The 144,179-nt window shown below is 41.5% G+C and overlaps 5 protein-coding genes across 5 annotated transcripts; 2 read left to right on the plus strand and 3 right to left on the minus strand.

The window, feature by feature from the left end:
* Positions 1-629: 629 nt before the first annotated feature.
* On the minus strand, positions 630-5,506 carry e2f3 (E2F transcription factor 3; the record flags this gene model as incomplete). The annotated part of the gene is made up of 7 exons (XM_083981547.1): positions 5,443-5,506; positions 4,975-5,072; positions 2,743-2,986; positions 2,436-2,586; positions 1,435-1,548; positions 1,152-1,338; positions 630-892 (listed from the first exon to the last, which is right to left on the minus strand). Exons 2-7 carry the CDS (start codon positions 5,003-5,005, stop codon positions 630-632), a joined length of 990 nt encoding a protein of 329 aa, XP_083837673.1. The 5' UTR covers positions 5,006-5,072; positions 5,443-5,506.
* Positions 5,507-8,524: 3,018 nt separating this feature from the next.
* On the minus strand, positions 8,525-11,173 carry srfbp1 (serum response factor binding protein 1). The gene is made up of 3 exons (XM_083981465.1): positions 11,094-11,173; positions 10,231-10,701; positions 8,525-10,089 (listed from the first exon to the last, which is right to left on the minus strand). The coding sequence occupies exons 2-3, from the start codon at positions 10,699-10,701 to the stop codon at positions 8,830-8,832; spliced, it is 1,731 nt and encodes a 576-aa protein (XP_083837591.1). The 5' UTR covers positions 11,094-11,173; the 3' UTR covers positions 8,525-8,829.
* A 63-nt stretch (positions 11,174-11,236) lies between these two features.
* maco1a (macoilin 1a) lies at positions 11,237-24,700 on the plus strand. The gene is made up of 11 exons (XM_083981457.1): positions 11,237-11,476; positions 12,479-12,620; positions 13,000-13,126; positions 13,310-13,433; positions 13,549-13,727; positions 14,919-15,462; positions 16,511-16,669; positions 18,414-18,596; positions 18,753-18,873; positions 18,983-19,157; positions 22,539-24,700. The coding sequence occupies exons 1-11, from the start codon at positions 11,397-11,399 to the stop codon at positions 22,739-22,741; spliced, it is 2,037 nt and encodes a 678-aa protein (XP_083837583.1). The 5' UTR covers positions 11,237-11,396; the 3' UTR covers positions 22,742-24,700.
* Positions 24,701-25,534: 834 nt separating this feature from the next.
* On the plus strand, positions 25,535-44,965 carry ldlrap1a (low density lipoprotein receptor adaptor protein 1a). The gene is made up of 9 exons (XM_083982542.1): positions 25,535-25,728; positions 34,041-34,183; positions 34,631-34,743; positions 34,868-34,982; positions 37,408-37,480; positions 37,729-37,824; positions 39,961-40,088; positions 41,493-41,527; positions 44,034-44,965. The coding sequence occupies exons 1-9, from the start codon at positions 25,644-25,646 to the stop codon at positions 44,176-44,178; spliced, it is 933 nt and encodes a 310-aa protein (XP_083838668.1). The 5' UTR covers positions 25,535-25,643; the 3' UTR covers positions 44,179-44,965.
* Positions 44,966-59,696: 14,731 nt separating this feature from the next.
* Positions 59,697-76,455, minus strand: fndc5b (fibronectin type III domain containing 5b; the record flags this gene model as incomplete). The annotated part of the gene is made up of 5 exons (XM_083981789.1): positions 59,697-59,836; positions 64,648-64,737; positions 70,871-71,069; positions 72,755-72,873; positions 76,377-76,455. 5 exons carry the CDS (start codon positions 76,453-76,455, stop codon positions 59,697-59,699), a joined length of 627 nt encoding a protein of 208 aa, XP_083837915.1.
* Between the last annotated feature and the right edge of the window lie 67,724 nt (positions 76,456-144,179).

A 144,179-nucleotide genomic window follows, 5' to 3' on the forward strand; every position in this document is an offset into this window, starting at 1 on the left:
ATCTTGGCTTTGTGACTGGGGCACTCAGGCACAGAATCAGGGTGGGAAAACAGCATTATTAAACTAAGAGCTGTAGTGTGCACAGACACCATCTGCAGTTGTACCATTTGCCGTAAGTCCAAGACAAGCAGCAAAATCTCAGAGGTGATATGAGTCAGCTTTCAGAACAGAGAACATCAGCGGCTCGTAATGCTAAACAGGTGTTTAAATCTTTCACATGTGATGTGAAAGTTCCTCTGTGTTCACAATACACACTCTGATCCATGGTGTCTTTCAAGACCATCACTTCAGGCCAAACACTGCAGTTCAATCACTAGTCCTGTGCTCTGGCAGCACAGGCTGGACTATGAGAAGAACAGATTAAAGCTCTGAAACAAAGTGTTTCGTCTGACAACATGCACATCAGCACAAGTCCAAAATGCCATTAGAGGATCCAACGTAATATTTTAAAGTATATATAAAGTATATCCAACTTGTTAGTGGGTTTCCTCCTCTGTCGTAAATCCTGGTCATACTGTGCAAGTTAGGCAAATGTGACATTTGTTTAAAGCAGCGCTTTGTTCTTTTGTTTGGATTCCCCATGATATCCTAGTTAAGTGAAGATACCCATTCCCTCCAGAATGACTGAATCAGAGGAGGGGCACATCCAGGGGCAACTGGTCCAGGTCAACAGAGTAAAAGTCAGTGATGCCCTCATTCTCAGCCAGGCTCAGGACGTAGTCCTCCCCTCCCAGAGGCACAGCCAGAGGTGGAGTAAGTGTGACAAAGCTCTGTTGGTCTTCAGAAGGGGGCTGTGGGGAGGTGGGGGTGACTGTAACTGATGATGACGGTTGTGTGGGATCAGACAGCGGGGTGCAGATACTATTGTTTCCAGAGGTTGTGTTAGCGTCGTCTAGAAAGATGACGGGGTGTGGATAAGGGGATGTGGGTTGGGGGGTACGGGGAAGGAGACATTGGGTGGGGGTGTGGAGAAGAAGACACAGGGTGGGGAGGAAAGATGAGTAACGGAGGTTTAAACACCCAAAAGGAAAACTGAGTCAGCAGTAAGGACATGATCTCACAGGGTACCTGCTGCCACCGTCTCTGTGGCCGTTAAACCCTCTGCATTGGTCGCCTGTTTGAAACAGACCATGCGATGCCCTTACACTCACCTTTGACAGACAGCTGGACGAAGGACGAGGAGGGCGAGAGAGGGACGGAGTCATTCCCATTGGTGGACGGGTTCAAGTGGCTATCAGTGGTCACAGAGGTGTCTGCAGCTTCCATGGGGATGGGGTCGTCGGAGCAGATGAACACCTCAATGGGCCCCTGGGTGCTGCTGAGGTGGACCTGGAGGCTCTACACACAGGACAAATACACAGTCATTTTCTCAAGTGGTCTTTGAGAGACCACAGAAAGCCATTTCTTGAGAGGCTGCTGTGTGGAGACACGTACCTCTGCTGGATGTGGGACCTCAAGTTTTGTCTCTGCGGGGGCTTTGATCACAATCACAGTCTGTTCGCTCAGACTGGGGATCCTCTGGACATCCTCGTATGTCAAATAGGCAAATGTAATCCATAAAGTCAAGGAAGATAATCACAAATTCAACATTCCTGCCACTGTCTTTAGCTGTCTAAGGTTAGAAATAACACAACTAGTTTGCGTGCAACAAAACATGAGCTGATATTAATAACAGACTGGAGCAGATTCCACCACAAGCTGTTCACACTTTAAAATGATGGTGGGGTGTTTGGTGGAAACAGAGGCCATGTATAATCCAAATGACTATGATCAGTTAACTATTTTGTTAATTAATTGACCTTTTGCAGAAACACACATACAAGAGGAGCTTCTAATTGACTTTGTGTGAAAACAGATTTTTTGTTTGTATTTATGTTTGTTAAAAGGGATAGTTCAACATTTTTAGCAAATTGGCCCATTGCCACAATCCCTATAGTTTTAGGAGTAGGTTCGTTACTTCTAATTGTCGGTCCAAGCTATTTTTAAAGCGGCGAAGCAGAGCCGCGAGCTGCTCAGAGTTACGCTTCGAAAACAACTCTGTCTCATTAAGTTCCATTATCTCATAGCGTGGTAAATTATCCATTAGAATGTTTTGGAGTTGTTGGATTGTGTATTTTATGAGTTTGATGAGGGAAACCAAGAAATCCCATTAGCCTCCGTAGCGCAGCTCTGAGCAGCTCACGGCTCTGCTCCGCCAGCTTGCACTGACAATTAAAGGTAATGAACCTACTCCTAAAACTATAGGGATTATGGCAATGGGCCAATTTGCCAAAATGTTCAACTATCCCTTTAAATTTAGATGTGATACATTTGCGTAACAGAAATGTGTCTGTTCTGTTAAATGGGAGAATGATGGACATGTACGAAGCTCCTCAAATACAAAACAGCTGGTGGTGAAAGGCTGTTTTGGGTATTAGACAATTATAGTAAATGACTTGACAAAGGCAAGGATATCTCTGAGAGTGATCGTCCTCACACATCCAGTGAATCTGCCCTACACAGGTTTGGATCAGCTCATCCAGCTTCTTCTCCTCTTCAGCGAGAACATCCAGCTCTGGGCCTGTTTCAATATTTATTTTGCCCCCCCTGTTCACAAGCAGATCAAGCAGCAAGACAGGATCAATATCAGTGTGAAATGTGACTATCCAGACACTGAATCTTAATGTGAATACGGTATATTCATTGTACGTCAAGCACCTTCTCAAAACACACATACCATCTACAGCATCCACTCATACTTACAGCCATTCAATGTAGTTTTTAGACTTCTTTTTGATCAGTTGGATTCCCTCAAGGACGTTGGTGACATCGTAGACACGCCTCTTAGGGGCATTGAGCTCGTTAGCCACGGTGTTCAGGTCCAAAATCCCATCAGGGGAGCGATTCACCAGCTCCGCAAACCTCCGTGTCAGGAAGCTAAGAGACGTTTCAAAGCGTCCCTTATCCAGGTAGGAGTGGAATGACGGTACAGGCATCTGGGCAGGAGCTGGGATAAAATACAGGGTTTGAGGAATGTTTTAATACCAAATTATTTAGACCATTTAAAGATTCAAACAGTCACTGTTCTTCTCTTCCCACTGAGCGAGAGAGAAAAATGGGTGGTGGGGTGGCCTAGCAGCCTGCAGTAAAATATCAATATCATATTCCAGTAGACATTGTTGCATTGTAAAAAGTTATGTTTTTTTATTTGAACTGGATTGCCTGAGTGAGAATATATCTATGTAGTTAAGTTCAGTCCCGTAGAGTCCAAGTTATGAAAATGAATACCAGAACAATAATTCAGGAGTAGTTCATAAGAGGATGTCGTTTCCTCTTGTAAGGGTTGAGAAAGAAACAGAAATGTATGGAGAAACTGGAGGTTAACTCTCTCCACAGAAAGAGGATCACAGCAAATTAACTTTGGAAACAACAAGTACTGAAGAACCAAATCTGAATGTGGTGCTGGATAGTGGTGCACAGACATCACCACTTATAGCTTATATACACTACTCAAAAAGTTAGGGATATTCGACTTTCGGGCGAAATGTATGGAAAATGTAAAAAGTTAATGCTACACTGTTGTAACATGAATGTATGGAATTTAAGAAGTAGGCTATTGAATCATAATTCCTTCATTTCAAACAATCTATTGAAACAAGAGCTAACAACAGTGGTGGGTATACCACAACAAAAAATGTCAATGTGTCAATAAGTTGTCATGTGGCCAAAAGACGTCCACTCCTCTGTCTTTCTGTGTCTTTTCCAGTCTCTGTTCAACCTGCTGATGACACTCGGTTGGTAGATTGTTAGGTGTTTTCTTGGTTTCATGATGTGAACAGCAGGATGACACATGAACAGCATGTGATAAGTAGCCTACTGAAACATTGAACAGTTGAACATGTGCATTCAAAAGTTTAGAGAAGGTCTGCATTAAGGAATTAAGTTCACCTGTGCAGGTTACACACTGTAACAAGTCATGTAGTTAACAATCACAATGAGCTTTTTAATTAAGGTTAAAATGTAGCATAGCCACGGGGAAAATCCTGTTTAGTTCCTCTTTAAACCACATGTAGCAGAACGTTTAAACAAGCTGAAACCTTAATTAGTGTTCATTTACAGAAACAAATCTTGCCATCCTCAGTACTGTAGGAAGCAGATAGCACAAGCTACATTTTTATCAGTATTGGATTACGGAGATGTCATTGATAGGCATGCTTCTCCCTCTATACTAAAACCACTTGACACAGTTTTCACAGTGCAATCAGACTTATTACGGTACTGGTGATGGGTTTATGACCCATCACTGCCAACTGTACCAGAATGTCCACTTGACTTCATTGGCTCTGAGAGACAAAAAATTGTTTACTGTTTATGTTTTCAGGCCTTTCTTTACAAAGTACCTGTTTATCTAGCAAACTTGCTTACTTTTAAGTTGTTCAGTTACTCCACTCATGCTCATGATCCCTTGGCTCATAATATCGCAAATGTTAGGACTGAGGTAGGAAAAATTGCCTCTGAGTATTTTGCACCATTTAAATGGAATAATATTTTGTCACAGCTCCAGCTAGATGCCTTGATTCCCTTTAATCACTACAAGCTATTATCATGGACGCCATGCATTCTGAGTGTACATATTTTTGAAATAGTTGTTTTTTGTATTACTGCTGTATGTTTACACCTTGCATGTATATTGTATTGATGCCTTGTTTGTAATCAGGGCGTCATTGGAAAAGAGAGCTTGCTCTCAATTGGCCCTTCCTGAATAAATAAAGGCAACAGAAAAAGAAAGAAATGTGTTGGGATATGCAGCAAACACTGGTTTTCCCCTATTAACATATCTAATGATATAACACATCCTGTTATTTCCATACACAAATAAACGAGAAGCACATGCTGGTTGGTTAATGACAAGTTCTACCACTTCTTTAGCACAGTGCTGGCACATTACAATGAAACCCCATGTTACAAGTAGTAATCACATTGTCCAAGTCTCACCATTTTCTCCTGTGTGGGACATGGAGGCCATTGACTTGATGGCTTTGTAGGTCCTGCCACCATCCTGAAGGTCCTGGGGGCCACTGACCAGCTCCAGCCTAGGAGAGAAAAGAAAACGTGACGTCATCAGAAAGCAGCAGTAAGTTATGCCTGCATGTGTTGGTCACGCAGCTGAAACTTATTAATTGCAATTACTCAATCAAGTCCTGCAGCCACAGTTAAGTCATCTGGGTTCAAGTTGTTGCAAACACAGTGCATTCACTTTTAACTTCATTTGCACTTCATTAAGCGAATGGCGTCTGCGTGTGAAAAGTTTGTTTGTTACCTGGAGTTGGGACGCTAACACTCCTCACCAATGTGTTTAGCTAGTTGGAGCGACATCTCCCCATCCCCCTCCCATGCTGACCCAAGGCCTCGACACTAGTTTGCTTCTGGCAATAATGAACACACTTCAAGTCGTCTCCTTACCTGTGTACGTCCACAAACACCGGCGGAAAAAACTGAATTGTTAAATTGCGTTGTGCACTCGTGACACAAAGTGTGCTGGAGTGTTGTCCGGGCAAGGCGCGGTGTGTGAGTGATGCCTGAAGCTGGAGATAAAAACACACGTAAAGTTACCGGAAGTATACAAACGTAACTGCGGCTTGACGATTCGACTTTCAAAATAAAAGCACACGACACGACATAATGTGACTACTGCACCAAAAAACGTCAAGTAACTGTTGCCCCCAAACTTTATACTACAAACTGTGCTAAACTGTGATCTAAGTTTATTGCGGATGATCAGCTTTTATAATGCCTGCTTTTGTAATGACTGCCCACCAGATGCTGCCTTCATCGATTCCATTTCTATGTTGCTTTTCAGTTTACCTTTATTTTGAAATATCTTTTAGAGTTTCCGTTCCATTGGCGGGTAATCTGTGAGTATTTGAGGCAGCAGCTGATTTCTGTGGGTAATGGAGGCAGTATCTTAAAACAATTAGTTTAATTACACATACCTACAAGCAAGAATTGTACAGAAATTAAGTTGAGTTCAGTTGGCTGCAACAGGGCGGTGTGTGTACATAAAAATCCATGATTAAAAATTATGTATCTCATCAGCTAAAGACAAACCCATTGACTGACACTGTAAATACATGTATTTTGTAATATGTAATTTATTTTGATTTCATTTTTGCAGTTGCTCAGGTTGATACAAAGATTGCACACCTTTTTCAGCGTCAGATAACTAACCAACGTTTCTCTTATTCAAACTCATACTCTATGACAAATAACAGCTTCAAAGATTTCATCTAACCTCTGACACTGTTTTGTCTCATACATTTGTAATTAGTTTCTTTAAAGGACAAATTTAGCATTTTCATAAATATGTCCTGTCTAAATAGAAGAATCACTTAAGTCTGTAACAGACAGACTGTGCCACAACATGTCACAGATCAAATCACATCACACTTAGCTACTAACAAAGGGAAACATCACGTACAGCTGCTTTTCGCTTATTGAAGAACAAGGAGTGAATTCAAAAAGCTATATTGAGAAAAACACTGTACAAATACATTTAATTCTGTACAAACGAAATTAGAAAAAGCAATACCTCACGTCCTCTTTAAAGTAACATTTTGATAAGTGCGAATATGTAAAAGCAAATAAGATGAATTAGTGATGCAAACAGAAAGTAATGAGTCAGTTTTGGTGGTTGAAAATTGTTTTAAAATTACACAAACACAAAAGAGGATCGATAAATTTGATTCAAATTAAGTCTGGTTCACAAGTAAATGTAAAAGTACACTGACAACATCAAATTGCAATGAGCTATTTTTAGCAGTTCTCACCACCAATGCAAAAAGTATAGTATGATAATAAGTAATAAAAGAAAAGGATTAAAAACACGGGAGCATGCTTTTGAAAGTGAGTTTTATTCATGCTGTTGATTGCCCTGTTCTTGAATACAGATTACACATTCCCAGTCCACTGCTGCTCCACACAACCAGAGTCCTGTTATGGTGACCAGTCTCTGATTATCATTTTCCATCTCTTTGTGAATGAATGTGTGTAGATTTGAGCATTGCACAACTCCACTCATATGTATTATCTATTATTGACAGCAGCCTTCTATATTTGTCTATGCATTGGGCTAAAAGTCAACCACAGAAATGTTTACTGTCCTCGTTCATCCGTTCTTGCCAGTTTTTTTTTTTTTTTTTGACAGATGGTCCACAACCGCCACGCCAATACAGTCTCCAAGGACATTGACAATAGTAATTGACACAAATAACAGTAACACTGCAAAAACTCAAAACTTTTCCAAGAATAGAGTCTTATTTCTTGTCAAAATGTCTCATTTCTAGTCAAAACTAATCTTAAACCTAAAAATGAACTTGTTTTTAGATCATTTTCACTTGTTTCAAACAAATTTTCACTTGAAATAAGTAGAAAAATCTGCCAGTGAAAGCAAGTATTTTTTATGCTTGTAATAAGAAAGAAAAACTTGCCCCTTGCCCCTCTCCCTTCCCCTTACAAGGTCTTTCACCTCCTACCAGGCCATTGCCTTAATAAGAATGTATTCTTAGCAATTCTTGCCTGGTAAAATAAAGGTTTACTACTTACTACTACTACTACTACTACTCCATTATCAGATTTTTCTACTTATTTCAAGTGAAAATATGCTTGAAAGAAGTAAAACAAGCACATTTTTATGTGACGAGTCTTATTTTGAGTATAATTTGATTTGTTTTGACTAGAAATGACATTTTGACTAGAAATAAGACAAATATTCTTGTTAAGATTTTGAGTTTTTGCAGTGAAACTAGAGAAACAGCAGCCATTCAATAGCCAGCAAAAGGGAAGCGTCCCTTACAGGAATCCCATTGACCGTCAAAATGAACAGTTGGGAAAAAAATAATTTGATCTCTGTTTCTAGCCTTGTTGTAGTAGCTGCCAGTGGCTCTGTTGTGCGAGATTTGCTGGGAGATGTTCTTTCATCGTTACACCATTGGATGTATGATCAAAGACAGTTTGGCATGATTAGAGTGCCTATAGAGAGAGTTAATTTATGTTATGGTAACTGTATAAAAACACGTCACGTGGTCCTTAACTGTACACTGAACATATGTGGCATTAAAAAAAATAAACGATCAGGGCTGAGTCTGACACGGGTGATCACTTTTTAACATTTGCATCACCTCTACACCACTAACACTATTTACAGCAATAAGGGACACATAAATCAGCAACAGAGCACTAAACCCCTGAGACATTTGTATTCATATGCACAGCTGCCCAGATTGGTTATGATAATTGCTAATAATTCCTAGTTATCACATTAAAAAAATTCTATTCTAAAATCATTCTATTGTTTCAACACAAGTAATGATGACAGACCAAAATCAAGAAAAAAACATTTAGTTTACGTTCTTCCTGCCATAGACACTTTTATAGATCTCCATACAGTAGAAATAGAGTTTCATACAATGTATACACAAAATACTGTGATGAGAAGACATGGTTAATAACACATGAGTGGAACTGTGTCAAGACATTCAATAAAAAATCACTGCTTTAAATTCTTAACACAATTTTAACATAGCACATTCTGATAAATTAATAGTTTCTAGATTTGTTGGTAAACATACAGCATCGAAAATGTACATGTCTAGGTGATGTGTTTTACACCTAAAGAAAAAAATATCATGTCCTTTTTCAACCACTGAGATGAAACAACAGTTCACACCCATTACAATCCTGTTACAGAACATAAGTGACACATTTTACATTTAACTAGTACACCAAACAATGAACCATCCAAAAATGTGTCATTTAACCACCATTGTGTGTACAATTACAAGCAAAGCAGTTTCAATCATCATCATCAAACTTGATCTTCTTCCCCTGGAAGGCCAGGATCTGTCCTTGCTGTTCCTTTCTTTTCTTACTTGCCTCCCAGGATGGATGCAATGCCTGCTGTGGTGCCTGATGGGTAAAAACACCTCCTCCGACATTTTGCCTTCTAACATCACCGCGGCCTCGTCCCCTCCCTCTGCCTTCGGGGAAGGGCTTGCTGTACTTGGACCCTGTATTTCTTTCTGCTCCTGTAACCTCGTTTTGGAACTTGGATTGTTTACTGAAACCTCTGTTTAAACCACCACCACCACCCCCCCTTGGTTTCCCTTGGTCCCTTAATCTGTCCCCACCTCTGCCTCTGCCTGCTGCCCCACCTCTGTTCTGCTTGGACCCAGAGAGGGAAGAGCAGAAAACAGACTGAAAAGGCTTCGCTTTCGACTTCAGCCTCGACTCGAGCTCATCGAGTTCACTCTGAAGCTTGTCCGAGGTGTTCAGTTCACCTGCAGAGCCTCCTTTCACTTCTGGTCCCCGTGCAACATTTTTCTCTCCGTCTGCACCTTTTGGCTTCTTCTTCTTGAATTTGCTCACTTTTCCCATAAAGAAGTCATCATCGCTCTCCTCCGACTGGGAGGACTGCTTTTTGAAACGTTCCTCTGTGCTGTCATCAAAGTACTCTTTCTCTTCCTCATCTGATGACTCGGAATCACTCTCTTCCTCATCTTCCTTTTTGTGCGGCACTGCAGGGTTAGGGTCCTTTGCTGTATCCTCACTACCAGGTTCATTTCTCACAGTGTTCTTTACTTCACTAGTTTTAGTTGACGGTAGTGTCACAACCTTTGACTTGGGTATTTGTTTCTTTTGAACATCAACAGTGGCAGCTGCTTCCTCTATGTCCTTTTCAGGGTTAGCAACAGTTGCATCTTTAATGTCTTTAAGGACACCTTCTCCTTCCTCATTTTTTCCTGTTTTTTCTGTTTCCTGTAGCTGCACTGTACTGTCCTCTTGCTCTTTCTCAGTCTCTCTTTCTTCTCTTTTGACTGGTGACTGTGGGTTTAACTTTCCAGCTTTGTTTGGCACCTTTTCCTTTTCTCTCTGCTTCCCACCTTTCATCCTCTCCTCTTTGAAGGCTTCTACAGCAGCTTTAATGTTCTCAATCTTCTTGCTAAACTGAGGATGGGAGGCGATGCGTGCTGTGGCCCGATCAGAAATAGTAGACTTGGGGTTTTTACACACCTGATCAAAGTTCAGATTCTTCTGCAAGGCTTTCTTGGTTACCTAACAAAGAAAAAAAATCATCCAGTTAGACATTTTAACAACTGTTTTTTTTTGTATAAGTCATGAAAAATTGTCCTGTGAAATATTGAAGAAGAATGTATTCAAAAAGAATTCATAGTAAGAAGTTATTATGAAACATACCAGGTCTGGTGCGAGCACCTTCATGGCATGGATCTCCTCCAGGAGTCTGCCAGCTCTCCTCTGGCTCCTCTCAATGTCCGCCTCTTTCCCCTTCTTCTTCTTCAGGGCGGTCATCTGTCGTGTCAGCTTCCTGATGATCAAAGCTCTCACCCTCTTCACCTCCTTCCTCATCTTCACCACCTCATTGTTGAGGTTCAGGACACCAGTCTGCTTACTGTCTTTAGGCTGAGGTGGCACTGGAGTATTTTTCTCTGTTTTATCTGCAGCCTTTTCACCCTTGTCTTCACCATCACCTGCTTCCTTCTCTTCATCATCTTCCTCCCCCTCTTCTTCATCGTCATCATCATCATCTCCATCAACCTCTTCCTTTTCTTCTTCGCTTACCTCCTCTTCTTTTAACTCTTCCTCCCCCTTTTCTTCTTCCTCAGCAGATGGCAACAGTTTCTCCATATTTTCCTCGTTGTGTGTCATCTGTTACAACATAAAGGCAGTTTTCTCATTAACAGGTATCACATAATCTCATTTAGAATAGCCACATTAAAATGCACGTGTCTACCATCGTCTTTCATGAGTTCTCCCCAAAATACGTACTTCGTATTAAACCAGGGACACTTTTATCATTTTTAAATGTGATGTAACAGTTGAATTAACTAAAGAAAATGCTCTCTGTCGAAGAAGCATAAATATGGTTCCGCATCTGCCATAGGCTGCCAAAACAAACGTGGTACAGTAAGCATGGGTAAGTTTTACCACGTAACGTTACGTGTAAAGGGGTTTATCATACGAACAATTGCCGCTAACACAACAAACTGTAGTGTATTAAGTAAAATTACATCACTCTAACCCACTATTTACTCACTTACCGTCCAAAACTGCACAATAAAACTTTAAAAGTGCGACAAGCGTCTCAACTCGTTGGAAGCCGCCATGTTTCTTTACGCCAGCCACTGACGGCGGCGTGACGTCAGACGACGGCGAGAGAGGACGCATCGTGTCGTGAAAGGGGGAGGGCCTTCCGCGGTCTGTTTTTATTTATTTCTTTGTTTCATGTGCATAAAACAACAACAATGGTGGGTAATTGAAGAAGTGTGAACGTTAGGATGAGCGGATGACATTTCCAGTCACAGTTACCAGGCCGATATCTAAAGTGAATCAACAGGGGGAGGATGAAGCGGCGCAATGCGGACTGCAGCAAACTCCGACGGCCGTTAAAACGGAACCGAATCACCGAGGGTATATATAGCAGGTACAAAAAAGGGGCTGGAGGGACGTTATTGTATAACAATGGCGCCTCTCTGCATATGTCAAGACAGGGATGCCAGCGTCTGTTACATTCATATTTTTTGCATGCCGTGTTTTTTGAGCTTCATGTGCAGCTAAACGGACATACCGCATAATGACAAAAAATGAAAGGCCTAACGTTACTTGTGTGGCATCCCATAGATGATTTTGTTCCCGAGCTAGGTTAGTTATATTCACATTTGTGGCTAAATTCAATTGAAAGGTGGCGACGAGACCCGGTGGTCATTCAGTCACGGCTCGTGGCGCGTTCCGCTCATTGAGTGAAAATCTTTTCGGCTAAAAATAAATAAATAGCATGGACTTGTGAGGGGGGGGGAATGATGTTCTAGCTGGAGATGACAACAGCAATGTCAGGGGCGCTCGTTTTGAAGTGTGAGGTGCTGCCGACGGCGGGTCCCTCACCTGTGCTTTGTCTGGCAGAGGTCTCAATTTAACGACAATGAGACGATAGCGGCTGAAGGCAGACAGCTCGAAGTCTACACATTATTAGAGCAGGCTACAAATGAAAATTGCATGTTTTTTCTCTCTCTCAGATTGACTGATGATGGCAAGCCAGAAAAACAAGAGAAGCTGTGCATTAACAGTAGCATGTCTAGACGTGACACTCCGTACACTCTCGACCTCCCTCTCACTTGTCTGGATGTCTCTCATCAGACATCACCTATTCCAGTTCATTTGATGACATAACCACATCACTGGACTTATGGGCATATAGAAATATGAATAGAGGTTTAATTAGTCATTATCTTCATTCAAATCTTGTATGAACTTTAGGCAACATTGCATGTCACACTCCAAATGTAGATCTTACAAACACAAGACTGTTGTCTAAACCTGGTGTCATGATACCATCTAAATCCTCAGTAAGCCTAGACTAGTCGCTCCTCTGCCCTTGTTCTTGTCTCCTTTTCACATTTTCTTGTATCTGTCTTGTCTTCTCCCACAGTACGTTCCTGTACCTGAAGTTCCTCGTAGTGTGGGTCTTAGTCCTGCTGGCCGACTTTGTGCTGGAGTTCAGGTTTGAGTACTTGTGGCCCTTCTGGCTCTTCATTCGAAGTGTCTACGACTCCTTCAGATATCAGGGACTGGTAAGAGTTTGAATCCCTCCCCACCAAAGCTGTTAATTTGCTTGTGATTACTCAAGCTGGAGCACATTTAAAACAACAAAGGTTAAATGCCACGCAGCTCCAGTCCACACAGTAAAGGAAAAATACACCTATTCCCTGTGCTACGATGCAGCAAAGCAACACTGGCATGAAATGGGACACAGGTGGCAAAGTCAAATTTGCATAATAATGGTATTCACATGTGGGTAACCAGCAAGCAAATTGTTCAGTGTGTTTACACATGTTTACACATGTTGGTGTTTTCTCTTGGTGCACATGTAAATGCGCATGTTTTCCATTCTGACATTATGCCAAGTTGTTAGGCAATATTTAATTGTCTGTCTTTTTCTCCCACACCTAGGCGTTTTCTGTCTTCTTTGTATGTGTGGCGTTTACATCAGACATCATCTGCCTCCTTTTCATCCCCGTCCAATGGCTGTTTTTCGCTGCCAGCACCTACGTATGGGTCCAGTACGTCTGGCACACAGGTTAGTCCAAGTTTTCTTGCGGATCCTTTTTTTTTTTTATCTCTGCCAGCCAAACCGCTACTTTCACCCCAAAGACCCTTTGCATGAGGAATTTCTAGCTGCCAAGTTTCTTCAGTGTGAGACCTGAAAGGGCTGATTTTCTATTTCTTTTTTTTTCTCTCTTTCTTTCTACTTTTCATGTAGAGAGAGGAGTCTGTCTACCCACTGTATCGTTGTGGATCCTGTTTGTGTACATCGAAGCTGCCATACGGTTCAAAGATCTGAAGAACTTTCATGTGGACCTGTGTCGACCGTTTGCCGCTCACTGGTGAATGTCACAGGCTTTGTCTCTTTTTCCAGCAAATGGACATGATGAGAAATAGAAAACAAAATCCATGATAATACATATAAATGCTGACACTGTGTCTCTCCTTTTTTCCTAGTATCGGTTATCCAGTGGTGACTCTGGGCTTTGGCTTTAAGAGCTATGTGAGCTACAAGATGCGACTGAGGAAACAGAAGGAAGTGCAAAAAGAGAATGAGTTCTACATGCAGCTCCTACAGCAGGCTTTACCACCAGAGCAACAGATGCTGCAGAGACAAGAGAGGGAGGCAGAGGAGGGTGAGACACACACACATGCACAGGAATCACAGCACTTATTACCATTATATCATTATCATTCTTACAGCAGAATCAACACATAACACAAGAATACTGCAAACTGAAGAGGTAGTGTTAATTAGAAATTGTCTACCAACAGGAAAGATACTCATGAGTGAGAGAATGGATGATTGGAAATAATTGATAATTATAAGGGTGATATCGCGCTCGCGCTTAAGTCCGTTTGATCCAAACCTAAGGATATTCACACTTGCTTTTTACAAATGAATCAGGGGCTCTGAACATGAAGTCATATGGACTTGGAGGTAACTACAGATCGATTTTGTGCAGTCACAGCTTCACATGGACCCAAACGTGGGAATCATCCCGCATTGTGTAAACAAAGAAATAACCGATTACGACATTGTGTTTGCCGAAGTTGGATTCATTTGTAATGAAGTGTAACAAATGGGTTTGACACAGCAAAAAGGAGGCAGGACTGTGGTTTTTGTTGCTGTGTGGAAGTTTATTTTGTTTACTGCCATAATTAGGGGCTGCAACTTATGTTTGTTTTCTCAAGTTGTTTAGTCCGTGGCGTGTACTCTTTCAAAAAACCACGGGGCATTGCCAGTCACCATTTCTCAGACTCAGAAGACATGTGGATTTCTTGTTTGGCACATTTCAAATCCAGAAGATATTCAACTTACTATTAAACACAGTAGCAATCGAGCAATTGAGAAAGGAAAGAAAATGTTTGGCTTTTTTGCCAGTTTAACAACTAATTGTTGCAGCTTTAGATAATATTCATAAAGTAGGACACAATCTCAGCACATCTGATTTAACTCGTGGTGATGCTCATACTTGTAACTATGGTAACCAGATGATATTTAGCAGCAGTTGAATTTCATGGTAGTTCAGTGTTATATCATAACTAATATGAAGTAACTGTGTTTGTTCTGCTTTGTCTTCTACAACCAGCAGCCTGTATGTCCACATTATGTTTAATAGACAGTAGGAAGTTGTTCCTGCAGTCGTGAAGCCCTTTGAGTATTTTCTCTTTGGGATGTTTTGTGTTTGGTACCGGTCACAGAGGACATTGTTCAGTCTCTGTTTGTGGTCAAATATGTTTCCACTTGGCTTTGGAATCTGGTTAATTCTGTCCAGTATGTTGTTGTACTTTTCATTAATGCTGCCTGTGTTCGCTTCTTCCAGCTGCATTAGCTAAAGGGATCTCAGAGGTAGAACCTTCAGTAATATCCCAAAACGGAGCACCGCCCGGAAAGAAAAGCACCTCAGTCCCGTTACCAGAACTGGAGTACCGGGAAAAAGGGAAGGACGGTGCTGCAAAAGAGCGCGAGGGCAAGAAACAAAACACAATTGGAATCAATAACAACAGTATTATACATACACTGGACTCCAAACTACAGGAGACAGAGTATATTGAGAACTACGTTGGGGCAAAGAGACTGAATAATGACCTGGCAGGAGAAAACACACACGCTGACACCAACACACACTCTACTTCAAAAGAGGAAATGGGGGGCGCGGGGAAGAACTATAAAAATGCCAGCGGAGGCGGGGGCACCGTTTCCAATTCATCTCCACGGAATCACAGTTCTACGAACGGCAGCGTGCTGCCGGGTTCCTCCACCAGTAAGAACGAGAAGAAGCAGAAGGGGGCGGGGAAGGGCCAGAAGGATCCGGTGGAGAACTGTATTCCAAACAACCAGCTGGGCAAGCCAGATGCTCTAGTACGGTAAGACTCCTGCCGCTGCACTGTTAACACCTGTCCTCACTGGACAGCTTGTTGCAGGTTCACACAGTTGTTGATGCACCTTAGAGTTAAAGGGATACTTCACCCAAAATCGATAATTCACCAATTCTCTACTCTCTGTCATGCCAAGGAAGGGTTTGGAGAACTTTGGGAGTCATCAAAGCGCTTTTGGAGTTCCAAGGGAGGTCCGGTTGGCAACGGATTTTCATATAATGGCGGCAGATAGAGTTCACTTTTGAATTGTCCAAAACACACACTATGAAACATCTAAATACCTCCATACTGCTTGTCTGTACTGACCCAAGTGTCCTGAAGCCGCCACATGAAAAAGTTGTTCAGAAAAAATAATTTGATCTCTGTTTTTAGCCTTGTTGTAGCTCCTAGTGGCTCTGTTGATGTTGAGATTCGCTGCGAGATGTTCGTTCGTCGTTAACCACTGGATGTATGATGTAAACATGGAAGAACATCTTGCAGCAAATCTCACGCAGCCACTGGGAGCTACTACTACAAGACTAAAAACAGAGATCAAATTTATTTTTTCCGAACAACTTTTTCATGTGGCGGCTTCAGGACACTTGTCAGTACAGACGAGCAGTATGGAGGTATTTGGATGTTTCATAGTGTGTGTTTTGGACTATTCATAAGTGAGCTCTATCCACCGCCATTACATGAAAATCTGTTGCCAGCCGGACCCCCCCTGGAACTCCAAAAGCGTTTTGATAACTCTGAAAGTTCTCCAAACCCTTCCTTGGCATGACGGTGAGTAGAAAATTGGTGAATTTTCGGTTTTGGGTGAAGTATCCTTTTAACATTTGCAACCATCCAACAACAGTTCCATTGTGCTTTTAGGTATTTGGTTACGTGACTGACCTTTTTATTGATGGATGCAAGTTGTCATCATATTCTCTACACAGTAATGAAATGAATGCTTCTGTGTGGTCCAGTGTTTGCCCCTGTTTCTGTGGTTTCCTTTGGCTCCCATCAGAGGTTTTCACGGCCCACTCTTCTACTTCTTCTTCTTGCCTTAAAGGCTGGAGCAGGATGTGAAGCGTCTGAAGGCAGATCTTCAGGCCAACAGGCAGTTGGAGTCGGAGCTGCGGAGTCAGCTTTCCTCTCTGAGCAGCCAGGACCGCAGCCTTCGCTCTGAACTGGGCCAGCTCCGCCAGGACAACGAGCTGCTACAGAACAAGTGGGTGCACACACAGGCTACACGCACTTGTCAACAACTTTTCTTGAGACTTTTCCTTGACATCCTCCTGAGCCTATAAACAATATGGTTCTTTTTTTCCCCCCAACCACTATAACACTGTTTCCTCTATGAATATCTTTCAACCGTTACTTTCCTTTTTTCAGTGTCATCATAATTAACCATTATTCAAAGTTAGAAATTTCACAAGTGTGCAAACAGTAGGGCAGAGAGACAGCGAGGAGTTGGAGGTGTGCAGCCTGTCATCTACAGCGCTTCATCTAGTTTTGTTTTATTTGTTAGGATCCCCATTAGCTGCGCTCTAGAGCACCGCTCGTCTTCCTGGGGTCCACACTTAAAACCAGTACATTTAAACATACATCTACAATCACAACACGAAAAAGACAAGACAAGTCAACAAAAACTTACATTAAATCTGCACAATCGGATTGTCATCTACATCAAAGAACGTATGCAAGATACTCCAATGTACGGTTATAAAATAAAGTAAAAGGTATAGTTCACAGTAACTGCTTCTCATGCTTCCCTTTCTCTCTGAACTATCTCAGACTGACATGATATCAAAAATAATACTGACAATGATTTGCTGAGTAAATTCATCAGCTTATGATCAACAACAGCACTGACATTTGATGTTTTTCTGCTGTAAAGCCATAGACTGTGTAGGATGCACTTGCACTCCCTTGAAATTAGACATTACTGTGGGGTGGACTGTCAGAGGCACACATGCTTCCCCAGCACATTACAAAACTTTGTGGCAAAGCTATAAACTCTGGCATTGCAGATGCATTGAATGGAATACATTTTATGCTATTTTTACTCTTCAACTCTTCTCAGTTTTTCCTTTGTACTTCAGCTTGAATTGACAGTCGTCATGAGCGGTTGTGTAGGTGAAAGTTAAAGGAGCACTCCAGTGATGACACTTATATATAAAGCTGAAAGCAAGACATTCAATATATTTATCAGAACTGAATCAGTAGTGGATCAAAGAGATTTTTGGGTCAAGCTACTATGCTCAAGGCTATAATAACCATAATACAATTCAATAGCATCTTTTCAGTAGAACCTCCAAAAGCATGGTGAATGCCCAGAACTCAAACTACAAGCTTCTGTTAAAGATGTGTGGTCTCTAAGACCCTGGCGTATAGGCTGAGTAATACTCCTTCAAAATGAGCTAGTTCACAGCAGTGGTAACTGAATTGAGGGTCATTTATTTGATATATATACACCAAATACCGGCCGATATTATGTATTAAAATTGGTACATCTCAAATTTCCTGCAGGTCCCAGGACAGCCAGACAGCTGAGTCGTAAGAACAACTGGAGATAAACTGCACAATTTGTAATTACACTGAACTCAAAAAGACCTCGTCTTTATTGGTGGCTCGTAGGTTTTAGTGAATAAGACTGAAGTCTTATGATGGCACAAGATGTCATCATCACCAAAATGAATGTAATTCATCCAAGGAGAGGCATACTATGTGTATAAAATGTTATCCAGATGTTTCACTATCAAATACAAAATCCTGTACTGTAGCAGAGTCGGTAGGCTTCACTGTCTGGGCATCATAGATAACCTGATAAGTAAGTGAAAACTTTGGCCAGCTGGTGGCACTAGAGGGGTTTTTGGGGATCACCAAAGTAATGACAGCAACAAGCAGGTACAAAGGTTTAGATGTTGGATGGAATGTGGTCCAATCTGCCTGTCTTTTTCCTCTGACTTCAGGCTCCACAGTGCCGTCCAGGCCAAGCAGAAGGACAAGCAGACCATCTCTCAGCTGGAGAAGAGGCTAAAGGCCGAGCAGGAGGCTCGCGCCCTGGCTGAGAAACAGCTGGCCGAGGAGAGGAAGAGGAAGAAGATGGAGGAGGCCACTGCTGCCAGAGCCGTAGCACTAGCTGCAGCCACGAGGTACTAATTAGAGGATTAATGGGAAGTTTACCTCTGAACCAAGGACATCAGAGAAAGCCATGGCAAAGATTAGCCTTTGTGACCTCTGTCTGTTGATTCTTGAGCTTTTTAGCTTTGTCCATTGTTAAATTTCAGTTTTTCTCTTCTGTTCAACAGAGTGGAGTCCACTGACTCTCTACGTGTCCGTATCAGAGAGCTGGAGACAGAGTGTAAGAAGCTCAGCATGGACATGAAACTTAAGGAGGAGCAGATTAGAGATCTGGAGGGCAAGTGTCAGGTAAACCAGAATTTCACAACTACTTTTTTCTCAGCACAATTCTTTATTTAATATATCAGTGAAGAGATTGGAAAAGAAATTATAACCCACAACGTGCTGTCATGTGCAGGAGCTGCGGAAGTATAAAGAGAACGAGAAGGACACCGAGGTGTTGATGTCAGCGCTGTCGGCCATGCAGGAGAAGACCCAGCACCTGGAGAACAGCCTCAGCGCTGAGACCAGGATCAAACTGGACCTCTTCTCCGCACTGGGCGACGCCAAGAGGCAGCTAGAGATAGCACAAGGTAGACACTCACTGTGGGGACGCAGTGATACACTCATGCATCACTTTCAAAGCATCATTTGTCTCTAGGACTTGAGGTGCTACAGTATACGGTATATGTCTTCTGAGGATTTCAAATGGGCAGAATCCTGTTATTTAGTATCCAGTTGATTAGTTTAGAATAGGCATATAAGGGTCAGAGGGGTGAGCTGTAGCTACTAAAGAGACAGGAGTAGAGCCACAGGCAACAGGTGAGATTGACAGCAAACTGAAACAGAGCTGTATGTATTTAGATTGGAATCAACCTATGATGGTTGTTAGGGAAGGAAACATAAGTTTGCCACAGCCAGCACAGTAGCAGTGACTAAAACCACAACAAACCGCACACACATTTGTGACCTAATGCCTCTGGGTAACAATTTCTGACCAACCATGCACTGTACCCCAATACTTAATTGAATTTCTACCTCAGTAAATAGAATAATTAAGATGAAGACATAACCACTGCACCACAAACATTATGTTGAAACATAGGGGCTGCTTTCTATGCCAAACCCCATGGGATCAAATGACGACAATTCACCACATGTAGCTTTTCCTTGGTGTGGATCACATGTCTCCTTGTGCTTGTCTTGTCTATCTATACATAGCCATACGTCTATTTTTAGTTGATATACTGTTTGGTCATGTTAAAGGTTACATTTCAAGAGAATAAATGTTAGAGGGTAAAATTCAAGAGAATAAATTTACTCTGAGAAAAGCAGTGGTCAGGCAAGCATTAAAAATAAATCAAGAAAGGAAACGGTACTAGCAAATACAAAGCAGTGAGTCAGAGAAGTAAAATATTATTTCATGATCATTCATTGTTTCAGTTGCAGTCTGAAGCGAAAATAGATGTGCCCACACCTCTGCACAACCCTACAGGTTGTTCACAAGGTGCTGCGCTGCTGGATTTTGTGTGAATCCAGCCCAAGTTCAGCCCTGGCACTGATCAAACAGATACACAGACCTATAGCTGCATGACAGAGACAGAGAACAGAGGCTGCAGTGTAATCTGGTCAGAACAGTGTCCAAAGGCTGCAGACTGGAAATCTCCACTGAGAGGGATTATTGAAGGAATGAGAAATTCACATCAGAATGCATTGTATTTCTCCTTTGTTTCATCATAGTAGATATTGTAACTTTTTTCTTTCTTTTTTTTTCTTTTTATTCTTCCATCGTCCATTTACCTATTTTATTTTTTAACATGGAAGAAAATCATGTCAGATAATCCAACAAATTATAGTTTCAACATTTATGTAAAATTTAAGTAAAACTGCCAAACACTGTTTCCAAGCTCCCAAATAAGAGTGTCCTCTGCTTTTGCTTCAAGTGTCATTCATTGTAAACCTTTGGTCAAACTTCACAATGCATTTAAAGACATCACATTGGCTCTACAAAATAGTTATTTTTTTCTCTAAATATTTGGACATAATTGATAATTCATAATCAATTCACTTTGCAAAAACCGAAAAACTATTACCAGATCACCTGACAATGGAAATAACTGTGTGGTAGGTTTTGTGTTTTGCTTACACTGTTCACATCACAGCAGCCACAGGTGTCAGTAATAACATTAACAATCTCTCTGTCCTTATCTAATGCTGCGTTTGAGGACAAGTCGGAACTCTGATTTTTCCCAGTTGAAAGCTCCAAGTTCTGACTTCAAAGTGTTCAAGATGCACTGGGTCAGAACATGGCGGACTGGAACAAACTTTGCATTCAAAGTGCTTCATGTCAGGCATAAAAACATTACAAATGGCACAAAAACAATTTCAAAAAGAATGTATTTTGGCATTTAAATGCATTTAATTTGTTTTACCATTGACGGTGTGGTTCTGCCCGGGTGCAAATTGTGTTTTTTTTTCCTCTAACTTCTCTAAAGTCGGAGCTCCGACTTCAAGTGGTGTTCAATTCCACCTTTTCAAGTCGGAGGTCGGGAAAATCCGAGTTCCGACTTGTCTTGAACGCAAAATAAGTGACCCAGTCATGTTTTGACAGTGAGCTGTGATCACCAGCACCCTGACACTGAAGCGGCCATTGTTATTAGTTTCATTAATCACACCTGTGTTTATAACTGTGACATTATAAACAGGTTTGTGTTGAGAAAGTCTCATTAGTTGTGTATCATGTTGTTGTTGCTGTGACTTGTCTTCTACATGGCAGACATTTGAACTTGTAACAGGGGGAGAACAGGTGAAAGCAATTTCCCTAACGATGGCTGGGTTCCATCAGTCCTCCCGTTGAGCCTTGACAGTGAGCTGTCGTTAATGTTATTAATTACACCTGTGTGTTCCCTGCTGTGACACGTCAGACATCTACTATTGGGAGAGCTCTGATACAGCAGAGCAGTGTTGCAGTCAGTTAATATTAATGTTGCACTGTCTTCATTAAATAAGAGTGACTCACCAAACACTAACTGGCTGGAAAACATGAGATACTGGGCTTTGAAATGGAATAAGTGAAAACGATAATATCAGTGTGAGAGTCACACTAGAAAAGATGTGCAGTGCACCCATCAACCATGGTATCAAAACAGGTAACTGTTACCTTGTCTTGCCTGATTGGTGTGTGTGTCCATCCCTTAATTCTGCAACCTTTGTAATTTGATTTAAAATATTTTTGTATGGCTTCATGACTTGACTGTGAAAAAATACACAGGTCATTGAAACCAGTCACCTGTTTTAATTGCAATGAATTACATTAATGACAAAATTAGACTTTGATGTGATTTAATTAACTGCTTTCCGGTAGTCTTATTTGACAGTTTTCCACAAAAAATCCCATTAAGACTAGGGCTGGAATATTAAATGAAATATTACAGTACAATAACCAAATCACAGGAGCTGCTTTTTTTTTTTCTTTTTCTTTTTTTTTGATAAAGATAAAGAAGACAAACTGAGATATGCACAGAGTTGAGTGTGTGCGATTGCTGATTTTGTTTGTTTTTTGATACAGATAAAATATGTTACATGTTACATTACATAGTGCTACAGCGATGTCCTGGCCTACAAATCATATCCTCCAAATTTTGGGGATACAAACCTCAGTAAAAGATCACATTTTTATTTTTTCATTTTCATTTATTTATTTTGAGAATGTGAGAAGTACCATTACCAATATTTATATTGTTTGTGCCTATTGTTCATCCCATATTGTGATACATATTCATATGGTGATTCATATGGAGTTTCATATACTGCAAGGTAGTTCAGGCACATGAGTCTGTCCTGTGTCAGTGTGTGGGACAGAGTACAGTCAGTCAGGTGAATTATCTCCTTACCTGACCCACAGAAAAGGTATAAGTGAGGGTGAACTACAGATGACGCCGTGGTAACATCTCTGTTCTCTCCATCTCATCCAGGCCAGATCCACCACAGAGAGCAGGAGATCGCAGAGCTGAAGCAGAAGATAGCAGAGGTGATGGCGGTGATGCCGAGCCTGTCCTACTCTTCAGACGGCAGCAACCTCAGCCCCGTCACCCCACACTACTCCTCCAAGTTCATGGACAATAGTCCCTCCTCCTTGGACCCCAACGCCTCAGTCTACCAGCCCCTCAAAAAGTGACTCTGACACCCACACTGTTTGTCAGAGAGAACTTTTTTCTCTTTCTTTATTTCAGTGAAGCTCTCCGTTCTGGTTTGTCTTTTTTTGAGTTTACAGCCCCTGACAGTTTTTGCACTTCAGACACACACATACACAGATGTAGACACACGCACATACACACAGTGCACACAACTCCTCCATACATATGAACCCGGGCTCTTTTTTGGTTCTATTATTAGAACTATTATTTTCAAGGGGTTGTGTACAGTAGGAATTTTTGTTGTTGCTGTTGAGTTTTGGGATTTAGCCATTAGACAGCGTGATCTGTTTAAAGGGGGAGAAAGGAACACACAATTTGTTGGCCAAATGTCTACTTAAGAGCCATGCTGCATCACTTCATGTCAGTCTTCTTTTGGTGTACAGTTCAAATCCCCCCACAGCCATATTTTTCTTCTGGAGTTAACTGACACCCAGACTTTCAATTCTGCATAACAATTGGCTTTCATGGTGGTTAAGACGAAGACAGAAGACATGTTTTCCGTTCAGATGTTAATTTGAAACCCCTATGAGAGGTACATGAATGTAAAACTATTCATGTTTTGATATCACCATTAACTTAAATCAGTGGTGGTTTGTTTTGTAATGTTTCAGTCCAGTTCCGATGACGTACATTTCTTCAAAAAGAGTGATATTGGTACAGGTAATCGTTTGCTGTTTTCCTCAGATATTCCAATACAATTTGTTCCCTCAATGCTGGAACTGTGGGTTCTCCAGGATTATCAGTAAGTGGATGAGACAGTAGTTTTGTCCTAATTATAAAAAAATAAATAGAATTCTACTGATAGATTCGACCTGGCACTGCCAAAAATGTTACATTATCGTTCACCTGTTTGCTGCAGACACCTTGTCCCCTCCCTCTGGACCAAATTAGAACCTGTTAGGCCATATAGCTCACTGGATTTAATGATGTCGAGGTAACCAGTCGTTACCATTATTTGCAGATTTTACAGTGCCTTGCAGTTTCTCTTTTTTCAAATGCAGAAACCACCTACTTTGCAATCCTGGGATCTAAAAAGTATCAGCCTCTCTCTCTCTCTCTCTCTCTCTCTCTCTCTCTCTCTCTCTCTCTCTCTCTCTCTCTCTCTCTCCCTCTCTGTCTCTTTCTCTCTCTCTCTGGCTCAGACTCACCTGGCTTTCATTTGTTGGAGATGAAGATTTTTCACAGTCTGAACATTTCAATTCAGTATTCAAAAGGCTAAAACAATTAAGTGTCATCTCAGACATGTTCAGGCGTTTCGCAGCCAATTTGATCTCAATATTACAGATTTAAAGGGAAGGCATAACTCTGGACATGGCACAGTGCATGTCATTCATGGTGACACATACTTGGTATACCAGACACCAACCAAACTGTCTATTATCATGCCCTCAAGTTGGCATTTAGTTGTTTACAAAATGTACATTAACTTACTGAGGAATGTTTTCTTTTGTTATTTCATTTCAGTTCTGAAGTGCCAAGTGTTGATGTTGGGTTTCCATCCATACTTTGATCGATGTAGCTAGCATAATGTTTGCAGAAGAGTGCTGTTATTTTTTTTGTCATTAGAACATATTTGGACGGTGTTGTGTTTACAAGGTTCTGGGCTGATCATGACGACGCAGCAGGAGGTCAGTTGAACTGATTGTGTTACTCACATTTATTTCTTTGTTACAGACTTTTTATTGACTGGCACCTCCTTGATATTTCCCATCATGTTGAGTTGAGTTCCTATATTTTCTACCAGGAAGGATTCAGTGAATGTGTTGTGTTGGGAAAAGGTTACCCCTGTACCATTTGACCATGTTGTGCTGTCATGTTGCCTACCTGGGGAAAAAAAAAAAAAAGTATTTCTTGTGGATCGCTCTGGCGTTGTGAATTCAGTTCTCAAGTTGCTTTTAGAAGTTTGTGTAGAAGGAAGAGAAGGTTTTTTAAAAAGTGCTTTGTTTCATCTTTTCATTGTTCCATCATGTTTATTTTCTTTACTCAAAGTGATGGTGGCTGTGTCTCACTTTTTCACTTTGACCATCACTATTAAAGAAAGTCTTGCTGGTGGCAATGCAAGCTGTTAAGTCTGTCTGTTTGTCTGTATGTATGTATGTGTGTGTCACAATCTTTGTGTCAAGTTTGACTTTTATGACTCTATCAAGAGACCAAACATTTTACTCAGAATTCAGCACAAGATAGGGCGATTGGGGACAACTAAGCAGAGAAACAAAGTGTATTCTGAGTGACATTTTTATTTATTTTTTATTAGAAGTGACATACATAGTATAAAGTCAGTATTTTCAGCCACTAAATTTCAGGAAGATAACACTGATTATAAAAAGGTATGGCATCTGAAACGTCAAGTAAGAAAATACAAACATACAATAACACAAATAAAAAATAAAAATAATAAAACCTTTTTTTTTTTTAAAGATCGTTCTGTCATGGCCATAGACTGTATGTAAAAAAAAAAAAATAGGCTAACATCACCTGAACAACCATGATGCATTCAAGTGTAATGAAAGTTTTGATATAATTGCTCATTAAAATGTCCAAAAGTAACACATATATTATTGATAATCTAAATGACTTGGCAGTGAATTTCAATTGTATTAGCCTGTATTTTACAAGATTTCCCAGACATCAAAGTATATAATCGTACTCGACAGCGCACGAGATCTAACATCCCATGTGACACAAACGCAACATTACTTTTCCGGCTGGGCTCGTTCACGTGCGCCGAGCTCGTAAATAGCGGTATTTCTGACGGCACTGGAAGGCACCACAAGTCAGTCCATCCTCCCCATCATCATCAGCAGTCTGGTCAACAACAACACTTCTCCTGGAGGAGACTCAGCGGCGAACTTCACCGACTCTCTGCACTTTGAAACGCCCGACATGGATGCACTCAAGTCGGCTGGGCGAGCTATCATCCGGAGCCCGAGCATGGCGAAGCAGTCGTGGAGCACCGGCAGACACAGAAGTAAGAAACAGAAAAACACGGAGGAATGATGTTTGTTTTTAGAGCAACATGTCTTTCGGCTGAAGTTGACTTCTGCGGACCGCTGTGCTCACTTTGCCTTTATTATCACGGATAGTCAATAACTACTGTGTTTGTTAGCTTTTTTCTTTTTCTTCTTTTTTTTTTAACCAAAGTTTTTTGTTCTGAAAGCGAAACATGGCAAACTATTGTTAGGTTATGTCGTCGACAAAGATAAAGTTTGACATATTTTTTATTTTCTTTTTTTTAATCTGCGTTGTCATCTGCGAAAATCGGCGGAAGTTCACAAAAAATGTGAATTTTAGTGAGGGACTTTTTTTTTTTTTTTCCTTTTCTTTGTTTCTGTTTTAGGGAGAGAAAAAATAGGTTTCTGTTTTATTATGTCTGCCTGTCTGTAGTTGGGGTTTATCCTGTTTCCATCACATTCCGGAAACAAATGTTATTTTGAAGCCAGACAGAGCAAACTAAACATGATGTCACTGAGGAGAACTGTTTCATTAGAAATGTTAGAAAGTTAAAAGTTGTCCCTTAATCTCTCTGTGGTGATTTGATTTCTTCATGTTGTGTTAAGGATTCTCAGATTACTGGAATATTTTCAGCAAAGCCTTCCTTTTAACGGTATTTTTGGATGTGTGGATAATCCCAGATCCCAGATCACTCCACTCTGCATTCACACCAACCTGAGGAGGAAGTGCAGAGGTCAGGGTCACACAGCTAGAATTTACAGTAAGTTAGTGTCTTTGCTCAAGGGTCCTCCAGCAGCACAGGAGCTTGCCCACACTGCAACATTTACATGAAACACTTTTTTGAGGCCACTCCGGCGCCCATTGTAGCACTCAAGGGCCACTTTGTAAACTAAATCTCACTTGATCCTGACCGGGTGGCAGAGAAAAAGCCTAAAGCTCCCCCGCCTGTAACCAGGAGGACACGTCAGGAATGCTGCAGGTCAGCCGGTGCACGGCCCCCGTTGGCTGGAGCTCAAGCTGCCCTATTTTACATTCCACCAGAACGGCCACTATAACAGCATATAGGAGTTAGTACTAATGATACAGGACAGATTATATAAATAACCCACATTAGTGCATGTTACTTTAGTAGTGTACCTGGAATTATGAGTAATGCCTCAGGAATTTGAGATACACTCTGGTGCCAGCATATTTGTGTGTTAATGGATGAGGGTCAGACTTTACCTCTGCATCAAGCTATCAGTGCATGGCTGCAGTGACATCAACCACTGTTATTGCAATCCATCTAACGGACTGTTGCTAAAACATATTTACAGTTAATGACAGAAATTGGCATTATGACTTAAAAACGTTCCACCGTAAAACGGCCAGAAAGTAGCCTACAGTAAAACCACTGTGGGCAATTTATTTGACTTTATTTTAAAATATACCGCTGTTCTGTGCTTATCAAACAGCAAGTTAAGTGTGTGAAATAAGTACAAAATAAAACAGGACATTTTTGTGTTATCAGGTTTTAAAGCAGAACTATGCAACTTGGCCGGAAATAGCTCGCTCCTTCGTTGGTTTCTCTTTTTTTCCCTCTCCGGGGCTCCCCCACAGTTCTGGGAGGCACATGTCACTGTCGTAAAAAAAAAAACTCGCCGCCCCACCTCCTCCACCCCCTCCCTACACGTGCTTGTGTTTACTGCTGAAGGTAGAGAGCGGTGTTTGCTAAGCACGGAGCTAATGCTAACACGGAGCTAACGCTAACAGAGCTAATGCTAACACGGAGCTAACGCTAATACGGCCACACACAGACAAAGACACAAAGACACAGACATACACACACACATGAATAAAGGTTCCAAAACGCGAAGGCGTGTGTGTGTGTGTCATGATGTATTACATTATCTTATAAAAGATCCATGGTGTGTGTGTGTCTGTTAGCATTAGCTCCGTGTTAGCCACAAGCCGAACTTCATCAGTACAAACATGTTTCCATGGTTTCCTCCGACTTTCCGAACTCAAACCAATCACGATTCATGACATGCATGACGTCATCTGCGTTCTTATCTCGTACTGCCGTAAGGCAGTTTCTCGCGATACTTCTATCCATTGATGAGATTTACACCGAGACGGAGGACTGATCTTGCAAGTGCGGTTTTCAGCCAGTGGGGGGGGTGAGCGCATTGGCCTAGACCCCATTCACCTCATAACAGGTCACTCTACCATCACAGTGACTCTGAGCCACAATAATTACAGCCGAAATCCTGCATAGTTCTGCTTTAAAGGGATAGTTTAACATTTTTACAAATTGGCTCAATACCATAATCCCTGTAGTCTTCGGAGTAGGTTTGTTACCTTTAATTGTCAGTGCAAGCTATTCTTAGAACGGCGGAGCAGAGCTGTGAGCTGCTTAGAGCTACGCTACTGAGGCTCATGTGGGATTTCTTGGTTTTCCTCGTCAAACTCATCAAATACATGTAGGCCTAGTCCAACTACTCCAAAATGCTCTCGTGGACAAGTTGTGACCTGCACATTCACCACACTATGAGATAATAACAGAACGTTACGAGACAGAGTTGTTTTCGAGGCAAATGCAGAGACTGCTTGCTGAAAAACTGCTCCCGACAGGAACGCACATCAGCAGTTTTGCATAAATTTACCTCAAAAACAATTCTGTCTCTATTATTATCTCATAGCGTGGTGAATGTGCAGGTCACAACTTGGAGTTGTTGGATTGTGTACTTGATGAGTTTGATGAGGGAAACCAAGAAATCCCATGAGCCTACTTAGCGTAGCTCTGAGCAGCTCACGGCTCTGCTCCGCCATTCTAAAAATAGCTTGCACCGACAATTATGAACCTACTCCTAAAACTATAGGGATTATGGCAATTTGCCAAAATGTTGAACTATACCTTTAACCCAACCTGTTGTAAGTGCAGTAAAATATCCCACTGAATGAGCCAGTTAATTGGAGAACGAGGTGTTTGCATGAGGTAACGGGACAACAGCGCGGCTCTCGCTGTGATTATTAGTAGAATTACAAGGTGCTTGTAAACGCAGCTCGTGACCCACATGTTATAAAAGTAGTTTATTGTAGTAGGCTATAGATTACAGGCCTGATTCAGGCTGCAGGGCACACATTCTTCACTGGCGCTGACCCACATCGCCCTGCTCGACTCCCAGGCCTGACCCCCGGTCTGTAGTAGGACCCGGTTGAGGATGACAGGTGAATGCAGCGGGATGGAGAACGGGGAGTGCAGACCTTGTGGCATTTCACATGGACATTGCCGTTAATGGTGCTCCATCTGCATACTGTGGGATTGCATTGAGGACAGACCTATTCAACCACATGAGGACTGCCCCCATTTTTAAATGGCAGCGTCCTCCCTGCTCCTTACCCGCTCTTATTGCCCTGGCTTGGTCGCCCTAGACGACCTACGGCGGCGTAGTGCCAGCAGCACCAGGGACCAACCAGAGCAGGCTTGTCTGCAGCAAAGAGCCTTTTTTCTTTTTTTCTTCTTTCCAGGGACCTCCTCAAATGGAAGTGTGTGTGTGTGTGTGTGTGTGTGTGTGTGTGTGTGTGTGTGTGTGTGTGTGTGTGTGTGTGTGTGTGTGTGTGTGTGTGTGTGTGTGTGTGTGTGTGTGTGTGTGTGTGTGTGTGTGTGTGTGTGTGTGTGTGTGTGTGTGTGTGTGTGTGTGTGTGTGTGTGTGTGTGTGTGTGTGTGTGTGTGTGTGTGTGTGTGTGTGTGTGTGTGTGTGTGTGTGTGTGTGTGCGCTCCACAGTGACGCGCGGTAAGACAAATCACTGCCAGTGTGGGAATAGTTCTTCCCCGTTATGAAGCGCTTATTTCCCCAAAGTGTGGGACCTGCTCTCGATTTATCTCTTCTCCTTCAGTGAGGTGGCTGCACATGGGCAAGGCCGTTCCCCCGCTCTGCTTCCACTGTTATGGTCTGCCATTGTTCTCAGACTTCCCCTTCACGCCGCTGGCTGCCCGAACCACTTGAATTAAATTTTCCTGCATCTCACCTGGCGAGACATGGCTCACTTCTGGTCTGGCATGTGGGAACAGATGAGGCTTAGTGTAAAACACACTGGTTCTACTATAGTATAATATCCTTACACCTACAAGTGTGGAGATCATTCTATCTATCTATCTATCTATCTATCTATCTATCTAGACAGACAGAACTGAGCTCTTGTATGATGAGCAAGACAAGTTTCTCAAAACTAAAAATGTGACAAATTTAGCAGTTTGGAAGAATAAAAACTTTGATTTAAGTTGTTTTCATAAAAAAAATACAAGGACACAGCAATGAGAATATAGATTAAGCAGAGATCTCTGAAGCAGGCAATTTCTGTGAAAAAATAATGAACCTCCTGACTTGATGACACTTGTTTACAGACCTACTTTAGTTTCTATGTCAAGCAACTTGGGTCTGTTTATTTGGTTTATACAGTCTAAAGGCTGATGAGTGAACTTGGGGCTAAATGCCTATGAAATGTTTGTTTAACATCTCCAGAGACTCCCCGACCAACTCCTGTTATCACATATGTGTTTACATTTTTATACATCAGTTGGATTCCTTGAAACCTGTTTTTTTTTTTTTTTTTCCCTGAGGGGGAAGGGGCCTTGTGTGGTCGTAGATCAGTGGAATTAAAAGAAAAGTCAAATGGTGGCAGGAGTTGGGTTGTAAAAAAAGGTTATTTGGCTTGGAGTCCTGTTGTGGGCTCAAGTTGTGGAAGTGCAGTTGGTGGTTTCCACAGTGACTCAGTGTTTGGTGCAGACACACAAATCAGCCAGGATGTGAATCGCCTGTCAGCTGGACCCTTTTGGATCAACAAGTTTGTTGTCACAGTGTTCAACAAAGGCTTCTTTTTTTTTTAACATTTTGATGCATGAAATAGATGCTCATCCGTCACTGTTGGGTTTGATGGATTAGGTGACTAAAGAGCGGGAGACTTATCCTGTGTGTAAATATTGCTTTTGGTTGTCTCCTGCTGCCATCAAAGCTACTTCCACCCGCCTCACCATCAGAGAACTCACGGTTCTTACACCCAGGAATTAACGTCTTAACACCAACAGGTGGTGGGGTTGGCTTGTTTTACAGCCCAGTCGCCTGTGTTTGGTTGGTCTCAGTTCACACATGCACATACCTGTTACCTGTCATGTGTCACTGTAGCTGACCTCTGATCCAAAAGCTCTCCACATTCCCCTGGCTGAGCGGTGCCTGGTACCTGCACTGTTAGGGGTTTTTTCTCAGGGTAGACGGAACCGAGAGCTGATTTTGGCACACAGTTTGTTTGGTTTTTTTCCTGAGCACTTTGTAAAACCAGCACTGAAACTGGCTCCAGTTGAAGTATTTTGTGTTGTAATGGAAAGTTGTGTTGACCCCAGATGTTTGACATGACATTTAAAGCTGTGCTGACTCGAGCCAAAACCCGAACATTTACAATCATCAGCTGTCTGGTTGTTGTTGTTAATGGTGATTATGTCGGTCTCCTTTTTCACAAACCTTTATTATTTTGTATTTCTATCCTTCTTTGTGTGTCTGTGGTGTATAGGCAGAGGATTTCAACACAATAAGGGGTGCACATAATTATCTTTCACACTAGCAGCCACCCTGCCAAATCACCACTTAGAGCCAAAGTGAAAACCAGTGGGCTGACATTACAGCCTGGGCCAAAAATATCACCACAGATTGTTTCAAGCAATCCCTGGTTCTGCTGCTCGGGTCATTTAAATTATACCTGACCAGGGCACGCTGGTTCCAGCCACCACAACTGGTCAGTGGAGCATTTTATAATCTTCTGGGGTCCCTTCTCTCTAACCCCCCCCCCCAAAAAAAACAGAGCGCATAAGAACATCTTGTATGTGTTTAAGCCTGGCCTCATGGTGTTATGTGATTAACCACAAAACAGTTTACATGTTGTGATGCTGTAAGTAACAGCATGTGTTGGTTGGTGTATAACTTGAGTCCTGAATTAATTATCACAGCTACTACGAATGCGGTATGGAAATTTGTGCAGATACTCATGGTCCCCTGAGTATTATTATTTTTGCTACAGCTCCAGGATGAAAATCTTGCTGATATTGGGTTGGGCTCTTCTTATCTGGCACCAACATTCATTTTTTTTTGTTTGTTTGTTTTTCCTTTTTGGATTCTAATGACCCCACATGGTGAATTGTAATAGTTCTGACATTTCATTGAGCACCACCAGCAACTCAAAATTATTATTTGGCCAGGGCTTCAAATGGTTACCACCATATACCTGCAAATAACATTCCCATAAACCTCAGCTGCACTTGTGTGTAGTGCTAATTACCTCGTGTCAGCATGCTAAAATGCTAATCTGAGATGACAAACATGGTCAGCATTAGACCTGTTGAATATCATATTGTCATCATTATTGTCACTGTGAGCATATTAGCGTGCTCACACTATGGGATAGTTCAACATTTTGGCAAATTGGCCCATTGCCATAATCCCTATAGTGTTAGGAGTAGGTCCGTTACCTTTAAAGCAGAAGTAAGCGATCCGGTCGTTTTGGCTAACTTCGTTAGTTAGCAGCCCCCGCCCTCGTGATGGATTGGTCCTCGTCCCTACGTCACCACATTCACGCGCATCCCTTGGCTGCACACACAGCCCTTCATGCCGTTCTCTCTCCTCATTGGATAAAGGTTGTAGGATACAAGAAAGTATACAAGACGTTTTCTCCTCAGCTTACAGCAGAGCAGAGTGACTGACAGACCCGTGTTTCGGACCAAACACTGTGTAAGTGATTGCCGTCGGAAGATATAACTATTTAAGACTTATATTAACACAAATATTCTGCTTACTTATGCTTTAATTGTTGGTGCAAGCTATTTTTAGAACGGTGGTGGAGCAGAGCCGCAAGCTGCTCAGAGCTACGCTACGGAGGCTAAAGTAATTTCTTGGTTTTGTAGAGAGAAACCAGGAAATCCCATTAGCCTCCGTAGTGTAGCTCGCAGCTCTGCTCCGCCATTCTAAAAATAGCTTGCACTGACAATTAAAAGGTAACGAATCTACTCCTAAAACTTTAGGGATTATGGCAATGGGCCAATTTGCCAAAATGTTAAACTATTCCTTTAAGTTCAGAGCACCACAGAGCCAGAGCCACAGCCGCTCAGAGCTGTTTGACATGAACGTATGACTGATGATGATGATGATGATGAATAAAGCTGAACTTTTTTCAGTGCACAAATTATCCCCACATCCTTCACAACACACTTTTAAATGTCAAATTATTTTAATAGATGTTCTTTTGGGAGATGCTGAAAAGTTCTTGGCTTGAATATTGTCAGAAGTCAGTGCAGTAAATTCCAGCCTTTATCTTATCATCTTTTTTTCAGCTTCAATCCAACAATGCCTCTACCAGCCTTTAGAAAACCTCCATGTCAGTCTTACTTGACAAACCACAACCCTCTCCCCTTCTCATTTATAGTGTGTGTGCAACGTGTGTGTGTGAACATGTGTCTGCATGAGTATGTGGTATGCGCTTCATCCCAGAGGAGCAAAATGCTAGGAGGATGAAATTCTAGGTAATAGTGATGTGTTTCTTTTCTCCCCTCCACTATTGCCTTCTCTTACCCCTCTCCCCTCCTTTCATTCTCTGAGGAAATCTGTGTAAACACAGCTACGGGGTCAGGGCCAGACAGCGCCGCTCGCAGATGATAAGAAAGCTGCACAGAGGTAGCAGCTGTTCTTTCAGCGGTTACAGTTTGGACACTTGTCGTTCTTTACAGGAAACGTATCGGCGCGATATCTTTTAATTTTCCCGTCAAGGTTAACACAAAAGCTGAGACAGAAGGGCACTGTCAAGGAGGCATCTTTTGCTTTGTGGGGAGTTAAGTTATGTTACTTTCAGAAGGGAAAAACCACGCTCCCCTTATCACCCTATGTCAGAGTCCATGTATCCTTGCTGCAGACTTTTTGCCTATTTATTGTCAAGTGCTATAAGTTGTTTTGGAGTTGAAATATTTACTTTACATTGACAGTACCTCTGACCTAGATACCCTGTTTTGCCTCTCCACTTCAGGGAGCGGGCAGATGAAATGACTCAACTTTAAGTCCAACATGGGCTGTTTACATTTCCTCTGATTTGTGTTTTTCTGAAGCCCCCTTGAACGTTCTCACGACTCATGTTAATTTTGGAACATGAAATGGAGAGAGAAAACCAAAGTCTTGGCTTCAGTGAACTATTTGATGATTTTAACTTGATGAACGAGAGCAGCAGGAACATGTTTCCTGTTGATCAATTTATCGACCCACTTTTCCTTTAAAATGTGTTTTTTTTTTCCCCCTTCTCTGTCTCCGTCTGTAGAGCTTCCAGAGAACTGGACCGACACACGGGAGACCATCTTAGAGGGCATGACCTTTAACCTTCGTCACCTTGGCATGACGCTAGTGGACCAGCCCAGGGGAGAGGACCTGTCGGCAGCAGCTGTGAAGAGGATTGTTGCCACGGTGAGAGCCGGTTTGACAGTCATAGAGCCGATGAATTTCAATAGAAGAAACTACACCTGTTGTGATTTTCTACTGAAAGCATGTTGCCATTGTTTCTTTCTACTTCCTCACACTGACAATCATAATTTAAGTAAAACATCGAAATTTGGACTGCAGGATTTTCACTGTCATTGTCACACTGGTACATTTTTATTTTTAATCCTCATGTTTTTCTTTGGTAAACTTTTATGTTTTGGAAATGTGCTATATAAATAAAGTGGATTGGATTAGATTGGATAAGATATGGTATCTTTCTATGTCTTCGCTGCAGCTCCAACAAGTAGATATGTTTGTTAGGACCAGTCAGCTACGGCAGCAGCAGCTGTGTATGAAGGCTCTGTGTCTGTGCTATATCCTGTGCAAAGATGCTATTGATCAAATTTCTCTTTACCACTGTTGGTCTAACAGGCTAAAGCCAGCGGGAAGAAGCCTCAGAAAGTTGCAGTTAAGGTTTCCCCTCAGGGAATAGTGCTGTACGACAGCTTGAACAATAAACTCCTGGAAAATGTCTCCATATACAGGTATGTGCAGACAGAGAAGCATCCATGGTATTGTAATGATGTGTTGCGGTCGTAGCACGTGGCCGAACATCCTGCTGAACTGCTCTGCATGATGTTTGTCTGACCTGTGACCTCTGGCCTGCAGAATATCCTACTGCACGGTGGACAAACTGCACGATAAGGTGTTTGCTTACATCACTCAGAACACACTGAATGGGACCCTGGAGTGTCACGCCTACCTCTGCCCCAAGAGGAAAGTGGTGAGTTGTTCGACTAAAGTGAGCCACGAGGCTAATGGGATTTCTTGGTTTCCCTCATCAAACTCATCAAATACACAATCCAACAACTCCAAAACGCTCCGTGGACAAGTTGTGACCGCTGATGCGCGTTCCCGCCGGGGGCAGTTTTTCGGCAAGCAGTCTCTGCATTTGCCTCGAAACAGCTCTGTCTCGTAACGTTCCATTATTATCTCATAGTGTGGTGAATGTGCAGGTCACAACTTGTCCACCAGAGCGTTTTGGAGTTGTTGGATTGTGTATTTGATAAGGAAACCAAGAAATCCCATTAGCCTCCGTAGCGTAGCTCTGAGCAGCTGGCGGCTCTGCTCTGCCGTTCTAAAAACAGCTTGCACCGACAATTAAAGGTAACTAACCTACTGCTAAAACTATAGGGATTATGGCAATGGGCCAATTTGCCAAAATGTTGAACTGTCCCTTTAAACCTGGGGCACCCAGCAGGGTCCAGGTGATTAATATTCTTCCCACTGCTTTATGGTCGGAGGTGAATGACATCACAGGCACTAGTCTCCCTGTAACACTGCTCCTCTTCAGAGCGCTGTAGCTCTCCCTCACCTCCTCCTCCATCTTTCAGAGGAAACCCTAGAAGTCCAGCTCCTCAAGTCCTCTGCCTTCTTCCTGTGTTGAAAAGCAGAAGGGCACTTTTCCTCTCATCTTACCTGCAACCACACTTATCCCCCTTTTTCTCAGGTTAATGATAATACCCCACTTCCTTAATACTAGACTCACTGTCATTCGGGTTATAGAGATGGTGCTGACGATCTCTCTCGGTTCTTTCCTGCAGCATTTCTATTGAAATGTAATGTTAGGTAAATCCGCTTTTTGATTTAAAATGCTTTCTAGTCCAGTGTTGTTGGACTTGCATTTTAAAACATCAAAAAATAACTGCATGTTTCTGTCTGAGCCAGATTCACTGAGATTCAGCTGAAGCACTAAGATTGTGATTCCCTGTCCTACAGTTGTTGTTATGTGTTCACATGTTGTGTAGTTACTCTGCACCTTGTATTGTGAATGTGAATGACAGTCAATAGTCAGATGTTACTGAAGCAGGTCCAACCTGTCTGATCATCTGGTTATCCAGCCTGTAACTGCAAATTACCTCAGTAGTGAGAGACACAAAACACTGAACTGATTGTGGGTTTTTTTTTTGGTTTAATCGACTGAAGGCGCCACAACTAGGAACATTTTTATTATCATTTTCATATCACTTTTTTTCCATATCAATTTTTGAGTAATAGGTTAAAAGTGTCTTCTTAGGTCACCCTGACCTTTAACCATTAACCACTGTAATCTGTTCATCCTTGAGTCCAGGCGGTTGTTTGTGTTTTGTGAGGTCACTGTTAATGTGTTACTGAAATATAATGTCAATTAGAATGACAAGGACGGACAACATGAAAACAGAGTTACATGGTCACATAAAAGTCTACTTGTTTAATGTTAATTTCTAGGTATTTATTTTCTGCTGGTCTGATAATCCCTGTTGTATCACCAGTCAGCTGAAACATTACAACATCAAGGCACAATAACTACATGTTAACATCCTCACTAGCTGTTTTACTGGTGACGAGCATTAGCTATCTACCTTTGTGAATTATTAATGTTACAGCAGATATCACTGCAGTACTGACAAAGGAGAAAATGATAGGCAAGTTATTAATTCGCTAACTAGAACTGACTGACTGCTGCAGAAATAAACATAGAAGTTTGTCAGAGGGCAACAGCTTTTATTTATTTACAATTGACCACGGTTACTGTTGCAAGGTTAGCCAAACAATGGTCACGAAAGGGTTAACTCCCATTGGAAACCATTGAAAATTAGGCAGATTTAAATTGCTTGTAAGAAAACTTTGAATTCACTTAGCTACCTATCAGAAAAATGGGTGTCCATGATAGAAGACAGACGTGGCTAAAGAGCGACTGAACGGGCATTACATGACATTTCCGAAAAAGTGGTGAAAAATCATACTAGCTAATGCGCAATCTCCACTGATCTCCAATTTCTCCTCGTAAAACTTCACAAAGTTCAAAAGACATTAGCAACACCCTTTAACCATATTGAAAAATTAAAAAGTGAACCTTTGGACGTTGTGTGGGGAGCGCTCCACCAATTAGAAGGCAACATTATTAGTTTTAATGAATTAGTTTAATCATCCAGTAACAGGGACTGGCTGATGAATCAGTCAGGCTGTTCTTGAAATTTAAATTAGAAATTTTACTTTCACAACAACAGGATCAGTCCACAAAATAAAATGTCTCATCTGGAATGACCAAAATGTATTTGGATAATAAAACAGGAAATATTTTGTAGATCCATGCTTATCTTCCATTTTAGTCAGTTTTCCTGATTAACATGAGTTGACTCAAAGGGATTTTCTCTCTTGTTCTCCAGGCTCAGGCAGTGGCTTTGACGGTAGCCCAGGCCTTCACAGTAGCTTTTGAACTCTGGCAAGTAGCCAAAGAAGGTAGGCATCTCACACCTCAGTCTTTGAGTCCTGGAAATGACACACACACACCATATCCAGCACCCCACACATGCACACCTACACACACTTTCTGTCCACAGAGTAGTTGTTTTTATCAGCGTCTGAGACTGCGAGCGTTTGCACTGAATCAACCCCAGTGATGCTCCAAGGACGTTGACGTCTGCTGCACAGTTCCAGTCAACAGGTCTTAACCTGCTTGTGTCATGTCTCCTTACTATCTCCTCCAGAGAAAGGGAAAAGGGTGAAGTCTGGTTCAGCTGGAGAGGGCAGCAGTAGTTCACATTCAGAGAGATCCAACAGCTTGGGGAGCCTGAAAGGGACAGGTAAAAAACAAAAAAACAAAAAACAAAACAAGAACCTACAGCCAGACTCTGAGGCTGTGCTGAGACACAACACTGTGCTTTGAATGCACACTAAAATACTCACAATGACAATTCTAACAATGCAATGTGTGATTTTTACCATGTTCACTATCTTGGTTATTTTATTAAGTAGCTCTAAACACATCAAACAGCAGAGATTGACTGCTAAAGTCATTAGTTTTGTAGAAAATGTCAGTAATCCCTGTTCATACATGTGTCTACAACATAGATGTGTGCACTACAACGGCCCATCCAATAGCTGATGAGATATCTCAATAAAAAACAAATGTCAGTCTCATGCCGGGCCCCTGAGGAAAGGTCAGGGGGTCACCTTCATCATTGTCTTGTATCCTCATGGGACTTCGAACATATGCAGCTAATTTCCTAGCAATCAATCCAAGGTACTTCACCGTGAACCCTGGGTGTCGACCTCATGTTGGCACAATATGACAAATAAAGGAGATCCCCACAGCTGGAAGGATTTAACCTCTGGAATCATTTCTGGAGTTTCTGTTAGAATCTCATGACATTCAGCAGAACCACATCACTAGCTAATAGAAACAGCGTCTCTGTTACCTATGCCATGCAGTACTCATATTTTATGCATGCATCATACTCGGCATCATCAAATGAATCATTACACGTTGATTTTTCTCATCGCTTTCATGCAATTTACATATTACAAACGTAAGTCTCACCACAATTGCAATTCTCAAAGCAGTGAAGGAATTTCCCATAACACCGAAAGCCACAAAAACAATGAAAACTTTGTTTTTTTTTAAGCCAGTCAATTGCGTCAATGAATACAACACCAAAAAAACAACCCCACCCCCAACACCACCAGTGCACCAATTTTACTTAGACACCAAATAATTTGTGAATTATAACTTTTAATATTAGAATAAAAAAAAATTAGGGTAGCACTTTATAGTAGTATAAGTACGCACTATTAAGCATTAGTTAAGCATTAATAAATACTGAATTCTTAATTTATAACACAGGAATACTCATTAGTGTACAGTTAGTGCTTGTCAATGATGAGTAAAACATTTTTAACTGTGTTTATTAACTACATACTAATGAGTATTCATGTGTTATACATGATGAATTCAGTATTTAATGCTTAACTAATGCTACTAGTGTGTACTTATTATAAAGTGTTACCCAAATTAGGTAAAGTACCGACTATAAAGACTCCTACTCACTGTACACTTGAAACGTGTAACAGTTCTACTCGTCCTTGTCCAACAAATAAATGTGCAAAGTATTTCTTCTCTTTGAAATTAGGTAAAGTTAAAAAAAAAAGGAAAAAAAGTTTGACAATTAAATAATAACTTGTAAATTCACACAGTATAATTGCTGTAGCTGAGGAAACAAAAATGATCAACACAAAACTGTGTATGGGGGAATGCTCCATTGTCAACACTACTCGTTACACTCCTGTATTATGCAATGTATTATGCAATTTTGTGAAATTATTACAATGTTTCACATGCACCTGTGATACAAGATGTGTTTCTCTTTGTCTCACTCAACTGATCCTGTCCTAGGATGTGACTACATTTGTTTCAGTTTAAGGATACTTTACTACAGTACCATTAACAGTGTGTGACTGGCCTTTGCCCTTTACTGAGGGAAGTTTCTCGTGATTTGATGGGAAACACTAATGTGATGCAGGACAGGATCAGGGAAGTGAGAGAGGTCTGTTTATACAGTATGAGCTGGACGAGAAATACATCAGCAGTTAAATGTGTGGTCAGGACATGATGGCAGTTTATACAAATACAATGAGAAATGCAAATTAATGTGTGTGTGTGTGGGGGGGGTTGGTGTGGAGTTGTAAACTGCATAAAGAGTTGTGAGAATGATGTTTTGTGAGGTGTGAGGTGCATTGAAGCGAGAGGAGGAAAAAACTGTAAATGTTATGGGATGTTAACTCACTGCTGATGCTGATGTTATGTTGTTCCTCAAAAATTTATTACGCTCTGAACACTGAAGCCTCACTGGGCCATTAACATGGCTGTGGACTGTGATTTTACATTTGTTATAGATTGTAGAAATGAGTCTCTGATTGCATCTCTATCTCTTCACATACAGATGTTGCCACAGACAACCTATTGGACATTGAGGACAGTGTGAATGTTGTAGTGGAGACCAACGGGAATGTGGAAGAGGATCAGCTAGACAACCACAGGCCCCCCGAGACCAATAACAACCCCGCCTGGGTAAGATTCTCTGTTTCTTACCAAGTCATTCGACCTCACATGATGCACACTGGTTAGAAATTTTGTCCGGCTTTGATCACTGTGTAACAGACATTAAAACCCAGTAGGAGGAAAAGGAACTCGGGGTTTCTGAGACGGAAGAACTTTGACCTGATTGGCTGAATCCTTCACTGACACGCATGACGTCTTCTGTGTTTTTATTCTAAGAGCTTCAGACATGTTATCTTTCCCAAGGGGGAAATAGTTTATTATTTTGATCTCTGCCTTCTGGCAGCTCTGTTTTGTTTTTTATGGAGATCAACACTAGTTTGCATTTCACACAGAAAGCTGTAAAAACAGTAGAGTTACTGTAAATGCAGTAATGATCTTGTAGGTCATTTTGTATCCTGTAGATCTCTCTCAGTGTCCTGAAAACATAGTGTATGAAAAGATCGATGTTAAAGCAGAAGTGAGTGGTCCGGTCGTTTTCGCTAATGCTGCGTTCCAGGCAGGCTTTTGAAATCGTAAATTACAGCTTCAAGTCACAACTTACGACTTTGTAGCGTTCCAGGCAACCCACTCGTGTTTTTCCGACCTGTTTTACCGGTGAAAGTCACTATAACGGCCACTCGTAACTTCCGACCGGTGAACTCGTACCAGATTGAACTGGTACCACTTCACGGTCGGAAAAATACGAGTTTCCTTGAACGCACCATAACAGTCACTCGTCCCTACGTCGCCACATTCACGGCGTTCCTTGGCTGCACACACAGCCCTGCATGCCGTTCTCTCTCCTCATTGGATAAAAACTGTAGGATACGATAAATGTTTTCTCTTCGGCTCAGAGCAGAGCAGAGGGACTGAGAGACCCGTGTTTCAGTCCAAACACTCTATGTAAGTGATTGCTGTCGGAAGATATAACTATTTAAGACTTATATTAACACAAATATATCACTCACTTCTGCTTTAACTTCTCACTTGAAAGTGTTTTAGAGCAATTTATTTTGGGATGAGTAAACAGTATGTAAAGGTTTTGCAAATATTTCTTTAAAACAGAAAAAAAAAAAAACAATCAATGCAGAATGTGTCTGATCTGGTTCAAGCCGTTTTCTGTTTTAAACTGACCTTCATATTGACAAAGAGAGGAAGTACAGGAATGACATGCAACAATACTCTGAGTTTTATACCATGATGAATCAAAGACTGTCCGATGATAGATGAATAGTTGAAAGTGTTGTGCAAGTTTTACAAGTTGAATCAAGTGTGGAGCTAACCCGAGAAAGAGGGAGATTGTAGGAAAGCTACTTTCAGCATTCACACTAATATGTAAGTTTGTTGTATGTCTGTTAAAAGCCTGCTTAAAACACTGTTGTTATATTCATATAATATTCTCTGTGTATTGAGTCATTGTTCTTTTTCTTCCAGGAATTAGAAGATGGTTTGGATGAGGCCTTCTCCAGGTGAGATTTTCTTCCCAGTAGTTTTGTTATCAAGTGAAATTCACAGATTGATTCCTTACCCTGCTTTTACTGTAGCCCACCTCGTATTGCTTGGCTTTACACCGCCACTTACTGGTGATTCGTGGGTACTGCAGAATAGAACCTACCCCCCGACCCCCGAGCCTCTGATTTATTAGAAAGTGAGGACGAATGAAGATCATCTCAACAGAAATGATACGATCAATCTCTGACATGCAGTCTGGTCCGGTGATCTTTAAACTGTCCTCAACCTGCTGTGTGTTTGTGTCTCCAGCTGTGCTCTGGATAGCTATGGTTCATTGCCAGGTAACGTTCAGTATCGCTGTCAACTGTTACAAGCCTCATTTAGTGTAGTCCTAATAAGTCCTAGTTACTAACCTAACCCTAATCCATTCCATTCAATCATCATCAAACCCAATAACACACTCCGCAGCTCAGTAATATTAGTCAATAGTGTGAAATAGCTTCCTGTGTCCTTTATTTAGCCCCCGATGGATTTACTGGGTTCAGAAAAGGAAGCTGATTCTAAGTATTGGACTTCCGTCAGAGTGAAAAATGTCACAGTCTCTAATATCTCATCACCAAAAATAGCTTTTTCTCCAGGTAGCCCTTTCTGTAATAAATATAATATGTGAGTGTGTGTGAGTGGACTGCAGCAGAGGGATCATTTAGCAATTGTGGTCCCTGGTTTGAAAGTGGAGTAGTGGGTCACCTGAACTCCGATCACACCACTTATCCTGCGGTTCAAATGGACTCAATGTCTTGAAGTAAATCCTGTTGACTTTCACCCAGACTTGGTTTACATCATTACCTCTAAGAGGGAAAAGCTGTTTGCAGCCAAACAAGAGAGAACCCGAATCAGAGCAGACTGAGGTTTTTAGTTATATAAACAGATCTGGGAGGCTGAGCCGCAGTGGAGGCAGCATTTAAATCTCTAGTTGACCTAAACCTCAGCGGAAGGAGCTGAGGAGTGACTGCTACTCTGGCCATGTGACAAACCTGGAAAAAGAAGTTCTACACAGCTAAATTAGCAGTTGGCCAACTTGTTGGGAATCATCAATCAATCTAAGATCATGATTGTGTGTTTTTTCACATTCACAGTACGATAAGCACTGCCTCCCTTTCAGCTCTTATTCTTGTTATTGCTAGTATAAATACACATGATGAACTGCCTTGACTCTCAGACCTGTTTATTATGAGCACTCATGTGGTGAAAAGATTTCATTCAGTGGTTTTATGCATTTTGACCTTTTTGTAGAGGTTTTTTGTCATGTGTCAACTCACATACATTCCACTGTCTAAGTAAAAGGTGGATGATTCACCATATGAAAAGACCCAAACCAGCATGATCCTGATCCCGTCAAGAATTGTTTGTGTAGCTAAAGCCTGATCTTCTTTTCTCGGTGCCTCAGAGCTCATTTGTGTCCAAAACTATTAGACTGAATAAAAACAAGAAAGTAAGTTACTGTTTCACAGGGCGATGTGTTCTTTCATCATGGAGAACAATGGTGTTTGTTGTTGAGTCAGTCCTGCATAAACACATAAAATTGTGTCTACAAACCATCAGGACAGTGAACTATGACCTTTTTATATCCTCAGCCAAGTCCGACACATTGTTATGAGTGATGATTGACCTTTTATTTGTTAAATATGTTTATTGTGAACCTCATTTATTCACCTTGGAAGGATGCCACACTGTTTCACTGGATACACAGTGTAACTTACTGAACCGTTGAGACCATGAGTGCACTTACTACATTATCAAAACTGTATCAGTCTATGGCTGATAATGTTTCCCAACAAATGCATGATTTACTTGGGAAAAGTAAATTGCACATTTGTTGGGAAACATTAAAAAAAAAAAAAACTACAGGGCCCAGATGTTGTCTGAAAAAGTCTGAGCTCTTTCATTAGGAGCTGGGTGCTCAAAGCAAAAAGTACTGGGGCAGACTAATCTCTGTTGTTTTTTTGTGTTCTCTTGCGTTTGACAAATAGAAAAAAAAATAGAATAACACCAGATTCATCATTAAAGATTAACATTTTTTCAAAGGATAGTTCAACATTTTGGCAAAATGGCCCATTGCCATAATCCCTATAGTTTTAGCAGTTGCTCAGAGCTACTACGGAGGCAAATGCAGAGACTGAAAAACTGCCCCTGACGGGAACGCGCATCAGCGGTTTGAATTTACCTTGAAAACAATTCTGTTTCATAGCGTTCCGCTATTATCTCATCGTTTTGGAGTTGTTGGATTGTGTATTTGATGAGTTTGATGAGGGAAACCAAGAAATTCCATGAGCTTCCGTAGCGTAGCTCTGAACAGCTCACGGCTCTGCTACGCCGTTCTAAAAATAGCTTGCACCGACAATTAAAGGTAACGAACCTACTCCTAAGGCTATAGGAATTATGACAATGGGCCAATTTTCCAAAATGTTGAACTATAAGGGGGGGAAAAAAAGCTCCTCATCACTTTCTCTTCTGTCTCCTTAGACTGGCAGTGTCGCGTACTAACCCCCAGGTCCTGGACATTGGGGTGACGCCCAATGACTGGCTCATTGAACCCAGCTGGGACAGCACCAATGGGAACACTCCACGCGATCTCAGCCCGTTCGGAGACGATATCTTTGGCTTCTGACCACAACAACACAAGCAGAGAAAGAGGCAACGACTTGGGGAGGAGGGGTGTCTTCATGTCTTCCTATGAATTAACAAGGCATCAGCATCACTGTGTATTTAAGACAAGGATACGGTAAATCCATAAGGGAATAAGTGTAGAACTGTGAGATTACATTTGGCCGCTTCACCTTGTTGTTGCCTTCTTCACATGGACAATTCTTCCCTTCTTTGTGGAAACAGCACGGGCTGCTGCCCCTGCACACCAAAGCAATAATAATTCTGTGGAGGTTGCTGAGTCTCTGAGTTTATACACTGCAAACATCCTTAAACGTGTGTGTCTTTTCAGCAGGTCATGTTATGTTAGCATTTGCTGCTTTGTTTACTCAAAAAAAATCTGTTTCTGTAGTCTTGGGATCATAATCAGTGTTTTTGTATATGTGTTTAGTTATAATTTATAGTTATATAATTATTTTTTTAAGGATGGAGACAGAATAAGGATTTCATTCAGACCAAGCAGACGATCAACAGGCCTTAATACCAGCAGGACAATCAGCTACGCTACATCTATCAGTTGTTAATGTGCAGTATCCGTGGATTTAGTCGATGTGAGGATTTTGTCTCCCATCGTCTTGGATGGAAACAGAAAGATTGTTTCATTTCTATAATAATAAGAAAATCATTCTAGTTGTATTTATTTGTAATCAGTGGCTCATTTAAGATGTTCTGTTACAGGCATTAGTTTTCCTCTGCAGTGCAACAGTGCTCTCTTGAACGAAGCCCTGCGTGCTCACATTCAACTGTGGCCATTCCAATTTACATTATAATAAACCAACATTGTATAGAATTAAAATGTATACATCAATAAACAATGATCCTTTTTTGCCATATTTGATGTAGTTCATTAACAAAACTAGGCAGCACTCAATAGAGCTGATACCTCTGCCTAGATCAAACAGCTCAATCCAGAGCTGGACCGCCTTTGTCTTCCTTTGCTTTGACTGGTGGTTGGCAACTAGCTTACAGGTGCATTACTGCTACTTAGCAGAGTTGAGTGTGGATTGGCAGCAAAATAAAACAACAAACAACTACTTCATTAACCCTCATGGTTTCCTGAAACACTCGATTCTGACCTTCAACAAATGGATGTTAATGCCATGAATACTTCTGATGTCTTTAACATCAAGAACCATGCACCATCTCCTGAGATTTTTCCTGAAAGTGTTGGATACTGCTGTAGGTCTCACTGTCAAAGGGAAGTGCAAATCACTCTGGTACCTTTTGTTTAATGCTGCTTACAAACAATCGAACCAACAAGCAAGACGAAGACAGAAGTTTTGGAATTGATGTTCAGAGTCACCACAAGCTCTGTTTTTGTAGCTTTTGAGTTTTCAGCCATCTCCAGTCAGTGTCACAAATAGATCCACATTTTGGGAAATGTTGATTCACCTTCTCACCAAATGAGAAGATTAATACCGCTGTCATGAATAAGTATAAGGCTACAACAAGCAGCCATTTCCCTTACCTCAGTCTCCAAAACATTCCCCATTCCAGTCTTCATACTAACACAGGTAATAGCTAATAGGCTAAAATATTCAGATAAATTATAAATAATTTATCTGAAAACACCATGGATAGAAAATTAATGAAGAAATACAATTTTAACATTCTATAACAGTAGGAAAAAAGAATAACAATAAGATCATGACAGTTTCTCAACTATTATTGAACGGGCAACTTTTTTCAGGAACTCAAGTGAATCAGTGCGTCAAGTGGAAATGGTCCTCTTTCATTTATTGTTACTGCAAGAATCTTTTCACAAAGCTGCACATCAGCTGCTGTTTGATCCATGTGGATGAATCCCTGTGAACACTTTCCCATACAGAGAAGTTATCACTCTGGTCTTCACCCTATATCCACAGCTGTTAAATTACTGGATATTCTCAGTTGTGCCTGTTTACTTATGGACTTATTAATGTATTGATTTGTTAATTTTTTCAGTTTTCTTTTTAATTTATTTTACACTCTTCTTGATTATCAACAGCGTAGCCGTCCGGGGATGAAGGTGCGGTTTTCTTATAACCAGCACTAGGGGGCAGCTCTGCACCAACAATGAAGGGAAGCCCATACTGTGCAGCTGATGACTATTGTTTGACTCTTTAGCAGCAGCCGATGCTGGCCACATCTCCAGCTTTGGACCAAGCAGTCATTTGTTCTCCTTATTATCATATTTCATGTCTAATTCTGTCTAATAAACCATCCTGTTCATGCTTTTCTAAATTCAAAGTGACAGTACGGGCCATTAAATGGAGCTGTATCAGCTATGAAAGAGGTTGTCACAGGGAGGAAAGAACCAAACAATGCATTGTGTCAGGCTGATCTGTAAGCCACCAGCATGAGGACATGATGGCAGGGGAGGAGGACACGCTAGACTTGAGCTGCCACGCACACACGTTCCCTGCCACGTTCTGTATTCGACCCGTGTGTGTGAACAGAACTCTAGAGGGCTGAAAGTCACGCGGCCTCCCCCCTGTTCTCCCTCTAACAGGCTCTGGCTCAGTGAAGCGGGGGCTTTTTTACAATTCGTCCTGACAAGCTTACTTAACCACCTGCATTATTTAACAGTCTTTCCTCAAAGGGAGCTCCAACTCTCTCTCTCTAAGTTTGATGAAAGTGTGCACGCTGAGAAACAACCCGGCGAACATCTCCTCCCTGTCAGAAAGGGGACAAACACTGTTGGCACCATGCACTTAAATGGCTAAAGACTTGAAGTGAGCTTCAGCCATCAAGGTCAAGTGATCCAGAATGGATAAAAGCTGCAAAAATTTCTTACAGAAAACTCTTTGTAGCTAGTTTTTCCTTTTTGGATTGTATTCTTACTGACACAATATGGTGAATATTAAATTTCTCACACTATTGAAAACCCGTGAAGAGGAAGCATTTATCTTACATTCCAAAGCACCCTCTGTGTGGCTTTTATCATCTGGCCCATTTAAAGGCTTTTATAGGCCTAAGTACATTACTATCCTATATACAGGGAAGAAATAACCTCTGAGATCGTTCCAGCAGCGTTTCCTCTCATCTTGTTGAGCCTAAGGCAGAAGGGGAGAAAATGAAACCTGAAATCTGTGCATGTACAATAGAATGGTTTGACAGGTTTGGAAATAGGCTTATTTGCTTTCTTGCTGAGACTTGGATGTGATTACCAAGACTACTCCAAAATCCATTCATTAAATATATGAAGCTAGAGTCAGGAGACCTTAGCTTAGCTTAGCATTATGTTTGTAAACCACCATGTTAGTTTGTGTTGTTTCCGATGTTTTTTTCTTTCTTTCTTTTAAGCCTAAAAAAACAGTCTGCCCATGCAGCACTTATTGTACATAGAATCTTATTTACAACCAATACAACAAGTAGATACAGCCTACCTGTAAGGTAATAGCTGGCAATATACACTGGTTAGGCATAACATTACGACCACCTGTCTAATATTGTGTTGATCCCTTTTGCAGCCAAATATGTACACAACAAACTGTGATGCACTGTGTGTTCTGACAACTTTTTATCAGAACCAGCATGACCTTCTTCAGCAGCTTCTCGTCTGTTGGATGGAACCACTCGGACCAGCCTTCTCTCCCCATGTGTATCAATGAACCTTGGCCCTGACCCATGACCATGACATCCTTGGACCAGGGGTGTGTCCAGACATTTTTGATAAGGGTGGCCCAAGTGGGGCACTGACTTATGGTGGGGTGGCATGAAGCCTGAGCATGAGTGCCTGCGTGCACACATTATGTACTCAAGTAAGCACGTGCACACGCAAACACACACCCACATTAGCCATACCCGGTTTTGTCTGCAAAACCCATATCTACTTCAATTACTAACACTGCAAGAAAAACTAGACCTACTACTCAAAATACAGGAGTGGAAACATACAATTTTGATAGAAAACTTCAATATTTTATTATTGAAAAAATAAAAAACTTACTTGACAAGCCAGTATAAATGTATAAAATGCCTCTGACTGGGCATATAGCCCATATTTCAGGGTGGCACCTGGGGTGGCCAATCAGATTTTGGCCCCCACCCAAGGCCACTCCCTGAACACGCCACTGCCTTGGATCACTTATGATAGAGCCTGATCACTGTGGACCAGGAACACCCCACATGAGCTGCAGTTTTTCAGATGCTCTGACGCAGTCATCTAGCCCTCACAGTTTGGTCCTTGTCAAACGGGGTCTAACACATCAACTTTGTGGACAAAATGTTAATTTGCTGCAGGTACCATGATGAAGTGTTATTCACTGTTATTCACTTCACCTGTCAGTGCTCATAATGTTATACCTGATCGGTACACTGCACCCAGGCACAAAGTGACATTAGTTGAAATTTCTGGCATTTATTTATCAGAAAAATCTCATTGCAGGGGTCAAACAGGGTACACAGCTGTTATGTCATCCACACATTATTGCATAGCTGAGACAAGCACTGCGGCAAAACTGGCACAGCATCGAATAAACATTTAAGCAAACTAATCCATAGCCGTAGCTTCACAGAAGATTAATCTACGGTGGCTGCAATCGATGCCACTCTTAATTCACATATCTAATAAATTTCGTGCATAATGTGACCTGCCAGCGGTAATGTATTGGAGCAGTTGGGTGGAGAAATGGTGACATTAATTTTGCATTGTTCCTCCATCTGGATGTTCAGATAGCAGCACTGAGTGCAGAGGGGGAGAGAGGCAGAGATCAAGGGGACCATAAAAACTTGGAGAGGATATAGAGCTAAGTTTAAAGTCCTATTGATGCAGGGGAATGATTGTGTGTGTGTGTCCTTCAATGTGCACACTTCTTTATTTCCTCTCACTTCATTATTGATGCCCATGTCACATCAGACAGACGCTATCTAAACTTGCTGCCGTTCAAGGCTGGACACAAGAACAGAAGTGTGTGGCTCATTAGGCTCCATCAGCCTCTTCTGACAATCTACTGAGTCATCATCTGCCGCCACTGTTTACCTCATTCATTATGAAGCAGGAATCACCATTTTATTTGACATAACACTATTAGCTCCTGTGTGTAGCTACGTGGGCCTAAGTGTGTGAACACCTGTGATTGTGCACTCTCTGGAGCCCCAGTCTAATTTATGTTCTTGGTTCCACATGATGCCCAGGATGGGTGGGCGTGAGTGTGAGCATGTGTGTGTGTGTGTGTGTGTGTGTGTGTGTGTGTGTGGGGGGGGGGGGGTTGTTGTATTGATGCACAGCGCTGCTGATCCAGTCTCATAAACCAGCCTTGAGTGTGAAGGCCTGGGCCACATCCATTGCAATCTAACCTTGTCACACCACATATGCTGGAGGCCAGCTTCGGCCACCCACACCCTTCATTAGCATTTGAACAGACAACAACAACAACCTCTCTTACCAAACTCTGAAGACACAGCTGTAAACTGATGATTATATTAAAATAAATACATGTATGACTAAATCACGATGTCATATGAACTATTAAGAGCTGTGTAGACTTATCAATCTTGTTCCACTTCCTGGGAGTCACTGTTGCTGCTTTTTCACTGTTAATATTCAGAGCAAACCAATCACATACAGGGAGTAATGATCTGTAAAAGTGTTGGTGTTATAATTTCAAACTTCGACAGAGCCAGTAGTGGCTCGCCTTTTCCCATTGCTTCCAGTTGTTATGCTTGGCTAAACAAATTGTCCCCTGGCTTTAGTAACTTATATTATTCCTACATGGAACATATTCTTGAATAGAATCAAAACAACTTTAAAGGGATAGTTCAACATTTTTGGCAAATTGGCTCATCGCCATAATCCGTCTAGTTTTAGCAGTAGGTTCGTTACCAGTGCAAGATATTTATAGAACGGTGGAGTAGAGCTCCGAGCTGCTCAGAGCTAGGCTACAGAGGCTCATGGGATTACTTGGTTTCCCTCATCAAACTCATCAAATACACAATCCAACAACTCCAAAACGCATGTTAAATGGAGTTGTTTTCTAGGTAAATTCATGCAAAACCGCTGATGTGCTGATGTGCAGTTTTTTGGCAAGCAGTCTCTGCATTTGCCTCGAAAACAATTCTGTCTTGTAACGTTATTATTTGATAGCGTGGTGAATGTGCAGGTCACAACTTGTCCACGAGAGCATTTTGGAGTTGTTGGATTGTGTATTTGATGAGTTTGATGAGGGAAACCAAGAAATACCATTAGCCTCCGTAGCGTAGCTCTGAGCAGCTTGCGACTCTGCTCCGCTGTTCTAAAAATAGCTTGCACCAACAACTAAAGGTAACAAACCTACTGCTAAGACTATATGGGCCAATTTGCCAAAATGTTGAACTTTCCCTTTAACAAATATCGTGCAAACTGGTATTCTTGCATAGACTGGCAATCAGGCCAAACTATTAGGAAACTAGTATGTAATGTGCTGTTGGCTACACAACAGACACTTACAGTAGAGGCTACTTGAAACACACATATTGCTTTAGTATTTCTACTATATATTCATTTGCAGGCCTTTTTGGACTGTCACTGTGTCTAACAACTGGTAACGATAGTCCTTGTGTGTGCCCTCAACACAAGTTCCTTGTTTGAGTGTGTGCGAGTGTGTGCAGCAGCACACATCTGACTGGGGACCTGGAGACCTGCGTCTCCCCAGCAGCAGGTGAGTAAAAGCATCACACTGTTCAGACTCAGCTTGGAGAAAGGAGAGGGCTGTGATATAGCTTATAGATTGTCCTCAAATCAACAATTAATATCCAAGCTGTCAGTTTCATTACTTAGTATTCATGCAATAAATGACCCAGACAGATGGGATAACAGTAAGTGGTCTTGGCTGTTAATATCATGAGTGTTTGAGTGGTAGAGTCACCCTAATGCTCTTGGCCTTTCGTCATGAAAAGAGCATACTGTATGGCATCTTTTTAAACCAATAGAAATACACATTAACAGCAAGACGCGTCAGCGGTGCATTGAAAATATTTTATTTCTTTTCTGTGTTAATACATAATTAGACATTTATATTTTCATAGAAACAGTATATATATACACACTACCAGTCAAGAGCTTTAAAACACCTCAGTTGTTCCACCTGTTATATTTAATTGACATAATTCAATATCTCAGTGTTTCTGAAAGTTGTTGAAGTAAATCTAATCTAAATGTGTCTTTCCTTGTTGTTTTCTTTCTCCATTCTCATAGCAATATGCTATTTCCTGCAGTACCTAGAGTATCCGTAATAATCCTAACAATGCAATATGTTCAAACGCTGCTTTTGTGCAGACAGTGTATAAGTCATCAACAAAAAGTCGGGGGCATCAGTAGAAACTGTTTGTGTTCATTTACGATGCTTTATTTACTTCGCTGCTACAGGAAAACTCTTTACAAACTTCTTGAATTTCAATAAAAACTGGAAAAACGGAGGTGTTCCTTAAACAGCTTCTGACAGGTCGTGCATATACCATGGATGTGAACAATAGCAGAGTCATGCTAGCCCTCATGAACAGGTTTTATCCCATGGACATCAAAATGGACAACACAGACATGATTGTACATAAAACACCGACTCCATTATTCTGCTGTAAATCCATGCTTCTTGGTTATTTGCTTCGACATAAAGTACAAATATATGCCGTAAGTATACGGTCCCATTCTTTACTATGTGTGGGACCTTGGGGTAATTATTCAAAGTTCTCAGCAGTCACTTGTCCGGTCATCTACAGTACAGGCAAACCAGTGGGGATGAGTGTTATGACTTTGACTAGCTTGTAGCCTTCTGACAACACAAGATTAATGCAGATTATGCAACCAGGAGTTTGGTTTAAGGCTGGGGTTGCTGACAAGCTCAGTGGGAAAAGACTGCACTATTTCTTACATTAGGATTATTTAAATCTTATAGTTTTATAAGTTGAGGGTTTTAAACATTCAATACTTTATCCTTTGGATACAGAACAACTGAGTGCTTGTTAGAAAAAAAAAATCCAACGGTATTATGATCCTAGGAAAAAAGAACTTAAATTTCCTGCAACAAATATTTGTTCTCAGAATCTGCATGCACATTTTGTAAGCATCCAGGACCTGTCAGGTTTCCAAATACTATCCATTTCATATTTGCTCCCATGCTGAACCCTAAACCTTCGTGCTCAGACTTTGCCACCCAACTTTTTACATTCAAATATCTCACCATACTGGAATGAACTTGGAGCTTTGACACCGTAAAGCCCACTGGGTGTCATGATCTCTCTCCCTCTGTGTCTGTCACTCCCAGCTTCATTCATTGTCTGACTCATCATGACCCCCCTCTTTCTCTCTCTCTCTCTCTTCTTGTCTTTAAGTCTGTGTTGGTCTCGGGCTCCATATTCGCACATACGCCTCATTGGACGTTCACCTTGAGCAGCTGTTGAGTCGCCTCCTGCAGCCTCAGATAGACAGAGACGGAGCTGTCTGGGCCAGACCTGCCTTCTGCTGCTGCTTCCTCCAAATGTTTCTGTTTGGACTGCAGCCAGCCAGAGAATGGACTTGGTGCATGAGTGACTGTTTAAGTGTGTGTGTGTGTGCGTACGTGCGTGTGCATGCGCGCGCTCGGATTAGACAAGTGTAGGGAAATCACCACTTCAGGTTCAATGCTATTACAGCTACAAAGCACATTTGCACTTTTATCACTCACTATATCAGATTTATGCTCAGTGATCAGATTATGTTTACCCCCCATGCACCCAGTCTAATGAGAAATTTAGAAAAAAATGACTTTGGTATGAAGGTGTTAACCATGTTTCATCTGTTCAATCACTATCACAACAAGTTATTCTGATTTTCAAAGGTTTGCTTAGTAGGAGGGATATTGTGTTTGGCTTTTCCCTAAGAGAACAGGAGCCAGTGACATAAAGGCCCTGCCAACATGACTTTCACCAAGTACAGTAAACAAAGGGACATTGCTAACCTCATTCATGTCTGCTTAAAGCAAACATATCAATCAAACAGATCAATCAGAGGTGAAGTGAAGAGCTGGCCGTCATATTGAGGCTGCAGATGCGGTAACGCCACATCTTTTCAGGCCGTCTCCTCTGGAAGACCGCTGCACTCTGACGTCCATGTGAGAGGTGACAGAAATAGATGAAAGAAGAAAAAGAATGAGAAAGAGAATGAAGAAGAGAGAGTTCCTCACCTCTGCTCTGCCGGCCAATTACTGTGTGGAGTAGGTGTGAGTGTCAGAGTGTCTGTTTCAGGAAGTTACAGATACGGACGGACAAAGACCTTCCCTCAGAATCCGATGAGGGAAAAGTGTGTGTGTGTTTCAAAGCTATTTGACTGTCTGACAAGCAGATCTGACTGAGTTAATGACCCCCTCAGAAAACAGAAGCAGGCCACTTTAAATTACTGCTATAAATAATCAAGTTGAGGAATGGAAAGAATATGTAGGTCTTTAATGAGCAAAGTGTTTTTAACGCCAGAATCCATCTTCCGGTCTTGACAGTGGAGTCTTTTCCTGCTCTTTTACATTCTGACTTCCTCAGACCCAACCAGACAGACTTTTGTTGGAAAAAGCTTAGCATTCAAATTCCCAGTGTCTATTTTGTTCTACCACCATGTCCCACTTCTGTCAAATATAATATGCTTCAAAAAAATCACAAGTGTACTCTGTAGTCTCATTTTTGTTTTTGTGCAGGTGAAAAATGCTTCCTTTAGCTTTTTTCTATCTACAGCTATAGCTGGCATTAAAAAAACCAACACAACACTGAAGTCATTATTCATTCTACAGTGTCTTTCTTTTAATCTCTCTTTTTTCTAGCAATTCTTTTACACCTTTTTATGGTTAGAGAGACTGGTACTGGATGAATGAATCTGTGATTTTTTTTTCATCATCCTACATTAAAAAGTAATCTCCCTCCAAGCTGAAAAACCAGAGTTTCACTGCTGTGGTTCAAAGTTTGAGGATGTTTTACCTCTGACCACCACACCCACTATCAGTGATGTCATAGTGTCCTAGTACACCTGTAGCCTACATCGCTGTAGCAGTGTAAGGGGTCAGCAGGTTGTGATGTAACTTGAAATAAATGAGGATTTTCTGTTTAAATTCTTGTTATATCTGTGAAGCTCAAGTTAAAGTGCTGCCACAATATCATGAATTTTGGAAACTAATAAGGCTCAATGTTAGCAGGTTTATCTGTAGCTAACAAGCTATATTAAGCTTAGCTAGTGTTATTGCCATAAGATAAATATACTGTCCCTGGTTAACTTTTTTATGTTTCCAGATATTAAAATGTGGACTATGTAGGCTAAAGGGGTCTTTAAATTGCAAAATAGCAAAAAACATGATGGACAGAGGCTAAGGCTAAATCTCCCCCCAACCAAACAGCTGACAATTGACATAGAAGGCATAGAAATAAAAGTAGGCTACTGTGATCTTGTAGTGTAATACTTTATGTGGGCCCAGGTAACAATGACTGTGGTCTCTTGTGGGTAAATTTCCCCAATTTCCCCTCCAACAAAGAGCAGGACAGAGTCACTAACATCATTAACCTACTGTAATCTCCCACAGCATTCACAACTAGCTTCACGACAAGGCCAAACTACTACACAGCCGATGTGCTTGTCTTAAAACATTAGCACAAGCAACCCCACAAAATAATGTAACCAAGAAAATATAAGTAAACAGTGCCATTAACCTAGTCCTTAGCTGTGCTGCTTGGTCACTGTTACCTGGACATGTCAACATAACAGGTAGAAGCAGCTATGACACAGTTCAATCCATACACACACATTTCCTAGACCAACAAGAAGCCACCTGCACACCTCTTGAAATGCAGAGCTTTGCTCTCACGACACTTACACATGTGCTTTTTAATAGTGACAGTGTTTCGTTACTTTCCTTATCTCCTCCTTTCCTCTGACTTCTCCTCTTTCATTGATCCCTTCATCCTCTCCTTCCCTCCCTCCCTCCCTCCCTCCCTCCCTCCCTCTATTTTGCCTTGCTTGTTTACCAGGTAAAGTGTCCATCCCGGCCAGTCTGAGACGAAAAGGTGATAAATGAGGAGAGGAGCGATGGATGGGCAGTGGGCCGGGGCCGAATGAGAGAGAGGAGAGCTGATGCAGAGAGAGGGAGAGAGAAGGTGGCTAACGGGAGTCTGAGAGTGGATATAATGAGAAACAGGGGATAGGGAAGCTGGGGGTGGTGGGGGACTGGTGAAGGGGAGAAACAGGGAAGGGTGACGTGATATATGAGGGAGAGAGCATTGCGACAGAGGGATAGAAAGTGAGGGGAAGTCATAAATGGAAGAATGACGGCAGATGAGGGTGGCTGGAGATAGAGAGGGAAACAGGGAGGCTGATAAAGGAAGGAGAGGGGGTGAAAAATGGATAGCAGGCCGAGGGATCGCTGTTCTCGCGGAACTGATGATTGAGATGAGAAAGTAATGGCTGTCTCTCTCAGCACGGCATTTAAATACACAAGGCAGTATTTAAATCCAGCATGTGTGCATGTGTGAGCGTGTGGTACTGATTAGCAGTCATCTCAACCAGCCAGGCATTCAGACATTCACTCATTATCTCTAATATGGCTGCAACTCTGCTGAGTTCAGCTCTGCAGCGGTTTTTCTTTTTTCTTTTTCCCACTGACTTTTTAGTGAACTCGACTGGCGAGTGTCGGTATCCAGAGGCTGGGGTCCAATATATTTGTAATTATGTGGATAACACATCATAATTGAACAGGAAGCCCCAACAAAGATAATGAAGCTTTATCTTTAGCAGGATGGCCCTCTGCTCCCTCTTCTAAATCCCTTGATGAAGTGGTAACTGAATAAGTGAGAGGGTTATGAATATGTACACTGTAATTTCTCCTTTAATGCTAGGATGTCCAGGTGTACTTAAGAACTATGGCTGCAAATAATAATGTTTTTCCCAAATTATTAATCTTTTCTTAATTTTGCTTTTACTACATTTTTTCTTTTTCTTAACAAATCCCATTAAAAAACCAACAATCTGGTGGTCTGTCTCCCAGTACTTTGTGACTTCCCCAAACCCTCCACTGGAACCAGTGAGGCACTGTACTTTTAAGCATAATATGTTATTCAAAAACTACAATAGCACATTTGTTGGGGACTCACATTTGCAGCCACATACTGTTCAAGAGTATGTGCGATTCACACAAATTAGAGTTACAGTGTCGAACAAGGGAGAGGAATCTTGTGGTAAGAATCAAAGAATCAGAAAGCATTCTTGTTAATGTGCATATTATGTTTTGGTGGTCGTTTTTTCGCAGGCTATTGGTTGGCGACATGATAGGAAAAGAGAAACACTTGATTGATCATTTCCAAATCTAAACAAAGTACTCTTCCACAGCATTAACCAGATATATGGATGTTTTAAATGATGAGAATCTGACATCTGTCCATCAGCCTGATGCATTACAGTCACCGCCGGGACACCTATTCTTGTGTTGTGAGTGGTCCAACTAAATCAAAATTAACAGGCTATTTTTGATAGTAACACCTACTTATAGCATACATCTACTCAACATCTATTACACTGTCAGACTGCCAGCCTATTTAAAAGGTGGACAGAAACCAATTTTTCTGATTTCTGCTGTATACTCTACTGTGCACTGTGCTTGAGCAGCTTGTTGCATGTTCATTCAGAGAAATGACACATCGTCAAATCATAGTACATGTTCATCATGTCACATCTCCTGCTGCGTCTCCGCCAAATGTTCTACTTGTGCTGTCAGTTTGGATTATCACATCTTAAATGCATTTACACCTGGTCATAATCCATTTTCACTCTGTCCCACGATGGTCTGAGCACTTAGGATGCATGTTAATAACTTTTTTTTTTAAAGGCTGCGACTGACTAATGGTTCACATTTCCAAACAGTGTCTAGCCACACAGCTGAGTGGATCAAGTGTGCACCTCTACAGCCTGGCTTCCCTGCTGGTCCTCCGCCAAAACCAGAGTGGAAACCCAGCCAAACCTTGCCCTGTATATACATTTCATTATAGGAATGATGCCTCTGCATATCCTTATTCCCTGCACATCCTGCTGCAGACAGCATATGGCGCTGAATATGCATGACGAACAATAAACTTTAATACAAACCTAAGTCAGTCATTTTTCAGCCATGACAGATTTTTATTTTATTTTTTTATAAATTTGACACTAATGTTAACTTCTGGATTTTAAACCTGAACGTTGTAAAATTCTGATTTGATGAGGGATTGCCTGATCAAACTCTGACCTTGACCTATGTCTGAGTCATGAATGTATTCAGACAGCATCAGCTGATTTATATCAGTTGAATATGGGGCGCTGCATAGACAAAAATAAATAAAAAAGATTTTATCTCTTCGGAGAAAAAACAAAAACAGACGGATGACACAGTGAGAGAAAGAGAGAGAAAGGTGGAAGACAAGGCTCAATGTACAATTTGTCTGACCCCCGTATCAAAACGATACTGTAATCAAGACTGGGATTGTGAGGGCTCAAACAATCACAATAGGAGGAGCACCAAACGGCAATGTGCTTATTAGAGAGATGCCGACACGGGGAGAGAGATGAGCTGCTACACAGAGGGCCGTAGTTACCACAGAGAGGAGGTGATGGTCGATGGGCAGATAGAAAAAGACAAAGTCCTTGGTTTAAAACAGAGCTTAGCTTGTTTTGTTGTGTGCTGACTGATACCTGGACCTACAGGACCAGCTGCTCCTGTGAGGCAGACCACGTCTCTGCCGTCTCTGACCAGTGATACAAAACTTAGGTTGAAAAAGAAAGAAAGAAAAAAAAACTCACTCAGACATTCATGTTTGATGATCCACTCCTGGGATTTGATGGAGAGTAACCAGAACGTATGAATCAAGCAGTTCTCGTTTCAAGAGGAAAACAACGTCCCCCTCTGGTGCTTTGACCGACAGCCACTTTATGTGGTGTGTGTCTGTGTGGACTTGTCCACGCAAAGTCAGGCTACACTTCAGTTTTGGTCACAACAAAATTGAAAAATGGTCTCATGATCCTCTTCTGTTTGACTGTTTTGCATCCTGCGGTTGCACAAGTTTCAGATGCGAGTCTGTTGTGTTTCAAGAGTTCTTCGTTGTGTCAAGCAGAGTTTCTGTGATGGTTAATCTGTTCCTCAGTACGATGGTGTCTGAGAATGGCTTTCTGTTCGGTCTCAGGCTCTGGAAGACATACATTTACTGTACTAGATGATAGACAAAGCAGAGTGACAGCTCAGGACAGGACTGGAAGCAAAGAGTCACAGATCTATAATCACCAAGGGAGTACAGAAGGTTTGGTCTCAAGGTTTGGTAAGGACAACTGTCTACAAAACTTTTCCTCGCGCTCACTTCTAAATGTTTCCAGCTGACTCATTTTAAAAGAAGAAGTCTGTGAAAGGATTTAAATATAAACACTATATATACTTGACATTGCATTCTCTTGACATGTATGATATAATGCTAAAAGACAGAGGCTGAAGTAAGATGGCAGTCCTTGTCCTGCAGTAACCCCAGCTTTCCCACTTTTCAGCCACCTGACTCCTGATTCAGCTTTTAGTATTTATAGCGTCGACTTCCACTCATTTCCTGTCAGATTGTCTATTGTGCACTCCACACAGTAGCTCTCCAGCCTTTATAGTCTGTTTTTTTGACTCCCTGCCCGTTTTAGCTCTTTGCTTGCTCCTTCTGCCTGGTTAATCTCCCTGCCTGTTTGTCCTTGCCTGCTTCATGCCCGCAGAGTCAACTGTTGAACTGGTGCCTATGAGATGCGCTATTAAGTCCTAAACCTTAAAGCAGATATCAGTGGAATGTTTTTGTTAATATAAGTCCTAAATAGTCCTATTTTCCGTCAGCAATCACTTACATGAAGTATTTCAGCCTAAACACGAGTCTCTCCGTCACTCTGCTCTGCTGTAACCCGAGGAGAAAATTTTCCTTGTGGGATACAAGTGTTATCCAATGAGGAGAGAGAACGGCATGAAGGGCTGTGTGTGCAGCCAAGGGATGCGCGTGAATGTGGTGACGTAGCACGAGGACCAATTGATGCCTGACAAGGGCGGGGGCTGCTAACTCATGGTGCGTTCAAAGAAACTCGTACTTTGTGTTTTTCCTTCCTGTGAAGTCATACCAGTTCGATCTGGTACGAGTTCACGGGTCGGAAGTTACGAGTGGCCGTTATAGGGAACTTTCACAGACAACAGGATGGTAAAAACACGAGCTACGGGTTACCTGGAACGCTACCAAGTCGTAGTTGTGACTTGAAGCTGTAACTTACGGTTTCAAAAGCCTGCCTTGAACGCAGCATTAGCCGAAACGGCCGTGAAGCTGATATCTGCTTTAACTGTGACAGCAAATAATCAATGAGAAAACTAGTAATTGATGTCACACAAAAAATATGTAAAGAAAAAAGAAAGAAAGTAGTAGTTACATAAGGTTTTACACAAGAGGGGTGCTTTCTGTAAATGGCAGTCAGTAAACACTTCCTGTTCCTCACCTGTCCTGAGGTTCAAGGAGTTGGTTATTGCAGAAGGCGATGCAGGGCTGGTCTTAGACGTTGGTGCGCAGTAGCCCCCCCTGTGGGTGCTCAGGAGTACTGCACTCTGAGGAGTTCTTGGCTTTGTCCTTGTTGTTGTTGGGCTCATTGTCTTTAATGATGTCATACTGACGACAAAACAGGGCGATTACCCCTAAAGAGAGAAATGGACACGGTGGTTACATGCTGTCATTCCGACATCCCATCTTTCCGACATACCGCTATTCCAACATGCCATCATCCCACCATTCCGACAAGGCTTCCAATCAGGAAATGTGCTTTCCCCACAGGTGACTCCCTCCTACTTATCTGGACTCTATCTGGCCTGCCTAGCCTCTGGTCTTTTTACTGAACTTAACCAACTCCTTTCTTTATCGCCTAAGCCCAACCAGTGCAAAATCTTTTGGGAAAAAGTACGCTATTAAAGGAATTGTCGGAAAGGTAAAATAGTACCGTCATTCCGACCACAGGAGGCAAGAAGTGTCGGAATGATGGGACATTTGATAGAATATTAAGGGTTGCCACTTAGACAATTATTTTGTATAATGTTTGAGAAGTAACAGCTTTTTACACCTCATCACGTCATGTCCAACCACGTGAATAATTTGAATAAATATAATAAAAACACTTGTTCTCTTGCCCAGAATTAGATAAGAAGAACAATACCATCTAAGCCATAGGTAGAGACAGTTGGTCTAGCATTATATCTGAAAACAAGGAAACAGCCTGGTTCTGCTGAAGATAAACATAGACACATGAGAGAAAAAAACATTTATCATTTTACTTTGCACCGGGCAAGGCTATGCTTAAGCTAGGCTAACCACTAACTTTCTTTAGCTTAATTGTTTACAATACAAATGTGAGAGTGGTATCAATCTCCTTATCTAACATATCTCTAAAGTGCAAAAATGTTCTATTCTTTCCTGGATTAGTCATTATAATAACGCTTCATGGAAGGTCAGTTCTAGGTCTGTTTGCATTTATTTTCAAATGCAGGTTTTATCTGATGTTGACCACATCGTGTTTTATACTGACCACCTGCATCATCTGCCTTATGTTGTTGGGTTTTTCATGGTCCCAGCTCAATCAGCAGTAGTTTTGCAGGCACAACACCCATGTGAACATGCTCATTTCCACCCTCTTAAAAGACAATACTGATGATTTTGTTCTCTTTTTACTGTGCCGTGACAAACAGACCTGTCACCTACCCAGCGTGGAGCTGTTAGACAAGAAACACAGCAGAGAGACCGTGCAGCACTCAGGACTGTGCTCACTAAGTTAAAAAAAAAAAACACAATCACCAACTGAAGCATCTCACACAGAGAGGAGCACTAAGCCAGGACTGAGCCGTGATGAATCCATTTCACAATTGTCACTGTTATGTGTGCTCCGTTACTGCACGCGATGACATTGCTCCCTGTAGCTGTGAGTCCATATCCTCGAACAGAGAGGCAAACTCGCCTTGTGGTGTGAAAAGAGTCAATCCACATTTATAAAAAAAAACCACATGCTACTTTTGGCGTACAAAGGGTCATATATCATAGGTATTAACTTAACCCTGCTGATATAAACTGATCCAGGCATCTGTCCTCTGATGCCGACAGATTTCAACTGAGAGAAAAAGTGAGACGAATGTGGTGAAATGTGCAGATGTAGATATGAACTTGATCTTTAGATACCCATGTGAAGCCCGCCTTCAGTGAAAAAGATGAAAAACATGGCAGAGGAGATACAGATGCAAAGAGAGATAAAGAACAAGCACAGAGAGGAGAAAGAGAATAATTCATGATGGCGGAGGAGTGCGTGGAGGGTTGAATCTGGCCTGATCGGGCTTCACTCTCTCTCGCTCTTCTGCTTATGTCAGCCCCTGCTCATCTGATCACTGCAATACCAAAGGGCTTAGAGGGATATCTTACTGTGATATCCCCCAGCACGCCTCATAGGTCCAATTAAAAGCTGAAAAACACAATTCACCCTCCTTCACTTTCCGTTTGTTTTCCCACCATCCTGCTCTCCTTTTTTTCTTTCCTTGAGACACAATTGCTCAGTTTTCCACTCTTCCCCCTCACGCCTCCCTCTCCAAGGCTCTCCAAGCCTCGTGTCCTCTCATGGGTAATTGGCTAGCCCTCTATATTTCCTCTATAAGCCGTATACACTATGTGGGCCATATTTATATCTCATTACATGGGTAAAGTGGGTTAGGAAGGAACATTCATTGCGGTGTGCATTTGTAAAACAGTGCTGAGATGCACAAACACATATCTGCAACAAAGAGCTAATGACTGTGAGGGTTCAATAAGAAGCTTCCACATTTTTTGCTGTTTGAAAAACTAGTGCACGGAATGAACGTCCATGAATGTGATGATGAAAAGGCCACAGTGTCCTCACCCTACAGTACTTACAACATACGTGGTTACTTGTTTATTATTCCATCACAGCGAAACTTGACTTCCTTTCAACAGAAAGCTATAAGTTCACCCTCTGGCTGAGCAGCAGCTTCTGTGAGCGAGTGAGTGAGTGATGTCGTGGTTTTTGTTGACATCAGTATTTTCTCATTATAATGAGTGAGTCAGAGTTTCTGCAGCTGGTACGAGGGAAAAGTGAAAGCTGTCGGATATTTCTCAAGTGTAAAATTCCTCATGACAAAGGAAAAAGCTCAAAATGTTGTAGTATAGTTAAAATGCACAGCATGTTGGTCATAATCTTGACACACTTTAAAAGTTCATGCAAATGAGCATAGTTTGTATCATGTTAAAGGGATAGTTCAGCTTTTTTGACGTGGGGTTGTGTGAGCTACAAATGGCCATTAAGTATAATATCTGCAGTAGAAAGGTCTCTGCTCCCCCCACTACTGAGAAACAGGCAGTACACTGTTGTGAATGAGGGACAATGAATCAGTGTATTTTCGCCGCCTACGATAAGTCCCATCTCAAAATAATACACCAGTTCAAGAGTATGATCTAAAGTAAAATGCATCAGCTGGTCGGAAAAAAGTTAGTTTATCTGGAAGTACTGAGTGAGTTGAGTTCCAGATGCGCCATGCAAGCAGAGACCTTTCTACGGCAGATATTATACTTAATAGCCATTTGTACCTCATACAACCCCGCTTCAAAAAACTGGACCATCCCTTTTAGTCAGCTTAGTCACAGATGACCAGTTTTGCTTCACTTTGGACTTTTGTGAGCTACAAGGGGTCTACAATTCTGTAAAGTTTCCATACTGTGCCTGCATGATTATATTGTAGTAGAATGAGTCGTGTTGCTATCATAGCCATTAGACAAATAGTATTAAGCTTTGCTTTCATATGTCATTTTTCCACTGGGGTAAACCTGCTGATAAGAAGCTGATTGCTGCTTTTTCCACCACCAGTCGAGTTTACCTTTCAGTACGGACCGAGGACTGAGTGATGTCATCATCACCTAGGACAAATTTTTAGTAGATGAAGTTTTGGGATTGTGTGTGAGACTGGAAAGCTGTATTGGACCATTATGGAGAAGTGTTTCTGTTGAGACTGTTTCTCCTGCTCACGTCTACCCCTCTGAGAGCTCTCTAGATTTGTGACTACTGACAAACTTGCGAGTGCTTTTTGGTTTATTGCTTGTGTGGACAAGTGAAACAGTCATTACAGTTTTCAAGGCCTCCGTGCTCCCAAGCTATGAGTCAGGCCTGCAACAAGAGTTTTATTTTCGTTTTGGTTGGAGCGAGAGTACCCATGTGTGACAGTGTGGGCCCCCTATGGAGTCCTAATTCAAGGTAACAGATATGAAATTAAAATAAACTTTCAATTACAGACAGATTATAAAAATTCATTAATATTTTTTAATGTCTTGCATTTACAATATGCATATTATGTTATGTCACCATATTTCATGTTTTGGTGATGATCGTCACAGACTTGACACGAGAGAAAAAAAACTTGACCAATCTAACTGGAGGCACTACCAGTTAACTTTAGTTGTGGAATAAGAGAACAAAGGTTGTATATAAATATATTAAACATAGAAATAGATTTGAATTGTACCCAGGGGTCCAACCATGGTTCACTTAATTCTATTTATCTACATTGGGTGAGGTAGAGTGCTTTTGGGGAATAAATGAAGAACTGGCTTTACTGAATTGAAGGTTACTCTAATTTATTACATTTAATCAGATTCATAGCAATGCAAAGTCAAGTGACTCATACCTTTCCGAGAGTTTCAAGGTAATGTCCCATCATCCACCTGTTCAATTCTTTGTCCTGGGGAACTCATATAATTTAAAAATACACCACACTGACATCATCTGATGTTTTTATGACTCTCATTACCATTTTTCTTAATTAATTGTTCCTTATGTCGTTTAATTGTCATGTCATTGTTTGGTTGACTGTTCTTTGTTCTTTCTTTGAACAACGACCTTAATCGACTTCCTGATTAAATAGTGATTAAAGAAGAAATTACGTCTTAGCACATAAGCTGACATAAAATACAATGTTTATATTTGTTAAGTTTATTGTATAACGTGACAGGAGTGTTGATTCAGACACATTTGATTTATTTTGAGTTAAGGCCAAAGTTCCAGCTCAGACCCTGAAATTGTCTTTCATGATTAAAACACATCTCCAATGGAGATAAAACAAACCTACTTCAAAACACAAACAAACACAAACACATTTCTGTCCATTGTGACAAGTGACTATAATAGCTTCTTCCCTCCTGACACGGTTTATTTTCCATTTCCATAGTTGCTCTCAGTTGATGGGTGTACAGAATGGAAACCTGGATTTGATGTGTTGTCATCACCCAAAATGCACAGTGGCCAGTTTAGCTTTACATCATTTCAAAAGCACTGCAGGGCAAAAAAAAACAAAAAAAACAAAAAACAAAAAAGTCATCACCTCAGCCTGAGAGCTTATTTGCCCCCAAAGAAAGTGGATTCCTATAAGATCTGCGGTGATAAATGTGCGATGCTGAGGAGGACTATTACCTGCCCACATGATGAGCACCACTACAATGATGATGAGTTCTCCAGCCCTCAGCTGGGCGGCCTGACCAAACTCCTCCATCGTCACTTCGTCTGGAGAGAGAGAGAGAGAGCATACACACACACACACACACACACACACACACACACACACACACACACACACACACACACACACACACACACACACACACACACACACACACACACACACACACACACACACACACACACACAGTCAACAAAGTGCCACTGAGGACACGGCGATTCATTGTCCCAGAGAGCAAATGTGAAATTGCCATCACTCTGAAAGTCTGCAGGGGAAGATAAAGGAATCAAACAAGGCGACTGGAGAGCAGAGGGAGGGCGGCCCGGTGTAAATTCTGCACTCTGGTCAGTGTAATTAAAGCTAAAGTCAGAGCAGAGGTCCCTAGAGACGGAGAGAGCTGGATCCTTACCCTCCGTCACTCCCTGTGTTTCTCTGACAGCTCCACACCAATCACAGGGTTAAAGGTTTAAACACAGTCCACTACAACACCTCCAACTCCGTGGCCTCATGCTAACCCCATTCCCATTATCAACCTCCCTCCCGCTGCTTCCTGCTGCTGCCTAACATCTAATTGGCTGAAGAAACATGAGCAGATTTGACTGTGGTTGAATTTAAACTGATATAAATATTTTAAATTTGACTTTTATTTTGAAATCTGATCAGTAACACTGTGAGCAACCACAGGAAAGGTTGAGTTTCCCCCTGAAACTCCTCTGCACACTGTTTTGTTGTCAGGGTCCAGATGGATCGGGGGCAATGCTGCTTCTCCGGTCCAACTCGCTCTCAGGTCTCCTGTTGCCATGGTGATCCCTCTGAGCTGAAGCTGAGGCCTCAAGCTTGACAGAGGGGAGCTTATACTCTAATAAATTGGTAATAGCAGATTACATGTCTCTGTTGTAAAGCCCGAGCTTAGATTTTTTCTCTGATTCAGACAGGCTTGAGTTGGGTGCGACACTGTGCGTCTCTGTGTGTGGAAGCTGCTCACTGATCCGTCTTTGAGCCGGCACACCAGGTAAACGCTTACCTTTGCACAACTAGGACTCGGAGCATGTGCAGCCATCATGCATTAGTCAGCATGTATTCTATCTCATACACACGCTTTAAGTTGAAAAGATGCTTTGAATTATTGATCAATCTGCCATATTTTCTTAAGCAAATAATAATATATCAGAAGATAATGGGAATATATTTCCCAGGAAGCAAGGTGAAGTCTTTAAACATTATTTTGTTTTAGTGACTATCATCAAAAATATTTTGTTAACAGTGATACATAATTAACTAACTTATTTTTAATTGATTTTTATTTCTTACTACCGCCAATTTAGATATTTATGTTTCTTTTATGTTTTTATTCTTGGGTATTACTACTGTTATTATTTATTTATTTATCTATTCATACATGAATTTATTCACTTGCTTATTTATTTATCCTCCTTTTCTTTTCCTCTATCAACCCATCTTTTTTTCGATCCCTGTAAAATAAAGGATTTTTTTTTTTTTTTTTTTTTTTTTAAAGTATATTTTTTGGCTTTTCATGCCTTTATTCGATAGGACAGTTGAGAGTGTGACAGGAAATGGGAGGCAGAGATGGGGGGAATGACATGCAGGATAGGGGCGTCCGACTAAACACCGCCCCGAAAAAAAATAAAGGATTTTTAACAACATCTCAGAGTGCCTCGGACCCATCAGTATTGGACTGCCTTTTACTTTTTATACCACTTACTTGCACCGGGACAGTCTCCTTGCTGTGTGTTCATCTACTCTCACCCAGGGCAGCACTCACATTTCTTCTATTATCCATCTTTTTTTTCCATCTTTTTGTTTGTCTTCTTTTACTTTTAACTGTGTCTGTCCTTCTTCTGGGGCTAGGTGCCGGAGGGATGGGGGTGGGGGGGTTGGTATCTGTTCTGGGGTATGTTGAATTTACATCTGTAGAACACTATTGTTTTTCTAATGTAAAATTACAAAATATAATTACAAACTATTATATATAATGGTTATTATCAGTATGCTGCTCCTTTGTCAGAGTCACTACTTTGCTCTCAGTTGACCTTGTGACCTTTAACCCAGCAAAAAGCAGGAATCAAAGGCACTGAGCTGCGTTCCTTCAAGGCAGCAGTCTGAACAAGTGCCAGACAAAGCAGCTTCTGTAAATCAGGTTACAAGTTATTCCCTAATAAACGTCAGATAAGCTTGTTACAGTGTTTACTGTACACGGCGGCTGCAATAATCAAAGCAGCTTTAATCAGGTTGCAATCAAATTACCGGGCCCTTGTATTTTCTTGCTCCACGCGAACGTGTGTTAACTGTGTGAATGCGATACAGGCTGTCGCTGCTCGCCCGCTCGGTTGACTGTCAGTGATGAATTAAAGGTTGAAACTGTTCCGGCAGCGAGGAGGCTCTGTAATATTTTACCGCCGCCGAGGATTGATTTACAAAACTGCAGATTTTGCGTCTCTGTGTATAACGTAATAACCGGCATAAAACCTTCCACCTCAACCACTTGGCATTGACAATTTTTTTTTTTTTTTTTTTACTTTACCACTTCCTGGTAACTTCAGTGCACTCCAGACTTTTGTCAGAGACGGGAGGAAAGATGAACCGACAGACAGACAGAAGCCAAACACAGGCAGGATGTGTGTTGTGTTGCATTGCAGCCTGCAGATACTAAATAGTGTCAGGCTGATTAATACCCGCTTAGAAGGGGAGGAAGGCAGTAATGGCTGAGAGATTTAATCAGGGCAGCTAATGAATGCTTCCACAAACACACTCGCACGCACGCACACACAGACACAATTTGCGCGCAGTGAACTTCCATCAAAGTCAAGGCAAACAAAACGAGTCAGCCCCCTCAACATCAAGACAAACTGCTGAGCGGCTAAAGGCCGAACCCACCTCACATACACCGCACAATATTACTGTGCTAACAATATTTCTGTCTGATATAAGAGCTTGAATCATATTTCATCAGCCGAATGCGTTTGTTTCCTCTGTCCTGTTCATTTTTTTCCCTTTTTCAGTAGTTTTCATGAAGCAAGCAACTCCATCTTTAGTGTTGTTCAAAAGTTAAGAAATTCATTTATATTTGATATTCTAACATCTATACTGCAGTTTGTGTTTGTTCCTATGAAGTATGTAATTGTATGTTCTTCTATATATGTGTCTGCATGGTTATCAACATGATGTTTGCTCAGGTTCTGCTTAGATCTAGCCTAATAAAATGTCATTTTAAATAAAGTCCAAATTATTGAGGAGTCGTTGTGCTTGTCAATCAAATGCTCTCTCCAGGGCTGCAACTATCTCTGTGTTGAAGCTCATTTGTGAAATTGAGACATTTCCTGTCATCTGATCAGTTATAGTTTCTGTCTGAGTTACACATTAAACTGGAGGTCGATAACAGACATATGCTGGAGATTTTATAAACTGTCATTAATGCAGAAGTCAGGCTCTGATGGTGGCTGATGGCTGGAGCTTCCTCCTTGTCTGCCTTCAGCTACATTACGTATGTTATTGCACCAGATATACACACAAAGGTAAGGCCAGAGAATGACCTTTGTTACTTCAACTCCATTCACTGTAAGCATGATAAGGTTTTTGGTTATTATTTAGCAAGACCAGAGTTTTCCCTCAGCACCAGCTGGCAGCCACACGACCAGACATGAAGGCAGCTTTAACAACTTGACTCTCCCTCCTGAGTCTGTTAGAGAAAAGCTGATTTTGAATGTAGAAGATTGTTACTGTGTTTTTACTGTTTCAATCAGGATCTTGAGAAGAGATCTCTGCCCATCAGTCATTTTTAAAATGCACATTATCCCCAACTCTACGTCTAGTCTGCAGCATCTGTCTGATCCTGCTGTCTATCCCACATACTCTCTCTCTCTCTCTCTCACACACACACACACACACACACACACACACACACACACACACACACACACACACACACACACACACACACACACACACACACACACACACACACACACACACACACACACACACACACACAGCATTGGTTTACCAGAGTTTGACACATTTTAGATTTGTGTCACACTAAACAGTTAGTTGACACACAGACAGCTGTCTCTGTACATCCTGTTGATGAACCAGCGGCTGTGACTGTGGACGGACAGAAGATTGAAACACTTAGTTCTACTTCAACAGGTGTGTTTTGGGCTTTTTTACTTGGTTTTATTTCTCTGATTTACAGCTCTGCCTGTCTGTGTCACATTAACAAGCTCAGCCTCAAAAAAAATTCCAGCTTGAGCTGAGCTGAGCCCGTGCTCATTCTGTCTGAGCCTGAGCAGACACATTAACTGTATATTTATCTATTCAGATGTGCAAGGTGGTGCAATTTACAACACTTTTGTTGTAACCCTATTATGCAGTGGTTTAAAGGGATAGTTCAACATTTTGGCAAATTGGTCCATTGCCATAATCCCTATAGTTTTAGGAGTAGGTTTGTTACCTTTAATTGTCAGTGCAAGCTATTTTTTAGAACGGCGGAGCAGAGCCGTGAGCTGCTCAGAGCGTTACAAGTCGGGGGCAGTTTTTCAGCAAGCAGTCTCTTCATTTACCTCGAAAACAACTCTGTCTCGTAACGTTCCATTATTATCTCAGAGCCTGGTGAATGTGCAGGTCACAACTTGTCCACGAGAGCGTTTTGGAGTTGTTGGATTGTGTATTTGATGAGTTTGACGAAGGAACCCAAGAAATCCCATGGGCCTCTGTGCCGTAGCTCTGAGCAACTCTGTTCTGCCGTTCTAAAAATAGCTTGCACCGACAATTAAAGATAACAAACCTACTCCTAAAGCTATAGGGATTATGGCAATGGGCCAATTTGCCACAATGTTGAACTATCCCTTTAAGGTCAACACCAGCCCGACCCAGGCCCTGCAGAGGGGTGGAGGGGTCCTGGCCCGACCCAGACCATTGTGGACTTACAGAAAATCTAAGTCATGCTGTATACCAAAAACCTTATCATGCTTATGTTTTATAAATTAAGTTATGCATGATGTCAGCTAATACTCCCGCACAATTCTTGACAATTTATTCAGCTAATTAGCGAAGAAGCTAAGTGGAAAAGGCTATGTCCACACACCGTTCCTGTTTGAAAACAGTAAACGTTGCCTAACAATTCAGCATAGTGGATGTGACATGCCTGTGTTTGCTTCTGTGTTTGAAATGAAGGTTGTTTCAGAAATTATTAAGAATTTCACTGTTTACTAATGAACATTCACCTGGCTTGTTGCTTTAAAACAGCTGAAGTGACTTATGATGTATATTTTTTACAATGCATACATAGCTTAAACAGCTCTCCCCCCTTATTGAGGCTACAATGAGCTCCCACATGAGGGTGTTTCTAGGGATTGCACTGCTCCCTAACATCCTCCCTCTCTCTCTTCCCTCTTATCAACTTGCTGCTGATGAGCGTTTAGCGTTCACTGCGTCCCTCTGAAGCAGCTGCTCTCGGAGCCGTAACTGGGTCGGACATGATAAAATTGGAAGTGCTGCAAGCCGCTCCAGATAACAGCATCCTCCTCGTTTGAGAACGAGAACAATGCATTGCATGGGAGGTGGGTCTCACAGAGATTGGCTCGCTCTGCGCTTTATTTGTATGAAACTATGAAATAACCATTTCCTTTGTCCTGATAAAGACTAAACAGAACATTAGTCCTCTGCTGTGTTATTGTTTCTGATCAAAAGCTGCTTTTCCAAAATCCCTGCATGTACCTGCATGTGTAAATATCTGCACGTGCAGATTTGTGTGTGTCAGCGAGTGGGGAAAAATAGCTGTGTTTACACTGTGCGAGTGCTTGTGTGCTTTTATACTTACACTTCTGTGCTCTTGCATAATGAATTTTAATGATCAACCTATGAGTGTGTTTATAGCAGAAGCAGAAGTGTGTGTAACATTCATCTTTTTCAACTTTTGATGATGAGTTTCACTGTAAAAAAAAAAATGGTCTCAGTGTTTGAAAGGTAATGCAGAGTGGCAGACAGGCCTGCAGTACCAGTGACGAAAGGGAGGAGTAAATCGAGCTGCTAATTAAGCTCCAGTGTTCATTTAAGTGTGTATAATAAATAGGTTGACACCAGACGTTTCACATTTTCACCCCTATGTGTGTATGATCAAAGTAAACACCATTCAACTCTTTTCACTAATGAGTCCCTCACCTGGACTCTTGGACGCCATCTTCTCCGACTCTTTGGGCGTTCTGAAGAGGACGGGCTGACTGGGGGGGCTGCTGCCTCCCATGCTGATGCTCTGGACGTGGACGATGTACTCGGTGTCTTCATCCAGATCCCACAGAGCGCAGGAGCGTGTGGTGGTGTTCACCTCCTGGATGAACCTCAGCATGCGCACATCCTTCTTCTGCAGACAAGCGGAGGCAGAGAGAGAACAGTGTAATGTGATACTATATATTGATCCCTGCGGGGGAAATTCTTTGTGTTTTGGCAGCACCTCGGCAGAGCGCTCGCAGGTCAGGGTTAAACTGATGCATCGGGTCAACGTCTGATATTTTTGAACCATGCATTATAGTGGGTTTTGATTTTCTGCCAACATGCCTAGGACACAATCCTGCGGGAGCCACTTGATGTATGTAAGTTCTCAGACACAGAGAGAAACGGGAACAATATTATTGCAATCATAACCTCATATCACTTTAACTGAAGTCACAGGTTCAGCTTTCCCTCAAGGCAAAACAAAAGATCTTTCTACTCGTTAGCAGTAACGTACTGGCTGCGTCTTTTAAATTTTTTTTTTAAAATCAAATGCAGATTTCTGGTGGCAAACTGCTGATGATCCCCTCATGTGAAACTCCTGCCCTCTGGTTCGGGTTGATGTGGTGCAAATGCGTACAAGTCTCCTCTGGTCAAGGTTTGTAAAAAAAAATAAATAAAAAAAATGCTGAGATAAAGCCTCATGGGTTCTTTCTTTTCTTTTTCTTTTCTTTTTTCCCCGGGAAAGTAATTAAGCTTAAAGAAACAGAGTGCTTCTCTGACCATGTACGCTCAGCTTGAAATGTACATTATTATCCTGCTAAGACTGTTTGCTCGGGTCAATTGGTTCCTGTTAGATCCAGAGCCAGTCTCCTGAGGAGCACGTTTATTTAACAGGCAATTAAAATAGTGGGATTTCTTAACCTATTAAAACTGTGCATATACACAGAAAGCATCTGCAACTGTTTGGCTACAAAAAACTGACTTTGACTTAATTATGATGAGACAGTCTGAGTCACTTTATTAGGAACAGCACACTAACACTGAGGTAGTTCATCTTCTTGCTCTCACCATCTCTGTCGTGTAGATTCCGCAAGATGCTTCAAACTTTCCTCTGAATCCCGTTTCCGTGACGACATCGTTGCATCATAATGGTTTCTGCAGATCTGCCAGCTGCGCATTGGAGCCGCTGATCTCCTGATCTACTTCAAACCAAAGGTGCTCTACTGCGTCTACTGCACCGCTGCGCTGCCACATGACTGGCACAGTGGGGAGCTGCATCAATAAGCAGGTGCACAGAGGTTCCTAATAAAGGGCTTTGATCAGTATATCTGGGTGATGATCATTGGAACTACAACTACCATAATGAGGATGTAAAGCTTTTTCTGGATTCAGTCAGTTATGCTGTGGGCTGCACCCCGAGTCCTATTTTTGTTTTGTTTTTTAGCCTGCACTTGTTTATTTGGCAAATTGGCATCATTAAGTCATATTCACTATCAGCAGATCTTCACTGTCACTATCACTTTGATTGCTTTGATACTGAAAAATATACTGCAGCGTAATGAGGAATGTTTGTTTTTATGATTTGTGACATTTATCAGCTGTAAAAAAAAACGATGATGTTCTCAGACCACATTCCTCACTGAAGAGTGTGTAAGATCGGACTGACAGTGGAGACGGTGGAGTAGGAGTTTTGAAGCAAATTACAGGGAAGGGGTTTTAAACTAATTGCCTCCGTAACTACGTGGGTGAGAAATTCTGAAATGTCTAAAGTTGTTTCTCTTCTCTCTCTCGCTCTGCATGCACTCACATGAAAGACACAACACACACACACACCTGTTGGGTGATGGCGAATCCGATGACCGGGTCCCCCTCCAAGATTTCCCACGTGACCACGGCGGAGTTGACCTCGAGCTCTCTGATGGTCACATTGAGCGGAGCTGACAGCAGGGTGTCTGACATGACATGTGGAACGACCACGGGAGACAAATAAGAAGAGACAGGTCATGAATATTTTGTCTTTAAACCTTGTAACGCACGCAGCAGATGCTCCTGTGAAGACCTGAACACACATCTCCATTGGCCTCTCCATCTCCATCCCTCTCTCTCTCTCTTTCTCTTTGAACTCTCTTGCTCTCTCGCCCCGCCTTCCTTAAGATCCTCTCTTATCCTCCCACAAATTAATCTTCCCCCCTTTCATTAATACCAGGCCTAATTAACCACACGCAGGTCTCTTGGTGTTTCCCTTGAAAAGGCGTTCTTTCTCATCCGTCTTTGTCGTGCTGCTTCCCTTTCTCACACTCACAGGCGTTTTCTTCCCATCTTTACCTTTCTTTCCCTCTCTGTTCTCACTCCTGTCTCCCACGCACATCTCATTAAAGTGTGACTCATGAGGATCCGCTCCTTCTGTCATCCTGACAATTGATGCTAATGTTCAGGATAAAAATCTCACACCCCACAATGCAATGCACTTGTTTGTCAGGAGATTAACTATGATGGACTAAATTACAGCCTCGCTAAGGTTCCTTCCCTCATTAACTGTTAAGGGAGCAGAGAGTGGAGAAAAAAACTCATTGGTAGGGGCGTGTGTGTGTGTGTGTGTCTGTGTGTATACAAACTCAGGCATATTTATGTGTGTTCTAGTACAATGTCAAGGTCTGAGTCTGACGTTGTTTTTACAAGTCAGACTCACGGGAAACACAGACCTGGCTCTGATCGCAGAAGACCTTGACTAGACACACTCACACGTCACACACACATGCGCGCACGCACGAGTTTAGCAATGAAACGTGCATTTTCTACCCTGTGCTCCCAGCGGACAGGCTCATATATTTCTGTTTATTTAAATTAGTGTCTCCCATAACGCAACTGTTATTCCAGCAGAGGCATGCTGGGAATGAAATGTACAATTAGCACGTTGGTAGAAGTCTTACAACAGTCATAAAAACTGGTGACAGTGGCAGAGGAATGTTGTCCTGAAGGAATAAGGAATCAAGGGTGAAGTGGTTAGACTTTGAGGTTTAAAGGTCAAGGGTGTGGTGACCTCACAAAAAGGCTTCGTAAATGTAATATCTCTATTACACATTCAGGGAATTCCTTCAAATTTGGTATGAACATTGATCTGGATTCAGAGATAGGATGATTACATTTTAGTAGCTAAAGGTCAAGGTCATAGGGTTAGGGTTGGACCACACAACACACGACTTTGACCTTTGAACGTAATATCTCTGCAAATTCAGGGAAATGCAGGTACATTTTATTTTCAAATGGACTAAAGGACAAACTGCTGAGACTTTGGTGGTCAAAGGTCAAAGGTCAAGGTCGCAGCGACCTCAGTAAACACTTTTATTTGCCATTTTAGCCAGAAAGTTTCAACATAACTTCACACAAATAGTTACTATTACATAACTATGATGACATCTAAAACTAGGGGTGATGAAATCATGAGGCAGTGATCCTAGTTTCTTCAGTTTTAACGACAGATTTCAAATAAAGACACATAAGCATCTGTCTGAGGTTTGCTCCCGGTACCGACCGCAGACTTCCCCATGCGAGACCGAGTACGGCTGTGTTTGCAAATTGGCAGAGTGTGAAGTTGAACGTGGCAGCACTTCTTTTGTGATGAATGCTCCTTTTTTATCTGTAAGGAGAAAATTGTGCTATTCAGTCTTTCAAAAGTTACAAAGTCGCGTTGTTAACACCGCTCCTCCCCACACACACAGCCTCATCCGTAGCCGCCGTAACCTTCCCCTCTCCATTTAAAAGTGTGTCTTTAGGATACGATTACAGTACAGTGCTCTCTCTCTCTCTCTCTCTCTCTCTCTCTCTCTCTCTCTGTTTACCTGCCAGATTACCAGCAGAGATTGCAGTCTGTCACTTACAGCAAATTAGATTGCCACATTGTCTCACATCTCTGCAAATATTGAACCTCCAGCCTGCGACTTGTTTCGGAGAGTCAAAGGATGGTGTTAGAGGAGGAAGAGCAGACTCTCTTATTCTCTCTCTGCTCTCCCCATTGTCTGAACACAATCCTCAGAGCACAGCAGAGAAAACTGGAGTGTTACACGGTGCAACTGAAATTAAATTTTTTTTTTCTTCTTTTTTCGGTGGGCGACAAACTCTCTCAGTGGCTCCCAGAGGCTCTGTGTGTGTTTGCTGATGCAGAGTAGATGTGTGGTGTTTGTTCAAATCTGTGTGCGATACATAACTATGACTCCGTGTTTGGTGAGCTGTTTTCCCACTGTTTATCCTCCAGCTCACACACACACATACACACACACACGCACACACACACTGAAACAATACAATAGCAAAAAAAGGGATTCCCATTCATTCTTAAGCTGTTTGCTGCCACAAAAAGAAAAAAAAAGCCAAAAGCTGGCTGCAGAATCACAAAACTCCCTCTTAATGCTACATTCATCTCCAGCATCAGGAAGCCAAATATCAAATCTCTGGAGGCTGAGATAAATCCCACACGATCATATCTCCAAGATTTGGGCTTTTCAAAGGACCAGCTATCTGTCATCTCTCAGCTTATCACCCAGATCCTATGTAACAACGTTAAGATCCTGCGCCTGAGATGACTATTCTTCTGGAACATAAGCCGCTGCAGGTTAAAAATATGCAATACCATGAAAGATAGATGAGCTACTATATCCAACATGCATGATATATGATGATTAGAAGCTATGCTGGGCGTGAGGCTTTGAATAGGAATTACTCATTTTTGTTTAATGCCGTTTCATATCCCTCCAGGACACTGATGGATGCTGAAGCTGGAAGTTTGAAGGCAGGGGTACACACTTTAAGGCTGCAATGAAAGATTATTTCCAATATCAATTAATCACCTAATTCTTTTTCTTAATCAACCAACATTAAAAAACGTGACAGATTATCAGTGTGACATCTTTAAATGTGCTGTTTGTTCAATCTTTAAATCTTATTCTTCGGTTAAGTGCACATTTTTCCAGATCATTCTCCTGAGAATTCAAGAACTTTCTTGAACCAACCACACCACAGAAACAAAGATAGTTTTTCTTGTCTTCAAAATAGGAATAAGCCCCCACACTATATGGAGACATAAAGAATATGAGCCTAAGTCTTAACACAGTGAGAGGCTAAATTGTGTCAGCCATTTTTGGCATTACAAAGCTTATTGTTTCTACCTAGCAGATGCAAATGTTGATGCTGATGCAAAAACACACGCAACACATACAGTACCAGCACATGCGAACGCATCCATAACAATGTGTCATGTCAGGTGCTTTTTCCAAAGGAACCTGCTAAATAGACAACATGCATCACATTAGACAGCTGTGGTCCAAACACAGTGGTACTACAAGGCAGCATGGGTTTGATCAGCTCGTGCATCATTATCACCACCACCATCACCATCACCATCATCACCACCTTGTTTACTCGTGATGATCTCTCATCATCAACCTGTGGTAAAACTCACCGGCGTTAACGGAGGACACCGACAGGAAGCCCAGCAGGAGCAGCAGCAGCACCGCCGCAGACAAGCCTGGTTTTGCCATCCTCCTGCTTCTTCTAGCGGAGCTTCACATCCTGCGCGGCCCATTTATAACATCCCATTTAACGGGAGGGAGCGAGCATCCCGGTCGCTGCCGGAACGGGGACTTGTTGTCCCGCAGACTGAGGCTCACCTGAACTTGGACGCTGCAGCAGCAGAAGAGGCGCAACAACAGCCGGAGGAGGGGATGGAGAGGGACAGAGAGAGAGAGAGAGAGAGAGAGAGAGAGAGAGAGAGGGGAGGGGTGCTGTTCGATACCGTGATCGGGGGGGTGTGGGGGGTGGGTGGGGGTGTCGGTACCGGTGGAGCCTCAGCGACGGACGGCCTCTCTCTCTCTCAGACTTTGAGCCCGGCGGCTGGTGACGGAGCGGCGGAGTGGAGAGGCTTTTACTACGCGCAGAGGTGAGCGGAGCGTAAAAGGAGTGCGCAAGTGCTGCAGAGTGCAACGTGCAGCCACAGCTAATGACTCTCTCTCTCTCTCTCTCTCTCTCTCTCTCTCTCTCTCTCTCTCTCTCTCTCTCTCTCTCTCTCTCTCTCTCACACACACACACACACACACACACACACACACACACACACACACACACACACACACACACACACACACACACACACACACACACACACACACACACACACACACACACACACACACACACACCTGCAGCAGTCATAACCAGGTTGCTGAAAGAAGTATTGGCCTATTAGGCTATCAATATACTTCAGTGCTGTAAATACTTTTCATGTTATCAATAAATTCATTGATTAGTTCTCTGACAAACTGGTAAATGATAAGTGATTATACATTGCTCAGCATGGGGATTTGCTGCTTTCCCCATTGAACATCTTTTGACTTTGGGATTGTTGGTCAACAACACACATGTCCAGAAGATGGTCATTAAACAATTCATTTCTAAATTGGAAAAGTTACAGCTTATGTATGACCTTGTTTGTCAGGTTTGTGAATGTTCCACATAAAATTGAACCAAAAACTCAACATGAAGTGCTGAGTATGCTTTAAGAGCAACCGTAAATCTCTGAATTCCTCTGACATCATTTAAAAAGGACACTTCACACATGAAGCTTTACTTGACATATAAAGTACAGTAGTCTACCATCCAGTTGGACGATGTCTCCTGTGACTCTGCAGCCGTGATAAAGTAACAGAAATTAACCCAGGAGATTCACTTCCTGATTTAAATTTTTCCTTTTTTTGTCCTTCAACTTAATGCGTATTATTTAAATGCACTACACCAGTCTGTTTGAGTATGTACAGATCTTTTTGTTCATTTTCTTCTTAAACAAAAGTTTGATCCATCACACAAATATAATTAGAGCAGCACAATTAATATGTATGTGGATGGAAAGTGTAAAACAAGGATATTAGGACATAAATACACGTGTAAAATGTTAATGAGATAATAAAGACAGTCGACTTCCATTTCAGCACTATAAAACGTCTGGACCAATAAAACCATGCATGTGAATTAACAATACCCAGGTAGGATGATCATTTCAGACTTCTCAAATACATTTTGAGCATAATTAAGCACCAGATGATTTCATGTTTGTCACAGAGAAAAGATGAATGAACTCATTATCCCCTCAGTGGAAGTGACACCCAGGTCCCTCCTGACACATGGATTTTATTTCTACCCAGGAATCATCTTGGATTGTCTGGATTAGTTCATAGAGCTGAGATTCTTTTTTTTAGGCGAAGGGAGTGGCAGATGGTGGAGCAATTATTGAAAAAAGTGAACCATTAAGGCACTGTGCTACAACCAGACCTTTGCTGTGTGGAAAAACTACATAAGATCATGCATCTAACATTTTAGTTTTAAAGTGAAATTATTACACAACTCTCATTTCCTGCAGCAGGATACGCTGATCATCCAACAACATTAAGACCATTGTGGAGTCATTTTCTAGCACATTTGCTTCACCCCCCTCTGGCCTTGACCAACACACTGAAACAGTGAAATCTCCCTGAGTCTGAGGCTTTATACTGTACAGTATATGTATGTGGAATCTATCTCTGGTCAATAAAGAAAAAAAAAAGTGCCCATGTATAAACAGGAAACCAGTTCTGTGTCTGCTCTATATGGGTCCTAGCTGCTCAATAAAATAGAATAAGTGTTTCATGTCTGATCCAAATGGGGAAATATGAATCCTATATGGTCTATTAAAAGGACATAGAAGCAATATACGCTGTCCAGTCAATAAGGAGTATAGAGGGGTGCTATAGTGCATGTGCAGCTTATCAAGGATGAATTAGGGGCCACGGTTTCTCCCGCATTGTAGGGAGGGATGACGCTTATTCGCTGTCACATATAAGGACCCGAGGACAAGAGCCGGCCATAGATTATACAGATCGATACATGATTAACATTCCTAACAGGGGCTTCTTAATGTCTCTTTCATTTCAATGAGAAGAGGTACAAGTGCCACTTTACGTGTCCCTCCTCCTCCTCCTCCTCTCTGCTCTTCACCGCCTTTGGCTGAAGGTTACCAGAATGATTTCAGATGACAACAGTCATATCTCTTTTACTCCTCCACTGACAGTTTTATCACTCAAGTTAGGTTCAGATGAGCCAAATCTCCTCTGTTGACCTCTGGATTCAACAGTTTCCGCACGCAAAAACGACTTCCGCTTTTCACCTACTGTAGGGCTCATCTGTTATTTTCATGGACAACGATGCTGCTGAGAGATTTATATATTTTTTGGGGGAACTTCTTTCAGAGGTTAATGCATTTGGTTCAATGAGAAGAAAGTGTATGCAGATTTGATGTGGGTGTTATAGGGAATGAGAGGAATATCTTAACTGCTGAAGAGGTGAGGAAGATTGTTGTTTGACCTCCACACAAATACTCACCTAAAACTAAAAATAGACCAATAAAACCAAAACTTAAGAGGAGGTGAGATATCTCCTTACACAGACGGGAGCTCTGAGCCTGAAGGCCTAGGGAAAAGAAAAAAAAAAAGAATTTTGTAGGACTCCCGATGTAGCCTTTGTATATTTTTCCATTCATTTGTTTGTTTGTTTTTCGCTCAATAGTAATAATTTCTACACTAAACTTGTTTTGACAAACAATGAGGAAAATGCACTAATCACAGTTTATTCTGCTGATGGTTTCTGGGTGAATCAGTGAATTTGATATTGAGGTGTCTTCGCCAATCATATTTTGTTAAGTTGTGAGCATAATAATTTTCCAGCATATTCCAGGTAGCTTTTTATTTTATTTTTTATTTATATAACCTTTACTTAAAGCAGAAGTAAGTGATATATTTGTGTTAATATAAGTCTTAAATAGTTATATCTTCCGACAGCAATCACTTACATAGAGTGTTTGGACTGAAACACGGGTCTCTCAGTCCCTCTGCTCTGCTCTGAGCCGAAGAGAAAAATGTATCGTATCCTACAGTTTTTATCCAATGAGGAGAGAGAACGGCATGCAGGGCTGTGTGTGCAGCCAAGGAACGCCGTGAATGTGGCGACGTAGGGACGAGGACTGTTATGGTGCGTTCAAGGAAACTCGTATTTTTCCGACCGTGAAGTGGTACCAGTTCGATCTGGTACGAGTTCACCGGTCGGAAGTTACGAGTGGCCATTATAGTGACTTTCACCGGTAAAACAGGTCGGAAAAACACGAGTGGGTTGCCTGAAACGCTACAAAGTCGTAAGTTGTGACTTGAAGCTGTAATTTACGATTTCAAAAGCCTGCCTGGAACGCAGCATTAGCGAAAACGACCGGATCACTCACTTCTGCTTTAAGGGGAAGGTCTTCCATGGTAGGCAGGTCTTCCATGGTGGACCCCCCCCCCCCCCCCCATTCAAGAGAGCAATCAGTGGCAGCCTTTCTGCCCCCCACCAGCCCAGATTCACTTATCCCCTGTGCCCCCCACCAGAAAATACTCTGGACCCGCCCCTGGCTATTCTCGAATAAGCTACTTTGTAAAAGTAACATGCAGAAGTTGTCTGGGAATGAGTAGCAGGGAAAAAGACCGAAGAAGCCTCGACTTCCGACGTGACTTGAACGCACCACTATCACCGTTTCCGGTTGGTTGAGTGAACGCGGGCGCGATTAGCTCCGTCCCTCCTGTTTTTAAACAATGCAGTCTGCAGTCTGACCTCTTCCTCTCTATGAACTTTTACAATAATTGTTGATGTCAGCCCTGGTCAGTTTTGTCAAACAATCAGACTGTCCGATATGTGTGTGTGTGTGTGTGTGTGTGTGTGGACTAGCCTACCGTAACCTCAGCCACCTGTTGAGTGCTGGGCTCTCCTCACCTGGCGGCTGCTGCTCGAGGCCTCCTCCTCTGCTCTTTCACCGGGAACAGTGGATCAATCAGCTGTTTGTGTGGACTGGCCTGTCCTTCATCTGCAATGTATCGATGCTGAACTCCTCGCTTCCACCGGTCCATCCCACCACGACAGGCCCGTGTCTCTGCGCCTCACATCACCTGTCATGTCTGGCGGAACCCACCGTGGATCCCGGCGGAGCTTTACCATCGATGGCTCCAATGATCAATCTGTTCTTCATCTCGTCATCCCTCAAAGAACCCAGGACGGAGAGTAGGCCTAGACCACACTGCGTCAAACATGGCAACTTCATCTTCTTACCAGTCAACACCCGCTCCCAGGTGGACCAGCCTCCTCTCCTCCAGGACATCCTCACAGACTGTAAGTAGCTAATATTTTGTCTGTTTAACTGAAAGTTAGCCAACCTCATGACTTGTCACAGTTGAGTGATTCTAGTTCATCATCCTGGGTTTGTTTAGACTACGTCTGTCAACCCGGGTCTTGCGAAAATTTTCCGTGGGAAAAATTTATAGGCCTAGTGGTTTCTTTTGTGGGGGCCGCCAGAGGTTCCTAGGGGGTCCTCAGCAAATTGGAGGGAAGATGAGGACAAATGCAAATAACAAAATAACACCGAATTAGGCTATTGTATTTTGGGCATTATTATAAAATCTAATTTATTATAGGGTGAATATGGGTAAAGTGGGACAATGGGTAAAGTGGGACAGTTAAGCTTAATCATGTTTATCTTTACATGTGTATACTTCTATTACTAAAAATCATCATTGAGCTCATCATAGGTATGTATGAGATTAAAAAAGAGTGGTTCTGTGTCCATGACATCACTTCCAGGGGCATGGCTCACCATATTCAACTACCTCCACAGTGAAACAGGGTGGTAGCTAAAATGACATAGCGTTCTTAGCTGAAAGATGTTAGTGTTCTAGAAATAAGCAAACTGGTGGATAGTTTGTAATTGTGATATATTTTGTTAAGGGGTGTAATGGTGATTCATAATTTTTAAAAATCACATCCATGTGAGTCTTACATTTTTTTAAGGTGGCATTTTACTACTGTCCCACTCTACCAATGTGCTATTGGTAAAGTGGGACAGTGTGTTATTGGCAAACTGGGACAATCATTTAAGTCATTCTAAAGGTAGAAATAAGTTCCACTTTTATTCATCCCCCATAAATTTAGCTATGGCTAGCTAGATATATAAACAAATTTACTTAAATTGCATAAATCAAGGTAGCTACAATGAAAATTATGCTTGTGATGCTTAGCTAGCCTATCCTAGCTAGCTAGTAGGCTAATGATAATTGGCCTAATCCTATTTCAGAATCCAATGGCAGAAAAGAGCAGAACAGGGACAAGGAAAATAAAGATTTTAAAATAAAATTGTATTTTTAATAAAAACGTTAATATTTCTATTCATTAGAAATTAATTGTTGTTGTTTTTATTATTGTGTTTAAATAAAAATGGAGGTGTCCCAGTTTGCCAATATATGGTGTCCCACTTTACCAATAGTGCCTCAAAATTTTGGTTTTGGGTCAATTTTTTTTTGGTGAAGGGTCATTCATCCAGTGTTTAATGTTTCTTTGTTTTTTCTTCTACATAGTATAGGAGAGATCTTAAGCTATTTAGAATGGTATCATATGATGGGCTAAGACATTTGGTTCATAATCAAAAAGGATGTTGAAGGTGAATTTTCAGAAAGTGTCCCAGTTTACCCATATTCACCCTAATATAACATATTGAGCCTTATTTGCTCTGCTCATCTCTGTAATTGCCTGCCAGACAAAATATAATTCTTGTCACCATGACCAAACTGTTAGGGGCCTAACTGTTTCAAAACCCAGTGGGTTTGCAAAGGGGCCCCCGACCAGAAGCTAATGCTATTCGGGGGGCCTTGTCATGGAAAAGTTTGGGAACCCCTAGTAGTCTTTATTTGGTTGAAGATGTTTTTAAGGATAGCCTATAGAAACTCATCTTTTCTCCACCTGCCGTGAGGAAGCAGGTTGTTGACTGCTTCATGGGCTGCAGGTCTTATTATGATCACTTAGCGTCTTGTTTGAATTTATGTTGGGTAGGGCAGTGTTCAGGCACATGAGTCAGTATGACATGGAAAAAAAACCCTTATGTAGAACTTCCTTGTGACATAGGGCCCTGGCTGTTGTTTTTATTGCTTTGTTTGATTGATTATAGCTATGTGTGGTCCCATGGTCATATTTCACTGTCATACCACTCTCCTTATATCTGGTCTTTCTACATTCATTTTCTTTCTTTCTTTGGCCTATTTGCATTCATCATGTAATTTACTGCTCACCTGTCTGTGGAGGTTAGCGTGACTTCCAGCTAGGCTATAGCTCTATTGTTTCTGTCCTGTTGAAGTAGACTACACATGCTTCATGGCTACATAACGTTTTAGTCTGAAGGTTTTAACGTGGTTGTTAGTGGACTTAAGTGGGCACACTAGCTACATGTGATGCACGTCTCTCACACCTCAAAATTGCATTGCATGACCTAGAAATTAATTATGTCACCTTTTTTTAATGCTGCTGATATTGCATTATTGTGTAAACTAAATATATGCATCTTAACGGGCAGTAGTAAATAATCAAGCATAACACTGATCTATCATTTATGTGGAGATCTGCAGGAAAGTCAGAAGTTTGCCAGAATATTGTTAGAGGAGTAGAGCAGCTCTTTTCAGGTATGGATTATTATGTAGGTTGTGTGTATAGTGGGAGAGAGGTGTAAACGCACAGTGCAATGTTCATGCACCTTCAGGCTGTTTGCCAGTCAATAAATTCTACAACTCACATCTCCACTGTACTGCCCAACAGCCCTCATGATGAGCAAGGAGATGTGCTCACTCTGAGGCAGGTTAATACAGGTTTCAATTGTCACTGGAGTGAGTCATCGTCAGTGGTGAATAAGATTACCATAGAAACAATTGTTTCTCCTCCATACGTTGCATTTGTACTGTTGGTTCAGAAAAAGGATCCTATAGGCTATAACTTCAAGAGTCAAGTCAAGAGGCAGAAATGTGAAAATTTCCAATCAGATGACGCTCAAGGTGGGGAGTGGGGGTGGGGGGCAGAAAATAACAACGACAACTCAAAACTCTGTCTGCAACTGGTAATTCAATGATTACATAATAGACTATTAATAAGTAATATAATACACTGAAATGCTGGTGTTGTCTCTCCCACGTTGATGACATTCGGTTTCATCCATGGGGGATACGTACTTTGTATTGTATTGTTTTCGTATTTCACTGTATCATTATCATGGTGTTAATTAAATCATTTCTGAATTTACATTAATTCAAAGATCAAATCCCATCGCTTTTTTTGTTTAAAATATTCTAATTCTGCACATAAAAACACAAAAAAACCCAAAGCAAAATGAGACAGACTAGTAGAACAAACAAACTTTTTTTGTTTGGTGGCAAAAAAAAAAGCCAAACTCAATGTAAAGCAAAACTGGAACTTAGTTGTTCTTAGTTGTGGCACTTCAACCTGGAAACTAAAATAAAGTTTGTTGCTTGTAGTCGCATGCATGTTGTCCATATTAACAATATTTGCTAAACATAATTATCCCACCGGCTTGTGAGCCAAGCTTTCACAGAGCTGACTTATTTCACAATACACAGCTTGAGCAGCAATTAAAGAGAAAAATATTTGACATGTTAACCTCATTTTAGAGCAATACATCACAATATTGCTCCAATACTCCTAATTATAGTGAGTTTGCGGCACTCGCTGAGAGTTTGTAGTGACCACTTCTTGTACTTGATGGGTTGTTTTCCACTGGGTGTTGAGAGTGTTGCAGGAAGCGTTTGGCCTTAAGAGCTTTCTATGCTGTGTGAAGAAGTGAGTGGGAGCTGATGGGATACAAACAGGCCTGAAGTGGCCTTAATCCATCTGAAGCTGCAGGGGAAGGAACGAGTGTGGAGCTGCTTTGAAGTGGCGTTATCGCTCACTTTTTCCTCGCTTCCTCTCCGTGCTAACCCCCAAACTGCCCCTGGAACTGTTTAATTACACTGTATGTTTGTGTGTCTGTATGTGTGTGTGTGTGTGTGTCTGAGCTGGGCAGAAGAATATTTATGGTTGAGTCATGCAAAGGAAGATGAAGGAGGCTCATGGGCGAAATGAAGTGAGAAATTATAGTAGAAATTGGACAGAAAAGAATGAAAAAAAGAGTGAATAATAGAGAAATGAAGGTAAAAGAAGGACAGGACACCGCAGAGGATTTAAGTCTAACACAGGGAACAATGTTGGAAGAGGTGAAGAGGAGGAAAAAGTGAAAGAAAAGTGCCAAGAGTGTGATATAGAGATAATAAAAAAGAGTTTCAGTCCATTACCTTACTCAGGTGCCCCTGTTGCCAAACTGAACCCGTTCACCTTCGCATAGTGGCGCCTCCGCAATGTCACATATATTCAACCTTTCACGTGCACACGCTCATGTATGCTGCCATCCGGAGAAGAAGGAAAAAAAAGTACAGGCGCCACCAAAGAGCTGCTGATATCATCAGATCTCCTCTCATTCATGAATATCTGGCCCTTTTCTCCTTGGTGCTGCAATTCAATTTAAAAGCCGACCTCACGGGACCAGAGCTGTTCACCTTTCTCGTCTCTTTGCTGTACGTTGGAGCAGGTGAGCAGGTATCAGTGGGGTACATGGCAAAATATTTGCAGGTAGTAGAGGGAGCCATATAGAGTCTGACTTTTCTTTGTGCAAAGTTTAATATGAGCAGCAGGAAGTAAGTCCTCATTAACAATTCTCCTCTTTACTCCATGTGAGTCAAAGTGAGTGTGCTGTTATATCATACAGTTAATTAAGCTCAAAGGTTATGATGATAGTAAGCCTGGCATATGGCTTGTCAACAGTTTAACAAGGTGATGCAGGGACGTTTAAAATGAATGTCCACAAGCAGAGGCAGTGGCAGTACTGTCAGTGAGGTTTCACCTGCATGGAGAAACAAATCAGCTTGGTATAGAGAAAGAGTACAGGCCCAGTATTTGCTTAGCAGTAAAGCACATATAATAATGTTATGTGAGTTATTTCTCCTATCCTGAAAATAATGGCTGTATTCGAAACCGCATACTATACTGCTAGTACGTACTGATTTGGCCAAAATGTAGTATGTAGTATGCAGTATGTGAACAAAAGCAAAATCTGCAGTATGCGAAAAGTTCCCGGATGTCGTACTGATTCGGAAAATATCTCCAGTATGCATCTGACCAGTCTACGTCGCCTGCTGTATCCCACAATGCAATGCTCCCCTGACGTCCTAACGTAACCAGAGCGTAACCAAAGACGGTAGTGTAGCCGTGTACCGTAACTATAGTTTAATAAAATAAAACTTAATGCAGACTGATCGGTTCATAGTAAAATATTTATTTATTTTTTGTAAATGTGGTGATTTCTGTACGTAACGTTAGGCTCCAGAGCCCCGAGGCAGCGCTGCTTACACACAGGAAGCTTCACTTTACATTCAAACAAACTAATGCTACTGCCACAATTGAGATTTCATCAATGAGACCAACATTTTTCTCCTGAAAATAATTTAACCAGCCGGTGGTAAACCTTTAAAAACCTGCGGGTAAGTTAATTAGCGATGGTTTTCTCCTCCGGAATGACGTCGTAGTGCTGGCCGGCCGAGCACGTCAGTCGGGCTGCTGCCTCTGTGATGTCCCGGTCGCTGCGGAGCTTCACTTCTCCGAAAAACATCGGAGCGAACTTTTAAACAGCTGTCATTTGGATAAACTGGCCGTATATTTGGGGTCTTAACAGTTACTTTCTCGCATGAAAAAATATTAAAACTTAATAAAGTTACATAATTACAGCGCTAGAGCGAGAAATAAAACAGCTTTTAGCCTGTTTTACAGCTGCTGCTACCGGTTGCCGTGAAATGCATTCTGGGAAACTCGTATACTGCATACTGCGATGATAACGGCGTCGGTCTGCTCAAGTAGTATACTGAATCCCACATTCAGTATGCAGTATACAGTACATATAACGCAGTATGTAGTAGGCAGTACGGTAGTATGCGGTTTCGAAAACAGCCAATGAGTCAGTGAAAGAATTTTGTTTCCTGATGTTGATACTGTAGATGATGATAGTTGATAATTATAGAGGAACTATGCAGGATTTTTGCCTTAACTATGCTATATTCTTACGTTAAACAGCTTTGTGATGGTTAATTTAATGACTTGTAACTTGTTACAGGGAGAATGGAGGCTCTCTGCCTTCCACCTATAGTGTCTCTTGACCGAAAACACACCTTGCAAGTGTCCCAGCTCTCGCCTAAGTGGCACCGCGACACAAACATGCCCTGTAACCCACAATCTCTTGTTTATGATGGATAAAATACACAAATATAGCCTACACGTTGTAACATATATGATAAATAACGTTATCCACCGCTCCATGGATTGCTTTCTTGCCGGCTTTGTTGAAAACAAATGCACATGGCCGGAAGGAGGGTTAGCAGAACGGAGGAAAAGCGACCAGACTTGCATAGTTCCCCTTTATACACAAAGGATGGAATAACTTTGTCTAAAATCAGAGGTAATATTGACAAATCCACAGAGCATTATCAGCTAACTCAGCACCCCTTTCAGCTCAATGGAGCATTTTAGCCCCTTTCAGCTCTTTGTTTTGGTTTTATAGCAGGAGGAGGAGGAGGTGCAGACCAAAATAGAGCCAAAAGGAGAATAAATACTGGACTTTGTTTGTAAAGCATAAGAAAGTCACATTTCACACACAGCAACAATGCAAAGTAGGTGAAACTGTTGAATAATCCTTTTTTCTGAAACATCTGCTCATGGCATAGTGTCACCACAAAACTGCACTCCCCCGTTGTTTCCGAGTAACAATTTAAAAGTGGGTCAACGGGGGACCGAAGCAGCCTACTTTCCAGGAACAGATAGGTGGGTCATTGTCTTGCTGGAGGACAGTGCTGACAGTCCCTCAGGAGGATTGACATCCTCTGTGTGTGTCTCAGATGGATGAATACCAGCGAAGCTCTTGATCATGTTCTTTAGCAAAACGGTGTGGCCTTTACTTATGAACTATAGACCAACTCAATATGTCAGTACTGTGGCAGCAGAGACAGAGACGGGAATTTATACTGAAGCTCTTGTAATATATGAAAAATATGAGCCGGTCTCTGGGCGCTCATTACTCTGTGGCTCAACTGGCTGCTAGCCGATTCTCACTGTCAGACCGTGTGTGAGTTTCAAATTAGCTGATGATCACTAATGAAAACTTTGTCATGAATCTTCCATGATGTCTCAGTCTCAGGTTTTGTTGATCTGATTGAAAATGTATTTGGGAATATGCAGCATTAAAGCACAATGTCATGCAACACAGTAAACGCCTTTTAAATGGGTCATGTTGGTTGTCTGATGTGCTGTTGTGTGAGGAAGTTACACAGTCAGTGTTTTACAGTACCTGCTGTAGACTCGGATGAGTGCACTTCCAGGTTAGAGAAGTAGCAATGATGTCCTTATTGCACTGTGGATCAGCTGGAAAGAGTTTATATAGCTTCACTTTTGTAAAACTTTCAAAGATGGTGCTTGTGTGATTTCAGTATTCAGGTGGCACCGAGTAAAGCAGGGATCTCTGGACAGTTGGTGATGCAGACTAAATGTGAGGCGCTGGATTCCTCTAACACAAAAAGATCCTGAAGTTCTGTTGTAACCACATCACAGTCAGGGCGGCAGCAGCTGTCAGCGTCCATTGACACGGCCTCGCCGCTGACACGTCTGCAGCGCCAGGTAGCTTGGGCTGTTGTTGTTGCTTTCGTCAGTTTTTCTCTCCCTTGACTTTACTTTGCTATTGTAAAACACTTCATTGTTATACTCAATTCAAACGTAAAGCTAACTAAACTAGCTAATTAAACTAAAGTAAAACTATGTTCTTTTAAAATTAAACTCAACTGAGCCACCAATTTCTCAATATTTGTTTTTTCATCATTAATATAAAACTTCAAGCTCCACAGAAGTGTTCGTCCTCATCATGATGTAGAGAAGGTGAGCTGTAAACACATTTTTGACATCATTAAAGGGATATAATCTACTCCTAAAGGGTTTTAGGAGTAGATTTGTTAGAACGGCAGAGCAGAGCTGTGAGCTGCTCAGAGCTACGCTAGGCTAATGGAATTTCTTCGTTTCCCTCTTTAAACTCATCAAATACACAATCCAACAACTCCAAAACGCTCTTGTGGACAAGTTGTGACCTGCACATTCACCACGCTAATAACGGAACGTTACAAGACAGAGTTGTTTTCGAGGTAAATGCAAAGCCGTAAAGAGACTGCTTGCCGAATAACTGACCCCGACGGGAACACGCATCAGTGGATTTGCATGAATTTACCTCGAAAACAATTCGGAGTTGTTGGATTGTGTATTTGATGAGTTTGATGAGGGGAACCAAGAAATCCCATTAGCCTCCGTAGCGTAGCTCTGAGCAGCTCGCAGCTCTGTTCCGCTGTTCTAAAAATAGCTTGCACCAACAATTAACAAGTACTCCTAAGACTATATGGATTATGGCAATGGACCAGTTTTTCAAAATGTTGAAAATATCCCTTTAAGCCATCCTGGATGTGTATTCATACCAGTCTGTTAAAGCAGAAGTAAGTGATATATTTGTGTTAATATAAGTCTTAAATAGTTATATCTTCCGACAGCAATCACTTACATAGAGTGTTTGGACCGAAACACGGGTCTGTCAGTCACTCTGCTCTGCTCTGAGCCGAGGAGAAAACTTTTATCGTATCCTACAGTTTTTATCCAATGAGGAGAGAGAACGGCATGCAGGGCTGTGTGTGCAGCCAAGGGACGCCGTGAATGTGGCGACGTAGGGACGAGGACTGTTATGGTGCGTTCAAGGAAACTCGTATTTTTCCGACCATGAAGTCGTACCAGTTCGATCTGGTACGAGTTCACCGGTCGGAAGTTACGAGTGGCCGTTATAGTGACTTTCACCGGTAAAACAGGTCGGAAAAACACGAGTGGGTTGCCTGGAACGCTACAAAGTCGTAAGTTGTGACTTGAAGCTGTAATTTACGATTTCAAAAGCCTGCCTGGAACGCAGCATTAGCGAAAACGACCGGACCACTTACTTCTGCTTTAAATAATCATGTGGTCTAAGTAGATTGACCCTAAAACATGTTTTTGTGGCTGAATGCATCCAAAGCTGCATCTCACTGGGCTTGTATGCTGTTGCTCTTACTGCCCCTCGACACTGGGAAAGCCCCACTCCAGACCTACTGCAGATAGCAGCATTGACACCGACTGTGTGTTAGTACCTCACACAACCCAGTGTCAAATAACCTTGCGTCAAAACTTCAAGACCTTCATTATTTTAATTTCATGCCTGTGTATATACCGCATATACTTAAATTAATGTGCTTAATTGAATTACCATGCAGCAAATCTCGAACCTGGACATTTTCCAGCACAGATAAACCACGCTTTCACTGAGCAGGAGCATCAGGGGCAACAGAAGAGACTCTGCAACTCATTTTTGCCCCAGAGCCCTGCAGGAGCAGATGTGTGACTGACAGTGTTTGAAGTGGTAGAACTTTTCTAACTCAAGAAATAAAATGAGGCATCAACTGAAATGAGTGAGCATGTTTTTGTTTTTTTGTGAGGATAAACACTGCTGATTCTGCTGATCTTCTCATCACGTAATGGGGGACACTGGCCGAGCGCTGCGTTCCTTAAAGTTGGACATTCCCACAGAACAAAGCTCCAGCTGCGTCTCTGGTACAGTAGCAGGTTGCTGCGTGGGCTGGAGGCGGAGCGCAGAGATGGCAGCAGCTTATTTCCTTAAGTGGTCCCGATTGAAATGTTGGCATCAGGTAAAGGGACTGTCCTCCTCACAAGGAGGGATAGGAGGTGAGGAAAGACAGGGAGGGACATAGAAGGTGTGTGCGTGAGAGAAAGAGAGAGAGAGGTAAATGTCCACTGTTCTGACATCAGCATCTTTTCTTAGCATCCTTGTGTCTCTCCTACAAGGACATGTACCGGTGCCCAGTGCTGAGGGTGCAAACCCCTCTGTTACCTAACAGGAAGGGGAAGCTTCAGTCACATTTCAGGCATGTGCGTGATAGTGCGGGGGCGTGTATGTGTGTCTCCGTGGAGCTGAGATACAGTCACTTTCAGTCCTTCCAGGTTGTCGTTCGACTCACGATGAGCATTTAATTATCGTATTGTAGCTAATAGAGATGCGTTGTTTATTCATACATTTCAGTTCAACCACGCTTCCAATTAAACTCCAATCAGGCCCCATGGAATCATTTCATCAGATTACTCCCTGATGATGTTGTTGCAGATGATCGTTTAGTGTTAGATTGTACAACTGTTTGTTATCTAGGGGGTAATAGCAGTGATTGTGATGTCTATTATTAAACCATCCTTCCTGATTCAGACTCTAATGGGACTTGCTGAATTGGATTATATTGAGTTAAAACTCATTTTGCTGGGGAAGCCCTTGAGGACCCCCCCTCCCCCTCTTCCCCCCGGTCCTGGAATCCCTCAAATACTGTTACACTCGTTTCTAGGTCTCTTCAACTCTCCAGACCTCCATTAAGCAGTTATCCAGGCCAAATTACATTGTGAAGAGCAATTCGTCTATCATAGCTTAGCAACCCTAAAACTTGGTGTGGCAGACCTGTAAGACTTTGAATGGCTAAAGCATGTTGAAAAGGTGTGTGCTGGTGTAGAAGAAGCAATACTTCTCATTGAAAGAGGTTGGATTGTGTTTTTTCTCAAAAGCATTTCCAAAACCATATGAAAGTAGAGGAATGGATTCAACAGAGTGTTTCTATCATCAGGTGCGCGTGTTAGGATGTCTGGTTGTTGAGCTCAAGGCCGAGGAGCATTCAAGGACTATTCCATTATTTTGAGTGGGTATGGACCATGCTTTACAAAATGTATTCTTCTGTTTTAAAGGAGACCTGTTCAGAACGGCTGGTTTCAGTGCCTGTCCCATTAAATGCAAATGAACCACTGCTTGCCCCGCCCCACCCCTTCTACTGGTCCCAGGTAGGGGTGGTATTATGCAAATTCGAATCCTAGTTGCATCACTGGAAGACAACTGAGGGAACAGCTCATAAAACCACGTGGAAGACAAGACAAACACCCAGATATGTTAAAGAGCCTTCAAAAAGTGATATTTCCATAATATGTCCCCTTTAATGAAGCTGAGGTACAGTAAGTAAAAACCCACTGGTCTGGCTAACTATGGCTAACATCAGGTTTTTGTTGGGTGTCAATTGGCATTTACTCCTGGGTCAAATGACTCAGCAGTGCATGCAGGTAGTTATCAGCTCTGCCTCAGATTGGTAGTGATATAAACACGACTCCTGGGTCAAGCCTCTCATTTCCACCCCTTTCCCATATCTTTCAGAGTGCAGACACTGTAGACTCATGTGTCAACTGCCCAGCACGATGCTAGACAGAAACATGAGTGAGCACAGCGTCAAATTAAGTTTTTAAAACAAAATCACAGATCCGATCATCTCACACAGAGGATGTGAAAGATCCATTTTGCACACTGGCTAGCAGCTCACTCTGTGTGCTCTGTAAAGTGCATTTGATGGCGTGGTTGTTGTGTATTGGCCTGTGTTCTCAGTTTGTACTGAAAGGCAAACTTGACTGCCAGTGAAAATAAAAGGGTCTATCAGGTCTTATTAGTGGTTTAAACACTTTTAGAAAACCTGCTTATGCTCGCTAATTTCAGTGAAAAAATAGTTAGTGTTCGTTCTGTGCTGTTTGATTTTGGAGAGTTTTGGTCCCCATTATGGATTGTCTTTGGGAAGATGTTGATTAAGACTGACGACACGTGTGAGCCAAGGTAATGAAATAAGTTTGTTTTGCTGCACAGTCAGACTTAAAGGACTGGACTGGACTTAAAGGGGCTATTTGTTATCTGCTGCCAGGCGTAGTGTCCTATTCCTAGCAAGCAGTGGTAATTGTTGCTTGAGAACACTGTTTGTCTGCGTTTCCAGCTTAAATGTTACAATATGTTCTCTGAGCAGCACTATTATATGTCTATGTCAGAAAGTGATGGGCAAGGCTAACTGGTTAGCATAACCTCAGTAGAAGAAAAGATTGGACGAAGACATGACGTAGCATTGTTGTTGGTGTCCATCACTAGAAACAAATAAGGTTTGATTTTAAACGCACAACATTTCTTGCTAATGCTAGCTAGGTAGCTATTGCAAAACCTTCAAATATGATCGTTGAAGAAACCATGTCCCTTTCATGATTTATCCAAGTATTATTAAACAGACACTATAGTTAAGGTACTGTTCAGTTTAATCCCACAGCTAATAGCTCGTGGCGCCCATTAGAAGAAAATATAGTGCATCCTTGGTCTCTCAGAGATGTCCTTTTATCTAACTTACCAACCAAAATGTGCAAGTCAAAATTTGGCCCGATTATATTTCACTTGATTTCAACCTGGCGTTGTGTGGAAAAGCTATGTAACATTACAACACAATGGCATTCAAACACCCCAATTTTTAATAATTTTAATCTACGGATTGGGGGTAAACCCATCCAATTCCCACAATGGGGAGATCGGGGGATTCATCTCCTTAGTGATATCTATGATGGAAATGGCCTGTGCACATTTCAACATATTAAATCTAGTTTTAATTTACAGAACACATCTTTCTTTTTTTACTTACAGATTAGAGCTACACTTAAGGCACAAGGATTACCAAGTGATGCCAAGTTATTTGAACATCCCTTGACTGAGCTAATAGATAAATTAAAAACAAGGGGTGTAGTCTCTGCTATATATCAATATATTTTAAAGAAATCATATAAGCCTCTAAGTTTAGATGCAGTATGGGGTAGGGACATATCAGATTGGGATCCAAACTTTGACTGGAATGATGTATGGACTAACGTTATCTCATCTTCCAGGAATCCAGATCACCAAGCTATTCATTATCAATTTGTGCATAGAACTTATCTTACACCCTGCAAGCTCCACCGTATGAAGATCCTGGACAGCTCTTTATGTACTTTATGCTCACAGAATAAGCCAGGAACTTTCATACATATGGTCTGGGAATGCAAACCTGTCATCGAATTTTGGCAGCAGGTTGCAGCTGCATTGTCTTCTTTGACAGCTCAAAATATAACAGCAAACCCTCAAACACTTTTATTAAATAACTTATCCACAATTAATTTATCACAGTGTCAAAAAAGAATATTACTTGCTGGCTTAACAGCAGCAAAAAAGATCATTGCAATGAGATGGAAACCACCGCACACGCTTAACATCTCTCATTGGTATTTGACTTTTCTTGATATTATTTATTTGGAAATATCTACAGCCCGAGTCAATAATGCAAAGCAACAAAATATCTCATCTTGGCACATGGCAGCAGATCAAATCAAATCCAGACTTGCAAGAAGTACTTAAAACGAACACCATGTATTGCAGCTTTCCCTGTCCAGTTCTTATTCTTATTAATCCTGCCTGAATTTTTGTTTATTTACGATTGTTTATTGAGTTATTTGTTTATCTCTAATCACTACTGTTATTCTTATTGTTTTCTTTCCGTTATGATTTCTGTCCATTAAATGGTTAAGGTCCGAAGGGTGGGTGGGGGGTATATGTAAGTATGTGTTGTAATGCTTATTTGACATAACTGTTGATGTCACTACTGCAAATGAAAAAGAAAATATAAAATATAAATAAAAAACATTTGATCACAAAAAAAAAAGGTACTGTTCAGAGCCCCATCACTAACATTTGCCAGTTGGAATAAGGTTCTCTCTCACCTTGAGCAAAAGTTGCATATCTACAGTAAACGCATCTAAAAAAGTCAGATCACATGAAGATACGTAGATGCTGGGTAGCACAATCATATCATTCTCTCTTCAATAGCAGGTCAAGAACCAATGCCTCTTTCCCACTGGCCAAAAAAACCTGTTTAAACCTGATAACAATCGGCTTCTGAAGGCAGCGGGAAAGTCAAACGACTCTGCAATCGACGCAGGTTTTGATTGGCTCACCTCCGACCGGCTAGAAGTGGGAATATTACACCCGGGTCAACCCACTAATTTTCGTGATGAGGTATTGCGTATAGCGACTTTTTTCCATCTCAGCCACAAATTCCATTCGCATGCTTTCCGTCAGCGCTAGAAAATTGTTCCGCATGCGCTGCGCTTCGATCATTCCATAGAGGGACAAAATTGCAAGACAGGAAAAGACAATGACCAGCTGGAGATCAGACCTGGGTTTCTTGGCCAGTAGGAAAAGAGCCATATGTCGATTGTTAGTGTGTCGAACCGCGGTTAAAAAGACCGGGGCGTTGCGTGGCGTAGTGGTTGGAGCAGGCGCCCCATGTATAGAGGCACAGTCCTCGCTGCGGTCGGCCCCGGTTCGAGTCCCACGTCGGGAGCCATTTGCTGCGTGTCGTCCCCCCTCTCTCTGCCTCCCCATTTCCTGTCTGTCTGAACTGTACTGTCCATAAAGGCATAAATGCCCCAAAAATATACTTAAAAAAAAAAAAGACCGGGGCAACCTGCAAATTTTAGTGGGAAAGCAGCTCAAGAAAACTGCTACACTGGTGACTTCACCTCCCCCATGTTGTCAACTTTTTCCTTACCGTCTGCAGAGGCTTCACTCAATTTCTCTAAGTAATCAAGTCACAAAAGACCTTGTCATCAGGTTCTCACATTGACTTCTAATGGCAACAATAAATTTCACTTGGAAAAAACAACTGCAGACATGTGAGCAAACTATTGGCAGAAGGCAAAGCCCCCAACACGGGCACTTACATCTTTTAGCAGTCCTTTGTAAATGTGTTCTTTGACCTCTAGTCTCATCAGATTATGCAGAAGTAACAGCATTAAGGTGATTTGACATTTTCACACACCTTCCATGTGATCTAATTCCAGTCATTATCAGGCCACTTTCAGCATGTCATGTATGTGGAAATGTGTGAAGCGCAGAGCTGAGGACAGAACGACGAAAGAGAGGAGAGGCTTTGATGAATAACTGCGGTACTGATGCTGACAGCACACTTCAGTGACGGACCCGCTGTGTGCGCTTGTGTGTGTGTGTGTGTGTGTGTGTGTGTGTGTGTGTCCCTACTACACTATCTCCGTCTGTCACACACGAATCCAGTTTCCATCTGAGTCTCCCCTGCTCTGTTTTTCTGCAAAACACCAGCTTTAAACACAGTTTTGACATGCATCTCTGTGTTATTGATGAATGGGTTTCTCCCATCATCCTGACTCGCTCTCTCCTCTTTCTCTCTGTCTCTCTCTCTCTCTCTCAACGCTTGGGCACCACTGCTGGCTGACAATAAGCAACATCTGGAGCAAAAGAGCCTCGATTTTCTAATCTGTTCACAACACAGGCCTGTTTTCTAATCTATAATGTGCCACTGATTCCCCCGAAGAAACACACACACAGACATGCGCCACCCTAACACACACACACACACACACACAGACAAACACACCGCCATGCTCGTTCCTCCCTCTCTCTCTCTCATAGCTCCAGGCTTTAACAGTATTGCCAGTGTGCTCTCATTAGAGGGGAATGGGGACACATTTACCATCCTTACTGGATTGAGTCGAGTCGTTGATGGAGCCGTCATATCTAGTAAACATCCAAACACAACCATCCTCATCATCATCATCATCATCCTCATTTTCATCACCATCCTTACCAGACACCACGCTCTCTACAGTTTAATGATCCCACTGTTCACTTAGCGTTTCCTTCATTAGCATTGCAGTAACAGTGCAGCCAGTGGGAAAAGTGTATTGAGGTGAAAGTCTTACATCATATTTAGCTGCACTTAGCATCAGCTCAGGAGAACAAACCATTACCATTAGACCTGCAGGGGTTGGCCATTATTGCCACTAACTCAGCGATTACTGACAAAACTCACAAAAATTCACTCTTCAAAACAACGCTGGTGTAAAAAGTTTAGTTTTCCTCTCATCTCTGCTGATAAAGGCCGCACTTGTTGGATGCATCATGCACACTGCAGCTGTCCGGCCACCGTGCATGTATTCTATTGTATTGTATTGTACATTCTGTGCTTGCCCAAGAGGAAATCATTTTCCGGTTTGTATACATACATAGGAGCATTGCAGCACGATAAAGCAAACAAACAAGCCAGCATGTCTTGGTGTGCTCAGAATACAGATGAAGAAGATGTCTGGTGACAAGTTGCACTTGGGACGGCGTGCTTTACTCTGCTTCGTTCGTGGTTCTGAGATCATGGAAAAAAGAAAAGAAAAGGCAGGAATAGAACTCACGGATTCACATGACTGAACATCTGTCACACAGCTTCCTGTCCCACCGTGGGTTTTCCCACCTGACTGTGCTTAGTCGTGTGAAGGATCACGAGATGATTGGTGATGGCCCAGTTGGTCCCTGATGGCTGACTGTGAGCTGAATGACTTCACTGTTGTGTATGAAGACGTGTTAAACACACAGATCAAATCATATGCTCACCCAGTCATTCCTATGAGAGCTGCTTCCTGAACGCATCCTCGGGCGTCCGATGACTTCCCTTCTTTTTGGACATCACACATCTAGAAAAACTCTTTGTTCAGTGTGACCACTGCTCTGTATGAGCTCATGAATGTCTCTAGTTCAATGAGATATGGCCAAATATCTAACTAGCACAGTAAAGCCACATTATTGTTTTTGTGTATGTCAATTTCTGTTACTGTAATTTAAATCTTTATGTCTCATATAGATACATTATATTCATACATTTTTCTCCACTATATTTATTTGACAAGCAGTACAGTTACTAGTTATTTTGCAGACTAATGTTTTTCACACAGAATTATGGTTTTATAACAGTTTTCAATAATCTAATCTAGACTTGTTTGAAAAGGAAAAGAAAAGTTGATTCTATATTAAAACTTTGGTTTATACTGTTACGAAACTTGTAAACTCAGCAAAAATTAAAGTCACACCCAAATGAGTGAGGGAGTGTGTGTTTATTACTGCTGACACTTTAAATACATTTTTGCTGATGATACACGCTGTACTCACTTATATCAAAGTAACATTTTGAAATCATTTCATTTGTGGCGTTGCTTCTAGTGAGCAATTTAATAATCTAAATACTCTCTCCGCCACTTTATATTACTGTCTGGAAGTTACAGTGATTAGATCAGTTTATGTGCGTCCCTGCCTCATTAAAGTTACATTTAATTGATTGATTTTAGTTTATAACCAGTCATAAAAACACAACCATTAACTGATGTCTAAAAAAAATTGTGATGTAATTGAAATGCCAGATAATTGAGCTTTACACATCAGGCAACAGATGACATGTATTCGTTTAATTTGAGATGAGATTAGCTCCTGAAAATGTGAGTTTGTCAAAAACATGATATTTTTTATAAATGTCCAGTTTCTTACTGGACATCAGGATTTCAAATTTGAACATTTTGCAACCAAAGTCTTGAAAGAAAATGCCCCTACCTTAAGTTTTTAATTCAATGAAATAATAGGACTTGTGATAATACTAATAATTATAATAATCCATAATAAAAGGGTGTTTACACGTCTATACAAAAGTGTATACAGATTTATTGTATCTGTCAATGTGTGGGGACAATAGAGGACAATAGAGGACAGGCATTGACAGTAGGAGAGGAGAGTGTGGAGTGACCGATAACAGAGGGGAGGACAAAGAAGCACACGTGAGCTGAGCTGGCAGCTGACTGTGAGAGTGAATGTGTGGCCAACCTGAACTGGCACCGGCCCCTCAGAAAACCACCCGGAGGCTCCTCCACCCCCTCGAGGCGGTGAGGCAGCCAAATCTTATTCTTAATATATAAGATCCAAACAGAAGAGCGACAATGTGACCACGGCTCCCACTGTGCTGTAGATACTGCACAGTGATGGATGGCGTCCAGCAGGTAGAGGTCAGTGGTTATGTAATAATCCTCTTCTTTCTGCTCCTCTACACTCATGTCTCTATATTTGGCAGCAAGGCATCAAAAAGGTAACAGCCCCGGGACTCCAGCTGGAGCCATTACTTATTCACAGCCCTGGTGTGTGTGTGTGTGTGTGTGTGTGTATATATGTGTGTATGTGTGAGCTCATCGTGATCAAACCGCTGCTCCCCAAGTCACCTGGAAGATACACGCTGAGTTCTCTCCCCAAATCCTCTCTCTTTTCCTGTTTCTCTGCGTTCCTCTGCTCTGACCTCTCCTTCAGTTTCCTCTACAGCAGCAGAAAAGAGAGAAAGATTCATCGTCTCCCGTCATGAAGCACCAGTAGTTCATGGTTGTATCCAGCAGGGGGCGGTGGATTGATGGCCCATGCAGAAATCTAAGCGAAGGAAAAGGGCAGATTTTTTCTTTCAGGGAGGATGTTGTATAACATTATCAATAAAGAGGGAACACGTTTATTATATACAGATGTTTCAAAATGAAATTTTTTTGAAGTTTTGAAGAAAAGAAAGACTAAAAATATTGTGTTGCCTGTAAATGCTTCTCCAGCATTGAAAAAAGTAGTATTATACAAATCCATTAAATTAAAGTACCAAGACATCCATGTCAAAGAATGTTATTATGGAAGTAAAAAAAAAACAATATCCCAATGTACATAACATATAAGAAATCAGAAATATTTTACTATTTCCTTTTATTTATTTATTTTTTCTTTTCATCAGGTATTGAATTGGGTGCAGGCCACCTCCAATTGCCCAATCAATCTGAGAGATCATGAGACAATAGTCCATTAATATTTGTTTCTTGTATGTGAAATGCTTAATGTTAGGCTACATCTCTGAGCCTAAAACTTATTGAAATGAAACCAGAGTATGTAGTAAGACAGAGATTGGTAGGCTACCACATTTTGTAAAGGGTCAAAAGTCAAACAGAGTGGAAGTCACTTTTTTTTTTTTTTACAACAGATTTTTACTGTTCAATAGTAATAATAGTTTTAATCCTGTTCGCTATCTCCATGCGTAAAGGGAAAACTGTTGGTATGGCAGCTGGCATAAATAAATAACCCATTTAGACTTAAACAGAGCAAACAGTGGTATGTTACAGTATATGCAAATGTGCAAATTTAATAAACGCAAATGAAATTACTGATGAGAAATTAAGTTTGTAATACTATTGTCTGTATTTGTACCTTTTCAATCAGGATGTAAAGTCAGTCCTGGGAGGATTAGGTAATACTTTTCCCTTTTAGTTTCTTAAATCTCAGCATCTTAAAAACACCAAGTGGTTACAGCCATCTAACTATCAGCATACTTTAAATCTAAGTTAAATACTCTAAAATAAATTGCCAGCATCTCTACCCCTGCTCTCAGGCTCATATTCAGATGGTCTTTTCTTCATCAAACAACCAGTGAGTGAAGGGTGACACTGAGCCAGCACGTATGCTCCATCAAAAGGAGCTCACCGTTTGACTTTTACCAAACCATCACAGAGTGGCTTTTCAAAGCGCGGAGGCTGAGCGGAGTGACGGCTCCACGTGGCACTCATCAGATAGGATTGTGTGGAATGCGGTGAAATGAGGCTTAATTGCAGGGAAGCTAATGTTTGGTAATGAACCCAGCGGCACCTGAATATGTCAGAGAGGAAAGAGGAGCTGAATATCATCTTTGTGCATGAGCGACAAAGACAGACACGGCGTAAAGAGCCTCATCAGCGTTTGATTCAGGGTTCAGTCGATACTTTTGATGAGCGGCGAGCCCCTTCTCTCCTTTTGTTTCTCTAATTTCAGACTGACAGCTGTTTGATGCCTCTTGCTGTGTTTTTTTTTTTTTTTTTTTTTTACTGTATAAACATTTTGTATCACCTTAGAAAGTTGCAGGAAGGCAAACTATTAGTTCTTCATGCCCTCAAATAGTAATCAAACCCCAAATCGAGACATAGACTCCACTACATGTGCTTTTTATTTACTATTGAGGGTTGTATTCAACCACACCAGAGTTGACATGATCTGGCAACACAATCTCCAGCTATCTCTCCTGCTGACTTCAATAGCTGCCAACCGACTTTTGGCAAAGTTACTTTCCAATTTGAACCTTATTAGCTCAACTTGCTAATGAGCATGTGTGCCGAGCCAATATTCAATTATAGTCATAATCGGCCTCAACAGTAACGGCTGAAAATGACAATAGGAAGTCTGAATGACAATTAAACACTATCATTAAACATACATTATGGAACACAAACCAAACCCAGAAAAGGAGCAGGAGAACAGTTTATATCTAATGGTGATTGAGCTGGTGTCAACAGGAATCCATTACCATTCCTATTAAAGTCGTTCTAGTGAATTGCTTATTGGAAGAGGGTAAAAACAGATCACTCCCTTCAGCAGACACAGCTTGTGAAAAGAAGAGGAGGACTGAGTTATGGCAAAAACCAAATTAAAATGGTTACTTTTATCTTCCCACAATAAGACATTATTGGTTGCAGTCTCACAGTGGTTTTTATATCTGCTTTCAAACTCTTATAAAAAAAATGCTCTGCTTCATGGACTAGTAAAAAATGAGGAGGCTTAGTCAATCACACCATCAGCGCTGCTGTAAAAAAGAAGAAAGAAACTCCAGTTTGGACAATGCTCACACATCCTCCAGATCTTCAAGTTGATCGATGAGAAAACATGAATTTAGTCACTTACTGTACTTATGTATATACTTGCAAGGATCTCCATTACCATAATATGTTCCCTCACACATCACCAATTCATTTTTTATGCAAAAAAGAAAGGTTTTACTCCATGAGTCCCTAATCTATGATTGAATGCAGGCTGTTATAGAGCTGGTGTACTAATTTAATAGTAGTATATAACTATGGTTGTGTGAAGTGTAGTTGACAGCCAGATGTGCAGTGTGTACAGTTGCATGCAAAAGTTTGTGCACCCCTGGTCAAAATCTGTTACTGTGAACAGTTAAGCAAGTTGAAGATGAAATGATCTTCAAAAGGCATAAAGATAAACATGAAACACTCTTTTACAGTATTTTAAGCAACATCAGTGCATTATTTTTGTTTTCTACAATTTTAGAGTGAACAAGGGAAACCAAGCAGCAGCCTGCAAAAGGGGTAACCCAGGAGACATAAGCTCACAGATAACTTTGACCAAGGTAAAAGGTTAGGTCTTAAAGACATGTCTGTGACATGCTTTGATCAAAATACCCCAAGGATCAAACATCACAGCTCTTTTCATCCTCACAAAACAGCCCTGTTCAGAATGTCTGGTTTCAGTGCCTGTCCCTTTAAATGCAAATGAACCACTGCTTGCCCCGCCCCACCCCTTCTACCGGTCCCAGGTAGGGGTGGTGTTATGCAAATTTGAAAACTAGTTACATCACTGGAGGACAAGGGAACAGGTTGTAAAACCATGTGGATTTCAACCTAGGGACCCTGAACATTACAGATTTTTTTTTGTCAATTCTCATATTTTTGGGGGCCGGAAGGCAAGACAAACACCCAAATATATGTTTTTTTTTGTTTTTTTTAATTATATTTTTTGGGGGGGCTTTTTGCCTTTTCTAATGAGTTGAGAGAGAGAGACAGGAAATGAGAGGCAGAGAGGGGGGATGACATGCAGGATAGGGCCGCCTGGCACGGGACTCGAACCGGGGTCGCCTGCAGTGAGGACTATAGCCTCAACACATTGGAGTGGGTGCTCTACCAACTGAGCTAAACACTGCCCTGACCCAAATATATGTTAAAGGGACAAATTTCTCTGTCGGCAGAACAAAAAATTCCACGTCAATAAAAAAAGTCTCATATTAATGTGGATGAATCTACGTTACCCACACTTGTTAATGGATCCATTTTCGATAAATATATCGTTTTGTCTCTATCGTTATTTTGTTATTATTAGTGGTGGCGGAAATGCTAGGCGAGCCGACCAGTGTTTCCTTACTTGCGGTTTCGCGGACGCTGCCCGGCGAGTCATGAGTCGGAACTACGGCGGTATCTGGTCGTCTTCGAACCTCTGACTTTGACTCTTGATGAATGAAAACATTCTTGGCAAGATGTCCGTCTTGCGCCGGTCCAAGAATTTCACCATGTGCGCGGAGGCTCATGGTAAATGTAGTATGAAAACACTTTGCTACGCTAAGCTTTCCAAAACTCCTCATTGTCCCTTTAAAGAGCCTTCAAAAAGTGATATATGTCCCCTTTAAAGCTACTGTGATTCTTTTGGGGGCAACAATATCTGACACACTGTCATCTCAAAATGTTCTTCTAGTTTCTGCTAGCTAGACAATGTTTCAGGTTTATTTTGCCACACTGTCATTGTTTTAATGCAGCTCCAAGTTGGAAATGCACATGTTTGACTGTTTGTTTCACTCATTCTTGTATAAAATAAATAAATAAAAATACCAACATGGTTAAAAACGTAATTTTAATCGGAGGAAATGAGCCGGAGGCACAGTACAACATTTCCTCACCTTTTCCGAAGTATCTCATTGACACACACACACACCAGTTCATCCTCCTCGTAGCCGCCAGCAGTGCAGGGAACAAACTGTGATTTAGTAGGAGTGTAAACCAGAAAGCCGGGGCCCGCGGCTCTGCTTTATCAGTGGTGCTCCATCTTGCCGTGGGGGACACGAGAACTCATTTAGCGTGTTGCCAGAGATGGTCTCGCACCGGCTGATAGCGCAGTTGAATTACAATCTCACAACTCCACTCTTTTATTTTTCTCTCTTTGTTCCACCCGTGTGTATGTGTTTGTGCCTGAAGGTGTGGCAACAGGTGGAGAGGAGCAACTGGGTCTGTGACTGGCACCTGCAATTATGCAATTTATTAACAAAACACACACTGCGAGTATAATAAGAAATATGATCGTGAAACTATTTTATCAGAGGAACAAATTCAACCGAATGATAATTACTAGTAAATCCAGACTTTACAAAAAGAGATTATGTCTCTGTGCTCCAAGAGGATCTAGGGTCACCATGGAGACTGATGGTGACATATAATCAGGATGTGCTGGTGCTTTTTGCTTGTTGACAGAAGGTGGAGGAGAAGTGACCGTCCACATTTCACTTCCAAAATTACAATGGATGCTTTTGTCAGTAATTTACAATACTGGTGTAGTGTTGTCACGAATCACGATACCAACATTTTGGTACCGGTATCGGTACCAACATGTTTTTCGATACTTTTCGGTACTTTTCCAAATAAAAAGAGAACACAAAAATGTCATTATTGGCTTTATTATTATTATTGCATTATTTTGAGGTCTGAAAACACTGCATCTTTTTTGTTATTTTGACCAGTTGTAATATTTGGGAGAAATTGTTATCAGTAGTTTATAGAATGAAACACAAACGTTCATGTTACTCAAACACACACCTATTGTTTCCCCAGACCAAATTGATTCTGCCCCCCCCCCCCTCCTCCTCTCTGCGTAGCGCTGCTTCGCTGTGTTCACTCACTCACAGAGAGAGAGAGAGAGAGAGAGAGAGACCATACATGCCAGTGGTGGTGCGCGGTAGAAACGAAACGTATCCACCAGCAGTGTTTGCATTAATTAACGAGTCTGTGGCGGCCCGTGCGCGCTGGCGCACACACACAGATACACACACAAACACAGGCACATGGTCAGGTGGCGCTGTAAGGGTAAGAAAAAAAGGCACCTTGCTTCGTTTGTGACTCGCTCGCTGCGGCTCAAATTACAATGCGGCGACTTCACGAGGCGACGTCACCGCTGCCGGCGGCGCAAAATGAAAGTACCGGTCCCATCTAAGCGCAGTATGGTACCGTTTTAAATGCCTCAGTACCCCGGTACCACTCTAGTACCGGTATACCGTACAACCCTATACTGGTGTATTTGTTTTGTTCCTCTCTGTTTATGTGGTCCAAGGCAGCTGTTAAACACCTCATATTTACTCTGGTGACACATTCTGGAATTTAAGCTTGTTTGTACAAGTTGATTTTGAGTTGAGTTGCTTTGTAATTCATGTTACTGTGGGAGATCTGAGAAGTGTGCGTGATAGCCACGACAAGAAGAAAATCCAAAGGGAGAGATGTCACAGGACTTCACTCTGTTTGATTGACAGGTGCTCTCTGAAAAAGTGCCGGAAAGCCCCGACTAATTGCAAACAGCGGGAAGTGTGGTACTGGCAGAGATGTCTTTACAATGTCACACACTCATACTGACAGCCTGATCACTGCCTGTGCCAAATGTACATCTGATTGTGACAGTTTCTTTTTTAATCCACTGTATTCATCATTGGAGAGTAGAGTAGAAACATGATTCTCTTTTGAATGCAAATTATTTGATTTATTCTTGAGTCATGTATCGTCATAAGGAGCTGCTATGGTATGAAATATATTTATCTTGGTTGTGTATCTTCATATAACTACTACCAGACACTCAACCCAAAAGGCATTGCTGTGTCTCATGGTTGTGTTGTTTCAGAAACAATGTTAGAATGCATTTTTGGATCCATGAATTCAAAGATTTATCAAATGCAAAACAGTGCATAATGATTTATTATGCACTTTCCAGTTGAATAACCATGCCTTCTAATTGGCCAGGTTGAACTTTGTGTTGGCACAACAGATATGCAGATGGTCTCAAGGAATGAATAATGCTCAGTGCTTACGGTGATCTGATTCTGGTCTATGAAACATTTAGACTGATATCCCTGTTTAAGCCAAAACTCTGCATGGTAGTTTCTAACACTATGAGAGAGGCCACGTTGTGCATGAACGCACCGAACGCACTGAATGAACATATTGAACATACTAATGCTTTTGGTGAACTAAAAGGTTGTTTCCAACTCTGTTTAATGTGATGATTGTGGCAGTTGGTAAGGTTCCAGCATTGCTACTGCTGCCAGTTCAAAGGATGTAAAGAAAGTAAAGAAGTAGGAAGACCCAAAACATATCATTTTAAAAATGCAGTTCTTTTCTATCTGTTCTTTATTGTGCACAAATTACAAAAGGTGTGCAGTGAATACCACAGATTAAACTCATTTAACTCATTCTGGTTCTTACGCCAGCAACAGCAGACAAGTCATTTCAAGGTCATTTCAAAAAACATTTCAAGGTAATTTCAAAAAACATCACTGATTATGTTAGGTTTTATTGTTATTTTTAAGCAATTGTTTTCTTTTTTAAAGTAAAGACTAGCCTCAGTCTCAGTATCAATCAGATGAAGTAAGGCAGACATATCAATCAAATCAGTTTACTTCCTCATATACAAGGTCAAGATAATGTATTGGTCATACAAGGTTATGACTCATAATAATTACATTGGATCAGTCTGCCAAAACCTCTCTCTCTCTCTCTGCTCTTAATTGAAAGTTTTTGATAAATTAAAGCAGTACTAAAGAACTTTCAGTTTTGGTTGAGTTTGGCGGCGCCTGTGGACCAAAGCGGTAGTGTTTTGCCTGAAGGAAGACCTTCCCATGAACACTAGCGTGAAGCCCTGTAAATATCCTGCATTAAAATTAACAGAAGACATCAAAACTAAGTTTCTGTTTCCAGTGGATCATTTCAAAGTGAAAACACAAACACAATCCATTGCTAAAGTGCCGTTTTGCCTGTTCCCTCCTTGTTGTGACTCGCAAAAGTGAAAGTGAAAGTAAAGTGAGAGCCGGGTTCCTACCATGCTCCTCAAAGCTGCTTAGTGCCAGAGAAAGAGATACAGACCCCCTCAGACCATGACAGAGGTGTCATTCAACTTGTTGTAAGTCGACGTATCATCACAAAAGTTATGAAAATATTTTATGAAGGTTGAAAAGTTCCTTAGTGTTGGTTTAACTCTCACAAAAAAATAACGAAATAAAACACATGGTAAGAAATCATTGCTCAGAATCAGTAATCAACTAACTAACTTGTGATACAGATCAATAACAGAACCATAAATTCCAACACCAGAGAAACGTCCCTACACATCAAGTCGTTAAAAGTCTGTTAAAAAAACAAGTCGTTAAAAGTCTGTTAAAAAAACAAGACATTTCAAAGGATTCGGCAAGCACTCATGAAATATTAAAATATTACATAAACAAAAACATGTTTACATCTTGAACTTTTAAACCCCACTAATATAAGCCCTCACTTCACTCTGAAGTCGCTATTTTCTACAGCAACAACCCAACAACGCAACATTTTAAAATGAACTGTGATTAGGAATGACACATGATGTACTGGACAGTAGCTACACAGAATGAAACCAAATCCATGAGCACACAGACATAAATATAGATACCACAGATGTTTAAATATTCGTAAGGTGAAAAAAAAAATCACCATCACATTAGCAGTATCTTGACCGTGACGTCCACTCAGGCACCTGATCCTAAAGAAGACAGAAATCCTAAGTGTTGCATGTGGATTAAATGCAAGATATTATGAGAAAAAAAAGTAAATGTTCAGTTGCTGCTGAAAAACTACAGGAGCATCTGGTTAGTTTTGCTCAGCACAAAGACGGGAAATTAAAAAAATGTTAACATGCTAACAACATGTTATTTAGTGACTACATACACATGACTAGTTGTGGTTTCTCCATTTGTGCAGTCTTTCTACTAAGTTAATTAAAAGTTAATCATTCTTAGATAGACAAAGAACAGTAACAATCATGACAGAGTGTTTCAGAGGTGCTGTTATGCCAATTTTATTATCTTTGGTCACAGTCAGGCTGTTTCCAGTCCTTGTGCTAAACTACGATGGAGTCTTATAGCTTTCTAACAGAACAAATATGTGGTATTCTTCCTCTTATTCATTTTACAGCAAAGACAGCAAATGGTCTGTCCAAAACTAGTGCTTAAAATCTTTTATTAAAGGAACAAACTCATACGAATTGCCCATGTTAAAGAAAATGTAAAAAATAATTACCTCAGTCTTTCTTCTCTTCTTCCCAATCGTCAGTCTCCTCATCAGTATGAAGCCAGCGGAGTTTATAGTCTGGCAGTCCATGTTCCTTCAGTTTAGCATGAAGCTGTAAAAACATGAAAATGAAAAACTGTGACAGTCACATCATTGCAACCTATGACGTCTATCCTATTTCTATTTTCCCATAGACTATAATGGCATCTTTTATCTTTTCAAAATCAGAAACAAAGAATGTGAAAGGAATAGACGAAACGGTGCAAACATTTACATGGCCATATACTGTACTGTAGCTGATGAGGTCCAAAAATGTGTTTGAAAGAAGTTCATGCTCTAACAACCCTAACCAAGCGTACTGCCAGTGATAGAAGTTGTAAACCCACTGTACCTGCTCTAAAACCTGCTTCTGAAGAGCAGGATCTTTCAGGTCAGCCTTGGACTGGAACCTGATCTTGATCCGAACCGAAACGGCATCTGGGACGACTGACCGCTTAAAGCAGATAAAAGGGTAGGTTTTCTTGCAGGAAGCATCCAACCATGTTCCTGTGGTTGCATTGATCACAGCGCATGATGCCCCAATATTTGGCTGGCCCGTGTGCCAGTTTGTGTAGACGGTTTTCAACCCGTTAGACCAGTAAGACCGCGGCATTCTGTTGAGTCCAATCCAGGCTCGAGTTGACACGAGGGCTGCTATTTCCAATTGTGTTGCGCTGTTTGTAATTGAGGCAAGATCTATGTGGTTGGTTCTACAGTAACTCCTAGCCTCTGGCCAAGTCATCGGAGTGTTAACAAACTTATACTTAATTGGACCATCTCCTGAAAGAGAAGAAGACAAATAGGTCAGGATGTGGAGGTCTTTGCCTTGGAATAGCAGTAATTACAATAAGTGGCATTTTCCTCCTATATTTGATGGAAGTGACGCTACCTTACCTAACTACTGCTGAGCAGTTTAATTTTTATGCATCATATTCAATGGACTAATCATGTTTTTGTCTGTAAAATCTGTATCTTCAAAGTGACTGGTGACTCTACTTGGCAAAAAAAGTTACACGTTGCTTTGACTGTCGGAACTCTTTCTTCCACCTGAAATTTAAAAAGGAGACAGTAAAACTTTCCTTTTAGTCAGTCACAGGGCAACACCTAAGAGGGGGACGTACAAACATTTCCAAAAGTTCTCAAGGTTAGTTACAAAACATACAAAACAACTTGTTTGCAGTAACTGGGACCTGTGTATTTATCACAGTATTTGAGATAATAATTTCCACCACATTAGCCATGAGGAGGACCTGTGTCTGTCCTCATGAGGACCCACTGAGGTTGAAATTGTGTGGTATTTTAAACCAATATGTTAAATGCAGGTGTTATATATTTCGTGACCTAACTTTCTCTACTCTGTTGTCAGTCTTCAGTATTAATTCTAGTAAAGCACCATTGAACTGCAGTCAGAAAAAAAAAACTTTCTTACCCTGATAGCAAACCATAGGGTATTGATCCATACATTGAAGGTCAAGCCAGTAACCTTCAGCATTCATCACTGTGCAGTTCTCTAAGGATTTAAAGTTGTTAGGCTCTCTGTTCCGCCAATTCTGGAAATCGTTATCACTGTTGTGGCTTTCATTATTTAGCGACCACCTCCACATCCTCAAGTCGTCATAAAGCCCTATCCATACAGGCGTTTCAACGCCATGGATTAAACTCTGCATCTCCTTGTTAATGTAGTAGCTTGTTACTGGGACCAGTTCATTATACTGCTGTCTGCAGTGAATCCGAGCTTCAGCCCAGGTCAGTGGCTTCTTCACATAGAAGTACTCCGTGACGATTCTTGCAGAGACAGCTGACAGTCCTGATGGACAAAGTTTTTATTTATTTATTTAATTTACAAGAATAATATTATCTTGCATTTACTGTCATAAAATAAGCATGCAATATACAACCAGGATGCAGAGTATGATGGTATATTGAATATCAACATTGCATCAGACAGTAGAGTTCATGCTATTGCTTTCTCACACTGTATGTTTCTGACCCACTCCCTGGCACACAGCTGTCACACACAAACATTTCTCTGACCTGCAAGAGTGAGGACAAACAACAGTGTCTTCTTCATCCTAGAAAACACACACATGCAGAACACATTTATTTCTCTTGGCAAAAAAAGAAAGAAAATCGCACGGATGGAAGGACTTGGTGTTTGTGCATTTACTCGTGTTTTAAATTTTGGAAAAACAAGTGATAATAAGGGTTTCTGTCGTAGTAGATCTGGATTAGTATGCTCCCAATTCACAAAAGCAGCAGGAGCACCGGCACAGAAGCTGAACAATGTGCTGCTGTTAGCAAAGTCATCACCAAAAATGTGTTTTAGCAACCTAAACCATTTTGTCTGCAGATGCACACCGACATTTGGCTCTGTCTGATTCAAACTACTGATTTCTACTGCACATTATAGTTGTGGTTGTGTGTAGTAAAATGTCATTTCAGTGGTTCACAAACTGTGGTTTCAGAGGTAAGGGCTGTTTGATGACAAGATAAAGCAGTGAAATATTGAAAATCCTGCGGTCCGGTCCACATCCGCGCATTGATCAGCTTCTATGCCCGTGCTCCAGATTGCTAATTTAAAGTAGGAGATGATGATTTGAATCTGCAAACTATACCTCACACAACCCCACACCCGATAAACTGGCCTAAAAGATGAAATTCTATGACATCCAATATTTGTAAATTATACATGGTTGCCCATGAAGTTGGGGTAATTTTGTTTTCAGACACATTCCTCTTTTTTTTCCTATTATGATGGTTGAATTTGGTTTAACTTTCACTGTGATATGTTTGGAAGAGATCTATCAATAAAGTTTTGAGAAGATATACACTTTATCTATCAAGAATGAATCTAATTGTCACAATCATTTCATGAAAAATATTACTTACAAAAGTGTTGTCTTCTTGATCATGAGGGAAACCGACCAAATCATTTAGAGATTCAGATAATATACAAATAATATACAGTGCAGTAAAAAGGAATAGAGAAAACACACAATAAATGAAGGTACTCAAAGCTTACCTCGGAAAGATGCAACTTCTGCTCCCACAGAATATCCTGACACCTCTCACACCTTCAGGATGTGTTCACTTACTTTTACTCAATGTCTCCTCCGTCTCCTTCTCATCCTCCTCTAATGTAATTATTCAAACCCAGTGAAGTAATTTCCCTCTGACCTTAACAAATTTGGATTGGAGGATACAAATCAAAATGGTGAAATTAAGCACTTGACCTTTTAAGACATTACAAGCCTTAGTCAAAAGGTAATGGTACATGGTGTGATAGTCCATTGATAACGTTTCAGATCAGATTTTAAAGTATGTACCTTGTCAGTTTTTAGAACGACTTAACAAGTGTAATATTTTTGAAGTTGTTAAAAAAAAGAATTGTAGATGTGTAGTAGAAAAAGACATTCTGAACAGGAGTGAAGTCAAGAAAGATCCTGAAAAACCGCAGCAGACATCATTTTCTTCATTTGTGGTAGTGAAGTTCCCATTAACTACTGTTGTATATCATTATCAATGGTTGGATGATGAGGAAAGAGGTGGCTCAAGTCGTCTTGAGCTTGCATTGTAATGCTTTTAGGTCTTAAACTCTTTTGTGTGTGTGTGAGGGTCCAGAGCCTGCAACCACCTATAATTAGACTTTATCTGACCTGCATGTGTTTGGATTGTGGTATGAATCAGGATAACTGACACACACAAACCCCACATGGGATGTAGGGTTCACTCTGTAGCCCAGACTGAGTGTTAACCTTTATTTCAACCTGGAGTCCATGTCTGACTGTTATTAGTGTCTCAGGAAACTCTAAAGTAGTCATGTAAAATCAGCCTCTTCACTCCATTGCTTATGTGAACAGAGCTTTCCTTCCCATTTCCATTCACCATCAGGTGGTGAAATGGGGCGTATGACCTTCTGCCTCAGGGTCAGTCGAATTATCATATAGGCAAACAAAATGTGACAGATGCTGAGTATACGAACACTAGCACTTAGTTCTACACTTGCAGTCCTTTACATAGGCCTACGGTAAATATAGCCTAAGCAAAACACAAACAATAATACAATAGTAAAAACACACCTCCCTGTCATATACACAATGTACCATTTTACATTTGCCCTACTGCTCCTCAGGTCTGTGTTTCATTGACACAGGTCTAAAGTGATCACACCTTACCTGCTGCTCATGATTTGTTGCCGTGACAGGACAGGATTGGCCTGTAATATCTGTAGGCTACCTGAGCTCGGGCAGATGGTGAAGTTGAGTGTGTGACCTTTCATTCCTGGGTGATCTTAGCCATTCGTCCTGTGAATCACAGCTGACAGCTTCCAGTTATGGATGGTCTCAATCTCAAGGCTGAAGGACACCAAACAGATGGACAGAGGTGTCTCTAAGGAGAGGTACGCATCTGGCTCGAGGTGTCCGCTTTGACTGATGAACAAACCTAGAGCTCCCTCTTGTGGTCATTGGATGGTGCCGCTGTATGATTTGGCTCCAAACATAGAAACAGATTTCTATTGCAGTTAACATGTCCTCAATCAGAGAAATAAAAACAAGGGTGTGATGCTTTTAAACACAATGTGCAACATTGTATGTACTGATTGTTTTATCAGCTGATGTTTGGCCTCATATGGGCAGCAGAACAAGTTGTAAACACATATTGCACTTTGCACTTTTCATATTGCACTTTATTACCTCCCCACAACATCATAGGCCTCTGTCAGTATATTTGTGCTTTTTATGTCATGTATGTGTGGTATGATGATGTTGAAATTTTTTAATGTTTTAATGGTTTTAAATTGCACATTTGGAGTTTGGGGAAACGCAATTTCGATCCCCTGTGTAACTGTCAGTTACATTGTGTGATTGACAATAAAGTTTACTGAACTGAACTGAACTGAACATATTTGCAGGTCTTTGAGCTCCATGTTGGTGCAGTGTTTAGCACTCATGGGTTAAAACCTGCTGCCCCTTCTGTGTGGAGAGGATCAGAGACATATCATTTTATGTTAAAGGTGTTAGCTACCATTTTAATTCCTCCCGGCCAGTAGCCTAATACCCCTTTCCCACTGGTCAAAAAACCTGTTCAAACCCGCTAACAATCGGCTTTTGGTGGCAGTGGGAAAGGCGCACCGAGCTGCGTCAACGCGGGTCAAACGGTTAAAATCGGCTTTAATCGTCTCGGCTCTGATCGGCTTGCAGTGGGAACGCCAGACCCGGGTCAACCCGCTAATTTACGTGATGACGCTGAGCGTTAGCCTACGTGCCGCCACAGAGAGCAGAGCGACTGGTTTATGCTCTCTGGGGGATCAGACAGATCCATTTGGCCCCTTTTCCATTTTGGTCAATGGGAAAGGGGCCAAATGCCGATTGTTAGCGGGTCGACCCGCGTTTAAAAACGTGACGTAGGCACTAATGCTGTTGGTGCAGAGATCATTTCATGCCGACATTGCCAATGTAACCAGATGTAAATATTTAGGTATATATTTTGGACCCGTCAAAATTTATGAAACAATAGCCTACCATAAAAAAAATATAGGCTATATTCTGCACCCCTCTAGACGTTCTGTGGATGTATTATTTTGAAGAATTAATCGTTTTGATCAAAAGGTTGTAGCTATAACCTTTAACTGATAACTCTAAATTGCCCACAGGTGTGTATCTCAGCCCTGTGATGGACTGTAGGCCTACCCCACCCTTGCCCAATGTAAGCAGGAATTGGTTCAGGTGCCTCAAGTGCAACCATAGATTCCTTATATTCTATAACCTATTCACACAGATTAAATTTGAATTGAATTGAAAGTCTTTATTGTCCACTGCTGTGGAAATTCATCTTTGGCTAAAGATAAAAGAGACATAGCCTAGTAGTCACAAATGTTCACAATAAGATACACAAAGACACACAAGACACAAGACACACAAGAGCTTCACGCACCTTTCCCGTCTGTTAAAAAGCATAAAAAGATCCAGGTGAGTAAGTAAATAAATAAAAGTGTAATGAATAAAATAAATAAACAGCTCTCAGTATCAAAGTCACCTGATCCTGGTTGATTCACTAATTTGGTTTAGCAAGACAATTGATGTAGGTACAAAGGATTTCTTGAAAATGTTTCTTGTTGATACAGGGACCCTGAATCTCCTTCCTGATGGGAGTCTTTCAAATGCATGATTTAGATTAGAGGATGTGAAGGATCCTGAGCTATCTGTCTGGGTCCCTTCTCTGAGTTACAGGGGGTCTTGGCGTAGCAGTGCATTTCAATGCAACGGTTGCAAAGGGACACCAGAGCTCTTCGTAAAAAAACACACACAAAAAAACATCCAAATACCTCCATGATGCTCGTATGTAATGTCCGTCTTGTGCTGAAGCCCCAAATCGCGTAATTGTCCCGAAAAAAATTAAATAAGTCTATATTTTAAGCTTGTTTGTAGCGGAAGCTTCTCGAAGCTCCTCTTCCTGGTCCGTCCAAATCTCGCGTGATTTGCGCCGGCGTCAGTGCGGTTACTGCGAATCACGCGAGATTTGGACGGACCAGGAAGAGGAGCTTCGAGAAGCTTCCGCTACAAACAAGCTTAAAATATAGACTTATTTAATTTTTTTCGGGACAATTACACAATTTGGGGCTTCAGCACAAGACGGACATTACATACGAGCATCATGGAGGTATTTGGATGTTTTTTTGTGTGTGTTTTTTTACGAAGAGCTCTGGTGTCCCTTTGCAACCGTTGCATTGAAATGCACTGCTACGCCGAGACCCCCTGTAACTCAGAGAAGGGACGGTGGACTCTGATAATTCTTCCAGCCCTTAGTCAACATGAGGGTGAGTAGATAATGAGCGAAATATCATTCTAGGGTGAACTATCCCTTTAAGTCTCCTTAAGAGAAACAGTCTCTGGGTTGCTTTCTTAAAAATGTGGTCAGTGTGTTCAATAAAATTCAAATTTCTGTCTAGGGTGATACCAAGATATTTAAAACTACTGACTATCTCAACATCTTGGCCTCCTATTTTAACCGGCTGACATGTAGGTTGTCCAGCCCTGGCCCTCACAACAAGTTATTTGGTCTTAGTAGAATTTAGGAGGAGGGCGCTCTCCTCACACCAGGCCACAAGGCGGTGTATATGATCAAAGTAGGCCCTAGTAGAGTATTTTTGTGTGTATCTGGCCTACGTCCATTGACTTCCCTCATTTAGGCACTGCTTTGGTCTCCACCAGTTAGTGACATGCTTTTGTCACTTACTTGGCTCATTGATTCATTTGGCACAAAGTGAGTTTGTCAGAACATTTATGACTGTATAGCACCTTCACATTCCACAATCATTTCACCCATTGTCAATTCTACTTATTAAGTTCCATTGTTCCCTTTGTGGGGAACCAGTGGTGCTCTGATGTGCTTTTCTGAGATGGCTAGATTGAAATTCTGATGGGCCAGTGCAGTTCTAACAAAATGACAAAAAAGAACATCATTTTTAATTTATCACATCTTTACACAAGAACATCCCATCAAATAAAACCTGATTGGAAAAGACAGAGAGAAACTTAATTAAAGATCTGAGACAAATATCTGTGTGGAGTGTGTGTCGGACAGTCAGTCAGACAGCGGGAGAGGCTCTTGCGGGTGTTAACAGTGATATATGAAGTCAATGGAGTGAAACGGCTGCATACTCTGAATCATCTGCTCTAATGTTGGCATGGAAATCTGCCAATTCTTCGAATCAACGATAGGCCTGCTGGTCCTGCATGCTCAATTGACTGTTTGGTTGTCAGCCTGAAAGTGGATGGGAGAGAGAGAGCGAGAGTGTGTGCATGTGTGTATACTGAAGTCAGCGATATATTGTTAACATATAATCTCGACGTTCTGTTTTTACCTGGACCCTAATTATCATCAGCGGTCTCCTCCTCTCCAGAACAAACAGACATGGTGGTTATACCTGTTTAACACACTTAATAAAGTGGCTTCTCAGCAGCATGTTTTCGAGACACATGATAAAATTTGATAAAAGTCCTGAAAGTGAAACAAACTGTTTAGGATTCCTGTAGGTTTGAAACAGATTAATGCCTGAATTTCAAATATATATCATTTTCACCTAGCAAAGGCATACTTCAGATTACCAACAGAGCTCTGGCTGAAAGCATTTTATAATTCAACATGACAGCATGGTGCAGTGTACAGCGTAAAAACATACTCTCCACAATAGGGAGGGTGATTGACAAGTCACAAAAACAAGTTAATAATACATTTGACAGTGTTGCTGTACACAGGAAGGCTTAACACACTGTAGCTGATCTACACACATCTACTATCTACTACAGCAGCTTGAATCTTTTCCTTCTGGCCGATTATGCAACAACTCTTTTATTCCTTATGTCATTTTGAAGGCACTGAACACAAAATGGACACTTGTACATGTTTATGTTTTAATGGTGTGTTGTGCTATGCATATTGGATCGTTCTTTCTTTTTTTTTGTTTTACTGTACTTTTAAAAAAAGCCAAAGACAGAATTTATAGTGAGGTGGACAATGAAGTTCATTTCACCATTAATAATGTACATATGTGTGTTTGTGTATAACACTGCACCCCATCATTTTTATCTTTTATTTACATCTTTACGACCTGACACCAGGTGGCAGTGTTGCCTTCAGGATCTATGACCATTCCCAAGCCACTTTCTCCTCCTCTTCATCGCCCTCCTCCTCCTCTTCCTCCTACAGCTCAGTGGATCCGGCGCGACAGTCGGATCCTCTCTCCATGCCGGTCACGCCCCACATAGATATCAGCCTGTTTCTCCAACACACACACACACACACACACACACACACACACACACACACACACACACACACACACACACACACACACACACACACACACACACACACACACACACACACACACACACACACACACACACACACACACACACACACACACACACACACACATAATTGATCACACACACACAGTGTATTCATAAACCCTATCATGTCTATCACACCTAGATGTCTCCTAGATTGAATACTCTCCTGCTATGTGAGCCCCAAATTCATTTACAGCATCTACACCAAGCTGCAGCTCTTACATCTTCATCTCTTTGCAATAAAGCTAAAAGCCCTCCATCATATCGTAGTGTTTCCAAGCCAAATGGTAAGACATCAGCCCACTCGCTCCTATTTTTATCCATTATTACAGTCATCAGTGAATGAAAGACTTGATGGCAGCAGCACAGGTGGAAAATAAACCGATTCATTTGATCAGCCAATAGAAACCAAAGTGGAAATAACTGCGACTAAACAGCTGCATGGATTTGGTTTTATATTGAAGAATTTTTAAGATATCATTTCCTTGTCCCAAATTTCTACCCATGCAGATTTCCAAAGCATGAATGCAGTGCAGTGTAAAGACAATTAGGATTATAAGACTAGACACAAAAGCTGCCTGTATTTTGATTCAGACTGTACCCTGTGTGCGTTGTTCTGCGTCATTATTGTGCAAACCGTCAGCTTTCACTTCACCAAAAGGAAACAGGGGTGTGCAGTATCACACAGTGTCAAGCTGGGAGTGCAAACAAGCATCATTCATAGCTGTGGTTCAAGTATCAATAAAATGTCCACTGTGGCCAACAAGAGCTTGGTTATTTATTGACAAGAGGGAAAAAAAAAAAAATGCCATTACATACATGTGCACACAAATACAGAAATACACACACATTAAAGCACCATCTCCCTACGTGTGGGAGACAGAGAGACCATCACCATGGAAACAAACGTCATGTAGCCTAGTCTCCCACCATCCACCACCCCCTTCCCCAATATGAACTCACCCCCACTTTTCTGTCTCTCTCTGTTGCTGCCTGTCTACACGTTTTTCCTCTTCGCTTTAGCATTCCCATCATCATCCCTCTTCCCAAAATACCCTCTATCTATCTATCTATCTATCTATCTATCTATCTATCTATCTATCTATCTATCTATCTATCTATCTATCTATCTATCTATCTATCTATCTATCTATCTATCTATCTATCTATCTATCTATCTATCTATCTATCTATCTATCTATCTATCTATCTATATGACTGAGACACAGAAACTGATAGTTAGAGAGCGAGAGAGTGTATAGTGTGTGTGTGTGGGGGGATGGGTTGGGTTGCCAGGCCAGACAAACGTGTTATGAATTACCTTAATATCCAACATTGACCCAAGTCCTTCTTCTCCCTTGTTCTATCAACTTTATTGATGTTCGCTGATCTTCGCCGTGTTATCGTCCATTTATCATCAGGTTTCACTGTGTGTGCAAATGTGCGCTGTGACAGGACATCGTCAGCAGCACACGTTACACTGATAGATGATTTGGTCTTAAAATGAATACTACATCCATCTGTCCATCTGTCACTCCATCCGGTCACTTACTGTACTCCCTTCCTGCTGGCAGCGGCGGCAGGGTGACTTCCAGCTCCCCAGGTGTTCCCTTCTACTGCAGCTTTCTTTTGCTTCTTCTTCCAAATTCCCATGGCATGCTGGGTGATGTAGTGTCCCTAGTATGTGGTATGCTTCTCAAAAGTTGATAAAAGCTATGTGCGATCCAAACATCTAGGTCCTATCAGAAAAGAACTATAGGAGGACCAGTGTGACGAGGGTGCGAGTATATTCATAAAGCAGTAAGGGGGGGACGCTAATGCCGTCTTTGAATGACTGTAAGTTTTTCTGTTACCTCTTATATGTTCATCTTCTTGTATTTGTCCCAGTGTATGAGTGATGATCAAACTAGGATTATTAAAGTTATCTAATCAAAGTGAATCATGCAAGTGAGTCAGAATGCCTGGTAGTGCAGCCCTGGAGCTGGTAAGGCTAAATCTAATAGAGCCATGGTTAATGTTATAAACTACACCTCTGACCCTGCTGCTGTTGCATGCCTTGGCCATTCATAATGGATGAGGTTGATTTCATGCAATAAGGTGAGCTTACAGTTTATAGCCACACTACTGTATACAGTGGCATGCAAAGGTTTGGGCACCTCTGGTCAAAATTTCTGTGAACGTTGAAAGGGATAGTTCAACATTTTGGCAAATTGGCCCATTGCCATAATAATAACGGAACGTTACGAGACAGAGTTGTTTTCGAGGCAAATGCAGAGACTGCTTGCCGAAAAATTGCCCCCGACAGGAACGCGCATCAGTGGTTTTGCATGAATTTACCTTGAAAACAACTCTGTCTCGTAACGTTCCGTTATTATCTCATAGCTTGGTGAATGTGCAGGTCACAACTTGTCCACCAGAGCGTGTTGGATTGTGTTTGATGAGGGAAACCAAGAAATCCCATTAGCCTGCGTAGCGTAGCTCTGAGCAGCTCGCGGCTCGGCTCCGCCGTTCAAAAAATAGCTTGCACCAACAAATAAAGGTAACAAACCTACTGCTATGACTATAGGGATTATGGCAATGGGCCAGTTTACCAACATGTTGAACTATCCCTTTAAGCAAGTGGAAGATGGAATGGTCTCCAAGAGGCATAAAGTTACAGATGACACATTCCCTTTACATTTGAAACAATATGTTTTTAAGGAAAAGGTTTGGCCACCCTGCGTAGCCCCCCCTTTGGAAACTATCACAGTGTGTAGCTAAATGGTAAATATCTTGTCTGATACTGTGGTCAAGTTATCTGAGAGCTCAAGTCTCCAGGTTTCCCATTCTTTTGCAGGCTGCTGCTTTCCTTTTTTCTGCTTTCCTGGTTTCTACAAATTGTAGAAAACAGAAATAATACACTGATGTCACTTAAAATATGTCAAAAAGAGTGTTTCATGTCTAACTTTATGCCTTTTGGAGATCATTTCATCTTCCACTTGCTTAACTGTTCACATTAACAGAAAATTTGACCAGGGGTGCCCAAACTTTTGCATGCAACTGTACACACTGCACACACTGAGACTATACTGTGTGATGGAAATGGTATCTAGACAGTCTAAACAGAGATATATCAATGGATCAGACTCACACATAGTTTGCTTATGATTGGACAGTACGTCTCACTAGACGGTGGCAGGTGATAGTGGTGAGTGACGCCTGACTGTTTCTAGGGTGTAGTTGTTTCCTTATGTCTGCTGTCGGACATGTAAATGAATAAAACGGTAAAAGATGTCCCACTTGATTTACCCCAGTGACATACCCAATGTGTCATCTCTATGTTTACTGAATGATAGAACGGTGAATGCAGCCATCTGCTTTGATGTCCTTATTTTATGATGCACACACTGATGTTTACGAGTTTTATTTGCATGGCAGCACATCAGTCAGTCAGTTCAGCTCCGAACTGAACTCTGTATAGACGAAGGAAAAATAACTGAACAACACACCTGTGCGTTGGCAAACTGATGCATGATGCACAGTTTGCATGAACATTCATGTAAAAATTCAAAATTTGATAACACAATATAAGCATAGCATATAGCTGAATGCACAACTCAGTGATACAAGTATGTAACATGACCAGCTGTGTCATTAATATTAGTGTAAGTTATTTTTCTTGTAATGTCATGCAGAGTTTCTTTAACCAGGACGTATTGCTATTTCCAGGGGCAGAGAAACCTTTAGTTAAGTAAGAAGTTCTATTGTTACACTACGAAAGAAGTACTATTACTATGAAACACCATCATGGACAAAAGTCATGCATTTAGGAAATATAGCTGGCAGTATGTAAATATAACCAGGAAACTGTAGGCCATTGAAAGTAAAAGTACTCATTAGAGAGAGAGAGACAAACTGCCCCCCTGATAACCCTATCATTATATATCATGACATCATTATTGCTTGTGCATTGATAAGTGTTAGTTCTTCTCAATTATTTTGTATTGCACAGCAACTCATCTTTATTTTTCATCATATAACTATTTGACCCACTTGACCCAGAAAATAGCATTTGCATCACCTTTACCCAGATGTCCCAGTGGACACGCGCTTATTTCTTCACTGTTTTCAGCAGCCAACAGTCCAACAGTTTCAAATATCAGAGGATCTGCTCAACAACTGACAAATTTAAACTCTTTCATGTCGGTGTTAGCAGCTCAGGCAGAATGACACTCTCTGTGCTGCTGTAAAAGTCAGTCTCACCTTCATTATAGGTGGTAAACATTAACAAGGTGAAAATGTAAAGAGCGTTATTAAAATCACAAACTATGATCTCTCACACATACACACCCACCCACACACACACACACATGCACACGTTATTGCTTTCTGTTCAAATATTACATCACCTGGTGGTTCTTATCAGCTGTTACAATCCTCTGGAGTAGAGATATTTTGATAAAGCTGTCACCAAGGACAACTTCTGTCATCTAAGGTACCACATGGTACAAACCTGCCTCCTCTCCTCTCCTCTCCTCTCCTCTCCTCTCCTCTCCTCTCCTCTCCTCTCCTCTCCTCTCCTCTCCAAGCCTCCTGATCCATCACAGTTTACGGTAAAGGCCATCTCTACCCTCTGGCACTCCTCTTTCATCTGTGTTTTCACCTCCTCTTTCGCCATCGCACTCCACCTCACTTTCATCTTCCCTCCACCCCTTCGATCCAAACTCGTCCCTGAAGGTTTGAGGAAATCAGGCAGAGGCAGGTAGACATGGAGCGGGGCAAGAGATGGGAATCTGAGAGGGATGAGGAACTTCATAGGGCATAATGATGCCTTACATATTTTCATTGCTTCATCATGGAGACAAAAAACCATAAAGAGGTCGATTTTGGGGTGAAGATACAACAATATCTGACTGAAAAACTCAATACAGCAACATGTGCAAACAGACACACACTCAGACCAAGGGCTCTAGTTGAGCATCTTGCACACTCATTCTCAAGCAAAGGTAATCGATGTGATACATAAACTACCCAGGTCATGTGTTGATTTCCTAACTGGTTGTACATGGGAGCCTCTCCTGGGCTTGCTGAATGGATTAGCTCATTAGGAATGTGTGACAGACCACCAGAGGATACACAAATGATCCAGTGATTGATTAGTTCTGTCTGGACAGAGTAGCCACAAGACTAATAGTCTGTCATCCATTAGCAAGGTCTTTTACCTCACTAACTTAGCTGCTCCGTCTTCCACTCAGGTGATGTGTTTGATGTCCTTTTTCCTCTTTCTCAGTAACTCCCTCTTTTAGAAACTCTCCACATTATAGTTGCACACATCTTTATTTTGCAAAAACAATGGATAGAATAACTATGTGTGTACTGTAAAAGTCTGTAGTGTTGTGCACTCTAATTACCGCAACGCATTTTTACTTGAACTTCTTTGATGTTTTGGTTTGACAGCAACTTTTCAACAGTTTTCTTCATGTTAAAAGGATAGTTCAACATTTTAGCAAATTGGCCCATTGCCACAATCCCTATAGTTTTAGGAGTAGGTTCGTTACCTTCAATTGTCAGTGCAAACTGCTTTTAGAACGGTGGAGCAGAGCCGCGAGCTGCTCAGAGCTATGCTACAGAGGCTCATATAATCAAACTCATCAAATACACAATCCAACAACTTGTGACGTGGTGAATGTGCAGGTCACAACTTGTCCACCAGAGCATTTTGGAGTTCTTGGATTGTGTATTTGATGAGTTTGATGAGGGAAACGAAGAAATCCCATTAGCCTCCATAGCGTAGCTCTGAGCAGCTCGCAGCTCTGCTCTGCCGTTCTAAAAATAACTTGCACCGACAATTAAAGGTAACGAACCTACTCCTAGGGATTATGGCAATGGGCCAATTTGCCAAAATGTTGAACTATCCCTTTAACAGTCATGCGAGCTTCCAACCTCAGGAAAAATCTCTGTTTAACAGCAAGTAGAAAAGCTAGCTAGGGGTCGCATACCTTGGAGGAAGTGGATTTAGACTCGCTGTTCCTGCCCTCACTGCTGGGCTGAAGAACACAGACCTGTCCCCAAGCAACCATGACAACATGTAACTTTTTTATCCAAAAATGTATGTTTTTGAGACCCTGAACAACTAAACAGTTGTTGCTTTTAAATATACTCTCTGAAGCATGCAGCAAAAGAATTGGGACACAGCTTCAGTAAATGCTGTGTCCACAACTTGTCGCACTTGCTCAGAAGTGGTGAAAAAAAATCAACTATTTTCCAAAGCAGAAATAGCAGACTGGGCCGTGAGTGTTTATGTAATTTTTCAAAACAGATGCCCACTTAAAACAGATGTGCAGAGGTGAAGAAATAAGGATTATTTGAATGTCTCCTCTTTTTTTCTTCACACAACTACTTACTCTGTGTGAAAAATCTGAGAACACCATGATTGCCTTCAAGGAGATGGATAAAAGTACTATTACTCCCATTTGTTTGAGTCATCATGTCTCCCTCTTCTCACATTTTATTCTCACAGCTTTTCTGTGCTTTTACTCTCAAATGCATTCACACAGCAGTTTGTTTTCAGGTGATATATCGTTTCGCCAACACTCACATCAGAAAGATAATTTTCCCAACTCTTAATTCAGGTCTCAGGGCAGCTCATCATTTCTTCATACACACATCTTTTAGTATTTTTCAATAAACTATTGTTCACACAAAGTCCCTTTCCCATTGTGTTGATGCATTTCTCATCTGACAGCTCATAAAAGCACTTTCTACCTTCGTCAGATAGAAAAACACAACTCTCACTCTCTTTGATGCAGTCTTTTCAATCTATCAATCATCATTTTTTGCTTTCACTCATTGTTTTCATAACTGTACACGCGAATCAAAAACACTGCACATGCAAAATGCAAAGTCGCCCATATCACAAACACATCTCAAAATCAAGTATTTGCTTTCAGTGCCAAACACTTTTTTTAAATTATAAAAGCTGCTCTAAATCTTCAGCTCCTTTAAAGGCGTGTACCAACCTGTATACATTCCCATACAGTGTTTTTTACTCTATATTTTCTGTATATTTTCAGTGGGGTTTTTTGGTCAGGTTTTTATCAAAATATCAAAACATTTAGTGTCTGGGTCTTGAAGCTCTGGTGGAAAAGTTTAATTCATTGGTGACAATGTTGACAGCATGACTGACTGACTGACTTGACTCGACCAGCACGACACATGTAAACAAGGCTTTGGTTGGTTTAGAGGCTTCAGCACTGGTGATCTAGTGTAATGAGAAACGCATTAACTGTTCTGAGAACTGCACGGGTAGTGGGAGTGTGAATTGCATTAAAGTGATTGAGAAAACTGGAATATTTCACATAGTCCAGCCAGTTCCCTTTCCACCATGGTCAGTGCATTTTACATTTAATTTGTATATTTTCCACATTGATCTGCTGCTCCTCTGACCTGTTGATTGCCAGCAATTGTCCAACGACAGCTGTGTGTGTGTTGGGAGAGGATATGAGATCCAAGTCTCCGACGGTGTGAAAGGTGACGCAGGCCAATCTGGGTCACGTCGAATGTGCAGTGAATGTACATCTGTGTATGTGTATGTGTGAGTCTGTGTGTGTGTGTGTGTGCGTGTGTGTGTGTGTGTGTGTGGGCCATCTGTCCTGACAAGATTACTGGAGTCAGACAAGAAGTCCGACTGGACCAGATTAGAGAATGAATATAGGGCAGGAGAAGGAGAAAAAGGGAGAGAAAAAAAGGGATGAGGACAGAGGATGAGTGGATGATGACGATGATGAGGAGCAGAGGAGAGAAAAAAAGAAATGAGAGAAGGAAGTAAAGAAAGAGTGGAGGCACCAGAAATGGTGACAGTATAACGTATGCAATAACATTCTGTGCGAATTTTCTACTAAATTACGTAGAAAGTGTCAGATTAGATCTATTCCCACTTTTCAATTGATGATTATAGTTGACAATAAAAAATAAAACTAACACATTTTAGTTCTTTCAAGTGTCTCTTCTATAGCTACAGGTTGACATTAACTGTAGCCGCTTTACACGTTCATCTCTGCGTGTGCATACATATGAATGTGTGTTTATTATGCAGGTAAGAACGCTGACAGCACCCAGGAGCTTTCGACTGAGAGCTGATTGGATCGCCATGGCAACTGGGTCCTACTTTCTCTTTCCCTCATCCCCTCTTTACGTCAGTTTGAGTGGCGGTTGGTTTGATATGAGTCGCTGCCTGAGAGAGCCCCACCATTACACACACACACACATACTTTCTCATCATACACAACCATGCTCATATGGACAGGAACATAAAACCATCCATTCATCCATTCACTCTCTCATTATGAATCACTACAACTCGCCCACTCACTGCTTCACTGTCAATCAACCCCTTCGCTGCACGCACACACACACTTGGGCAGCCATAAAATACACATATATATATAATAATCGGCATTCATCCAGTCTCTTCTCCCAACACAAGTGACAGGCTGGTGAAGAGTTCCCCAAGCTGTTGCCTTGGCAACCCTGAAGAATATTCCTCGGTGGCCATGACAACGGGTGATGCATATCCGGTGTGGTCGTTGGATTTTTATAGACCTAGCAGGGGGCCGAGGGTGCGTGTGTTGGCATGTATGTTTATGGATATAGATGTGAATCTAAATGCGGGTGTGTGTATTTGTGGTTGTAGCTACACAAGAGTGGTTGCATCTTCTTGTGTGTAGTTTGAGCGGAGGGGTTTTAGCTCAACATCCTCACATAGTAGACTGAAATAACTTTGTTTGAGAAGCATACTGAAAATATTTCATGTTTTTGTAGGACGTGAGAATTACTCACAAACCTTACAGCTGACAATGATACTGCCAGCCAACAAAAAACATTTGAATTTTGAAAAACCCACAAAATTAGCCAGAAAAATTATATAGTCTATATGTTTGTCAAGATTTTGGAGTAAAGACCCATTCATATTTGCCAGGACGATCTTTCCCCTTGACAGTTTCCTTACAGTGAGACTTTTGAAAGGCACAATACAGTAATACAGTCTTCATTTTACAGATAACATGTTAATGTCATAGAAGATAAAATGCAATGCTCCTCAACTTAATGAACTATGGTTTTATTGCCACTGCGCTCTGTGAGTGTTAGCTAAATTTGATGTTAGTGAACCTTTTTTTTTTAAAGCTTGTGTCACTTTTGTGTGATGTATTGCAAATTCAGTAATATAGGATTATTGAGTCACAGTTACCTGTATCTAAAAAGAAGCATCAAACAATGCCACTGAGGGCTGTAACAAATCATATGAACATGGCTAGCTAGCTGTTGCTACTCACCGTCATGCCAATGAAGGGTTTGGAGAACTTTCAGAGTCATCAAAACGCTTTTGGCTGGCAATGGATTTTCATATAGGCTAATGGCGGTGGATAGTGCTCAAAGAGTGAGATTTGTTGATCTTCCGTGTTTACATCATACATCCAATGGTTTACAACGGTGAACAAACAAGCAAATCTTGCGCATGCGCACAAACTTCAACAGAGCCACTGGGAGCTACTACTACAACAAGGCTAAAAACAGAGATCAAAATAATTTTTTTGATTTTTTTCATGTGGCGGCTTCAGGACACTTGGGTCAGTACAGACGAGCAGTATGGCGGTATTTGGATGTTTCATAGTGTGTGTTTAGGACGATTCAAAAGTGAGAACTATCCGCTGGCATTAGGCTATATGAAAATCCGTTGCCAGCTGGATCCCCTCTGGAACTCCAAAAGGGTTTTGATGACTCCCAAAGTTCTCCGAACCCTTCCTTGGCATGACGGTGGGTAGAAAACTGGTGACTTATTGATTTTGGGTGAAGTATCCCTTTAAACAACTTGATTGATCACTGTCTAATAGGCCTACTCTTTTGTTCTGGGAAATGTAATAGGAATGTCAAAATGTAAATCTGTGTCATCCATCATTCTATCACCCAACAAAGAGTAGGCTACACTGTCAGTGTTTTTATTTTCTGGCTATGCAATTACATCAAACTATACCGTTACACAATCCTTAGTATGCTATTGATAAAAATAATTGATTACAAAATAAACCAAAGAGCAAAGACATGTCTCTGTCGTCCATGTGTTTGGACCCATAGATTGTTTTTTGAGTGCTATTTCATTTACAAAGTGTATTACAATCTTTCTCTGGCAAACATCCCAGAGAAATGAATGGATTTTTGTGACTCAAAGTTCAATTGCAGTAATTACCACTTCTGGCCACAGGTACTTTTGGTAATCTTTGTTCAGCATATGGAGACACACAGAAATAGGCTATATGACATAAACACACAGACACATGTTCTATGGCTTTTCACAGAGGCCTGCAGGACGTCTGTAAATGTGTCATGATGTCCCTGTTAATGGCTTCAATAGAACTCAGTCAATAACAGTCCTATGTAGAAATCCATATAGTCCATTAGGGATGTGTGAGGAACTGAGTGACAGTAAATGCAGCTTTGCGGAGAAAATAAACTCCTATACTGTATCAGCTATAGGAACCATGTGTATTTGAGTAAGCAAAATGCTTCAGGGTTGATGGATGGGATCCGACAGAGAGAAACTCGACCTTTTCAGTGACACCTGAGTGTGTACGCGCCTGTGTGAAGACCACATGTCGCGTCTACAGGGCTTGTCAGTACACATATCACTTAATGATAAGCTACAGACAGTATTTGCTGCGAGCAAAGGGGAAGATACGGGTTCTGAGGATGACTCCCATCTCTCTCCTTTCACCTGAGCGGTACTTCTTTGTATCTCTGTTTCTGCTTTACTCTCCTCACAAGCTCTCTGAGACACACACACACACACACACACACACACACACACACACACACACACACACACACACACACACACACACACACACACACACACACACACACACACACACACACACACACACACACACACACACTACCCAGCTGTGTTTGACGCTGAGAGTCCCTGACAGCAATATAAATAATCTATAAGTTCAGACCCCCACTGTCATGCGCATTTCCACCAAAACCTCCTTTAAGCATCCTTACATCAAGTGTCACACTGTGTCGTCCACATGGCGACATGCATCAACATAAACACCTCACACATCTGTCCGGTCTGTCAGTCCGTGGATGAGTTGCAATGGATGAGAGGAAAAACAAGTCATGGATCATGATGATGGGGAAGAGGGGCTTTCATATATATGTGTGCATGTAAAAAAAAAGGAAAAGAAAAAGCAACAGTCTCTAAAGGGCAAGCTGAATCAACGTCATCAGGAGCGTGAAGGTGTGGAGCGAAGAGGGGAGGGGGCTGAGGAAGTGATTCCAGAGTCCTCTGGGTTTATCACTGCACACAAAGCTTCTTGCCTTCACAAGCATAATCAGTTATTTCATTCTCTTTGCGTTTTTGTACTTTGCTTTTTTTCAGGTATATATTCACAAAGTAAATAGCGAACCCTAAAGAAAACAGACAAACAAATACAAGAGACAAACTGAGGTATTACCCAAATGAGGATCTCAAAGAAAGAAAAATGAAAAAAATATAGTAAACTAGACTAATTGAAAAATAAATAACTAAATAAAATATATGGGTAAATGTAAAGGGGGGTGCATGTATCTGTGTGTGAGTACACTGCATACTGCATGTTTTATGTTGAAGGTAGAGCTCAGAATAATGACTTAACCTCATTGCCGTTTGATTTCAGTTTATACTTTTGCTGCCAGTGTCTTGTTGGCCACTGAGGATGATAATGATGACATCATCAGTGACATTGTAACAGTGGACCACATGCAGAGTTGATCAATTTTGATACCAATCCAAAAACACAGCTCAGTCTCAGAGTTCACAGATTACTGGAATGTGAGATCTCAGATCTGTCTTCATTATTAATTCATTTCTGATTCATTTTTTGCCAGAAACATCAGTCATGTGACACTGTCTCCACATCCAGCTGCTGCAGTGATTAAGACATACAGTATAGACTTTTCACTTCCATGGAGGGTGTAATGTTGCATCTATGATGTAAATGTGACATCAACAGGTCTTCACTCTGTCTGTTTGCTTTGAATCCATGTGCGACATGCGTGGAAAAATATTCCGGAGGCCAAATCTCTAAATCACATCACGCAACCGCAACGCAAGAGATGCACCGCTCATGCAGCCGGCGTGTCCACTCTGGTCCGTTCACATGTACGTTGAAATGAAAGTCAACACGTTCTATGGCCGCTAACACACTCATATCACTTATGCTGTGTGTTCCCGGCCTCATTTCTAAGGTTGGACGTTAACTTAAGGCTGAAATTGTGCTGTTTAAACACAACCATAAAGCTTGTGCAAAGACATTTGCATGGCGTCTTCAATATTTGGGTGCACATTGCTCTTTTTTCTCAACCAGTCATATTCTTTTTATGTGCAGGAATGTATGCTGCATTGTGAACATTTGGGAAATGTCCACATATTCTTCCCCAAAAACCATGACGATACTTGTAATTGGTCCACAGAGACATTTACTGTCTGTGAAAGAGCATAACTCTAACCTCAGCTTCAATGCTTTATTCAGAAATGAACCAAACATGCAGAAACCCAAACTTAAGTAGTAGAAATTCTTGAGAGAAGGATATACCACAGTACTAAAAAAAATCAATGCAATGATCCCACCAATGCCTTAAAATACTTGAAATCTTCTTAAATGTGATGTTCTTTGAGGAATTCCTTTGTCCCCATGCCATATTACAACTTCAATGGTAGGTATTCGCTGAGAATTCAGTTTGCCAGCCGTGTTCGAAAAAAGCTGCGCAAACAGCACTTCCTTTGGACTGGCACCTTTACCCTGGGGAGTGTAATTGAGCTCGGTGATTTGATCCAAATGTGTCCTCTTTTTAGCCACTGAGTGAAGGTATGAGGTGTGTGATGTGTTCAGTGTCTCGGGCCTTCTCTCTGCGAGCAGCGCTGTTGCCTGAGCTGTTTAATTACTGCAGTTTGACAGGCAGCAGCACTCTAATTATATTTTTGGTGGTGGAGAATGAATGGATAAAGGAAAGGTGGGGAGAGAGAGAGAGAGAGAAGAAATAAAAAATGCAAGAGAGAAAAGAGAAAGATTGATCAAAAGTGGAGGCTTCCCAAAAAAAAAAAAAATAGTGGAGGGGAGGGAGAGATGGAGTGCCTATGAAGAAACAAGTAGAGAATGAGAGACAGAGAGATGGAGCAGCTCTCCGTTCAAGCAAGCGATGCCTCGTTGCCATGGCAGCGCCGTCTCTCCGGTCTCCGTGGGAACGGCTGAATCCTGTTGCAGCTCGACTTTGCCCCTGGGCGAGATAGAGAGAGAATGAGAGGAGGGGAAAAAAGGGAGAAGAAAAACAGTAACAGAACGGCGAGTTTAGCCCGGGGCGTTTGGGCTGACCTGGAAAATGTTGGGCGTGTGCTTATTCTCTCTCTTCCCTTCCCTTCCCTCCCTCTCTCTCTCCCTTTCTCTCTCTTTTATTTCCTCTCTATATCTCACTTTCTCACCTTTCCTTGTCAATACACTTCTGACTGTTTTTCCAGATTCTGTCGGACAGTTAAAGGTGAATGTGCAGTGATATTCAAAAAGCCTTTAATCCTCCTTCTCTTTCTTCTCCTAAAATGTGTGTGAGCATTTTGCACCCACCACCACATCCAATTGTTCCTGCTCCTGTATTGCACACATACACCTTTTCTGTGCTTTAAACTCATTTTCACTGGTGAAACACTCTGGGCAACAACATACTCGCACACCAGCCTGCTTCTTTGTCTGTTTGTGTGTTTATTTGTTTGTCCGTTTGTTTGTTTCTGACCTGTCTCCAGCCCTATCACAGAGCATAAGTAGCCCTATTAGCGGGCCAACTAGCCAAGAAAACAGATGATCCCCTCTGACAGAGCTCCTATTGTTTCAATCAGCGGTGAACAATGCAGCCCTGTCTGTGTGCCACAGTGGTCGTTTCACCCCTGCTTTCAGCCGCTGGTCACTACTCTATCAGTCGCAGCCACGTGGATGGGAGGCCGCTCTGGAGCTATCTTGTACATGTAGGATTTGTGGGACATGGTTGATTTATGACGATGTTATTGTGTAGGGTTATGACATGTTCAAAGGCTTGGTGTCTATGGACTTTATTACTTAATCAGAGCTTTTACAGCTTTTATGATATTTCTTATTCTGTCTTTAAACTCAGCACAGAGTATATAAAACTAAATCATGAGTGGAATGTGCTAGAAAGCACATTATCTCAGTTTGGTCCTTAAAAACATTATAAAACCTTATGACCAATCTATTCTATCCAAATCCAAATTCTATCATTTATTCTTGGAAAGCCAGTGTTGCACAACTGCACCTACACAGTTGTTTGCATTGTGAAGTTTTGTATAGGATTAAAACTATACAGAACAAGGAATTGTTGCATTGAGCACACAAGAATACATTTGCTCTGTAAAAACAAAACACTTTTGTTTGAAACATTAATCCTGAAGAGATTAACCATATTCCTCCAGACAGTGTCTGCTGAAAAATAAACAGATTTTTCAGTCACTCAGCTCAGGGTGTGACAGTGGTTGATTAAAAAGCAAGAAGACAAGATGAGTTGTCCATAATAAGTGAATACTTACCACTACTATCTCCTCTTAAAGAAGAACTCACTGATATTTGAAGTATTACTTATTTTAACTGGCTGAAGGCTACACCTTACATTAGTCCTCTCCCTGGAAAGTGAATTTTTGGACACTTGCTGGGGGTTTGACTTTGTTACCCATGTGCATTTTGGGGTAACTTACAGAGAGCTGAGACTTACAACATCCAGGCAATGACTTTCTTTTCTGTCAGATTCAGCGCTGGGTGTGCAAGGAGCTGCCAATGACTTAGCCAATGTGGAAATAACATCTAGAAGGCAATAATTCTTCTGTAAGCAAGTGCAGCTAGTTAGTCCATCTTAGCCTCACGTCACCAGGCTCTTCATACAGAGAGGAGAAGAGCTTGGTATCCGTTCACTCTGAATTTTGTCTGGATTTTGGTTCCGGTCTAGAGAGTGGATCCGGAATTCACCAAAGTAGAAGTGTGCACCAACATAAAACTTATAAAATAGACAATAACTTGTAATGCAGTTAAATACAATAAAAGAAAAAGGTTGACTTACTGTAATGACTCTGGGATTCTCTTGTAAATTATATTCTTTAAAATAAAGGGTTTCACAGCATTTGTATTAGATTGGTGCTTTTATTTTGACAGATAGGCCTGTCTCTCTTGCCCTGGTTCCGGTTGCTGACCAAAACAGCCACTAAACGGCCCCAGACTAGTCCAGCTTGCCAGTTTCTATTTTCCTATACAAACATATGGACGCTGTGATGGTTCAAATGCTGAATGCTATAAAAGCGGAGAACATCTCAAACTGTTATGGTGCATAAGATAATCAAAGCTAAGGGGAGTTGTTGAATAATGTTTTTAGGCTACACACATAGATCCATGTCTTACAGCAGCTCAGATCCTGTAATATAATTCAGCTGTACAATGAAATGTTACGATGAATCTCAAACAGAGATCTGAAAGTCTTTACAAATGTGTCCAAACCCAGTGTGTGTGTGTGTGTGTGTGTGTGTGTGTGTGTGTATGACAGCTTTATTATGTAGGCTAGTGTGGTGTGTGTCTAACCTTTCATTGTAACAGGCTGTGTGTGGGTTCTGTCTGTGTGCTCCAGCTATGTGTGTGTCCTCTGTACTGTATGGATGAAGTCATATGTAGTCAGTGCAGTGTGTGTGTCTGTCTGTGAGAGAGAGACAGAGAAAGAGATCATCGCGCCAGGATGTCGCTCATGGCAGCCACATATCACAGCAAACATTTGTCTTACACCTGTATGAGATTAAACTCTGAAGGCTAATCTTAATTCCCAGTAATCTGAGACTATTCTGCAGATCATGTGACGTCAGGATTTAATACTGCGCTGATAAATAGCACCAGCTCGCTCATAGATTACCCAATTCTCTCATGTCAAATCAAATCCCACAACCCACAAATACATAAGCTCAGGCTGATTTTGTTTTCCTCTGCCCTTTAGTCAACCTGCTTTCATTTCAGTTTCAAGGTTTGTTTGAGTGGTGACATGGTTTCTACCACATAGTTTCTAAAGGGTCCCTGCATGCAGCTGTATCACACTAATTTCATATTAATGTACCATATGGTTGAAATATTGCCATGTTAATGGAGGATGAAAGACGAACTGTGAGTAACCCAACCCAATTTTACAATTTTCCAATGTACATATTTGCCTCATTAGAGGAAAGTAAAGCTCAACCACTGCACATGCTTTGGAAATATCTGTAATAACTGGACTAAAAAGCATGCAAACATCCATTGAAAGATGGCCTATACTTTAATTTGTGTGAACGGATACCATTAAAACACTAAATCAAAATGCTTCACCCCCTCTCTACTTTCCATCTTGTCTGTGGCTCTTAGCCATTTCTTATTCATGAAAAAACAATTCACAAATGGCTTTAATTTGAAAAAAAAGGCTCAGTAATTTCCCAAATAAATATTGTAGCTTTTAGCCACTTTTTACTCAAACTGGAGAAAATAATGCATTTTTGGGAGCTATTTGAGCGATGGACTTGACACTAATGATGGCCAGTGCATGTGGATTAATTAAAAATTAACTGAAGCATCAACGTTCAGTTTAATAAAGGAACAAGTCATGCAGCGCAATGATGTGGCTCATAGTTTTTAGTTGGGTTGCATCATTTGCATTTTTTTTGCATTTCATTTTCACTGAAAAATTGTTAAAATGATGATGTGATATTAGTTTGGTTTTGTACCAAACAAAAATGTTCCTTCACTGTCTGGAGAATATGATTTGTTGGCCAATCACAAGCCTTTTGGTGCTCATGCTAGCTTAGCTATAATTGCAATTTCAATTTTTCTTTTCAAAGTTGCAACATCCTCATTTTTAGAGAACAACGAAGCTTAAGTAATTATTTTATGTTCATTGTTCATTTATGTTCATTTTCATTTAATATTTGTAAGTATTACATAATGTATTTCAGACAGGTGGTGGTTGTGACTCTGCATGTGATGGACTCTCTTGGTTAGAAATCAATCAATACCTTGGAAATGCATCAGAAACAACACTACACCAACATGTGCGTGTTGGGACAGAGTTGTGATTTATGAAGTGCGTGTCGTCCCGTGTCCTCCACACGTCGCCCACTGTGCTCACAGAGAAGTGAAAGTGTGTGATGTGTGGATTCAACTCCTCTTCTTCTCCCGACCACGTCACCCCTCATCACCAGAGCTGGAAAAGTTCAAGTCAGTTCCCTCTTCTCACAGGCCTGCTCATCTCCTTGATCTCTCTGTTTCCCTGTCTTACTCTTTTTCTGTCAACCTATTTTCTTTTCTGTCTCCCTGTTCCCTCATTCTGTGCTCACACACACACACACACACGCTCTCATTTACAGCGAGCTCCATTTAAAGAAAAAAACATGATTGTCAGTCACAAGAGAGACAAAGAAGGAAGTGATTTAGTTGTGAGTTTCACCTATTTGGACTGAACACGCTGCCACTTTCACAGCCTCCATTTTCAACGTTGGAATCTGAATGTTTAATCATTCCCAGCTCTTTAAGATGCATGAATTTTTCACAGTGTGGATGAGGGAGGGTGATGGGGAACCTGGGTAAAAGCAAACCAACCCACAGAGACCCACAGAGACATGACATGGGATGACAAAGAGACAGCACCCAATTTTTGTTTTACGGCGACATGAGTTGTTTCCTTTTTGCAAAAATCAGTCTCTGTTTCTATTTTATGTAAAAAGAGGTGCTGCCTATATATTCAATGTGACTTTGCCGTGATCTGTGTACTCCATCAGATCTTCAGGCTGCTATCTGTTATCTGTCAGCATCAAACCAGCAGTCACAATATTTCCCCAACACATAATCAGTGTGAGGCTGAGCCTGGTTCACTTTAAAATAAGGAAGCCTCTATTACTGCACTGAGCTGAGATTTGCAAGTCACACTGAGCATACCTGATCAGTGTTGACTTTAAAAGCGCATGCACAAACACATACAGTTGTACACGTACAGCTGCATTTGTGGGGACCGTCACTCACATGATGCACTCTGTGGCCTGCAGCGTAACCTGAAGCATCACAACTAAACTCCTGACCTCAAACATGTTTGAACTTTATAGAGCAGGGGTCGGCAACCTTTAGCATTAAAAGAGCAGTTTGGGCCCTTTCCCACCACATCAACACCAGATCGACACCCCTCCCCCCCTTCATTAATAAGGGCAGCCCCCAAAAATGCCAGCTTATACAGTATAATGTCTATTTCAGTATGCCATCATTCCTTGATTTCCGTGCCATACAGCAGCCGTCAACCTGAATATGAAACTGAAATACATCGGTTCAGGGTCCGATATAGAAATATATGTTTTCAAAATAATATCTTCATCAAATAATTTCTCTCACCTGGTTAATGTGATTACTGAACTTCACTGCACGGGTTGTAAGACGTCACTTTGATTTTCACGATTGCAAGCTCTCATCTGTGAGACGCAGCGATGTTTACTTTTTCTGTAGTTCGTGGAGGAAAAAAACTATGTGACGCATATTTTGATCGACAAAATATTGAAACTCAATCTCCAAAGAAAAAACTATTACAATAAACAAAAAAGTGCCATTATTTAGCCTATATATATATATTTTCCCCCCACAATGAAATCGTGTTCCCACAAATATAGGGGACCCCACATAGTCGGAGTCGGTGAAACACACACACCTACACAAACGTGCAACCACATGAAACCTCTATGAGTATCTATATAGGCATGTCACATGCTGTTTACACGCACTTACATGTGCATAGACACACATCAACACTTACTCCTACACACACACACACACACACACACAGACACACACACACAGACATAGTGATGGCACCAGAACACTCAATGTATTGTCCTCAGGGACATAATAGGCCATATTGATCGCGCCTGTGCTGGGATATTAGTTGAGAATAAATGGACAATGCACCTTCCACACACACACACACACACACACACACACACACACATACAAACACACACACACACACACACACACACACATGCTTGCAAGTATACACCAACCTTGTGTGACCTCTGTTATAGGACGAGGCCAAAGCTCTTTTCTTTCCTGACACCTTTTATCCGCTTTGTTGCTTCCTTTATTCTATTTCCACTTTATGTTCCATCTCTTCCCGGAAAGTTTTGTTTTTTTGTTTGCAACAGTGTCCTTCAGCTGCTCAGTTGGAGGTGAGAGATGCTCTAAGCTTTACCTGGCTCCATCAAAACTTCTAGAACATTTCACATTCAGATTGGTCGGCAGGTGCAGATTCAAAAGAACCCTTTAACCAGATGTGTCCAGGTTCTAAGTTTCCTTTAAATACAACCTTCTTGAAATTAGAGTTTTAGTGGATGGAGCCCTCATAATGAGACATCCTATCCCAAGCATTACACTACGCTCAGTTACTACAAAAAACAAAAAAATAAAAATGATTAACACCTCAACCAAAATGTTATGTGTGTTCAAGGTTGCTTGGCAACAAGAGTTTTTTTTCCCCCATGTAGGCTAGACTGTCTCATCTTGGTTTGATCTTTGCAGTCTGACAGCAGACCAAGCCCTGGGACACAGGTAATGTGTATCACATTTGGGAAGAGGACTTAATTAGAGGACATAAATAAGTTGGTAGGACGGAGGACAGCTGCAGAGGAAAGTAGAGAACACCAGAGAGGAAACGTCAGGAACCACCCTCTGCTTGTTTGTTCCCAGCCTCTGTGTCATACGTAATGATGGTATGCAAAATGTGTTGGGTATTATTTTGCAGGTTCGAACATAGTGGGTCTGGACCCTCGTCAGACTGTATGATGTAGATTTTGAGGGATGTCAGGTTGAACGCTAGCCTCGTAAACCAGCCGCTCCCGGAAATGCAATTCATTTCATTTCTGAGGGAGGGTCTGGCCTCATCCCCGCTGTAAGCGTTTGGCCTAAAACCCTCAGAAGGCCGAGCCAATCAGCATCGCCGCTGTGATTGACACAGCACATTGGCCAATCAGGGACCGACTGGTGCAAAGCCCCGTCACTACACCAACTTGCTGATTGGCTGAATGGGGTTGTCTGTCAACGCTACTACTCCCGCCCTGCTCCCACCCACCCCAAACGCTTACAGCGGGGATGAGGTCAGACTCTCCCTCAGAAATGAAATGAATTGCATTTCCGGGAGCGGCCGGTTTACGAGGCTAGTTGAACGCCTGCTGACGTGCAGAATATTATAGTCATTCATATTGTTATGTTGATATATTAAAAAGCATCTTCGTTCCGAGATATGATTGTTTTTGTACACCTCGGCCATAACAGCAGTTACGTTGTTAGGTATTGTCCTAAATGACTGATATGATGTAGGCTCTAAAACAGCCACTGCAATATGTATCTTACACTCCATCCTGACATACAAATCAAATCATGACGCCCACCCCTAAACACTTCTTATTGGTTGAAAAGTATGCCCTGCTTCCAGTTGACAAGCTAGTTAGCAGAGAGAGGAGATGAGAGAATTGCATTGAAATTTAAAAAATTATCCAAGATGTCAAAAACGGCAACCAGGAAATGCCAGGAATCTAAAAATAACACCGGACGTTTGTTTACGTCCCTCGATAATTTGATTGGTTTGGATTCTGAACCAATAGAATATACTCGTGAGTCGCGATAAAATCGTCACACTGCCTGTCAGGACACTTTCACGCGACATGTCGTTGCCAGTTCGCTCGCTCGCTGTATGTCAGGATGCGCTGTAGTGCGATGTAGGAACATGATATTCGTATGCATCTCTCTCATTAGCAGCTTCTGACTGTAACAGGCCGTTATGAGAGGAATACACGTGTTTTCAGCTCTGTCTGTTTCATTTGATGGATAAAGTACCAAACTGACTTGCAACAAACTTGGTGGAGGGATGGCACACTGGACAATGAAGGAGCCAAATCACATGAAAACACACTGTATAATTTACTTGAACTAATGGCAACATTCCAGCTTGTCACACCGCTATCTGGCTCGTATTGGCCTCGTATTGTAGGGTCAACAAGAAGGCTGATGGGGCAGTGTTTAGCTCAGTTGGTAGAGCACCTGCCCCATGTGTTGAGGATAGTCCCCACTGCAGGCGACCCCCGGTTCGAATCTCGCGTTGAGCGGCCCTATGCCATGTCATCCCCCCATCTCTGCCTCCCATTTCCTGTCTCTCTCTCAACTGTCCTGTCCATTAAAGGCGAAAAAGCTCCCAAAAACAAAACAAGAAGGCAGATCATCTCAGGACACACAGAGCAGCACTGTCACCATCAAGAATGAAAAATAAGACCGGACCAAAACTAATCTGATGCGCTGTTTTCCTACTTTCTCTTTGTGTTTTCCCCTCACTCGTCTTTTACACAGCATCACACACTCGTAAACACTTAGTTGTTTCCTCCTGTTAGCAGCCACAGAGACAGACAGGCTATTGCCAATTCATTTGGTCCCATCTCGTCCACTCTAACCTTTACCCTGCCTCCGTCTCTCTCACTGTCACTCTCTCTCTCTCTCCCTCTTCTAATCTCAGTGGGAAGCCCTGGAATTAACCGCCAGTTTCAATCAAGTCCAGCCAGATTCACCCTTTTCTGTGGCCAGTGACCTGCATATCACACACACACACACACATACACACACACACACACACACACAATCACGCACACACACACACAAAATCTCAGTCTTGCTTAGTAAGAGATCAGGAGGTGGACATCACTGTGTGACAACGCTGTCTGTGTCACACACCCTTCTGGCACTAATGAAGGGAGAAATTTGATTTTAATCCCGGGTGTGTATGTGTGTGCATTTGCCTCTACCCTCGGGTGCATCATGCTATGTGTTTGTGTTTATGTTCGTGTGAGACCAGAGTTATCTCCCCGTGGTGGAGATCAATTAAATGATAGGCATGCTTGGAGTCAGTCTTTCCAGCAGCTTCAGCAATGTATATGGACTGCACTGATAAAACACAGAGTCAAAGGGCAGTGTACATATCTGTGTGTGTGTATATATATACTGTATATATTGTTAGCTTTGCATAAAAGCCTGGAAACCAGAAATCAGCGAGTTTGCTTTAGTCCAAAGGTAACAAAACTACAACACCAGCACCTTCCAAAGCTCACTAATAAAATAAAAAACAACCTCAAACATAAAAAAATATATGTTGCGGCCATACACGGTGCCTTGGGGCCTTGTTGTCATAGTATGTTTCTGTATGAATTCAACTAACAAGATACAACACATTTATTAGTCATTTCCAGGGTTGCTGGTGGGCAGGTTTTGATTTTAGTCTGTATGCTAAATTAGGTTAACCATCTGCTGGTTGCGGCTTCATATTAAATGGCATAAATTAGCCTAAATTTTCTCACAACAATAAAAAATATGAGGATATTTTCTTAATTTTCAAACAAATCCCTCATAGATTCGCTCTGGTAATTATTTTTATATAACAATAATAATAATAATGGACCACTCACAAGAGAAAGATATGTAGATAACAGATAAGAATTGGGATGTCACAATTACTTGTTTTCACAATTAATTGCTTGGTATTAAACGCCACAATTATTTAATCGTAAAGGTTCCTAAATACTGTCACTTTCCAAAAAAGATGATGTCGGAACCATAACGGCAGATCAGTGCAACACGCACAGAACGAAAACAAAGATACACAACAACCACGTGTGTATTGAACTGGTAGGAATTGAAATGTTAGCACATCATTTGTAAGAAAAGAAAAACGATAAAATACGTACACTGTTGTGGCTATATTTGATTTTACACATTCATAGTGTTGTAAAATTATTCAATATTCATAATAATCGTGATAATCATGATTATTTCTCTGACAATAATTGTACCAAGAAATTCTATAATCGTGACATCCCTATAAGAAGTAGCTACTTTCAGTCCCTTAAATGGATCAATGAATAAAAACACTGATGCTACACTTTCTATAATGCACCACAAGGCTCTCTTTGAATCAATATGTTTTAAAGCTAATAGCATCCTCCTTTCCTCATTTTCAAAACTGAAACTAAAACACGCCCACTTTTAGTAAAAGTTTGCCAGGTTTGTTTCTCTCATTTTTCATCCGTAACACAACTGCTTTGTCATGTTCTGTTTACTACATCATGCCGGCGGCGTCTGAGGAGACAACAGTGACAGGAAAAGACAGAGGCCCTTGGAGGGAGGTCAGGGAGAGAGTGCGTAACAGAGCCAGGAAACGTCCGTGGCTGCAGACATCTCACCCCTCCTTCAATTGAGGCCGTCCAGACACCACAAAAACACTGGCCTTTGGATGAGTTTTCGACAACACTGGGTGTGACCTCATCTCTTTAAAAACTCGCTGAACCCTCCAGACTCCTTGTTTGGCCAGTGCCCACATCTTGCAAACTCTTTGCCCCCCTTCTCCCCCATCGTTCTAACACAGACTGGCTGTTTCTATAGTCTCCAGGACCACCCCAGATAACCTTGATGGTTTATCTCCTCTAGAGCCACAGAAGAAGTTATACAACACATAACTGAGTGGTCGTTCCCATGAAAACAGCTGAGCAGCTTCGCTGTTTGGGCCAAAGTGCCTCAGTAACAGTTGTTGTAAACACAATGTCCCAAGCCCAAGGATTTGAAGTGGCAATGGTTTGTCCACAGGCACGCTTATCCAAAGGTTTAGCGTCAGTCAGGGAGAGCTATAGATCTCCTGAAATGCCTCAACAGAAATACGACTCTCTTGCTTTGCTTTTTAAAAAATTTTTTTTACGTCAAATATGATACAGACTTCTGGCATCAAAGCTCATTTCACAATTCACCTCACAGACAGAAATGCATTCATAAAAACTTGTGCTGCATGGCGAGCTGATCCACATTTCTTCACCAAAAGTCTGAGGGGAGAGAGAGATGAAATGCACCGCTGTAGGGAGGCAGTGACAGTGAATTAGCCACGCTTTGAGAGTATTTTATTATCCATCCCTGCATACAGTAGAACATGCCGCTTTCTTATCTTGGCGTATTTGCTGAGATGAGGAGGTAATAGCTGTGTCAACACTGCGGTTGCCATGGAGACAGCGGGGTTTCCATAGCCATGCACGCTTTCCCGGTGACCCAGTTTTTGCTTGCCATCGTGGCACTGGAGCCCTCAAAGAGCTCTCAGCGCTCCACTCCTCTGCCTTTTGCCTTACCGCTGAATCCAGCTGGCCTATGTGTGTTTTGAAAACGAGCTATGTGTGTCATGGCCATCGGCTTTACATGCTGCATCTACTGTAGGAGCTCTGCAAAGGAAGCAAGGACATGTGGTCAGCATTGTTTAGTTGAATGTGTTGATGTATTTTCACCTTGAGTGGAAGAATACATGAATTTAGACTGCTGCTGATAATACATTCTGGGTCTCAGAAACCGTGTTTCCATTTTTCCCAAGCAAACACTGAATGTGCACTAGTAAAGGTATGAAAATTAAAGGAATAGTTCACCAAAAAAATAAATTGAGTAGTTTTTTTATTCCTCAGAGTGCATCTGGAGACCCGGGAGGGGGGTTCGTAGTCCAACAAAAACCTTATGAGAGTCAATAGCGCTGACACAAAGAGGTCCATGAAACTACACAAAAACCTTGTAATCTTCCTCCTTACTGCTCGTCCACTGCAATCCAAGTGTCCTGAAGGGATATAGTCCAGAGGTTACTCGAAACTACGTCATTTAGGACATTTTTACAGCCTAAACAGTCCTGTGTTTCGCTCGCGAGCCCCAGGCAAATTCAATACTGTTAGGGTACTGTAAAAATGTCCTAAATGACGTTGTTTCAAGTAAACTCTGGACTATATCCCTTCAGGACACTTGGATTGCAGCGGACGAGCAGATTACAGGGTTTTTGTTTAGTTTTATGGACCTTTTTGTGTTGGGTGCTATTGATTCTAATTACTGGATTTTTTTGGACTACAAACCCCCTCCCGGTTCTCCAGATGCACTGTGAGGAATAAAACCCTACTCCGGAGTATTCATCAGCATGAGGGTGAGTCAATAATGACTGAATTTCATTTTTTGGTTAACTATTCCTTTAAGTTAAAATTTACCTAATGAGAAAAGCCCATTGCTATACCGACTACTCTTCAAAAGCACAAATTCAAATGAAGTTTCCTTTTCACAGTCCTCAAGGTTACTGCAAACAAGTGTGTAAACCTTGGACACCACTATTTCCTGCAGAGAAGCATTCAATTGAATTCATGGAACTCTTGACATTATGAAAAGTACTTACAGTAGTTGTATCATATTATAATTTCCAACACAATTCCTGCTGAATTTGATGCAGAAATGAGATGAAAGCCAGTGCACAAGCAGGTTTCACATAATAAATTTACAATAGTCAATTCAGACTTCCATATTATCAACGGCTGAAAGATAACTGTCTTCTTTGGTCTGGACCCCAACAGCCTCTCATATGAATATATTCATTAGTTCTATTCACCAAATTTTGTAGGCTACAAATAAAATTCATATTTGTCTGCTCTAGTCCTGTTGCATAAACTGGCAGCCTATATTCATAAAAAATGATGGAAGTAAGGAAAACACTTTTTTTTGGTGGTAATGTTAAAGAAGTTTTTATCTGTAAGAATTTGCTGTTGCTACATAGAAGAAACTGTGAGCTCAGCATCAGTCTCAGAGGTGACACCAATATTAACTCTTGTCACAAGTCTTCTTTGAAGTTAGCATGCTAACCAAGTAGCCACAGCCCAGCCTTATAGAAACTCACTTCGGCCTCCAATCTGCCCTAAAGATGTAGCGCTGCTCAGAGGAAACAGCCTCTTCTCAGTAAACGCAACGATGACATTGAACGTGTTGTTACATAATATGATCATTCCTTATCTTATTGATTCATTGTAGACCTCATAAATGAGACCACAAGACCTTTTTTTCAGCATGTACCCTCAGGTTGAATTCTTCCTCATTTATTTCTAGCACAGTAGCCAATGTCATTGCTCTGATGACACATTGACAACTTGAGTCATTTTCAACACCAATACTGCTTTTGTTATGTTACATTTTATGACATCAGGACCTCTTCATCTAAGGCGGAGTACTTGTACGAGCAGAGGTTTGGAATAAAAATAGGGTCAAAAATGTTCCTGTATGGCGCCTGTTGTGGTGAGTGCTTTTTTTGAAAGAAAGTTTCTATTGTCTCTCTCTGCCACAAATTCACAGAGCAGCGTCGCCCACAGAAACCTGCAGTTCAGCTGTTTTGTATCATTTTCTCTTGTCCCTGGCTTCCCGGCCCTTGAACCTGTGTACACAAACGTGTTTGGTCCCGTGGTTTTTATCACTGTCACAAACAAACAGGCTGCTGACTTGCTGCCACATGGTTGTCGTGCTGGTTCATACACATATAAACAGTGTCTCTCACACCTTATGGCAGCAGACGCTTGACTCATCCAGCATCTTAAGACGTGATAAACATCTCAATCAGCCAGAGTCAGAAGGACAGCAGCTCCCTTCTGACCACTCCACCAGCACAAAGCTCACTATATTAATACTTCATCTGTGACCAGAAAAACCAAGTTAAGTTTTGAATGAGTGTGTGCTTAGACATGTTAAAGATATGTTTTTCATCTCCGTAATGATTGTCATGCTCACCAATGAAAGACATGCGTCACAATAACCGTCAGTTTCCCCCCCTGGATATTTGTAGGTTTCAAAGATCATCTGACTGACATTGATCATTATGTCGTTAGACTAAGTTGTTTTTTTCCCTTCCTCTTGTCTTTGAACACTATTGTCCTGCAACTTCAAAGACTGAGAAATGATAAACAGCTATAATACTATAAAGCTGATGAATTACACCCCGCAGCCAGTTAGCTTAGCTTAGCATACACCTAAAATAGGGAAACAACTGGCCTGGCTGTAATCAAGGATATCAAAATCTGCCTACTCAGATGAGTTGGTTTCATTCATCTCAAAATTCAATTTACCAACGCTCTTCTTCTTCTGTTAATTACCTTTTCAGAGTGTTCACCCCGCTTGTCCTGTTGTAATTATATACTTGTCTGAACTGTTTTAGTTAGCACAAATGTCACATTTTTTTTTTAGTTCATTTGTTAGAATGTGTCATTCATTTTGCAAAAATTTGAATTATGTCATGAAATGTATGATTTCAATAACAAGAATCAATGCCATATCTACAAGCAAATTGTATGGAGGAATATGTGAGGATATACAGCTAAAATGAGCCATTCCAATTGTCAACTAAAATCCATTTAGGCAATGTCATAATACGTTTCCTTTTCTTTTGGTATGTGAGGGGAATTCTTGACATTTTTCTCCAACTCCAATGGTCAGTTTCACCATCTGGCCCTGTGGTGACTATAAAAAATCTGAATGAGTTACCAGAATAATGTCAAAATCTTGTCTGTCAGTCCCTCTCCCTCCCTCTCCCTCTCCTTCTCTCTATAACACTAACTCACACACACACACACACACACGCACACACCCCTGGCTGCGCTGCAGAAGCCGCTCTGTGGCTGTAGGTTTTGGCAGCGGGAACCACTGGACAGACACTGTTTTTGTTTGTTTTCATGCGATGAGATTTCTTTCATTTTTTCAGCTTTTTTTCTGTGGCGACCTCTT

Source organism: Trachurus trachurus (assembly GCF_905171665.1).
Source record: "Trachurus trachurus genome assembly, chromosome: 11".
In the NCBI taxonomy this organism is placed as follows: domain Eukaryota; kingdom Metazoa; phylum Chordata; class Actinopteri; order Carangiformes; family Carangidae; genus Trachurus; species Trachurus trachurus.

Coding starts and splice junctions, on each gene's coding strand:
- ldlrap1a (XM_083982542.1), top strand. CDS start 25,644: ATGGATGCACTCAAGTCGGCTGGGCGAGCTATCATCCGGAGCCCGAGC. Junction 34,983..37,407: donor TCTGCCCCAAGAGGAAAGTG/GTGAGTTGTTCG, acceptor CTTGTTCTCCAG/GCTCAGGCAGTGGCTTTGAC. Junction 37,481..37,728: donor CTGGCAAGTAGCCAAAGAAG/GTAGGCATCTCA, acceptor TATCTCCTCCAG/AGAAAGGGAAAAGGGTGAAG.
- maco1a (XM_083981457.1), top strand. CDS start 11,397: ATGAAGCGGCGCAATGCGGACTGCAGCAAACTCCGACGGCCGTTAAAA. Junction 11,477..12,478: donor ACCGAGGGTATATATAGCAG/GTACAAAAAAGG, acceptor CTTCTCCCACAG/TACGTTCCTGTACCTGAAGT. Junction 13,434..13,548: donor CGACCGTTTGCCGCTCACTG/GTGAATGTCACA, acceptor CTTTTTTCCTAG/TATCGGTTATCCAGTGGTGA.
- srfbp1 (XM_083981465.1), bottom strand. CDS start 10,701: ATGACACACAACGAGGAAAATATGGAGAAACTGTTGCCATCTGCTGAG. Junction 10,090..10,230: donor AGGTGCTCGCACCAGACCTG/GTATGTTTCATA, acceptor TTTCTTTGTTAG/GTAACCAAGAAAGCCTTGCA.